The 144179-nt window shown below is 40.4% G+C and overlaps 3 protein-coding genes and 1 long non-coding RNA gene across 36 annotated transcripts; 3 read left to right on the plus strand and 1 right to left on the minus strand.

Moving 5' to 3' along the window:
- Window positions 1–30548: 30548 nt before the first annotated feature.
- LOC120105383 (putative disease resistance protein RGA3) lies at window positions 30549–32844 on the plus strand. Its single transcript, XM_039117754.1, has 2 exons — window positions 30549–32606; window positions 32758–32844. Exons 1-2 carry the CDS (start codon window positions 30549–30551, stop codon window positions 32842–32844), a joined length of 2145 nt encoding a protein of 714 aa, XP_038973682.1.
- A 25-nt stretch (window positions 32845–32869) lies between these two features.
- LOC120105386 lies at window positions 32870–34263 on the plus strand. Of its 2 annotated transcripts, none has more exons than XR_005507751.1 (3): window positions 32870–33166; window positions 33574–33649; window positions 33750–34263. It is a non-coding gene; the product is annotated as an uncharacterized LOC120105386 (long non-coding RNA). The 2 variants fall into 2 exon arrangements; XR_005507752.1 differs by having other exon boundaries at window positions 33754–34263.
- A 12885-nt stretch (window positions 34264–47148) lies between these two features.
- On the minus strand, window positions 47149–86654 carry LOC103708303. 32 transcript variants are annotated; one of them, XM_039117769.1, is made up of 15 exons: window positions 81795–83309; window positions 81531–81611; window positions 80141–80189; window positions 79255–79341; window positions 78938–79134; window positions 77973–78861; window positions 76719–76950; window positions 76463–76632; window positions 76321–76383; window positions 76167–76186; window positions 76012–76056; window positions 56951–57018; window positions 52079–52218; window positions 47814–47902; window positions 47149–47646 (listed from the first exon to the last, which is right to left on the minus strand). In XM_039117769.1, exons 7-15 carry the CDS (start codon window positions 76789–76791, stop codon window positions 47517–47519), a joined length of 798 nt encoding a protein of 265 aa, XP_038973697.1. In that variant the 5' UTR covers window positions 76792–76950; window positions 77973–78861; window positions 78938–79134; window positions 79255–79341; window positions 80141–80189; window positions 81531–81611; window positions 81795–83309; the 3' UTR covers window positions 47149–47516. The 32 variants fall into 32 exon arrangements, 21 of the variants coding, with proteins under 21 accessions (XP_038973697.1, XP_038973695.1, XP_008791381.1 ...); XM_039117767.1 differs by lacking the exon at window positions 81531–81611; XM_008793159.3 differs by lacking the exon at window positions 81531–81611 and having other exon boundaries at window positions 77973–78857; window positions 79250–79341.
- Window positions 86655–131035: 44381 nt separating this feature from the next.
- On the plus strand, window positions 131036–131344 carry LOC108510795 (uncharacterized mitochondrial protein AtMg00860-like). Its single transcript, XM_017840837.2, has one exon. It carries the CDS (start codon window positions 131036–131038, stop codon window positions 131342–131344), a length of 309 nt encoding a protein of 102 aa, XP_017696326.2.
- Window positions 131345–144179: the final 12835 nt, after the last annotated feature.

Genomic DNA, 144179 nt, shown 5'->3' on the forward strand with positions numbered 1-144179 from the left:
GAAGCATGTTAGGATTGGTTTGCTTCTGATTCACATCTTACAATACTTTCTATCTTATAAAAGCCTCCTCCGTTACCCGAGGCAGACTTCTGCTAAGAACAATAGTCTCCTGGTAAAGCTTCCATTCAGCATTCCAGGTGGCCTGAAATACTGACCGGCTCTTATCTTGTCAAAGTTCTCATAAACTCTTGAGACTAGGTCACATGACGTCTTTTCTTCTTCCAATGAACTCCCAGCTTTCTTGCAGATCGATACGTAGAACTCCCAGCATCCCATTCTTCTTAACCTCTTTTTTCTTTCTTTTCTTCCTTTTTTTTTTCCTGAGAAATTCGTTCTTGTTAACTGAAGAAGTTTTTGAAGAGATAGATAAAGAGATGATGGGATAAATGGTATCATTTTTATTACCATTGTTAGTCGGAATTCATGAGCTTATATAGAGCTCATTACAGAGTTGTTTTGAAGCTCAACAGTACACAACGGATTCTGTTTAACTTGCTGTTACAGCACCAGAATCCGTTCCTGCTATTATAAGGTGGTTGAAACGTTTCAGCTTGAAACGTTTGGAGTGACCGTTGGATAACTTGGTCTGAGCACATGGGGGAGAAACAGTGGGAAAACTTCTGGAGTTGATGGTGTGTGTTGATACCCCCCCTCAAGCCGAGTTCGTGGGCAGAACTCGAAGTTTGGAGCAGAGATGGGAATGCCGCTTGACACAGAGAGCTTTTGTGAAAATGTCAGCCAGTTCATCTTGTGTAGAAATATGAGCAAGGCGAATTTCTTTGAACTCGACCTTTTCTCGCACGAAGTGGTAATCAACCTCTATATGCTTCGTGCGAGCATGAAAAACAGGGTTTGTTGCTAGTGATAGAGCAGAGACGTTGTCACAGCATAGTTCCGTGGATGTAGAAGCAGGAATCTGCAGTTCGTGAAGAAGGCTACGAAGCCAAATAATCTCAGTTGTTGTAATTGCTAGAGCTCTATATTCAGCTTTAGTGGATGAACGTGCAACCGTAGATTGTTTCTTAGCAAGCCACGAGATAAGATTGGGTCCAAGAAAGATGCAATAGCCTGTGGTGGAACGACAATCGGAAGAGTCCCCTGCCCAATCGGAGTCACAGAAGGCAGAGAGATCCAGTGAGCCAGATTTATAATGAAGGGAATGATCCACTATCCCTTTGACATACCGGAGAATCCGTTTGAGCATCTGATAATGGATATGTAGGGGACGATGCATAAATTGGCAAATATAGTTGACTGCAAAGGAGATGTCCGGCCTGGTGATGGTGAAATATTGGATTGAACCAGCCAGGCTTCTAAAGAGTTCCGGATTGGAGAAGAGTGCAGTCTCCTTTGTAGGCTGTTGCTTGATCGATAAGGGCGCAGTAACAGGTTTGCAATCTGACAACCCAGCCTTCTGCAAAAGAGAGTGTGCATATTTTGACTGGTTTAAAGCTACTCCTGATTTAGAATAGATGGCTTGAATCCCCAAGAAGTAGGAAAGAGTACCAAGGTCTTTAATCTTGAATTGACCATTTAGTTGAAGAAGAAGCTGGCTAATTGCATTGCTGCTGTTCCCCGTTATAAGTATGTCATCGACATACACAAGGACATAGATAACAGTGGTATGCTGATGAAGAAGAAGGAGTGAAGGATTAGCTGTGCTGATCGTGAATCCAAGTTGGAGCAGAAAGGATGTGAAGGTGGCAAACCACTGCCGGGGAGCTTGCTTCAGACCATAGATTGCCAATTTGCAAACATGATCACATCTGAGAGGGTCGATGAATCCTTTTGGCTGTTCCATAAAGATTGTTTCCTCTAATTTGCCATGTAGAAAGGCATTCGACACATCTATTTGTCGAATGGGCCAGCTGAGTGTAATAGCCAGAGCTATTAGAATACGGATGGTCTGGAACTTGGCAACTGGGCTGAAAGTTTCAAAATAGTCAATGCCATATTGTTGTTTAAAGCCTTGAGCTACTAGCCGGGCTTTATATCTGGCAATGGAGCCATCAGAGTGGTGTTTGATTTTAAATGTCCATTTGCATCCCAGTACATGTTGATCCGGAGGGCGTGGAACTAATTCCCAGGTTCCTTGCTCAAGAAGAGCATTGAACTCTTGTAACATGGCAGATCTCCACTGAGGACTGGTGTTTGCAACACTAAAACAAGTGGGTTCCGGGATAGAGGGGAGGCTGATCAAGGAAAGTATCTATCTAGGCCGAAGCGAGCCTGTTTGTAGTCTTGTAACCATGTGATGTCGTAGAGGAGGCTGTGCTGAAGGAAGTGGGACAGAAGAGAAACTTGCGGATGTGGCAGATTTGGATGGAGGAGGCAAGACTATGTTGGATGGGGATGGGAGACCGGCAGGGGTAGGCAGTGGAGAAGCTGTGGAGAGAGTGGTGGTGGAGGAAGATGTGGCAGCAGAACTGGTGGAAGACAGTGATGCAGGAACTAGAAGGGCGAAAGGTATTGATGATGTTGAAGGGGAAGAAGTGGGAGTTGGTTGAGAGAATGGAAAGCAATTTTCATCAAATCTAACATGGCGAGAAATAAAGACTCTGCCAGTGCTGGGATTATAACATTGGTATCCTTTGTGATGGGTAGAATAACCAAAGAAAATGCATGGGGTGGATCGAGGTGATAATTTGGTGCGTGAGTAGGGCCGAAGCCAAGGGAAACAGCGACATCCAAAAGTTTTAAGAAAGCTGTAATCAGGAGATTTGTGATACAACACTTCACATGGAGATTTATGTAGAAGTAATGTTGATGGTAGGCAATTAATAAGATAAACCGCAGTGAGCAAAGCTTCAGTCCAGAACTTAGCAGGGACTGAAAAATGAATGAGCAGGCTTCGCACTACCTCAAGAATATGGCGATGTTTCCACTCAGCAGACCCATTTTGTTCGGGAGTGTGAGGGGACGACATTTGATGATCGATGCCAGAGGAGGAAAATAAGGACTGAAAACTATGATTATTAAACTCACCACCACCATCAGATCTAAAGATCTTAATGGAGGTAGAGAATTGCGTCTCAACCAAATTCTTAAAGTGTACAAAATGGTGAAATACATCTGATTTAGAGACCATAGGGTACACCCAGCTAAAACGAGAAAAGTCATCAAGAAATAAAATGTAGTATCGAAATCCAGTGACAGAGGGATGAGGAGAGGGTCCCCAGACATCTGAGTGAACAAGTTCTAGAGGATGCTTTGATGAAATGCCGATGGAGTTGAATGGGAGCTTGTGGCTTTTGGCCATGTACAGCAGGTGGAACACACAGCAACCGATGTCCTGGTATCTCGAATAGAAGAATGCTTAGCTATTTGAGAGATGACAGAGTCGGCTGGATGTCCAAGATGAGGATGCCAGAGGTTGATAGAAGAAGAGGTGGACAGAAACGCTTTGGATGGAGAGAAGGACGGAGAATGATGTTGCACGAAAGTGAATGGGATTTGATACAATCCCTCAGTGCAGCATCCCTGTAAGAGTATATGTTTGGTGTATTTGTCCTTGATAACACAACCATTGGAGTCAAAAATGAGAAGGCAGTTGTTATCCGAAGCAAGTTTATGAACAGATAGTAAATTATATGAAATGGTAGGAACATGAAGAATTTGTGAAAGACGAAAGGTATGAGTTGGGGTGGGAAGAATACCAGTTCCTGAGTGGCGGATGGGAAGTGACTCCCCATTACCAATAGATACCTGCTCAGGACCATGAAAGGCTGTTGGTTGATTTATTATTGAAGCATCAGCGGTCAAGTGAGTTGGGTTACCACTATCTATTATCCAATCACCTGAAGAGGAAGCAGCAGTGGTAGGTGCTGTAAAGAACGCCTGATGACCAGAAGATGATAGAAGTTTTCTTGTGTAATTGGTATCAAGGCAATACCAACAGTGGACTGTAGAGTGTCCTTGCTTTCTACAAATCTGACATTCTATAATGGACTGACCACCATTGCCACGCCCAGAGTTGATCCAAACACCAACTCGTGAAAGTGGTCTTGTTCTACCACCACCTCTATATATAGAAGAAAGTCTGCCACCATGTCCTCATCCCTGAATGGCAGACAGAGCAAACGTGGAGTCATGTGTTGGGTGGTCTCTTTCCTTAGTGTATAAGATGATCTCCTCACTGCATAAGAGAGCATAGAGCTCATCCAAGGAAATTGAGGAGGATCAGGTTCGAATTGTCGTTGCAAAGGAGTCATAGGAGGCTGGTAACCCATTGAGAACATAGAGAATAACATCCTCTGGATCAATCTACGAACCAGTAGCAGTCAGTGTATCAACTATGGATCAGATCTCATCAAGATATTGAGACATTGACAGATCCTGTTTCTTGACATTGTGTAACTCACTTTTGAGCTGAATGATGTGTGTTCTCGTAGCAGAGTTTAATCTGCAATCTAGAACTGCCCAGATTTGGTAACAGTGTTCTAGATTAATGACATATGGGAGAACAGAAGAGGAGATGATGGAGTTCAATGCTGTGGTAAGAAATTGATCCGTAAAAAACCAAGCATCATATGCTGAAGAATCCGATGTATCAGATGGTTGAATGTGTGTAGATGAACCATCAAGAAAGCCAAAAAATCCGCTGGCTTTGAAGATTCTAGTGACTTGAGATCTCCGTGTAAGGTAATTATCAGAGGTAAGCTGATTTGGTATCAAGGATCGAATCTGATTCAACAGGAATTTTAGTTTAGGTGGAATAGTTTGAACATCCTGAGCTTTTATGTCTTCTGCAGCACCTGTGGCATAAACAGACTCGGGAGAGGCCATGGGCAGTCGAACTTCCAGATCGATTGATTGTCCTGACATCTGTTGTTAGAGGTCTTCCATCATGATGAGAGAAAGATTGAAAGGATGCACAGGATCTTAGGCTCTGATACCATGAAGAAGTTTTTGAAGAGATAGATAAAGAGATGATGGGATAAATGGTATCATTTTTATTGCCATGGTCAGTTGGAATTCATGAGCTTATATAGAGCTTATTACAGAGTTGTTTTGAAACTCAACAGTACACAACGGATTCTGTTTAACTTTCTGTTACAGCACCAAAATCCGTTCCTGCTGTTATAAGGTGGTTGAAACGTTTCAGCTTGAAACGTTTTGAGTGACCGTACGATAACTTGGTCTGAGCACATGGGGGAGAAACAGTGGGAAAGCTTCTGGAGTTGATGGTGTGTGTTGATATTATTCCAAAAGGAACCTGCAACTATTCGAAGAACTACATTTTATACATGCACATTCAGATGGTATAGGTCCAACCAGTTATACCGAATTAGGACGATTTTTGGGGAAAATGGCCAACTATAATGACGAGGGTGGGCTCTCTCCGAGCCGAGTCCACGACTTGGCAAGCTCGGCATTTAATGCGATTAAGGTGTTGTCAGTTTTTCAGCTCCCAAGGTGCCAGGTCTCCCCACTTCCATTGGTTCACCCTGTCGTTCTCTCATCGAGCTAACTACTTCTTTGTTGGGGCGGACTGTTCTAAATTTCAAATGTCCTTTCTTGGCCACTGTTAGATGTATGCCCTAGAAGCCAATTTGGCTGACACATTGTTGATTCTAGGGACATAATTTTGTACTTGACTGTTTATTATTGAATAAATAAAAGGCATCTTTTCATTCATATTATTTATGTGTCTATGAATCGTCCAAGAAATTAATAAGATGATGATACATATTCTCAAGAGTTGAGAATTTGAGCCATGTATCATTGGTGATTAATTTCTAAATGCTCCTGATCAATGGATCATCACGAGGACGGTGATCGATCCGATCAGTGCACAGATCACTTTCCTTCTGGATGGATGAGACTTGAGTCCACAGTGTAGGGACACTGAAGTGATAGTGCAGGTGCTTGTTAGAGAACAAGGGTACTGAGCGTGACCAAGACAAGAAGTCACTTGGATGTCTATCCACTCGCCAGTGACTTGCTTGATGTTGCAGTAGTGTGACTGGTCCTTTGACCTGCGGTGCTTCGGCTACTCACAGTGAGGTTATTGTAGTTTGACTGCACACATACATGGTCTCTAGCCATATGGGTCCATGCAGTGTAGATTGGCTGCAGTAGGTTCACTGTAGGAGTAGGGTATGCACCTATAAGGAATCTATCGACCTTGATAGAAGAGGAGTGATCCTATGTGATTTGTTAGACTGAGTTCTAAGACCTTGGCCAGGGCAGTAATATAAAGTGGAAAAAGAGTTTTCCACTATCGAACTCAAGTCGAATAAATCTTGACATATGACAGACGATGGGGTTTGACGAGTTGTCCATGACCTCCGTCCTGTAGGGATCCACGATAGTAGGACTGTATCACATGTTAACTGCACCTAGAGGTTCATCATTCCATTCTGCTGGGTAGCCACTACATGCTGCTAGGTGTCACTGGTGGATGGTGGGACTCACAGGGATTATCTCGATGATCGATAAACCCTAATGAGTTGAGTTGAAATCGTTCCAACCCATTGAAAGGAGTTTTCAATGATATTGAGATAGAGATCACAATATATCTCACTACCAGTCAGAATAGAACCTATGGGGTCACACACACTAGAAGTATTGACCGATCCGATGGTTGAAATCGTGATTAAGAATCACAAGTAATCAATTTGATTGATAAAGAAGTTGAAGAAGGAACCAAGGGAATTAATTAATTGGACTTGAAACAAGAGTCCTACTTCGGGTAGGATTCCTAGAATTCTAATTGGATTAGGACTGGGAATCCTAGTTGGAGTAGGACTGGGATTTCTACTTGGAATAGGATTCCTACAATCCTAATGAGATTAGGAATTTTGAATTAAAATAGGATTCCTACTTGGAGTAGGATTCCTAGAAATCCTAATTAGATTAGGACTTCGGATTCAAATAGAGTCCTAATTGGATTAGGACTAAAATTAAACAAATCCTAATTGGATTAGGATTCCTTAAGTCTAAATTAATTAATAATCTAATGAATCAACATGACTCCTAATTGGATTAGAATTGAAGAGTTCAATTGAGTCATGGTTCATTCAAGTCCTAATTGGATTAGGACTAGCATAGATTGAACCCAATTTGGCGAATCCTAATTAGATTAGGATTAAACCATGAGAGAGGCACCTAATCCTCTTTGAAAGAGGATTAGGTTAACCAAGTAAGAGGGACATCAGCCCCTCTCCACTTGGCTAGGGCGACATGAAGAGCTAGGGCCGGCGCCCCTTCTTTGGTAAGTTATCATGGAGCTCCTAATTGTTAGGAGCTCCACTCACTTTAAAAGGAGGACTAGGGCCGGCCCCCCTCAAGATTGAAACCTCTCTTCCTCCAAGCCGTGGCCCTCTCCTTTCCTTGGTGTTCTCAGCCGCAAGCAAGGGAAAAGCTCTCCAAGTGTTGGCGGCCTCCTTCCCTTCCCTTCCTTCATCCAACACAAGGAACAAGAGAAGGCTGCGTAGGGGATCATCTTCTTCCTCTTCTTCATCCTTCTTCTTCCTCCTTCTAAGCACAATCAAGAGTTGATTGAGAGGGAGGACATCAGCCATCAAAGCTATCTCTGCAAGGGAGCTAGCACCCCGGTGAGATAGAAAGCTTGGATCGGATCCTGCTTCGTGTGGATACCCGTAGAGGCCGGACGTTTGAACGGCTTCAAGCGAACCCTCTTCCAAAACCACGAATTCAGATTTGCGGTGATCATCTACCCGCGCAAGGTGAAGATTTGATCTTCCTAATAGTTTTAAAAGTTTTAATTCTTACCTAATTACGAAAGGTCTCGAAACAACGTTCATGCGATGAACGTCGAACCCGTGCATGCCGATTCCGCTGCCATCTGAAAAATTTTTGAAATATCAGCGGCATGGGCGGGTTCCCAACAGCCACCACCTCTAAAGTTTCTTGCAGACTCTTAAAAAAAATATGAGACATCTCAATTTTAGGTCAGACTAATTTTTTTGACCTTGAACATAAAACGAGATAAATAATTTCGACTCCAAATGAGAAGTCGACAGCCGAGAAGAACCAACAGCATGCATAGACAAAGGCTAACAGTCTTAACAATCGACAGCCCTCGCAGTCCACAGTCAATGCAGCCCTACATCAACGTCAGACCTGTGTTGTGCTCTCCCCACGCAGACTGACCTCCGCACAGTAGTCGTACCACTAGCTGCTGCCTAGCATCATTTCACATCACGTCTCAATCTCGTCCCAACCGTCCATGTCGAATGAGTGCCTCAGCTCCGGAAACACTCTTCGGTGTCGTGGTCGTGGTCGTGGTCGTGGTCTTGGTGGAAGCAGCAATAGATCTTCTTGTCCCTGTTGAACATCACAGCCTTCATTCGACGAGGAGAGTGCAGGTAGCACTTGGCCTTCAATTTCTATGAGGATCTAGGTCCTCAAAGCAGTGAGAGGGGTGTACCTCTCAAACTTTTTAGGAGGGCTCTTGGGCCGTTGCAAGCTCCTCTTGCGCCGAGGTGAGATATTCCTCAGCTCTCTTTACTCCTCGTGTCCCCTCTTACTTTCTTGGGGGGTCTCCTATTGGCAGACTCACAGCAGAAGGCCATGGCTTCCTCAGCGTAAGCATATTTGTCGACTTGTGCCAACATTTTAATGAAGTCGTCGGAAAAGTGCTTTTTCAGAAAGAAGAGAAAGCTCGAAGGCTATATTCTCCAACGACCGACTGGTTCATGTTGCGGACCTCCAACGTAGCCACGTTGAAACGGATGACATATTCTCTGAAGAATTTTCTCTTCCTCTACTTGATGTAGAGCAGCGCATCCGAGCCACGGTGTCGTCTTCGACTGGAGACGAAGGCCCTGTTTGGGGGAGCTGTTAGTAGTAGAGCTTTTGGAAGTAGAGCTGTCAGAAGCAGAGCGTTTATAAAAAGCTGTTTGCTGTTTGGTAACCACATTTCTAAAGTGCTGTGGCACTTTAACATATGTTTGGTAAACAAACTGAGAAAGTACTTTTGTGTAACAAAATGACCATAAAGGATATTACCAGTATTATACAACAGAGCATAATAAAATATAATATGTATTAATACATAAATATATGATATAGTATAATATTAATATAATGTAATATAATATTATTATAATATAATACTATAACATTATGTATTATAGAATAATAATTTAATATGATATTAAATTATTTAACATAACATATCAACGTATTATGATATAATGTAATATAATATTATATTTATAGTATAATACAATAATAAATATATAAAATATTATAATTATTAGTGTAAATTAATTTTTCATCCTTCTAATGACCATTTATCTCTCTAACAAATTTTCTAGCTAGGTAATAAACTTGGTTAAATAATTACTAATATTTTTATTTATTTATTTAGACCAGATTATTTGCCACTCACTCATTATTTTTCTTTTTATTTATTTTATTTATTTATTTATTATTTTATTTTATTGAAATATAGAGGGGTCCCCGGCCATGGGTGGTGGCCGGCATGGTGGCTGCCACCGTGGGCAGCCACGAGCTCCCAAAACAAAAAAAAAAAGAAAAAAAAGGAGAGGAAGAAAGAACATAGGCGGCGGTGTTGAGAGGAAGAAGAAGATAGAGAGGGAGAGGGAGAGGGAGAGGGAGAGGATGGGTGAGAGAGGAAGAGGCGGGATGAGGGTTTTGGAAAAAAAAAAGTATGATTTAAATGGGATATTTTGATCCAAAAAATAGCTTTCCGACAAAGCTGAAAACAGCATTTTCGAAAAGCTCCAAATTGGAGCTTCTCCTCAAAAGCTGTTTTCAGCTTCCCGCAAAAGCTGAAACAGTTTTCTAAAAATTTTACCAAACACCATTTTTTATCTAAAAGTACTTTTGGAGGGCCAGAAAATACTTTTTGGCCCTCCAGAAGCTCTCCCAAACAGAGTCGAAGTATGCCGTGAAGAGGTGAGGGAGCTGCCCAAAAGATTGGATGTATTTGGGCCGAAGTTTGGAGAACTAGAACTGAGTCGCTTTGCAAAGGGTCGCAAGGAACGCCTTGCAAAGTACGGCATCGGTGGCTCCATGCTACATTATGAGAGCCTTGAAGCTGTCAAGGTGATCTAAAGGATTCGAGGTGTCGTCGTACGGCTCCACTTACGTTATTTTGAATCGAGGTGGAAAAAGGAAGGCTCCAAGGAAAAGTTGAGTGGTTGTTTGCCGTCAGAGCTTGTCCTTTGAGGGCCTAAATCTGTCGACCTATTTTCTTGATTCTCCTATCAAGGTCGGCCTCCCACTGGGGTGGGGGCTCCATGAGACGAATAGGCTAAAGGCTCTAGATGGAATCGCCGCGAGACTGATAACTTGAAGTGCATTGTTTCCTCTTTCGGCCTGGGGTGCTCCTCTGGGTATGTCGACTTTGACACAACGGCTCGGGGTCTTGGTCTTAAGAGGAGTAGCTGACCAGGCGCATGTGGTGCACCAATGACTAAGAGCGGGGGCTAGGCTGGCCGAATTCTGGTAGGTCCGGCTCCGGCTGCCCCACTACCTGCTGCAGGCTCTAGACTGCTGCGGTCAATACCTGCACCTATTGAGTGACTAGGTCGAATTGCTCCTTGTCTACAGGCGCGGTGGGTCATTCCGACGGAGCAGATTCAGGGCTCTCAACGACCTTCAGGAGGTTGGAGCATGACATTGCGAAGCGCGCGATGTGCCGCAGTTTCCTCGCGACCTCATGCCGGTTATCTCTCCCTTCGATTAGGGTTGATGTAGCTGAGGATGTGCCCTTCCTCTAGCGCCAATCTATTTCCATAGAATTCGAACTGAGGTGGAAGTATAGTTCGGACAACCCCGAGGTCGGCTAGAGGCAAGCTGGGCAGACTCATTGACGCATTGGGTGCCGGTCTCCTCCACTGGGAGGCATGCAAGAAGTTTGCTTGCCGAAGAATTTTCGGTGGAGGATCCTCCGATGCTTAAGTCATAACAACAAGACAACAATATGAAAAGGAGAGATTCAGCAGAGTATCGCCTCTCTAAATAGTATTGCATGTTGCGTACCTCAAGTCTTTCGGGCTACCCCTTTATATAGGGGAGCTAGTTTTATGGTTACTTGGGATGACGTGACGTGCAATGATGCGAGACAGTAGTCGGTGGTACGGTCGCAATGTAGGGATCAGTCTGTGTGGGCAGAGCACGGCGTAGGTCAGATGCTGGACGTGGGGCTGCCATGACTGTAGATTGCCAAGGATGTCGATTGTTTGGGTCGTCAACCCTTGTCGATGTGTGCTAATGGATCTGCTTGGCTGGCGACTCCTCAGTTGGAGATGAAGTCGTTCACCTCAGTTCATGTCCGAAGTCAGGGGGTCGGTCTGGCCCGAGGTCGAGGTGTCTAATATTTCTCCTATCCAGATGCAACCCTCGAAGACCGTCAAAGAAGTCCAGTGCCTGACTGAACAGATCGCCACAATTGTGAAATTTGTTTCCAGATCCGCGGAACGCTACCTCCCCCTTCTTCAAGGCCCTAAAGCACCCGAAAGACTTCCAATGGATCAAGGAGTATCAAGAGGCCTTCGATCAACTAAAGGAGTACCTTAGCTTATCGGCCCTTCTCATGAAATCGTAGGCCAGAGAAACACTACCTGTACCTGGCCATTTCTCGCACCATTGCGAGTCCGATTTTGGTCCGAGAGGAGTAGGGATGCCAGAAACCGATCGACTACACAAGTCGAAATCTGCGGGACGCCGAGACTAGATACTCCAAATAAGAGAAAACGGTCTGCGTCCTCATCATTTTAGCTCGGAAGATCTAAGTATACTTCCAAGCCCATTCAATCAATGTCTTGGCTGACCAACCGATGAGATAGGTTCTCCAGAAGCCTGAAAATGTAGGACGGCTAGCAAACTGGGTGGTGGAGCTCAAAAAATTTGACATAAAATATCGACCTTAGTCATCTATCAAGGTGCAAATGTGGGCAGACTTCCTACTAGAGTGCGCTATCCCTGATTAAGATCCTGCCAAGCTCCCTAAAAAGATGAATGTCGTAGTGCAACCGTGGATTCTACATGTGGACGGGTCATCAAGCTTGGGGGGCAGTGAAGTTGGGCTCATGCTCACCAGCCCGAAAGGATTAATCACCGAGTACACCCTATGATTCGAGTCCTTGTTTTAAATAATGAGGGCAAATATGAAACACTCATCACCAGGCTCAAACTCTCCAAGGAGCTTGGGGTCCAATAACTCAAGGTCTTTGGCGATTCACAAGTGGTGGTCGGCCAAGTACAAGGAGAATTCGAGGCTTAGGGGCCCTCAATGATCAAGCATCTATAAAATGTAAATGACATCACCTCAGTCTTTTGTAATTTTGACATACAATAGATCTCTCGGATAGAAAATGCGAGGGCCGACCTGCTGTCAAAGTTGGCCACCTCAAAGATTGTCGAGCTAACCAAAGCCATCTACCTTGAAGTCCTAGAGGCACCAAGCATCAACGAACCCAAGATTGTGCTAAATACCACTATCAAACCAAGCTGGATTGATCCACTTGCCAGCTTCTTGAAAGACAAAACGGTACCAACAAACCGGCCTGAAGCCCGCTAGATAAAACGACAGACCATCCATTACGTCCTCCTTAATGACGTCCAACGGCGACAAGCGGTGCCATTGACACCAATCCATGCCCCTTGCCCATTCGTGCAGTAGGGGATTAAATCCTCGATCCGTTCCTAGTAGTACCCGGGCAGCACAAGTTTATTTTCGTAGCCGTGGACTACTTCACCAAGTGGGCAAAAGCCGAGCCAGTTCGAATTACTGAGGCAAAAGCTCAAAAATTCGTCTGGCAGAACATAATCTACAGGTTCGAGCTTCCTCGAATAATCATCACCGGCAACGGGCATCAATTCGACAATGCCAAATTCAGAAAGTTTTGCACTAAGCTAGGAATCGATCACCAGTTCACTTAGGTAGCCCACCCCCGGTCCAACAAGGAGGCTGAAGTGACCAACCAAACGATCATGCAAGGGCTGAAAAGCAAGACTGGATCAGGCAAAAGGGCTGTGGACTGAAGAGCTCCACAGTGTCCTATGGGCATAACGAACTACATCTCGAGTCCCTACTAGGAAAACATCCTACAACCTTGCCTTTGGAATAGAAGCAGTGATCCCACTACAGATCAGACTCCCGTCACTTCGGGTGTTCAACGATCAGAAAAATTTGGACCAACTCCGAGCCAACCTCAACCTACAAGAAGAAACCCGAGAGCGAGCTTAGATCCACATAGCGGCGTACCAGTGAAGAGTAGCTCGGTACTACAACTCAAGGGTCAAAAGCAAGCTCTTCGAAGAAACATCTCAACTAGGAGAACTTAGAAAGCTGAGCCCAAAGTAGGAAGGCCCATACTGAGTAACCGAAGTTGTGCGACCGGGAGCATATTGATTGGAGCAGCTCGACGGCACTCCTATACCACAAACATGGAACTCCGACAACCTACGCGTCTATTATTAGTAAGGTCCATTATACTCCAGGCTCGTCTCTAATAAAAGATCCTCTTGTTATGTTTTTATCTCCAGATCGGACAATCATGACAAGCATGCTCTACTTGGGACACCTCGGGAATGCCTAGGCCCCAATAAAGGAGACTCCCCAAGGATGCCTGGGGCCTCCCTAAATTAAGATCGCTCGGGATTCCTTCGAGACCCCAGTTCGGAGATAAGAAGACCGAGCCCACTCGGATTTTCTCTAGGTAGCCAACCTCAGAGATACCTCCGGAAGCATACTCCGGAGATGAGATGATCGAGCTCACTCGGATTTCTCTAGTAGCCAACCCCAGAGATGCCTCTGGGAGCATACTCCAGAGATGAGAACTTTTCTACAATAGATTTGTATTTATCTACTTCTTTCTTTAGCTTTTGGTTTTCATTAATTAAATATTCTTTTTCTAAATCAAGTTTTTCTGAATGATCAACAAGAGTTTGATTTTCAGCTTTCAGTTCTTTGTTTTTCATTCCAAGTTTTCTATATTCATCAATTAGTTCATGAAAAGCATCATGCAATTCTTCAAAAGTAAAGTTCAATAGAGGTTCAGATGTTACCTCATTTTCGAAGGCCATGAGACAAGGGTTAGTCACTTATTGAGGTTCTTCTTTGGATAATGTTTCATCACTATCACCCCATATTGCTACAAATGCCTTCTTTTTCTTCTTAAATGTCTTCTTGAATAGAGGACACACATATCTGAAATGTCTAGGTTTCTTACACTTGTAGCATACCATAGGTTCTTTCCCTTTTTCTTTTTCTGGTTCTCCTCTAACTAAGGGATTTCTCCTGAAGTGTGTCTTCTTTCTCCTTATAAATTTGTTGAAATTCTTTGCTAGGAGTGCCACATCATCGTCTTCTTCTTCTTCATCCTCACTGTTGTCCTCATATTCCTTTTGAGCAGTGGCCTTAAAGGCTATCCCCTTCTTTCTCTAGGTCTCATCCTCATTGTGTTGATTCATCGTCAGCTTATGTGTCATTAGGGATCCAAAGAGCTCTTCTAACGGAAGTTTGTTGAGGTCTTTAGCTTCTTAGATGGCTGTCACTTTAGCTTCCCATGTGCGAGGCAGAGAACGAAGGACTTTTTTGACAAGATCACTGTTAGAATACGTTTTTTCAAGGCTTTTCAAGCCATTAATGATATCAGTGAATCTTGTGAACATACATGTGATGGTTTCAGATGGTTCCATTTTAAACAGTTCATATTTATGTACAAGCATATTGATTTTAGATTTCTTCACTTGGTTGGTACCCTCATGGGTAACCTCAAGTCTATCCCATATTTTCTTAGCAGAAATACAAGTGAAAACTCTATTAAATTCATTTGCATCTAAGGCACAATAAAGTACATTCATTACCTTAGCATTAAGTTGGGCCCTTTTTTCTATCATTATCATCCCAATCTTTTTTTAAATTTGGGAATAACAATATTATCTACAATGTATGTGAAAATGTGTGGTCCATTTATGATTATGCTCCAAACATCGTAATCTTAGGCTTGTATGAAAATCCTCATTCTAGCCTTCCAATAGATATAGTTTGTTCCATTGAACAAAGATGGCCTATTGGTAGACTGCCCTTCACTTAGGTTAGACCCAAATTGAGTTGCTATTTAATCTTTTTCTCAAATAGATTGGATCAATAATCAATATTAGAGCTCCTGCTCTGATACCACTTTTTGCCTAGAAGACAACCCAAGAGGGGGAGGGGGGGTGAATTGGGTTCTAATTAAAATTGGATTCTTTAAATTTTATCTAATGTGGTTAATGAAAGTGATTGAGTAATCTATAAGAAAGCAGTAAAGAAGTAAAGCAAGGTAGATCACAATACAAACACAAGATCTTTATAGTGGTTCGGAGCCAACCCTTGCTCCTACATCCACTCCCCAAGCTTCTCTTGAGAGTTCACTATAATCTCAAGATTACAGCCCAGTTGTTTTACAAGCTCACAACCCAACTTATTATTTTCGCAGGATCACAACGAACCTGGTCGATTTTTCCTAGCTCACCGACTAAAACCTCTCCGTTTGTTTTTTCGGGCTCAAACAACCCCGTTGGTTTTTTCTGGCTCACCAATAAACCTTAACCCCTTGATTCAATTGTTGGGAACCCGCCCATGCCGCTGATATTTTAAAAAATTCAGATGGCAGCGGAGAGGCATGTGCGGGATCGACGTTCATCGCATGAACGTTGTTTTATGAACCGTTCGTAGTTAGGCAAGAATTAAAAACTTTTAAATACATTAGAAGATCAGATCTTCACCTTGTGCGGGTAGATGATCACCGCAAATTGAAGTTCGTGGTCTAGGATGAAGGTTCGCTTGAAGCCGTTCAAGTGTCCGGCCTCTACGGGTATCCACACGAAGCAGTGATCCGATCAAAGCTCTCTAGTCTTCCCAGGGTGCTAGCTCCCTTGCAAAGACTTCTTTTGATGGCTGATTTCCTCTCTTTCAATCAACCCTTGATTGTGCTTGAGAGGAGGAAGAAGAAGGATGAAGAAGAGGAAGAAGAAGAATCCCCACGCAGCCTTCTTTTCTTCCCTGCGTTGGAACCAAGGAAGGAGGCCAAGGAGAGGTGCACACCTCTTCTTCTTTTCCCCTTGCTGATGGCGGCTGAACCAAGGAAGGGAGAGGGGTGGCCACGGATTGGAAGAGGAGAGGGAGAGCTCATGTAGGGTGCCGGTCTCCTTTGCCCCTTTTTATAACCATCTAGGGCTCCTACAATCTAGGAGCCCTAGAGTTATTTCCTAAGAGGGGCTCTCTTCTCCCTTCTCCACATGGAAAAGGGAGGGGCATATCGCCCTCCTCATGGTAAACCCTAATCCACATTAAGTAGGGTTTGAAATGCCCTAATGTGGTCAAGCCTTAATCCAATTAGGCTTAGTCCAAGGGTGAACCAATTAGGATCCAATCTAGGTAAGTCCTAATCCAATTAGAACTTAAATCAATTTTGACTCAATTGAACTCTTCAATCCTAATCCAATTAGGAGTCTTATTGATTTATTAGATTAATAATTAATTGTGACTTAAGAAACCCTAATCCAAATTAGGACATATTTAATTTTAGTCCTAATCCAATTAGGACTCTATTTGAATCCGAAGTCCTAATCCGATTAGGACTCTAGGAATCCTACTCCAAGTAGGAATCCAATTTTGATTCAAAACTCCTAATCTCATTAGGATTGCAGGAATCCTATTCCAAGTAGGAATCCAGTCCTACTCCAACTAGGATTCCCAGTCCTAATCCAATTAGGACTCTAGGAATCCTACTCGAAGTAGGACTCATGTTTCAAGTCCAATTAATTAATTCCCTTTCCTTTTTCAACTTCTTATCAATCGAATTGATTACTCGTGATTCATAATCACTTTTCAACCATCGGATCGGTCAATACTTCTAGTGTGTGTGACCCCATAGGTTCTATTCTGACTGGTAGTGAGATATATTGTGATCTCTATCACTATATCATTGAAAACTCCTTTCAATGGGTTGGAACGATTCCAACTCAACTCATTAGGGTTTATCGATCATCGAGATAATCCCTGTGAGTCCCACCATCCACCAGTGACACCTAGCAGCATGTAGTGGCTACCCAGTAGAATGGAATGATGAACCTCTAGGTGCAGTTAACGTGTGATACAGTCCTACTATCGTGGATCCCTACAGAACGGAGGTCATGGACAACTCGTCAAACCCCATCGTCTGTCATATGTCAAGATTTTATTCGACTTGAGTTCGATAGTGGAAAACTCTTTTTCTACTTTATATTACTGCCCTGGCCAAGGTCTTAGAACTCAGTCTAACAAATCACATAGGATCACTCCTCTTCTATCAAGGTCGATAGATTCCTTATAGGTGCATACCCTACTCCTACAGTGAACCTACTGCAGCCAATCTACACTGCATGGACCCATATGGCTAGAGACCATGTATGTGTGCAGTCAAACTACAATAACCTCACTGTGAGTAGCCGAAGCACCGCAGGTCAAAGGACCAGTCACACTACTGCAACATCAAGCAAGTCACTGACGAGTGGATAGACATCCAAGTGACTTCTTGTCTTGGTCACGCTCAGTACCCTTGTTCTCTAACAAGCACCTGCACTATCACTTCAGTGTCCCTACACTGTGGACTCAAGTCTCGTCCATCCAGAAGGAAAGTGATCTGTGCACTGATCGGATCGATCACCGTCCTCGTGATGATCCATTGATCAGGAGCATTTAGAAATTAATCACCAATGATACATGGCTCAAATTCTCAACTCTTGAAATATGTATCATCATCTTATTAATTTCTTGGACGATTCATAGACACATAAATAATATGAATGAAAAGATGCCTTTTATTTATTCAATAATAAACAGTCAAGTACAAAATTATGTCCTTAGAATCAACAATGTGTCAGCCAAATTGGCTTCTAGGGCATACATCTAACAATCTCCCACTTGCACTAAAGCCAATTGGTCATATATCTTAGGCCCATCTTCTCAAGGTGGGCTTCAGTCTTTTGCTGACTCAGCTGCTTAGTGAACGGGTCCGCCACGTTATCCGCGGAGTCTACTCTCTGCACCTCTACATATTTCTTCTCAACATAGTCGCGTATGAGATGGAAGCGCCGCTCTATATGCTTAGACTTCTGATGAGACCTTGGCTCCTTAGCAAGGGCTATGGCGCCATTATTATCGCAGTAGAGTGTTATGGCATCTGATGTCATCACGTCCAACTCTGCAATGAATTTCTTGAACCAGAAGCCTTCCTTAGCAGCTTCAGAGGCGGCGATGTATTCAGCTTCCATAGTAGAATCAGCAATGATCGGTTGTTTAGAACTCTTCCAATTTACCGTACCACCATTGCACAAGAACACATATCCAGATGTTGACTTCCTGTCATCGATATCAGTCATGAAGTCTGAATCTGTGTACCCTTCTACCTTTAACTCTGATGATCCTCCAAAAATCAAGAATAAATCTTTAGTTCTTCTCAAGTACTTAAGAATATTTTTCACAGCTGTCCAGTGTTCTTCACCTGGATTCGACTGATATCTGCTTGTGACACTCACAGCAAGAGCTATATCAGGTCGTGTACACAGCATGGCATACATGAGGCTTCCTATTGCCGATGCATAGGGAATCTTGCTCATGCGTTGAATCTCTTCAGATGTGTTGGGGCACATCTTCTTGGAGAGATGAATTCCATGCCTAAGGGGTAAGAGACCCCTCTTGGAGTTTTCCATGCTGAACCTCTTCAGCACCTCCTCTATGTACATCTTCTGTGAAAGGCCAAGCATCCTTTTAGATCTATCTCTATAGACCTTTATTCCCAAAATACAGGATGCTTCCCCAAGGTCTTTCATGGAGAATTCTTTTGACAACCAGACTTTGACCGAGGTTAGCATGGAAATATCATTCCCTATTAGTAGGATGTCGTCTACGTACAATACGAGAAATACGACAGCGCTCCCACTAACCTTTTTGTAAACACACGGTTCCTCTTCGTTTTTGATGAAATCAAACGTTTTGATTGCGTCATCGAAACGAGTGTTCCAACTCCGAGAGGCTTGCTTTAGTCCATAGATGGACCTTTGCAGCTTGCAGACCTTGTGATCTCAATCACTGGAAGTGAAACCCAGAGGCTGTTCCATATAGATATCTTCATCAAGATATCCATTCAGGAAAGCAGTTTTCACATCCATCTGCCAGATTTCATAATCATGAAATGCTGCAATGGCAAGCAGTGTTCGGATGGATTTCAGCATGGCTACAGGTGAAAAGGTCTCCTGATAGTCAATGCCTTCGCGTTGACTATACCCTTTTTGCCACCAGCCTTGCCTTAAAGGTCTCTACCTTTCCATCCGGACCTATTTTTCTTTTGTAGATCCATTTACATCCAATAGGTACAATACCTTCTGGTGGATCTACTAAGGTCCAGACTTGGTTGGAATGCATGGAGTCTAACTCTGACTTCATGGCTTCCAGCCATTTCTCGGAATCGATATCAGATATCGCCTCGTTGTAGGTTTTGGGATCCTGTATGTGATCCCTATCTCCCACTAGGAACATTTCCTCGGTATCCTCTTCTAGTATACCTAAGTATCTATCGGGAGGATGGGAGACCCTACTAGATCTACGAGGTGGTCGAGGGACATCGTGTACTGGCTCTTTATGAATGGGTTCTATAGGATCCATGACTCGTTGCTTTTCAGAGACTTTCTCTTCAAGCTCAATTTTTCTCCCACTGCCTCTATCAAGGATAAACTGATTTTCCAAGAAGATGGCATGACGGCTCACAAACACATTGTGATCCTCTGAGATGTAAAAATTGTATCCTAATGACTCTTTAAGATATCCTATAAAACGAGCACTTATGGTCCTAGCCTCTAACTTGTCTGCCTGTTAGTCTCTTGACGTGGGCCGGACATCCCCAAATCTTGAGATGACCAAGACTGGTTTCTTACCATGCCATATCTCATACGGTGTGGTAGGAACTGATTTAGAGGAACTCTATTCAATAAATAAATCGCTGTGAGTAAGGCATCTCCCCAAAGGAACATAGGTAAATCAGTGGAAGCTCATCATGGACCTGACCATGTCCAACAGGGTCCGATTCCTCCTCTCTGACACCCCGTTGAGTTGAGGTGTACCCGGAGGTGTCCATTGTGAGACTATGCCGTTTTCTTTGAGATAGTCTCGGAATTCCCCACTAAGGTATTCTCCTCCTCGATCTGATCGAAGAGCCTTAAGAGGTTTTCCAGTTTGTTTTTCTACTTCATTCTTGAACTCTTTGAACTTTTCAAAAGATTCAGACTTGTGTCTCATTAAGATACACATACCCATACCGTGAATAATCATCGGTAAAGGTAATGAAGTAAGAATAACGTCCCCTGGCTAGCACATCGAATGGGCCACATACATCTGTATGTACTAGGGTAAGTATTTCAGTGGTCCTCTCTCCATGTCCTACAAAGGGCAGTCTAGCCATTTTTCCTTGAAGACAGGACTCGCAAACTGGATATGACTCGGAAGTCAATGAGCCTAAAAGCCCATCTTTATCCATTTTGTTCATTCTGTCTTCTCCAATATGGCCAAGTCTGAGGTGCCACAAATATCTTTGGTTTATCTCATCTCTGGATCTTTTGGGTCCTTTGGCACTCACTTCTTGCTCGGTAACATTTACAGATACATCCATATGTAAATGATAGAGACTGTCGATCCATGAAACCACGTGCGACTATTTTATTTCTCAAATAAATAGAACAGCCAGTCTTTGTCAAATGTAAAACATGACCTTCCTGTGCTAGACATGAAACAGAAATCAAATTTCTGCTAGCAGCAGGTACATAATAGCAGTCTCTAAGTAATAAACTAAATCCAGACGTTAGTCACAGATGGTAGGTGCCTACAGCCACAGCAGCAACTTTTGCCCCGTTGCAACCCGAAGGGTTACCGCACCTTCCGCCAGCCTTCTACTTTCCTTTAGACCCTGCATGGTAGTGGCACAAATGAGCACTAGAACCAGAATCTATAACCCAACTAGAAGTAGAAGAAACCGTTAGATTAGTTTCAATTATGAGCAAGTCTATACCTTCTGAAGGTGTGTCACCTTTCTTGTTCTTCAGGCTCTCGAGGTATGAAGGACAGTTTCTCTTCCAGTGGCCTTCGACATTGCAGTGGAAACATTTTCCTTGTTCGTTAGCCTTTTTTTTTGAACTTCCTTCTTTGGCTTCTTGTCTTTCTTCTGCTTCTTAGCAGGCTTCTTTTTCTTCCAAGTAGACTTTCTCTTGGAACCAGAAGTCAACTCAGCAGCAAGGACATTGCCCCTTGAACCTTTCAAGGCTCCCTCAGCAGTTACCAACATGTTTATGAGTTCCAGTCTTAGTGCATTCAATCTTATTCATGTGGTAGTTTACTATAAACTGACCAAATGAATTAGGAAGTGACTGTAGGATCAAATCCACTTGCAATTCCTTGTGCATGTTCATTCCGAGCTTCTCAAGCTCCTCCAGGTCCTTGATCATGGTCAGACCGTGATCATGGACAGACTGCCCCTGCGCATCTTCGCTTTGAAAAGCCTCTTGGACACTTCAAAACGAGCTGTGCGACTCTGCTCACCATACAACTCTTGCAGGTGTGCCAGTATGTCCCTAGCAGTCTTCATATTTTCATGCTGGCATTGGAGTTCATTTGACATGGATGCCATCATATAGCATTTTACTCTAATGTCATCATCCAACCACTTTTTATGGCATCTCACGCTGAACATCAGTAGGACGTGTTGGTAGATGTGGGATATCTGAATCGAGTATGTAGCCTATTTTCTCACAGTCCAAAACAATTTTGAGGTTTCTAAGCCAGTCTTTGTAATTGGTTTCCGGTCAGTCGGTTGGTCTCAAGAATACGGGTCAAAGGGTTTGAAAGCTGACATTGTATCTGCAGAGAGTAAAGATTCTAGTTAGACTTTTGTACTTGATCCTAATCTGTTTCTAAGGTCTTTTTAGAACAAATGTAACTCCCACTATTTTCTCGAATTCCTCACACTCCCCTGGTAGGAAAAACGGAAATCCACACGACTAGGGTTTCTAGTGGGTACTGCGGTTCCCACCGATTTACATGCACCTCACCTAACAGTTATTGGTGACACATAGATGGATGATGTGTACAACTCTTGTACAATGCTTCTCAAGCATGTTGCAGTGTAAACTTGTCTCTAAGCCATGAAAACCTCACCTAACAGTTATGGTCCCATTTCTTTAGTTAAGTCAGACCCACCGATAACCGTAGGAATAAAGTCGTCATTGGGTCCTCACCTAACAGTTATTGGTGCCCAACCCCACCTTACCCTACAACATCTCATGTCTATAGAGAGGTCCAGCCCCCGATGCAACTTGACCCTGTGTCCAGCCGAGACAAATCAACATCAGAAAGGCCTTAGCAGCTCTACTACAGTGGAAGACCTATTGACTTAATATTGTTAATTCAGGTCTTAGTTTTGCAACTTGAGCCCTTCATAAGAGGTAATCGAACAATTGGCTAGGTAAGCAGGTGGAGGCTCCCCTTACTCAGAGAGTAAGGTCCTAATTAAGTAACCACCTTTCATGCTTTCCTAGACACCAATTAGATCAATTAATCTAATATGACTTGCTCATGTCGGTTCACTCTCGACTTGATTGAGGAGGTTTTGATTTAGGTCTCAATTGGGGTTTGCGACATCACATGTAAACTATCTACCCGACTCGCATTCACATCACATGCAAACGGTACATCACAGGCAGTTATAATCGCAGCATCAAATAAGTTTAAAACTTTAAATAGTGATGATCATGGATTCTAATTAGGTCGTATTACAAGCACATGCACATCAATCGATCAAGTGGTCTTCAACTCTTGAATTGGTTCCAAGCCTCCTTGATTCGATCCTTGACAACTCTTGATCCAATCGCCATCAAACCGCTTAGACCCCTGTTCATCTCATTGCATCGTCTTCGACTTGATCGTTGACGTACATCACATCACAGAAATTACAACCAGATGTAAATAAAAATAAAAATAAATTACATCTCTTTTAGGAGGCACGCAGGCCTCTCAAAACATCAATAAGATGCATGCAAGCATCTGAAAAATTACATGACATCACAGATCACATCGCAGGTCATTACATTTGATACCAAAAGGGTTTTGATCCTATGGATCATCACCCATATGCAACAATTATAATTTTCAGATCTGAAAACTAACTGATTATATCATGACATAGGTTCGCTGATCATGCTAATCATGATTCTAAACTTTGTAATCCATTAACATGTAATTAGAATCATCTTTTTATCACATAAAAATCAACATGCAAAAAATCAGCACCCTGAAAAATCTGCATGCAGAATTTTCAGCATGCAATGATTATTCAATTTTAGATCTAATAAGCCTTTAGATATTTAATTCTACCTTAATCTACGAAGCCTAGGCTCTGATACACCACTGTTGGGAACCCGCCCATGCCGCTGATATTTAAAAAATTCAGATGGCAGCGGAAGAGGCATGTGCGGGATCGACGTTCATCGCTATGAACGTTGTTTTATGAACCGTTCGTAGTTGGCAAGAATTTAAAAATTTTAAATACATTAGAAGATCAGATCTTCACCTTGTGCGGGTAGATGATCACCGCAACTGAAGTTCGTGGTCTAGGATGAAGGTTCGCTTGAAGCCTTCAAGTGTCCGGCCTCTACGGGGTATCCACACGAAGCAGTGATCCGATCAAAGCTCTGTAGTCTTCCCGGGGTGCTAGCTCCCTTGCAAAACTTCTTTTGATGGCTGATTTCTCTCTTTCAATCAACCTTGATTGTGCTTGAGAGGAGGAAGAAGAAGGATGAAGAAGAGGAAGAAAGAATCCCACGCAGCCTTCTTTTCTTCCCTGCGTTGGAAGAAAGGAAGGAAGAAAGGGAGGGCCGCCTCTCTTCTTTCCCTTGCTTGCGGCTGAACCAAGGAAGGGAGAGGGTGGCCACGGCAGGAGAGGAAGGAGAGCTTCACTAGGGCGCCGGCCCCCTCCCCTTTTATAACCATCTAGGGCTCCTACAATTAGGAGCCCTAGAGTTTTCCAAGAGGGGCGCTCTTCTCCCTTCTCCACATGGAAAGGGAGGGGCTATCCCCTCCTCATGGTAAACCCTAATCCACATTAGTAGGGTTTGATGCCCTAATGTGGTCAAGCCCTAATCCAATTAGGCTTAGCCCAAGGGTGAACCAATGGATCCAATCTAGGTAAGTCCTAATCCAATTAGAACTTAAATCAATTTTGACTCAATTGAACTCTTCAATCCTAATCCAATTAGGAGTCTTATTGATTCATTAGATTAATAATTAATTGTGACTTAAGAAACCCTAATCCAATTAGGACATATTTAATTTTAGTCCTAATCCAATTAGGACTCTATTTGAATCCGAAGTCCTAATCCATTAGGACTCTAGGAATCCTACTCCAAGTAGGAATCCAATTTTGATTCAAAATCCTAATCTCATTAGGATTGTAGGAATCCTATTCCAAGTAGGAATCCCAGTCCTACTCCAACTAGGATTCCCAGTCCTAATCCAATTAGGACTCTAGGAATCCTACTCGAAGTAGGACTCTTGTTTCAAGTCCAATTAATTAATTCCCTTTGTTCCTTCTTCAACTTCTTATCAATCAATTGATTACTTGTGATTCCTAATCACTTTCAACCATCGGATCGGTCAATACTTCTAGTGTGTGTGACCCCATAGGTTCTATTCTGACTGGTAGTGAGATATATTGTGATCTCTATCACTATATCATTGAAAACTCCTTTCAATGGGTTGGAACGATTCCAACTCAACTCATTAGGGTTTATCGATCATCAAGATAATCCCTATGAGTCCCACCATCCACCAGTGACACCTAGCAGCATGTAGTGGCTACCCAGCAGAATGAATGATGAACCTCTAGGTGCAGTTAACATGTGATACAGTCCTACTATCGTGGATCCCTACAGGACGGAGGTCATGGACAACTCGTCAAACCCCATCGTCTGTCATATGTCAAGATTTATTCGACTCGAGTTCGATAGTGGAAAACTCTTTCTCCACTTTATATTACTGCCCTGGCCAAGGTCTTAGAACTCAGTCTAACAAATCACATAGGATCACTCCTCTTCTATCAAGGTCGATAGATTCCTTATAGGTGCATACCCTACTCCTACAGTGAACTTACTGCAGCCAATCTACACTGCATGGACCCATATGGCTAGAGACCATGTATGTGTGCAGTCAAACTACAATAACCTCACTGTGAGTAGCCGAAGCACCGCAGGTCAAAGGACCAGTCACACTACTGCAACATCAAGCAAGTCACTGACGAGTGGATAGACATCCAAGTGACTTCTTGTCTTGGTCACGCTCAGTACCCTTGTTCTCTAACAAGCACCTGCACTATCACTTCAGTGTCCCTACACTGTGGACTCAAGTCTCGTCCATCCAGAAGGAAAGTGATCTGTGCACTGATCGGATCGATCACCGTCCTCGTGATGATCCATTGATCAGGAGCATTTAGAAATTAATCACCAATGATACATGGCTCAAATTCTCAACTCTTGAGAATATGTATCATCATCTTATTAATTTCTTGGACAATCATAGACACATAAATAATATGAATGAAAAGATGGCCTTTTATTTATTCAATAATAAATAGTCAAGTACAAAATTATGTCCCTAGAATCAACAATGTGTCAGCCAAATTGGCTTCTAGGGCATACATCTAACATCAATCTCCTGATTGAATCAAATAACAAATAACAAAAAAATAAGATTTTAAGATTACAAGCTTCTAGATAAGCAGATATAGCAATATAAACAAAATGTAAAGGAAGAAGCCTTCAAACAGATTTTGCCGATGGAAGACTTTGCTTCTCCTTTACTGGATCCTCTCTTGAATGCATTGATCGTTGAGGATCACTTCAATGAGCCTTTAATGTGAAGAGTGCTCTGAAATCACTTGGGATGCAATAACTCCTCTTTTCACTTTGAATGGCTCTAACTCTTCTTCGGTGGTTGATAGACTTGAATGCTCTCAATGAATTGTCCCTCTTCTTGTTGTTTAAACTTAGAACCACCTTTTATAACTTAACTTCTTGAAAACTAGCTGTTGGAGAGGAGAAAAGAGTCGTTCTGATAAAACTGTGCATCCTGACAAAGTATCCATTAGGATTGGAGGCAACTCGCCCGTCTTGGAGTCGGCTCGGCTGAAACAGAGACGCCTCGTGAAAATCTAGAGTCGGCTCGAGTTCGGGCACTTACAAATAGGCTCTCTGTCAATCTTGTAAGAGTTGCTCGAAGAAATCGGGAGTCGACTCGCCCACGGCATTTTCAAATGTGAACTACCAGCTGTTTTCCAGGAGACGGCTCGAGAATTCCGCAGTCGCTCGCGTTCTGATCTTGTAAAACTGCTCTCCGCCTTTTTCTATAGGAGTCGGCTCGTGAAAAGTTAGAGTCGGCTCGCGCACCTGTAGCTTGAAAATTTGTTCTAAGCTTCTCTGTAAGAGTTGACTCGTGAACAGTTGAGTCAACTCGAGCACTATGCTTGAAAACTGTTTCCTGACTTTTCTGTAAGAGTCGGCTCTCGAAGAGTTGGAGTCGACTCGAGCACTGTCTTTAAAAATTACTTCTGTCTTTCCTGTAAGAGTCGACTCATGAACAGTTGGAGTCGACTCGCGCTCTGCACTTGAAAAACTGCTCTCTGTCTTTACTGTAAGAGTCGACTCGCCCTTTCTAGGAGTCGGCTCGAGGAAGTGCCAAACAGTAACCATGTGCCAGAGTTGACTCGAGAATTCTGAAAGTCGACTCGAGTGCAAGGCAAAAGCTTTAATGGTTCCAACATGAGTAAAGTTCTACTTAAATTCCTTGAACCATATTCTAAGACATTCTTTCAAGTTTAAAGTATTTTACCTGAAACACTCACTTGAATTCATTAGTACAATATGAAATATACTTAAGTATTTGGGCTCATCAAAATCAAATAGAGGATCAACAATCACTCAGCACAACACATAAAGGCTAGTTCAATTCTTTATATATGTATTCCAAAGAGGCAGAAACTTAGAAGATGCAAAGGGTTAGAAGACTCACAATCAAATAGCACATGAACATTTATGGAGTTGTCTAGAATGATAGCTGTCACTACGTGATCACTTACACTGGCATCGTGTTGGGTCAAAGCGAACACCTGTGCATTTTCTTTCTGCTTGTGATTAGTAGGTTTGGCAGGCCCAGAGTCATTCTTTTTGTTAAGACAATCTCGCACTAAATTCTCCTTCTTGCCGCACTCAAAGCATGCTCCAAGTTTCGTGAAACAAGGCCCACCATGATTTTTACTGCAATATCCGCAAGTCTCAGCTTTCTTCCTTTTGGCAGAGTTGTTCTTTGAATTTTCTCGCTGGTCATTTTGAGTTCCTGCAGGTATGGGCCTCTTCTTGTCACCCCTTTTCTTCTCTGGTCTCTTCAAATTTGATTCGACCTTCAAGACACTTTCCAGCATATCTTTATAACTAATGAAGAGGTGAGACAACAAATGAGACTGAATCAGACATCATAAACCCTGTTCAAATTTGTTAGCCTTGCTCCTTTCAGACTCTATGAGTTGGGGACAGAATCGACCTAACTCATTAAATTTATTTGCATACTCTAATACTATCATGTCTTCCTTCTGCCCCAATGCTAATAACTCATTCTGCTTTGCTAATTTTACTGACTCGAAAAAGTATTGATCATAAATATTTTCTTAAACTCTTCCCACGTCAGTTGGTCATCCTCATTCCCATCAGCAGCTTTTATATCAGTCCACCAAAACTCAGCATTTTTCTTGATCATCAGTATGGCCATTCTAACTTTTACGTCTCAGGATACTGTCGTGCATTGAACATCTTCTCCATCTTCCAAATCCAAGTCTCTATGGTCAGAGGATCAGCTCTACCCTCTAACATCGGCAGGTTGAACTTTCTGAATCTCTCATAATAGGACTCTCGAGGTGGTGCAAGTCTAGGAGCGGCCTACATCTGGTGTTGTTGAAGGAGTTGAGCCACCACCTGGCATACTCCAGCAATGTCTGCCCTAGTGGCTGGCACATTTGGAGCTTGCTCAACTGCTGGTCGGCATCTCCTCTCACGATAAAAAGTAAAAATTTGAAAATAATAAAGAGTGTAAGATCTACTTACCGCTTTCGTCTTAAACCGTCAAACTTCGCTAGGCGACTCTGCTAGATCTTTTTAAAATACGAACAACGAAATTAATTTCTAATTGATGACTTTAATAATACAAGAAGTCTTGACCGGACGTACGAAGGTTGAAACCTTCACTTGATGAATCAGACAAAATTAGGGTCAAGATTAATCAACATAGTTCATCAATGAAGGTTTCAAGGATATTTAACATGGCCGGGGTGATCAGTCCAATAGGTAGCTCGGACACTAGGGTGGATCGAAGCCCTTTATAAGGGTCAACTCGAGTTCGTAGATCAAGTCGACACTCCGATACTGAATTTCATAGATCTTCTAGAGAGAAATTAGAGAGAGAAAATAAGAGAGAGAAAGAGAGGAATGGTTCTCTCTGTCATCCTCTTCTTTTCTTCTTTCTTCCTCTTCTTTTCTTCTTTCTTCTTTCTTGGCACAGCAGAGGAGGAAGGGGGTGGCTGGTGGCTGTGATCATGGTGGTCCAAAAAGGTGGCACCAACGGTGGTGACGGCCGGCGGTGGTGGTCGGATGACGACAAATTCTAGAAACAAGCCCAAAAAATAGGGAAATCGGACATTTCCTTAATTTTCAGTTATTGGCTGCTCACTGGCAGCCACGACTCTATTGTGGAAAAGAGTAGGGAGGCCGCGAGACTTAACCGGAGGTCCGGCGCCAAGTGGCGGCAGTGTTGGTGGCCGAAAAGTGGAAGAAAAAGTCAGCCAAAATAGGAAAAAAAATTGGGTCTCTTTTTGGCAGTTGATTTCTGGCCGATTTCTTAGATGGCAGCTGCGATTCGGGCCGTGGGAAGAAAAGGAAGGAAAGGGAAAGAAGATCAGAGTGTTCCTCGGCTCTGGAGGCGTCGACGACCTCGATTTTCGGTGAAGATAAAGACGGGCAACCATGAGTTCAAGAAAAGAAAAGAGAGAGGAGGGAGCTCGATGATCGTTTGGTGGAGAGCCAAGAAAGGTGGGGGCATTTATATAGAAGAGACCTAGGGCCCCGGTAGCCCTAGGTCTCCGACTCCCGGTCAAAGTCGTCGGGGGAGAAAGGAGATTTGCGTTTGGATGTGGGAGGAAGGAGACTCCTAGCCGAAGTCCTCCTTCTCCTTTTCCTCACGTGCAGCGCACATGAGAAATCAGGTTGGACTCTTAGGGCCGGCCTACTGGCCCAAATCATGTGCAAGCCGGTCAATGGACTGACCCTCACACATTCTAAGCTAACTTATATCATCACATAAAAACAAAGAGACAACTATGTGTTGGAGTTTAGTTGACTCCAGCATCCTCGGCGTTCCCCATCACATGTGGCTGTGATTGTCCGGCCTCATTTTCTGGTCATCTACGTTCTACAAAAGTAGTTTCCAGGAACATGAACTGAGGTTAGCTCCCGACATAAAGGATAGCTCAAAGTCCGGACGGCTTGATGGTTGCCCAAAAGTAGCCTTCCTCGCATCCACCTAATTGTTAATATATACGTCGGTCAACGCAAGAGGTCTGACCGACAACTCTTTGGCTTCCCCCATTCGTCTCTTTTCTGTGGACACGAGCGTTCTCAGACAATCTCTCTCCCCAGATCTCAACCTACCTCTTTTGCTGCCTCTTCGTCTCTTTTTGTGGACGCAGGGGCTCTGAGAAGCAAGCAACGAAGCACATGGATGCAGCGGTTCTGTCGGCCTTTCTGCAGGTCTTGTTTCAGAACTTGTTCACTCTTCTATCAGAGGAGTGGAGATTGGTCTTGGGAGTGGAGGACGAACTGAGAAATCTCAGGGACAATCTCTCCATGATTCAAGTTGTCCTTCGTGATGCAGAGGAGAGGCCAGCGCACTGACCACGCAGTGGGATTGTGGCTCAACGAGCTCAGGGTCGTCGCCTATGATGCAAACGACGTGTTGGATGAGTGTGCTACCGAAGCTCAACGCCGGCGTCTGATCCCATACGCACAGGTACGGCAACTCCTTGTCTGTCATCAATCCTAAGCGTGGCTTGTTCTGGTTCAAAATGTCCCATAGAATGAAAGAGATAGCCGATAAACTAGATGCCATCGGAAGGAGAAGGAATTCCTTTGGCTTGAGAGTGGGGAATGGAATGAGAAATCAAGAAGAGCGCGGCGACCTTCGTCAGACCAGCTCACTTAATCCTTCATCACCTCTTGGCAGGGAAAGCGATAAGCAAAGGGATAGTAGAACTCTTGGTATCATCGCAGATGGAGGACAGTGGAAACATTTCTGTTGTTTCCATTCATGGAATGTGTGGGAATTGGAAAGACCACCGTTGCTCAGGTAGTCTATAACGATGAGGCCGTAGAGAGATATTTTTGAGCTCAAGCTGTGGGTTCATGTATCCTATGATTTCAATGTAAAAAGACTCACGAGAGCCATGATAGAATCCGTAGATAGCTGTGCATATGACCTCAGCAATCTCGACAATCTTCAGAAACACCTCAAGGAGAAGCTGGCTGGAAAGAGATACTTGCTCGTCTTAGATGATGTATGGAATGAGGATACGGAAGAATGGGAGAGGCTTAGAGTCCCCTTGCTATATGGAGCCAAAGGGAGCAAGATACTAGTGACCACTAGGAGTGAGGAAGCTGCGCATATTATGAGAACCTCGACTACGTACTATTTGCAGGGTTTATTAGATGATGACTGCTGGTCTTTGTTCTGCCAGTATGCATTTGCCCGAGATCCAAATGCATTTTCTGATCTAGATGATATCGGAAGACGGATTGTGAACAAGTGCAAGGGCTTGCCTCTGGCAGCGATTGCTTTGGGCCATAGGATGCGCAGGGTAGCTGACAGAAGCAAGTGGGAAGCAATTCTCCAAGACGAGAAGTGGGAATTCTCTGGTGGGAGCAGCGACATCTCTCGTGCGGTTAGCTCGAGCTACCAGCAATTGCCTGCACATCTTAAGCCATGCTTTGCATATTGTTCCTTAATTCCGAAAGGCTACGAGTTCGAGAAGGAGTTCGTAGTCCAACTGTGGATAGCACAAAATTTCATTCAGCCAAGTGGGGGAGAACGAATCGAAGACATAGGCAGCTACTACTTTGATTCGCTTGTGCAGAAGTCATTCTTCCAGTTCTCACACTTTGACTATAAAAGCAGCCGACCTAGGTACAAAATGCATAATCTTATTCATGACTTTGCTCAACATGTATCAAGGGAGGAATGTTGTATAGCGGAGCTTGGCAAACCATGCAATCTCTCTGCAAAGACTCGGCATCTGTCGTTGATCTGTGACCGGTTTCTGCGGGATAACTCGACGCAATCCCCTCTGTCTAATCAAAGGAAGAATATTTTTAAGACATTATATGGATACAGTGGCTTGTACACGCTCCTGCTGGCTGGTGGATCCACAACACATGAGATAAGGGTCCCCAGCAATCTTGCAAAGAGATTGGAAAGACTACGGACCTTGGATCTGAGCAACTGTGGCATAAGTACGCTGCCTGAATCAATAGGTGATTTGAAGCACCTTCGGTGCCTCCAGCTTCGCAACACAAATATTAGAAGGCTGCCTGAATCAGTGGGTTGCCTTTACAATCTTCAGATATTGGGTCTTAGAAATTGTGATATTCTGGAGTTGCCTTGGAGCACAAGAAATCTCCGAAAACTGCGCCATCTCGATCTGCATCTTGATGAAAATTCAGTGATGGCACAGGCTGCCATGTCCAGAGGGAATAGTCTGAGGTCCATGCCACCAAAAATTGGACTTTTAACTGATCTCCAAACATTATCAAGATTTGTTGTAGGTACACAGCATAGATGTGGGTTAAGAGAGCTGAAGGATTTGAACAATCTACATGGAGAGCTTCAAATTTCAAACCTTCATTTTGTTTCAAAAGCAGCAGAAGCCAAGGAGGCGAATTTAGCTGGAAAGCGATACATTCACAGGTTAGAGCTACGATGGAGCTATGCACTCGGTGTGGATGAGGAGAAAGTTCTGGATAGCCTCCAACCTCACACTAACCTCAAAGAGCTAAGGATAGTAGGCTATGGAGGTGCTTCATTTCCGGATTGGATATGGCATTCTTCCTTCTCCAATCTAGTAATCTTGTCGCTCTCCGACTGTGGTAAATGTGAAAAACTCCCACCGCTTGGACAGTTGCCACTTCTGAAGGAACTCTATGTAAAAGGAATAGATTCAGTGAAGACTGTGGATTGCTCATTTTGTGGTCATGACAGAAGAAATTTCCCATCATTGCAAAAGCTACATTTTGAGAGCATGCACAGCTTGCAGGTTTGGTGTGGATATGATAATTGCCTGCTTCCTTTGCTTCGAGAGCTGGTTTTTAAGAACTGCACTGGTCTTCGACAACTTACTCATAATCTTCCTTCCCTGTCAAAATTGGAGATTGAGGGATCCCCAAAATTAGTTGGCTTGCGAAGCTTCCCATCGCTCCAATCTTTAGAGGTGAAGGCCAGCGGCGACTGGGTTTTCGACTCATGGTCCAGTCTCGCTTCTCTTTCCTCCCTGACCCTCAGCGGGTTGCCAACAATAAGCTTGCCTTCAGAACTCCAGCTTGGCCGTGCTTCTATACGCTGCTTGGAAATCAGTTACTGTGACCACTTGGTATCATTGCCAGACAATTGGCTCCCCACTGACCTTACCTATTTTGCGATCAAACATTGTTCTCAAATCCGTGCACTACCAAGGGGACTGCAGAACCTAAGGAAGCTGGAAGACTTGGAAAATCCAGAACTGTGGGCAGCTAGAGTACCTACCAGATGGGCTCAAGAACCTGACATCACTCATGCGTTTCGAGATTTCAGACTGTCCTCAGCTTTTATGCTTGCCAAATGATGGTCTGCCAACTAAACTTCAGTTCTTGAGCATCAACAACTGTCCGGAGCTCGGGCGACGGTGCAAAGTTGAGGAAGGTGAAGACTGGCCCAAGATTGAGCACATCTTCTCGGTATGGATTGATAAGCAACTAGTGGGTCATCTAGTTCAGCCTCAATACGAAGATCAGAGCACGCGCCCACTGTATGAAGGTACGAGCTCAAATTAGTTGCTCTTCTAGCGCGCTTCTTTTGTTTTGGTATATGCCTCGTAGCCGCTTCGAAAATTAGTTACTCTGTGATTGTATTTCTCTGAGCTATACCATACAACATTTGATCTTCAAGTGTTAAGCTTGAGATTCTAAATTTAGAAGAACAATTACACAAAAAAATTTATTTCTCATATGTTTTATAGTAAGAGTCGAAAGTCTGAAAATTTTGTTGTATCTCCATTGATTCCCCCTTTAGAAATCCATATATGATATCTTCCTTGATATCGAATTTATTTCTAAATGATTCATTCAATATATATTTTTTCAATTAGTTCCAAATCGACGAAACCGCATCATCACCCAAAAAAAAGGGGGAAAAAATTGATGATATCGCATGGTTTTTTACAGGGCAAAGCTCAGGGCAATAAATCGGAATGATTGCAAAGGTGCCATCACCTCTATCATGGTATGCTATCCTATAAAGGTAACAAATAAGTTATACTTATTGAGGCCAATTAAACAACATATGTTTTACTTTGCTACATTAGATTGACATATTTTTTTCATATTGGTTTGTTATGAAGGCAGGTATCAAGGCAATGAATTCATTTCATAGTTTGATGTTTCTATCGTGATGTGGAGCAGCAAAGTCTCACGGATGGGTATCATATGATGAGGAGCATAGCTTCAGATGCTCTCTCTCTCTCTCTCTCTCTCTCTCTCTCTCTCTCTCTCTCTGTGTGTGTGTGTGTGTGTGTGTGTGTGTGTGTGTGTGTTTGTGCTTTATAAGTCAAGATCTTGGAAGTGTCAGGAGCATGGCTTTTGGTGCTTGCAGTATTCCTTGTGAGGACTTTGATGCAGTTACATTCTAAGTTCCATACTCTGTACTTTGATTTGTCATGAACCCACGATCAGTTTCAAAACTTCTTTATGTACTTGTGGTTCAAAACACAGAGTAATTGCCTCAAAAGAGAGAAGGATGAGGTTTTGAGAGAATCCAAAATAGATAAGTCATACCAAATGATAGCCCTAGGTACAACATTTCTACCACATATGACAGATGGACAGATGGACAGATGGAATTGAACAATACTGCTGTTCATGAACCAAAGCTTCTCCAAAATGTTCAACAACCGTTACTGGAAAGTAAGACTCCCATTTAATCGCTGCAGTACCTTATACTTTTCTGATTCATTCTTAAAGCATTTTTTAAATAGCTTTACATGTTACATTAGCATTGCTCCTTTCTTGAAGCATGTTAGGATTGGTTTGCTTCTGATTCACATCTTACAATACTTTCTATCTTATAAAAGCCTCCTCTGTTACCCGAGGCAGACCTCTGCTACGAACAATAGTCTCCTGGTAAAGCTTCCATTCAGCATTCCAGGTGGGCTGAAATATTGACTGGCTCTTATCTTGTCAATGTTCTCATAAACTCTTGAGACTAGGTCACATGACATCTTTTCTTCTTCCAATAAACTCACCTTATAACTGGTTAAACAATACTCTAAAGCTTTCTTGCAGATCGACACCTAGAACTCCCAGCATCCCATTCTTCTTAACCTCTTTTTTCTTTCTTTTCTTTTTTTTCACTGAGAAATTCGTTCTTGTTAACCTCATTCCAAAAGGAACCTGCAACTATTCGAAGAACTGCATTTCATGCATGCACATTCAGATGGTATAGGTCCAACCAGTTATACCGAATTAGGACGATTTTTCGGGAAAATGGCCAACCATAATGACCTGGGTGAGCTCTCTCCGAGCCGAGTCCACGACTTGGCAAGCTCGGCATTTAATGCGATTAAGGTGTTGTCAGTTTTTCAGCTCCCAAGGTGCCAGGTCTCCCCACTTCCATGGGTTCGCCCTGTCCTTCTCTCATCGAGCTAACTACTGCTTTGTTGGGGCGGACTGTTCTAAATTTCAAATCTCCTTTCTTGGCCACCTACTCTAATGTTTCTTGCAGACCCTTAAAAAAAAATATGAGACATCTCAATTTTAGGTCAGACTAATTTTTCTGGCCTCGAACATAAAGCAAAATAAATAATTTCGACTCCAACCGAGAAGTGCCAGCCGAAAAGAACCATCAGCATGCATAGACAAAGGCTAACAGCCTTAACAATCGACAACCCTCGCAGTCCGTAATCAATGCAGCCCTACATCAACGTCAGACCTATGTTGCGCTCTTCCCATGCAGACTGACCCCCGCACAGTAGTCGTACCACCGGCTGCTGCCTAGCATCATTTCACATCACGTCTCAATCTCGTCCCAACCGCCCGTGTCGAATGAGTGCCTCAGCTCCGAAAACACTCTTCGGTGTCGTGGTCATGGTCTTGGTGGAAGCAGCAGTAGATCTTCTTATCCCTGTTGAATGTCATTGCCTTCATCCGACAAGGAGAGTGTAGGTAGCCTTGGCCTTCAATTTATATGAGGATCTGGGTTCTCAAAGCAGTAAGAGCGGTGTACCTCTCAAACTTTCTAGGAGGGGGCTCTTGGGTCGTCGCGAGCCCCTCTCACGCCGAGGTGAGATATTTCTCGGCTCTCTTTACTTTTCGTGTCCCCTCTTGCTTCCTTGGGGGGTCTCCTGTTGGCAGACACGCTGCAGGAGGCCATGGCTTTCTCAACATGGGCATACTTGTCAACCTGTGCCAACATTTCAATAAAGTCGTCGGAAAAGTGCCTTTTTAGGAAGAAGAGGAAGCTCGACGGCTATAGGCCGCTCTTCATCGCAGACATCATAACCGACTGGTCCATGTTGTGGACCTCCAATGTAGCCACGTTAAAACAGATGACATATTCTCTGAGAAATTTTCTCTCCCTCTGCTTGATGTCGAGCAGCGCGTCTGAGCCACGGTGTTGTCTTCGGCTGGAGACGAAGTATGCCGCGAAGAGGCAAGCGAGTTGCCCAAAGGATTGGATGTATTTGGGCCGAAGCTTGGAGATAGAGCTGATCACGGGCCTTCTGGCCCGCCCAGCCCGGCTCGAAATTTTTTGGGCTTGGGCATTAAAAAAAGGCCCATGGGTCGGGCCTGGGCAAGAAAAGCGGCCCGAGCAAAAAAATCGGGTCGGGCCTGGGCGGGCCATTTTGGCCCATTTCCATATTCCAAACAAAGAAAAAATCGGGCCTGTCGGGTCGGGCCTATCGGGTCGGGCCAGGCTAGACGGGCCTAGAATCAGATTTATAAAGTCGGATCGGGCCTGGACAAAAATTTAAGCCCGACAGTCGGGCTGGGCCGGGCCTGGGCATAGCCATCGGGCCTAATTTCTGCTGTAGAGCCCGGCCCGAGCCTGGCTCGGCCCGGGTTTTGATCAGCTCTACTTGGAAAACTAGAACTGAGCCACTTTGCGAAGGGTCGCAAGGAACGCCTTGCAAAGTACGACATCAGTGGCTCCATGCTGCATTATGAGAGCCTTGAAGCTATCAAGGTGATCTAAAGGACTGAGGTGTCGTCGTACGGCTCCACTTACGGTATTTTGAATCGAGGTGGAAAAAGGGAGGCTCCAAGGAAAAGTTGAGTGGTTGCTCACCCTCGAAGCTTATCCTTTAAGGGCCTAAATCTGTCGACCCATTTTCTTGATTCTCCTATCAAGGTTGGCTTCCCACTATAGTGGGGGCTCCACAAGATGAACAGGCTAAAGGCTCCAGACGGAATCGCCGCCAAACTGATAACTTGAAACGCATTGTTTCCTCTTTCGGTCGGGGGCACTCCTCTGGGTATGTCGACTCTGACACAATGGTTCAGGGTCTTGGTCTTAAGAGGAGTAGCTGACCAGGTGCATATGGTGTGCCAATTGCTCAGAGCGGGGGCTAGGCTGGCCGAATTCTGGTAGGTCCAGCTCCGGTTGCCCCACTGCCTGTTGCAGGCTCTAGACCGCTACGGTCAACGCCTATACCTATTGAGTGAGCAGGTCGAACTGCTCCTTATCCACAAGCACGGCGGGTCATTCCGACGGAGCGGGTTCGGGGCTCTCAACAACCCTCAGGAGGTTGGAGCGCGACATTGCGTAGCACGCGATGTGCCATGGGTTCCTTGCGACCTCATGCCGATTGTCTCTCCCTTCGATTAGGGTTGATGTAGCTGAGGATGGGCCATTTCTCTAGCGCCAATCTGTTCCCATAAAATTCAAACCAAGATAGAAGTACAGTTCGGACAACTTTGAGGTCAGCGAAAGGTGAGCTGTGCAACTCGTTGAGGCATTGGGTGCCAGTCTCCTCCGTAGGGAGGCATGCAAAGAAGTTTGCTTGCCGAAGAATTTTCGGTGGGAGACCCCCCGATGCTTGAGTCAGAACAACGAGACAACAATATAAAAATGAGAGACTTAGCAGAGTATCGCCTCCCTAAATAGTATTGCATGTTGCGTACCTCAAGTCTCCCGAGCTACCCCTTTAAATAGAGGAGCTAGTTTTATTGTTACTTGGGCTGACGTGACATGCAATGATGCCAAATAGTAGTCGGTGGTACAACCGCAATGTAGGGATCAGTCTGTGTGAGCAGAGCGCGGCGTAAGTTTGATGCTGGACATGGGGCTGCCATGATTATAGATTGCCAAGGCTGTCGATTGTTTGGGTCGTCATCCCTTGTCGATGTGTGCTAATGGATCTGCTCGGCTGGCGACTCCTTAGTTGGAGATGAAGTCGTTCACCTCAGTTCATGTCTGAAGTCAGAGGGGTCGATCTGGCCCGAGGTCGAGGTGTCCAATATTTCTTCCATCTAGATGCAACCCCCGAAGACCGTCAAAGAAGTCCAGTGCCTGACTGAACAGATCACCGCACTTATAAAATTCGTTTCCAAATCTGTGGAACGCTACCTCCCCTACTTCAACGCCCTGAAGCACCCGAAAGACTTCCAATGGATCAAGGAGTATCAAGAGGCCTTCGATTAACTAAAGGAGTACCTTAGCTTATCGGCCCTTCTCATTAAACCGTAGGCCAAAGAAACACTACCTATACCAGGCCATTTCTCCCACCATTGTGAGTTCGGTTTTAGTCTGAGAGGAGTAGGGATGCCAGAAATCGATCGACTACACAAGTCAGAATTTGCGGGATGCCAAGACTAGATAATCCAAACTAGAGAAAACGGTCTACGCCCTTATCATTTCAGCTCGGAAGATCTAAGTATACTTCCAAGCCCTTCAATCAACGTCTTGGCTGACCAACCGATGAGATAGGTTCTCTAGAAGCCTGAAAATGGAGGACAGCTAGCAAACTAGGTGGTGGAGCTCAGAAAATTTGACATGGAATATCGACCTCAGTCATCTATCAAGGTGCAAGTGTTGATAGACTTTCTAGTGGAGTGCACTATCCCTAATTAGGATCATGCCAAGCTCCCTAAAAAGATGAATGTCGTAGTGAAACCGTGGATTCTACACATGGACGGGTCATCAAGCTTGGGGGGCAGTGAAGTTCAGCTCATGCTTACCAGCCCGAAAGGATTAATCACCGAGTACACCCTATGATTCGAGTCCTTGTTTTAAATAATGAGTGCGAATATAAAACACTCATCACCAGGCTCAAACTCTCCAAGGAGCTTAGGGTCCAATAACTCAAGGTCTTTAGCGATTCACAATTGGTGGTCGGCCAAATACAAGAAGAATTCGAGGCTTAGGGGCCCTCAATGATCAAGCATCTATAAAATGTAAATGACATCACCTCAGTCTTTTGTAATTTTGACATACAACAGATTCTTCGGATGGAAAATGCGAGAGCCGACCTGCTGTTAAAGTTGGGCACCTCAGAGATTGTCGAGCTAACCAAAGCCACCTACCTTGAAGTCCTAGAGGCACCAAGTATCAACGAACTCGAGATTGTGCTAAATACCACTATCAAACCAAGCTGGATTGATCCACTTGCCGGCTTCTTGAAAGACAAAATGGTACCAACGGACCAGCTTGAAGCCCACAAGATAAAGCGACAGACCACCCATTATGTCCTCCTCAATGACGTCCAACGGTGACAAGCAATGCCATTGACACCGATCCATGCCCCTTGCCTATTCGTGCAGTAGGGGATTAACATCTCGAAATGTTCCTAGTGTAGCCGGGCAGCACAAGTTTTTTTTTGTAGCCATGGACCACTTCACCAAGTGGGCAAAAGCCGAGCCAGTTGCTCGAATTACTGAGGCAAAAGCTCAGAAATTCGTCTGGCAGAACATAATCTGCAAGTTCGGGCTTCCTCGAATAATCATCACCGGTAACGGGCGTCAATTCGACAATGCCTAGTTCAGAGAGTTTTGCACCAAGCAAGGAATCAATCACTAATTCACTTAGGTAGCCCACCCCCGATCCTACAAGGAGGCTGAAGTGACCAATCGGACGATCTTGCAAGGGCTGAAAGCAAGACTGGATCAGGCAAAAGGGCTATGGACTGAAGAGCTCCACAGTGTCCTATGGGCATAACAGACTACATCTCGAGTCCCTCTAGGAAAACACCCTACAACCTTGCCTTAGGAATAGAAGCAGTGATCCCACTAGAGATCGGACTTCCGTCACTTCGAGTGTTCAACAATCAAAAAAATTTGGACCAACTCTGAGCCAACCTCGACCTATAAGAACAAACCCGAGAGCGAGCTTGGATCCACATAGCGGCGTACCAGTGAAGAACAACTCGGTACTATAACTCAAGGGTCAAAAGCAAGCTCTTCCAAGAAGCATCCCGACTAGGAGAACTTAGAAAGCTGAGCCCAAATTGGGAAGGCCCATACTGAGTAACCGAAGTTGTGCGACTGAGAGCATATCGACTGCAATAGCTCGACGTCACTTCTATTCCACAAACATGGAACTCCGACAACCTACGCGTCTATTGTCAGTAAAGTCCATTGTACTCCAGGCTCGTCTCTAATAAAAGATTCTCTTGTTATATTTTTGTCTCCAGATTGGACAATCATGACAAGCATGCTCTGCTTGGGACACCTCGAGGATGCCTAGGCCCCAATAAAGGAGACTCTCCAAGGATGCCTAGGGCCTCCTTAAACCGAGATCGCTCGGGATTCCTCTGAGACCCCAGTCCGGAGATGAGAAGACCAAGCCCACTCGGATTTTCTCTAGGTAGCCAACCTCAGAGATACCTCCGGAAGCATCCTCCGGAGATGAGAAGATCGAGCCCACTTGAATTTTCTCTAGTAGTCAACCCCAGAGATGCCTCTAGAAGCATACTCTAGAGATGAGAAGATCTAGCCCACTCAAATTTTCTCTAGGTAGCCAACCCCAGAGATGCCTCCAGAAGCATACTCCGGAGATAAGAAAATTGAACCCATTCAAATTTTCTTTAGATAGCCAACCCCAAAGATGCCTCCAGGAGCATACTCCAGAGATGAAAGGAGGCATCGACCTCGTCAAGATCAGGCCCACTCGAAACTCCTCGAGAACCGGACTTTAGGAAAATTAGCCGAGGAGAAGGGTTCGGCGAGATGACCTAAACTCGAATAAAGATAAAAATGACAAGTAAAAATCAAAGCCAGGTACTTCAAAAAATTCTTTATTTATATTATCATCTGGTACGAATATTAATGTCGACAGAAACCAAGCAAAAAGAGCTACAGTGAAAGGTCGAGGCTTGGCACAATCTCAAACAAAGAGCAAACAACAACACGATGCAAACCAAGACCGGAGTCATATACTTCGAAAAATCTTTGTTTTCGATAAAGTTGTGAATTTTTACGCTGACCTCAGCAGAGGCCAAATAAAAAGAAGAGTACATTGAGCCGGCTCACCCAAGCAAAAGAAAGAGCAAAAATGCTGAGGTAAAGGGCTTCGTTCGTCGCCTTCACCGCCCCCACCGCTACCGAGGTACCCAATTTCCTTCGGTTGAAAACATGTAGATCTTCATGAAGATCCTTGCCTACAAGGTCGTCGCCCGAGGGGTCGGATCCTCACACGTGATCTGCGAGGTCAAGACCAAGATCTAGGATAAGAAGCGCATCCCCCTGGATCAGCTCCTTCGCCTCTCCCCTTCGACACCTTCACCGTTGCTGCCACCAACCTTGCCATCTTCGAAGACTTCGGGGTCGTCGCCTTCATCACCATCTTCATAACCCTCGTTGTCATCATCGTCGTCATCAAGACTGAAGAAGTCCATCCTTGGAAAGAGCTGTTGTGTCCGAGCTTGGCATTCTGTGAAGCCCTTCCCAAAGGTGTCGATTGCAGTCTCCAAGGCATCCTCTTTGAACTCCTCGAAATCGCAGTATTCTTTGACCACCTCCGCAACCTTCGCCTTAGCATGAATGACTTCGTTCATGGCTTCGGCGGCCTTTCGCTCGACCTAGACCAACTTCTCGGCAAGCTCTAAGACCTTCTACTCAAAAGTACAATAGGCCTCCCTGTCCGAGGACCATTGCCCCTCAATGATCATTGTCTGGGTCTGCATGGCTAAGGCATGTAATTCCGCCGATCCGAGTTTATCTTCAGCTATCTTCGCCCTCAGCTCGGCCTGCCAAGCCCTCGCCAAGCTGCTGGAAATTGTATCCTAAGTGTCAATCGTCAGCATGTTGATGATTGAATTTTGTAAATGAATTGACAAATTAATAAAGTGTTATTTGGCATTATTTATCATTTCATTGTACATCTTCAAATGAACTCTTATATGATGAAGTCCTTAGGACTTATTTTATGATAAAGAAGGATTTATCTTCAAGTCCTTAAACCTGTTCGCGACCAAATGATATGCTATTAATAGGACGACAGCATTGTCGAGATTAGGTCGTTGTAAGATATATACGTTGGTTGTCTTCTTAACCAAGAAGTGTGGAGATACTGATATGTCACACAGATGAAGTATAGGAGTATATTTTACTGAACGTGACCAATTTCGAAACGCTCTACTGTCAAGAGATGTTCCGAGTGGATATGGGTATAAGTATCCCTCAGACCTGAGATCACCATAGTGATTAGCAAACAACTCACTGTACTTTGGTACCGGACTAGCAGAATTTCTAATTCTGGGACGGAAGGTTACTAGGTGCAGTCAAGTACTTATGAAATAGGTGTGTGAGTCAAGATAGAATTGACCCCTCATGAAAACAGGAGATAATGCTTTGTGTTTAATTTAGCAAAATCTTGGCCAGGATAATCCTTGTGAGGAGTCACAGGATTTCTAAAGTTGAATCACATCATGAATGCACCGATTACAGAGTTAACAGAACTCTGAGGTCATCTTGGCATTAGGAGTCAAATGGATGAATTATACAGTAACCATAGTCCAGAATTCCAGAATATTTGCTTCGCATATATTCGGCCTATCCGGATGTTGGGTACCATTGCTAGATGGTCACATCGATTAGTTCAGAAAATCATTTTCGTACTACCAGCTTAGGTTCGAACCTATGAGGTCACATGCATAGAAGTTTTCTAATTGATCAAGATAGCTGATGGATGGTTGAGAATCATTCAGGGATAATTTGGTCAATTCGATTGGCAAATTATTCTATAAAATAATTAAAGTAATTATTGAAGGATTAATTAGTAATTAGATTACTAATAAACTCAATTTGATTGAATAATTGGACTAAGGATAAGCCAAATTGAATTGGATTTAATTCTGGGCTCAATCAGGATTTTTGACCTATTTGGATTAGGTCTGAATTAAAAGGACTTAAGTTGACCAAATTGAATTAGATTCAATTTGTGCTTAATTAGGGTTTGACCTAATTGGATTAGGTTTAACCCAAACTAATTAGACTTCACTAATTGTTAGGATTTGATCGAATTAAATAGGTTTGATCTGAACTGTTCGGATTTCGAAGTCCATATGTCACTTGTTCAATCATGGTGCCATGAATTAAATTTTAATATGATTAAAAATTTATTTAAATTATTTATTGGCACCATGTGACACGTGGCAACATCAGGGACCATCCATTTGATGGGGCGACATGAAGAGATCATGAAATAAATTTGAATGATATCATGCAGCACATCTTCATGGCGCCATGACACATGTATGTATCTCTCTCTCCCATTTGCATTTGAGTTTGAATTTTGAATTCAAACTCCACCCACCTCCAAAAGATCCTCTAACCATCAGATTGTGGGCGTGGGAGATGGAATGGAGTGAGGGAATGGGCGACATGATGAATGGCCTTGATTAGATCAAGCTTCATCATGATGATGGCGCATGAAACAAGCATTTGAATTCAAATTCAAAACCCCACAAAATCCTTCCCAAATATGGGATGGTTGGCGTGTGAAGAGGAGTGAAGTTAGAGGGGATGGCAACAATAAAAAGACCTCCATCAGTTGGTGGTCGAATTGAAGAAGCAAAAGAAAAAGGAAAGGAAAAAGGCCTAGTGCATGGAAAGAAAAAATCTGCCTACCCTCTTCCCTCTCGCCATTAGATCATCTTCTAAGTTCATATTTCCATAGCTATTAGGGATCCCTGATAAGAGCCTTTAGATCAGATCTAAGTCCTCTTCAATCCCTACTAACCATTCCTCCAAGTTCTTCCAAGAAGGCGAATCAAAAGTTGATAGCGTCGGGAAGATCAAAACTCAGCAAAGGAAGATCCTGCGCAAGCTAGCACTTCCGCGAGATTAGATCACTCCAAGAGCTTCACGTGGATTACTCGTAGAGGCCAGACGAGTGTGTGTCTATGAAGCTCGAGCATCGGATCCATTACTTTCATATTTCATAAAGGTATGAATCTAGATCCAAAGTTGTATCTCTTACAGGTTCCAATTTCCGAGGATTAAACCACTTTTGGGGCTCTTCACAGAGTAATCTTCAGAGCCTATTCAATGGGCATTCGAAGATTAGTTGGGTGTTAGATTAATTGAGTTTAGAACTTAATTAGTAATCTCATTTCAGATCTGAAATTAATTATGCAATAATTTTAGCATAATAATTTAAACGATTCCGGCATATTGATCATGAATACTTGTAGGGGTACTTTGAAATTTGATTTCTTATACATGCTAGAATTAAAATGTTTAATTCGATTTTTCCACTACGAATTTCAAAATTAAAAAATCTATATATGGCTTGATCCCCCTTGTGAAGGGGTACGTAGGCAACCCAAATAGGTACAACCATTAAAATTGAAAAAGTTTTAAATTTCAGCATGCTATCACTACTAGCATCATAGGATCACTTTCACAAGCAATCTCCGCCCTCGCCTCAACCGGATGGGTATGCTCCTTGGGGATCTCCACCCTCGCCTTGTACTCCAAGATGTGCCACGAGAGCGTCTTGATCCTCTCATACACGCAGCTGACCTTAAGGGCATGCTCAAGAAAAGAGGAACTCATTTAGTGAGGAAAGTAACTTGGTAAAGATTTATGAAACTCATCCGAATAATCGTGGCATAGGCCCCATCAAAGAAATCGGTGGCATCGAGGGAGAATACGAGCTCCCTGTTGTCTCCGAGCTGCATGGCTTGGACCAGCTCCCTCGCCACTTTGGGAGTCTCTAGAGCCGAAACAGATTCTTCAACTGCGCGATCCGAAGAGTAGGTCCAAGACACATGGGTCGGGGCTGAAGTGTCCTCCCCGTCCAGGGCGGACAACTTGGGGTCCGATCGACCCAATGCGCAGATTTTAGGAGATGGTTGGCGTGGGGGTAGAGTGTCAAAGTAGGGTCCAGCAAATACAACCCCTTCCGGAGGGGCTAACCCAGCTGGTTGAGCGACCTCGACCTTGGAGTCGGGCTCTACAATCTCCCCCTGAGGAATAGGCACCTCATAGAAAACTTCAGGAACCAAGGCCTTGACGCCGACCTCGACGGTAGCCTTGGTGGCACGAGCCGAGGAGGACTTCCCCCTCGACCTTTTCCTTCAAGGAGCCCGGTGGTCACAGCCGAATTCTTCACCTTCCTCCTTTCGCGAATCAGCGAGAAATCAAACTTCATGGCAACAAGAGCTGCAAAATCAAAGACAAAGTTACTTCACAATACCGAGGTGAAAAGATAGGAAAACCCAGGAAAAACTTACCCTAGGGGTCGGCCGGGCTCAAACCGGCCTTAATCAGAGCTTTCTCGGACAACAGCTCCTGCAGGATGAAAACTTGGATCGAGATTCTAGAAGCCTGTCCAAGGCCCTCTGATCATCGTTGGACAACCTCGAGGAGGACCGATTCAAGTATCTCTGAGGTGCCCTCCCCATGGTGTCAAACTTCTATGGCTACTTGGAGTGGACGAAGAAGAACCTCCCTTTCCACCCATGGATAGAAGAGGGAGTACCTCAGAGCAAGTGGCAGTCTTTCTAAGGAGAAAAATGTCATCAATTGCTATTTTGAGGATGCCTCTTTAGGGTGAAGCACCCTCAGAAAAGGGGGACCGAGGCTCAGATGCTCCGAAGGAAACAAAGAGAGAGAAAACCGACTAAGACCTGCCAAAAGTTTCGTACGAGTTGGGTTGGAACAAAGTTGTAGGACCCCATCAGTTGCATAAAGAAGGGGTGGAGAAGAAGTCTTGGCCCAGCCTATAGAGTCTCCTTATACAAGCCAAGCTGAGAAGGATGCGGGTTAGTCACCCGATCATCGGGACGGGCGAGCTCGAAGATGAACTCGGGGGGCACAAAGTATTGAGCTCGGATGAGGTCCATTTCCTCCTGAGTAAGGACGCATACATCATAGTCTGGGCCCGGCCAGACCTCAAACTCAGCTTCACCCGAGGGTGAAGGCTGATGACCTCGAGAAGAGCCATTAGACGGACGACTCTCCCCCGAGGCAATGGCCTCAGCCCCCCTTATGGTGACAGGAGAAAGACGAAGGGAAAGACCTAGAAAAAGATAAAGAAAGACGGAGTGAAGACAAAGAAGAAGACAAGAAAGGGCCGAACATCAAAAAGCGAAAACCCACTAAAGATGGAGAAACATGGAAGACGCCGACATCGGGAGCAAAACGGAACACCACCCAGAATCCTGGATGCTCGGGTACTCGAACGGAGGGGCAGATGGAGCAAAAGGTAGAGTCTGAGGGTTAGGGATGCCTTATAGGCATGAACGGCCCCAATCGGAGCACCGGTCCGGCTACCCGAGTAGATTGGGCCACATGTCAGCCTAAGGTATGACACGGGCGATCCGAGTAGATCGCTGCATTAATTGCTTCTTTGGATAGCTCGGATCCAACAACACTTCGAGAAGACCAGTTGGCGCACTAAATGCCTCTGACAAAAATCTCACCCTCAATAGAAGCGACTGCTCGACTTTCATCACCCAAATAGGAATGCAGTTTGGCCTTGAAAGTGGGAGGCAAATGATGGAGAAAATATTGGACTCCTCGACCTCGGGCCAGACCGACCTCCTGATTTCGCACATGAACCAAAGTGAACGACTTTGGCTCTAACTAAGAAGTCGCCAGTTGAGGAGAACCATCAACATGCGTCGACAAGGACAGACAGCCCTTGCAGTCCACAGTCATAGCCGCCGCACATCCCACGTCAGACCTACGCCGCGCTCAATCCATACGAACTGACCGTGTGCCGCAGTCGTACCACCAACCGCTGCCTAGCATCATTGCACATCATGTCGATTTAGATAACGACAAAACTGATTCCCCTATATAAAGAGGGTAGCCAAAGGGACTTAAAGTACAGAATATGCAATACTATTCACAAAGGCAATACTCTGCTAAAATTTCTCCCTTCCATACTGTTGTCTTATTATTCTGACTTAGGCATCGAATGATCCCTACCAAAAATTCTCTAGCAAACAAACTTCTTGCAGACCACCTAGCAAAAAAAACCAATGCCCAATGCCTTAACTAGCTTGTTCAGCTTGCCTCCAGCCGACTTTAGGATCATCCGAACTACACTCCCATCTCAGTCTAGATTCCGTGGCAACACCACCCATAACTCCCAAAATCCCACTCTTCTTATTCTCATTCCAAAAGGAACCTTCTTCAAATATTTGAAGGGATGCATTTTAAACATGCAAGTTCAGGTGGTCCAAGTCAAGTCGGTTATACCAAGCCTGGAGGATGATTTTTTCAGAAAATGGCCAGCTATATAACAACCTTATATGATATGAGTGCCAAAATTTTTCCAGTCCAGTAAGCATGTCAGAAGCAAAATAATATTCAAGGCGATTTGTGTGCGAGTACACAAAGCAAGTTTCATTTTTTTCCTACGAATGCAACAATAATGCTTCACTAATGTAAAGCACCGGCATGAAAGCTGCATTATAGTCTTACATGAATGGCAGGATCATTTAGGAGTTGATAGCAAACAAGATCATGTTGTTGCCTTTTCTCTCCTTTCACTTTTTCTTACATGTCCTGCTGAAGAGCATAGCAGAAGCAAACAAAAATGACCACTAAGACATGAATGTACCAAGATTGTCCATGGCATATATACCCAAGCATCTGCCACTACATGCTCTGCTTGCTTGCTGCATATACAGGACTTGAGTTCTTCATATGAAAAAAAATCAGTTATTTTCAATAGCTTCAGCTCCTCCCAAGTCTCCCATGTTGTTACAACCACATCTGGGACATACATACCTCCTCTGTAACTCCCCCCCAGCTGAAGCATAAGCCTTCTCCAGTTCATTAGTCTGCTTGTTTCTAGTTAGAGAAAATGTTTGTCCAAACAGTGTAGAATGGCATCTTAATTATCTTAAGGTGAGGTAAAAATTATTAATATCAATTCACTAAGTTGTTCTTCATGTATTAAACATAAATATTTGAGGGATGATAAGAGAAGTCTAGACAAAAACAAAGGATATCCTGCTAGCTCTTGCAGCAGTTTCATTTCTCCCAAAATAGCCTCCACAAGGAACCCTCTTCTTTTAACATTGGGTAGCTCCTTGGAAACCTGCAAGTGATACTCTCTAGATATAAAATGGATTAATTCCCAACACATCTTACAAGAAATCAAAATTTGCAACAGACGATACAAGCATAGACTATTTCGAAAGTAGCTTGAATTAAAATTTGTTCCATCTAAAAGAAAGGGTATGGCTCATGGAATAGGAACAAGCATCAATGACTTGAAGCCATTCTTCAGCCACAAATAAACAGAAACTTGCACAGTTGAAGTTCACCATATACTTACGAGCTGTTTCTAATCATTTATGTAGCAACACCACTGGCAGTATTGAATTCTGAAATCTAGACCCCAAAATTACACTAGTGTACATGGAGATCTACATCAGATAATGTTGGCACAAAATTTAGTAATAACCTTCACCTGTTACATATTCTAATTTGATTGCAGATAAGTAAACACCATAGCAAGGTCATGATGAACATGAGAATGTCTATTTATATATCTTCAGAAGAGAGTCATAATACAACTTTCCCAGAATCCTTTTGATGCTTAAGACAAACTTACACAGGCATCATACCTAATGAACTTACAAATTATAGACTAGAGTGAAGGTGACCGTTATCAACAGAATGTGTGGAATACAAAAAGCCATTGAAAGGAGTTCGAGCTTAACTGGAGATTCATCCATTATGAAACAGCTAAAGCTGGTTTTCCTTTTTACTGAAACAAATACACATCAGCAATATTACTTACAGGACCCAAATGATAATGCAAAGGGCCTTCGACTCACTTACAAAGCATCAGAACTTAATCATAAATCATGAGGACTACAGAAAATTGACCTTTGACCATGTAGTATCTAGTATCTCATTCTTAAAGCATGATACCAGAATTCGTGCCAAAATGAGTGCATATATAGTTAAAAGCTAACCTAATAACCTAATTTTTGAGTCCATGTTGTTTTCTAGATCATATAATTGATGCTGGAAGATGGCTACATTACTCATTTTTTTTGAAACAAGAGCACTTTAGTGAAGAAAGAAGAGGAAAACAATGACAGCTCATGTAGACCAAGGACCAACGATTATCAAGATTGTGAGGCAGCCTGTAGATCCTGAACCATCTTCTACACTGAACTGGTGTTTAAACAGTGTTAGAGCCTCCCAAAATCAGGCCAGGCTATAGTGGCCCATACTTGACAAGTCAATTGTTCGGGTTTTGGATCAAAGTCTATCTGTATTAGGATTGGGCTGATGAGTCAACAAGCTTAAGTGGGCCAAGAGTTAAGTCCTACCAGGACTTTAGAGTAGGAGTCCTATTAAGACCATGGATTTCCTTGATGGGTACGGAAAGCAAACTATAAACTCGTAGGGCTTGGTCTCCAGTAACTTGAAAGCATAAAAGTTCCATGAATTTTCCCATCGAGTTCCATGCTTCTTGTCTCTGCTTGCATAGTCTGGACTGGCTGAGTGCCTGCCTGCAGCAAAGATCGTGGTGCAGTTAGGTTTTGTGAGAGCATACTCAGTTGGCTTCATGGGAACCATGTTTTATCATTTTATTAAATATAATTTTTTATAATTATTTTGCTTGAATCTTTATTCTTTTCTAACCAGGCCTTAATCAATACCAAGCCTTGATTGGTGATGGGATCCCATGGATCCAACTTTAGTGGGAAGGTCGAAGAGAAAAAGAGAAATCCTTGTTGGTTTCTTGAACCCCAAGTCAAAGTCAGCTGGAAGCCAAAAGAATTTTTGACCCAGAATTTAAATCTATTCCCTGATAGCAGACTTTTATTCATTCAGAACCATTGCTGTAACAGTTTTCATATTCAGGGAACCTGAATGTTATATTCTATTTTTCCAGATTTAACTGTAACAGCTTTATTTATGTGTTGTTTTGGCTCTTTGGATCCCTTTTCTTGGCCAATTTTCTATTCTATTATACTGGATCATAAAGAAACTTTTAAGAAATTTTCTCACGTCAAATTTGAGGGTAATTTGAGGGTAAAGACAAGAAAAAGCATCTTTACATGATGGCATATAGTTGATTATTGTACTCTTCCTTCCTTACGGTGACAAGCGAAGCATCCCATATTATTACGATGTGGTAAAGTTTAATCAAATAAAGAGCCTAATAATTACCACATTATATGTGACATTAAAATTGCACTATGAATTCGGATGTAGTGGCCTGACCTCAAAGCCATCACATTTAAAATTGATATAGTGTATAATTACTAACTTGGTTTTTGTCACCTGAAGGCCTCGAAAACTTCTTGATTATTATGATTTTATTAATAGCTTCATCACGTGGATAAGCATGTTACTGCATAGTAGCCTATAATTTAGAAAAAGTGTTACATTGGTTAGTAATTTGGATTTGGTTTGCATGCCCTATAGCGTGCAAACCAAGAAGGAATTTGGATCATATTTGCAGCTTTTCTCTCTAATGTAATTTGGATTTGGTTTGCATGCCCTATAGCGTGTAATATTAATAGTAAGCAAGGATCATATTTGCAGCTTTTCTCTCTAATGTTGTTTCTCTTACTGGATCACATAGGGAATGGTTCATATTTTTCGAGTAGAAAGATAGAATTACTTCAACATTGGAGTGCATGGATTTAGACCTGGCACTTTGTGAGGATATGCCACCTGTTCCCATGGATTCTAACACTTTGTGAGGATATGCCACCTGTTCCCATGGATTCTAGCATGCTTGAGGATAGAAAGTTGTATGAGAAGTGGAAGCGGTCTAGCCGCTTAAGTCTTTACTCATACAAAGCCATATCTCCAGAAATATTCAAGAATCTATTCCTGCTCTTATAACTGCAAAGGAATTTTTAAATGTAGTTGAAGAGCAATTTGTTAGCTCCGGCAAAAGTATTGACAAGCATCCTAATGTCTAAACTCTCCTCCATGAGGCATGACGGCTCTAGTGGTATGCACAAGAACAAAATGGAGATGAGAGACATAGCATCCCAAGTCAAATCATTAGAAGTTGACATGTCCAAGTCGTTTATTATGCACTTTGTGCCTAAGTATTTTCCACCAGAATATGGACCATTCAAAATTCATTGTAACACAAAAGGAAAAATGGTCCATCTAAAGGAGCGGAGATTGAAGCAAGAGAGACCAGAAAGTGTCCATTTGACCTCTCATAAAGTGAAGGAGCATGCAGATATGACAGCTAAGGTCATGGCATTCCTACTAAAAAGGACATGAAGGTGCTATAATGAATTTATTTCTGATATTGCACAAGCTATAAGTAAAGATCCAAACTGAAAACCAGTCCTTTTTTTAATGAATAATACCAACTGAAGTTAGTTGATCCATGCTTCCTGAAGGTAATTAGTGCTCTAGGTGGAGGATTCACCATTTGTTCATGGGGCCTTTTCTCTTTGCACTTCCATAGGTGGATTGCTGCTGACATCTCCTAGACACCAGGCTATATTTTGTAATCTAGGTCTGAAGAAAAAATTGATTATGTACCAAACTGGACTTACAGAGAAAGCTTCCTGAAAAATCATTTATCTGTACTAGGGTCTTTAGTAATTTGTTACATTTTTCTTGTGAGAGATGAAAGTAGAACCAATAGCAAGTAGCAATTTGACACCTTTTTCCTTCATCAAACTGTCTCTCTTATGCTGCACACTTTCCATAAACAAATCCTTCATAAGATTGGAACGTTGATCTACCTATCTGACTCCATCTTATATACCCACTTTCAGAGAAACATCACATCTACGTTCCGCATTTTAAAGTTGTCTTTGTAATGCCGTAAATAAGAAGTCTGAAGCTCCTCCATTCTAGTATAGAATTGAACAATGTAACTCCAAAAAAGATCTAGAGATTATGTATCAATTTTTTTCCTTTTAAGTGATGTGCAATTAAGCATTAATATTTTCCATAGTCACAAAAACAATGGGAATTTGACACTCATAATGATTCATTAATTCATTTTATGATTTCTTACTATAAAAATTGGAAGAGTTTCTTTGAAAATGAACAATTAGACATTGCAAGTTTGAATGATAAAAGATATAGCTAAAAGTTGTAGATTTTTCAGTTCCTTGAGTGTTTCAACAGTTGAAATGTTCAGCATTATCTGTCTATGCAGGATGATATAACAGAAAATTTAACATTAAATGTTGAAGTCAAGTAATTCAAGCAAATATACATAAGGCATCAAAAGAAAAAGAAAAGAAAAGAAAAGAAAAACAACCTCATCATGATAATGTAATTCTCTTTGGTACTCATCTTCTGATTTATGCATCTGAGCATTGATACACTCAATCCTATCCTTCAAATCTTTAAGAGCATCTTGCACATCAAGAACTTGGTTGCAACTATTATATTTGTCTGCTTAAAGGATGATGTAACAGAATCAAAAAAAGAGACCAGAATTAGGAATAAGGGATTTTATCATATAATATAACTACAGATTTTAAAAGAGAAATTACATTGACCAAATCACAGTGAGACACCAATTATCTGTTGAACTATCTATTATTATTCAACAATCTGAAAAGAATTTGCAGATGGCAGCATAAGTCACTGTATTTCTCACAGAAACAATCTGAAAGAGATATTTAAGGACTGGGGTACATGAAAAGAACTACATGGTTTATAAATTTTGGTTTATATAAAATGCTTGGTAATTTTGCCACATAAGCAAGAGCAAAATATTCACCCTAATATTTCAAACTAAAAGAAAAATTAAAGAAAGAATGGACATTAAGTATGTATTTCAAATCTTTGACAGAGAGGAAAAACTAGGAAAAGCAAGAGCATAAAAGCAAAACAAATGTGCAATTCCACATACCCTAAAGGAGAAGAAATTCATGGTGTCACCAGCTCTAATAATGATGCCACCCTTCAATGGACTACTTCATCAGGAAACTCCTTTTGAAAATCAAAAATAGTTAACATAATCTATATGTCAAAAAAAATGATGATCTCTCAATGAAACAGCCATAAATTGACTCTATTAGAGTGCTCGCTTCCAGCCACCATGTACACCCTCTAAGAGTAGTTCCCTGTATCAGCAGCTCCACATTAATTTGATCATGGGACTGCCAACCAAGGTCAACTGGCTTAGGCAAGAGGAGACCGACACCTACACACACAGACATACAGAGAGAGAGAGAGAGAGAGAGAGAAGAAATGACATGTTTCTTTCTTCAAGCATCACCACATTCTCCTTAATCCAGGCTACGTTGCTCCACCCTATGAGGTAGCCTCAACCAGGTAGAATCAGATGTATTCACTATTATAATTTCGATTCCAAATTCCTGAGAAAAGTTTGTCCAAGATTCCAAGCAACATGAGAGTCACATTGTAGCTTGGGCTTGGAACCGAACCAAAACACAACACACATGACCCACCACTGCTCTCTTCTCTCATGCATGCACCCCAGCCCCATTTCCCCTTCACTCCCTTGCTCTTCTCCTCTTCTCTTCTCCACCCAAGCATCACCACTGCCACCACCTCCTGTTCCGCCACTGTTCGGCAACCATTCCTCCAACTTCCTCCCTCCTTTCCATCTCTCTCCCTCTCACTCTCACTCTCTTCTTTCCTCTCTCTCTCTTGCTCACCCGCCCTTGCTCCTCCCTTCTCTTGTCTTTCAATCTGCCCCTCTTTCCCCCTTCTTCCTCCTATCTTTCACCATTTTGTTCATCTGTTTGATGAGATTCCATCTCCACTCTCTTTCCCTCTTTATTGCAGTTTTTTCCTCCTAATCCAATCATAATGGCATGTTCTATGTGTAGGGAGAGATCATCACCATATTGAGCAGGAAGAACATGGATTTGAGGCCCTAGTTTCTAGGTACATGCCTGATTAAGGTAAATGCCAAACCCATTACATTTAATTTGGTGGTATGTTGTAGTTTTGCAGTTGATTTAGGGAAAAACCTAGGTCTAGGTTTATGTTGTCAGTCATGTCCGACGAGTTTCCAGTGATATGGCCTACATCGCTAAAATTCACATATTCTAGAGATTCCAATAAGACCAACATCAAAATGGAGCTATATTTTGATAATTGTGGACAACTATTATTGTAAAGAAAGTCTAGATCTAAAATCGATAGTGTCTATCGGGAGCACCGATCTGGCTAAAAAGCTAACTATAAATTAGCTCTCCTATCTATTTAAAATATTTTTCACCGAGTTTCATAATTTTTGGAGTTTCGTTTTATTAGTTATGATTTTTTTGTCTTGCATGAAATTTTGGGGGTTAATTGGATGAAGGAATAATGTGGATTTTGATGATGTATTTAAAGTTATAAAAGGGCTCTAGAGATTAGGTTTTATGGTATAGGTTGTTTGTAACTGTTTGGTGTAGGATACGATTGTATTCAAGTAAAAAGACTCTTGTTGGACTTAGCAAGTTTGGTAAGCAACCTCAACCTATATATCCAAATTATATTTTTATATTGTATTGCAAACTTGAAAATTATAAAACACTGTTTTTGATGAATTGCATGTTTTTGTACCAAAGGCAAGGAGTTTCGGACGACCATCCATATCATGCCAAGCTAATACGGTGTCAGCACAAAGCATTGGTTAGCACAGGATGCATGCCACCATGAACACGCATCAGTACCAATGCTTTCTTGTCAGCATGTGACATGAATGTCACGATATGGTACAGTATTAGTTAGCTATTGGCAAGGCACAAATCCAAAATTTCAACCTTTGTTCTTACCGAATGTTCCTCGCAAGGTTCGCCAGATCCTGTACCAGTGCCACACTAGCACAGTAACGGTACGGTATGGTACAGTACGGTATAGTACAGTACGATATAAATTTTTTTTGATGTACCAAGTGTCGGTATGCCATCTGTACCGAGTACCGGTACTAAACCGATACGGTACGCCCCGTACCACTCAATTCGAGCTGGTACAACGTACTTTGGCTCCTTATATACATGCAAATTTGAATCAAGCAAGTAAAGATGATGATGATATTGAAACTTCTGAGTTTCTTTTAAAAATATGTGCTTCCATAATTATGGATTATTGTCATGATTTGAAAATTATGTTGAATTTCTTGAAAACCTTTGCATGAAACCTCTGAAACCACGTACCTTTGGATGTCCTTTGTAACAACTCTTAAAACCTTGCATGTTTTGTGAATGTTTGAAACTCTTGAATAAATTACGCATATTTGGAAATTTGGTAACTCTTTGTGCCACTGTTATGACTTAGAAATCAAAATGAATGGAACATGTAAATATTTGGAATCATGATTAATCTGTTTTGGACTCTCAATCTGGCTACATTTTAGACCCTACTAATATGGATTATACCGTGGCACTTTGATATTTCATAATTTGATTACATCGAACCTACTTCGCAAGGTTGCATGAGCTATTTTGGATAGGGGTTAAATGTAGTACTTTGGAACTATTCTGCAAGGGTTAAATGTGGTACTTTGGACCTACTCCATAGGGTTAGATAGGGTACTTTGTGCCGTGTCATAGGAATAATGTGATTGTAGTCTTGTAGACTAATAAATTAAGGGTGTCACACAAGTTTCACACTATCGATGTGTATAATTTACAGTACCGGTGCAAGCCAATACTGGGTTTGGTGGCATACTAAATATTGGTACACCGAACCTACCCCCATACTGGGAGTGCCAACACTATACCAACATGGTACTAGTACGAGGTTTAATACCGAGATTGTGAACCTTTGTCACACCCATACTTATGGTATCAAAAGGACAACACACTAATTTATTCTACCAATTATTCAAGTGTCGGTGTTGATGGGCACATTGGCCAATGGCTAGCACGTCACATACCATGTCATGCTTTGCCATGCAATACATAAATAGATACATAGATAAAAAGACCTTGGTACCAAAGTGTATCAACCTATGCTACAGTAGCAAAGTCGGGCATAGGGTTAAAATACCCTGCGATATGCAGGGTCACATTTATGTGCCTAGTACCAACACCAAACTCGTATGGCAATGGACTGGCACTTGAGTTATTTATTCATATTCCACTCGTTTGAAATATTTCCCACCATGCACCAATACTAAAGGACTGTATATATTTTATTTTTCTTTCTCCTTTCTTTCTTGAGGTAGGTGGCACAAGAAGTACAATAGAAATATTTTCAAAATTTAGAGGAGTTGATGCAGCCTAACATGCCATGACATGGACTAGCACTTGAGTCCTTGCTTCATATTCCACTTCTTGACAAAAATTTCCCACCATGCACCCATGTTAAGGGAAAGTCATTCCTTTTTCTTTTCTATATTTTCTTTCTTCTTTCTTTTTAGGGGAAGGGACCTTCGAAGTACAATAGAGATATTTTCAAAACTGAGGGAGAGCCCCACCTCCCACCCCACAAAGCTTCATTTCTTGCCTGTTCCATCATGAGGCCTATAAGAAAATGATAAGGTCTATACAATGCCTTTTTTAAAAAAAAGAAGATAAATTTACCCATAAATCCACTATTATCAAAGAATATATTGCACATTTGCACTTATGAGTAAATAGTATAACCCAAAAATATCCATAATGAGGTAAATATTTATAATAGTGTCTCTCATTTTAGAATTTTCAAGAAATTTTAATAAAGCCAAATATTTTTTTGACAAAGATATAAGAACATCATCAAAAAAAAATTGAAGTCTCACTTTTGATTAAAACCAATTTGCATTTAAATTTCATATATCTTGTACTGCAACATGCAAGAAACTATAAATCCCTTTATACTTATTACAGATTACCACTTTGCAAACTGGCAACCTGTGATAAAAATGACTGTAAATTGTAAAGAGGTCCAATGGGGCAAAAAATTTTATACTAAAATCAAGTTGCCAGTTTTTTTATTTGACAACATAAACCAGTCTAGTGAAACACCAGTCCTCATTGAATATCATACATCCCACTGAAATTTTCCATGTTAGCTTTAAATGAGTCAGAACATTTTTCAAGGAAGAAGATATTGACTACAGAACAAAAGACTGAAGCTATTCCCCTAAATATTCCACTTCGGACATATGACAAGACTCATATTTCAGGAGATTTTGCCTATCCAGATTTGCTAAACTTTAGCATCAACAAAAGCAACTCACCATTATCTGATGAAAGTTCTGGGCATCGTTGTTTCTGGAAATCACAGACAACCATCTCCTGAAATTGCCTGCAAAAGTTACAGATATAGACAATCACACTAAAAGCAAAAAACTAGATATTTGTTTGAAGAATTAAGCTAGTATACCCCCAAAAGGATTGTCTTCAATCCTACCAGTGCAAAATCAAAGTATTGCTATAACAAATTGAGGCCTCAACCTAATGGTGCAAAATCAATGATGGATATTTTACATATTTTACACTGAGGTTCCTAATTGTTGATTATGATATGCAGCATTAGATTTTGTAGAAACAAAGGGCAAAGTAATCATGTTTTTAAGAGGTTTCTTACCTGTGAAAATGAACAGCATCAGCAGAATTATCATGCTAAAACATACTACTGACCATATAAATAAAAACTTTGAACCATCGCTTTGATCTAAACATTTTGGAACACATAAAAACCAAAATCCAACTGGATGCTTATAAACCATAAACCGAATAAGAAAAGATCATGCCATTAAAAATGTCTATTTTGAGACTACTTGATACATACAGAGAAAACCTCAATCAGAGCAGAGTTTTGATTCCTAGGCTGTTGCCCAAGGTGACAACCCAAGAGGGGGGGTGAATTGGGTTTTCTAAAAATTATGTTCCCTAATTTTTACTTTGAATAGAATGCAGCGGAATAATAAGATGTTAATTACTTAAGCTCTAGGCAATTACAAGTAAAGCAGTGGAAGATTAAGCTAGAGCAATTATACTATGGCTTTAGGGTGCAATTGATCTAAAACTAACTTATAGTTGTATGATCAATTTTAATCTATGTGTATGGTAAGAATGGAGTGGAAGCTAAGCAAATTACTTATAACTCTATAGAAAACAAAGCTAGAGATATTACACAATCAAGCATGAATGGAAGGCATGAAATACAAGAGATAAGGCATCACAAACACAAAGATGTATAGTGGTTCGGTGCACCCCAGCACCTACATCCACTCCCCAAGACCTCTTGGGAATTTCACTATAATCCCTTAGATTACAGTCGGTTGTTTTACAAGCTCACAACCCAACTTGTTGTTTTGCGAGATCACAACGAACTCGGTCGGTTTTCCCAGGCTCACCGACTAGAACCAACCTCGATTGTTTTCCCGGGCTCACAATCAAACCCTTACACGTTGGTTTTACCCTAGGCTCACCAACAAACCTAAACACCGTTGGTTTTCCTTTGGCTCACCAACAAACCTTAACCTCTTGATTCAATCCCTTGATTGAATCAAGTTACAAGATATTTGACTAAGAATTTAAAGCAAGTACAAGCTTCTTAACTAAGCAAATATATCAAATATAAACAAATGGAGTAAAGAGAAGCTCTCAAACGAATTTTGAAGATGAAGGAACTCGGCTTCTTCTTTACTTGACCCTCTTTTGATTTGGCACGAGGTAGAGGATGATTGAGGCAGCACACGGATGGAGAGGAAGCTTTGGGATTCACTTGGATGCTCTTCTTCTCTCTATTTCACTTTGGATGGCCCTTTTGTGCTTATGGGAGATTTCCCTTGTAATCTCTTTGAAATCTCTTCCCTAAATGTTTTCTCCCACTTCCATACCTTCTCCCCTAGCTCTCCTCTTGATTTTATAGCTTTAGAGGGAGTCCCAACAAAAATCTAGCCGTTAGAGACAAAAATAGAGCCGTTGGAATCAAGAAAAAACTAGCCGTTATGCCTCCCAGCGTGCTCGAGTCGACTCGGCTGAAGTAGGAGTCGACTCGGCTGAAACAGGAGTTGATCTGTGAATAGTAGTCTGCCGGCACTGTAGCTGGGAGTCGACTCCTGAAGTTGGGAGTCGACTCCTGAAGTTGGGAGTCGACTCCTGAAATTGGGAGTCGACTCGAGATCACTGTAGCGCAGAAAATCAACTCTCTGTCTTTTTGTTTGTTCTCAGTCGGAGTCGACTCGTAGAGTCCCGGAGTCGACTCGAGCACTGTTCCTTGAAACTCTAGAGTGCCAGAGTCGACTCGAAACTTCCAGGAGTCGACTCGAGGACTATTATTTTGAATTTTTCTTTGAATTTGCTCCTTCAACTTGAATTCTTTGAACTTGAAACTTGGGCCAATGAATTGTAGCTTTCTTCCAACTTTTCTTGAGAACTTTGGAGGCCTTCTTGTATTCTTCCAACTTGCTATGTTCCTTGCAAAATAAATATCTTTCTCCTTGCAACACAAACATTAGTATTTATACTTCAAGGTTTTGTGATCATCAAAATCAATCTTTGAATCAATCTTTGGGTCATCAGTCTCCCCCTTTTTGATGATGACAAAACTTGGAGTATATGCAATATAAAAGATATTGTTTTCTAGAAGTAATACATAGCAAAGTTGCATGAAGTAGAAAACATATATATTTAAAAAACATACTTCATGATAATGCTTTAGATTTAATCAACTTAAGATAATCAATATATGTCAATTCCAGCTGATTTGTATTCAATTCAAAACATAAAGCATTATGAGCATATACTTAGATATTTCTCCCCCTTTTTGACAACATCAAAAAGATAGGGAAACATTAAGCACAAAGATCAGAATACTCATATATTTCTTTTCCTTATTGTACTCTGATTTGAATGTTAAATTATTGCAAGGATATGAATCATATAACTCAAGGCAATAATATTGGAATCAGATTAATGAGCACAGATCAGAGCCAATTAAGATAATTTCAGAACAGAACACATTAAATGTGATTTCAAGAAGTTTTCTAATTTGATACCACAGATAGTTTTCTATTCAAGTGTAGGTGGAATCTTCCTTAGGTTAATTCAAGAAGTACTACAAATGATATTCAAAGAAAACACGAGTGGAAATCTAACCTCTCTTCAATAATAAGTATGAAAGCTTGTTCATTTAAGACCTTTTGCCCAATCTATTAAGTATTTTATCAAACATGAGAGCAATTTTAGTTAATTTTCAGAGTAAAAGATCAAAACTTATATATTTGAGAGACATATCATCATGTTGGATCATTAATTTTTAATGTCTTCAAAGTTCTTTTATTCCTTTAGAAAATAAGCACAATTTGATACATATATAAAGATATGAATTGGCACAGAATTGACGTTCTAAAGAGCAAGCTAATTAGGACTTATTAGTGAATTTCAAAATAAATTTTCTAAGAGATACTCAAGACCATTCAACACGTTATTCTCCCCCTTTGTCATTAAGTTAAAGGCTCTTAAGATCAACTTGCAATTTGGTTCATGATTTATGCATAAGATATACTAACCAAATAACACGCCTCAAGGTGTATCATAAAGGTTTTCAGATTTAAATTTCAGATGATACATATTGGAGAGTATTAGGATCACTTTTCATTTAGTATTCTTTCTCTCTCCTTTATAAATTTATGCAATTAAGTTCCATCAGACCTCTCCTTCTGAAATTTTCTTTCTCCCCCTCAATTGATCATTCCATCTAAGAGTTTTAAAATTTGAAGATAATGTTCAATAAAATCGTCAATCTCAAAAATATATTTTCTATAAGTTTCAGCTTATTTTTACAAGACTCAAGGTTTGAGATAAGACAACCTTTATAGAACTCATCTCAAGGTAATTAAAGCTTGTCTTGCAATATAAGGAGGTTCATCAAAATCAATCCATAAAGTGCAAGGTATGCATCAAATTGAAGTGACTTTAGGATAAGATACTGAATATCTAAAGCTCCCCCTTAAAAGATGCATTCTTCTTTAATCTTTCTTTTCTTTTGTCGAATTTCAGATTTTAATGATAAACGTGAATAGAGCTGAAACTTTATGATATCAAGAATGTAGAGTGATCTAGAAATATTCACAATTTATAGTAATCACTCTTGTTAATCTTTTAAGAACAAGTTATGCTTTCTCCTAATCTTAGAGAAAATGTATGAAAATATTAATCAAAAGTAATTCATTTGAAGCTTAGTTTCTTTCAAAAGCATTTACATTTTCTTTCTTTTAGATCATTCACTCTATTGATGAAAGTCTTTAATGATATAGGAGAGAAAAACATATAGATGATCATGGAAGTATATGTATTTATAGAACTCAATTTCTTAATCACAATTTTTCAGCAATGTATACATGAAACTCAATAAATTTTTTAAATATTAAAATAAAGTCATATATTTTAAAAATATTTACTTGCAATCAAGATCATTGAAAGACACATCATTTAGACCAATATTGGTACATTTTAATGATAAGAAAAGATATGTTTCGGATGCGTATCGGAGCAATCAAAATAAATTCTGTTTTTCTTACATTAACATTTTATTTAGTAATCATATGGAGTTTAAGCTTTTATACAAAATCAAATTCTGAATTTCATAAAGATTTTCAATAGAGGCCTTTTAAGTCATAATTTGAGATATGTATCTTTCACATTGTGGCTCATCTTAAATTATTATAATTGAAAAATACATATTTCAATACCATTAAAGCACTTTCAGAATCTTTGTATTTAATTTTGAGTTTCGATACAAAATAAAGGATATTTTAACAAGTATTAGGACATTATGTATCAAAGTTAGGCGAGTAGAAAGATAGATCAAAATTAATTTATTTTTCCTAAATAGAGATATTCTTCTCTTCTCCTTTCTACAATTTTATTTAGCTTTCAGATTTTAACAATGATTGTGAATGACAAATCTGAAATTTCTTTTCAATAAAACTAAACAAAAGATGTTATGTAGCAATTCATGCATTCAATCAAATTGTCCAAGTATGAAACATTACAAAATATTGAGAACCCATAAATCAAGACATCATACTATATGCAAAATATATTAAGTGTTAAGTCATGCATTAAAATAATAATAACAAGCATGTCAAGGATCAAAGTCAATTCTTTTCAAATACACTCCCCCTATTTAAATATCATCTTGCATTGACTTCATCCTTATGGTGTGTTTCCAAGTGACTAATAATTAGACTTGATTCTTTTTATATATTTTCATTTACTTTGTCTTTCATTTTTAACTTTCTTATGCTTTATATTCTATTTGCTCCCTATCCGGTGGAGTTGGGAAGGGGCACGAGGTACTACCACTAGCCTCCCTCTTGTGCCGTCCCTAATATGCCCTACACCGAATAGTTGGATCAAATAGTGCCGGGTACTACCACTAGCCTCCCCATTGGCACCATCCCTATGATGAGCAATATAGAAGGATTAAAATGTTTGCTTCGAATTCTCCCTGTTTAAGTGTAATTAATTATGGATTTTATCCCTTCCAAATGTGCCAAATATATTATGCTTGTTTTACTTTTCCTTAAGATTGGAGTATTTGCCTTTGCTTAGATTCTACACCTCTTGAATAATATTCATTTTCTTTTCTTTATCTCTCTCTCTTTTTGTTATTCTCAAGTAATTTACATGAAAGAGCAGAATAAAGAAATAATCTTATGTATCATATAGATGTATATCATGCAAACAACATTTTCATTGTGCTCAATGATTCATAATTTCTTACAAGTTATTTTAAATCAAAATTTTAAGCATAAACTTGTGTATTTCATGGTTATGATATAGGCAAAGAAATCATTTAGTTTAGGCAAACCATGAAACAATTTCTAAGAGCATAAGTCAATCAATATGTATAGAGCCATGATATCAAAAGTTAATAATTAAAGAACTTAATCATGCCATAATAAGACTTAAGTTGTTGACTTTGCTCAAGAAGTATCTAGAATTACCAATCCATTCTGCATTCTTCAGTCAAATACCTACTAGATTTCTTATGTATGAACCTTTGGCTGAAGAAGGTCCTCTCTCTTGTTTGCAAGTGAATGTTTATTGTATCTTACATGGAGATATCCTTCAAGTTGAGATCTCTCATTTTCTTGCTCAAGGATCCTGCATTATTAACAAACTCCTTTTCTTTCTTGAAAGAAAGTCATTGGTTTCTTCAAGATACAAAACATTCATCCAACATATTTTTTTAACTAGATGACTCAATATAAGATATGACAATAGTTGAATATTGAGTCACTTTACGCAAGAGATTGCCTAAATATAAGCAAGCACATATCACTTGAACTAAAGAGATAGTTTCATTAACCAAGATGGTTCAAGGACAAGTATGTGAGGCAATAGGAAGTTTTATCAAGGTCAAATCAATTTCTCAAAAACGATTTAGTTTAGATTTTATTTGCTTAAGATAATTATTAATAAGACATGCTAGCTAAGTTTTAATCAACTTATCTTAAACAGTTGTTTCTATCAAAATTCAGATTATGATTTATTTGTTATCAATAAACTATGATTCATTAAACTTAGATTGAAGGCTTGCACAAGTGCACATAATGAGCATATAATCTGGTCTACTAGCTGTATGATAAAATAATTATTCTATCATGCTTCAATACAACTTTAAAACAATAGACCTACTTTGCTCATTCTTTTCAAATTCTTCAAGATGGGATCATAGATATACCCTCTTCATGCCAATCTTCTATAAGTGTTTTCTTGTGGACTAACTTTGGTCAATGAAGATCCCCTTTCTTGTTTGTCTTAATTTGGAGTTTGAGAAAGAAAATGTTAACTCGTTCATTATACATATTTCAAACTCACTTTGCATGAGCTTAGTAAAATCTTCATATAACTCTTTATTAGTAGAACCAGAAATGATGTCATTAATGTATACTTTAAGCAAGTAAGATATCACACATTTTTTGATGCAAAGAATTATCACTATTACCTTATATCAAAGAGGTTGCTTAAGCTTTTATATCGTGCTTTTGATGCTTGTTTCAAATCATATATTGCTTTATCATATTTGTAATGAGTGTTTTCAAGTATGGTGGTAATTTAACATATATCTTCTTTAGTAAACACATAGGAGTCCTTATACACTCATTTGATATAATATAAAGCTCATAAAGCAAGCAAATGATAATGGTGATCTTTACTTTTAATCATGCAAGAATCTTATCAAGATCTATCTTATCTTTTCTTGATTTAGTCTTTTAATAGTCATCACTTTTTCCTTCATTAAGAGCATATCTGAAAAATCCAATTTGGTTCTAATTGTTAACAAGTTTTTCAGATTGTTATATGTAAGAGATTAACCATATACATACATAATTTAATTTTAGTATTTTGATAATAAATCAGTAGTCTCATAAAGAATAAGATACCTTGATATTTTTGCACCTAAAAACTTTTCATTGAATACTCTATATGCATTGCTTGATGAATGATATCCAAGGGTAGACATATCTCTATCAGATTTGGCATTATTTTCATAAGAGCATATTAAGCATAACATGTACGACTGAAAAATATGAAAGATATGCAATGGTTCATTTTCCATTTTTTTCAGAAGATCAAAATTTTCATCAAAAATAGATTTAATAGAAATCATATGTATGACAAGCAGTGATGATAGTCTTTTGAAGAATTATTTGGGTAGATGACTATCATACACAATTGTCTTTTTCATTTCTTCAAGAATTCTATTTTACTCATGGTGTCCTTGGTGCTGAAATCATTGGATTTAATATTATTTTCTGAATAACCTTTATCAGGATTTTGGTTTTCAACACTGTGCCATGATACTCTTTATCTTCACAGTTTGGAAACCTTTTTCATTTGAAACACTTTTACAAGGTTTAGCAAATACAGAAAAAATACTTTAGTTTTATTTGCCAAGAACAAATCCAATGTAAGCTTTTGAGAACTTAGAGATGGAAACAACATCTTTTAGATTTAGAAATGATTTTTGTTTGTTTCCTTAGTTAGCATGCATAGCAAAACTTTGACCTTTCAGAGGATAATCTAAGTAAGCCAATGGCAAGGTCTTTTGAGATTAAGTACATACTAGCATGAGTTGATTTTATATGCCAAGGATGGTTTCTTTAATCTTGGTATTCATAGTGCATATATTCAAAAGCATACCAAGTACACATTATCATATCTATGATCAATAAATAATAATGCCATGGATAAAAACTCTCACTCAAGCATATAGAGAATTCATAGAGTTATTCTTAATAAATTGATTAATCATTTAGCAACTTATCCAATAGTGAGTATCCTATAAAATGAAGTGATTTGATTATATTTCCAAAAGTATTTTCTATATCACAAAATTGATCAACACATGTACTTCATATTTTAATCGGATACTAAAACAAAAATAATGATGAGATGCAAAGATTACTGATTTCATTATTATTATTATTCTATTTAAAATTACTTTTCATAAGTATATTTTAAGTTTCATTTTTGACATGTGTCTAGAGTACCCATTTGTATGAAAGTTCTATTTGTTCCATGGGTATCTTGGCACATCTATGTCTACATCCTCATATTTTCATTTTGGGTACCCAAGCTTGCTTGGATCCTTGAGAATTAGGACATATGGTTCCTTTTGGAATCCAAATCTGTTTGATAGTAATAACTTTACCATTTGATTTAATTGTGTTAGAACCATAGGTAAAGTTGTTATGCCCATTCTTTTCATGTTTGAGATAAGTTATCTTATTTAATGGTTTGCATGGTGAATTGATAACCTTTTTCTCTAGAGATTTATTGTTAAGTAAAGGAGTCAAGCCAAGTTTTGATTTATCATAAGCAACATATTGGCTTTCAAACATCATTTTCAATTGTTCTGAGCTTACGGTGAATTTGTTAATAAAAGATTTTAATTGATTAATTTCTTTACTTAAGTTTTGATTTTCTCTAATTAAGCTATGATTTTTCTGAATCAATTCTTCTGAAAATGACCTTAAGCTTTCATTTTCAGAATTTAGTTTCTTTTGTATTTCATCATTAGAATTTCTTTCTTTTGAAATTTTCAGATTTAGTTTCTTAAGATTTTTATTCTTTACAGCTAATTTTCTACATTCACTATACAAATCATGAAAAGCATTTAATAATTCATCATGAGAATATTCTTCATGAAATTCATTAGATTCAGATTCTACTTTATCTTCTAGTGCCATAAAACATAAGTTAGTTACCTTTTGTAGTTCATTGGAGCTAATATCATCATTATTGCTCCTAGCTTTCATTTTCTTGCTTGACTCTTCCTTGGTCAAGGCGTTCTTCCTTTTTATCTCTTTCTTTCTTTCTTCTTGCTTCCTCTTCTTCTTTGTCTTTAGGAAGCTTTTGAATTTTCTTGCTGTTCTTTCTTCCTCGAGTCGACTCGAGTTTACTTGGAGTCGACTCGACTGACTTGAGAGTCGACTCGAGATCTTCGGGAGACGTCTCGTTCTCAGAGGCCTAAAAGATGATTCTCTGTCTTTTGAATTGTTCTGCCTCGGAGTCGACTCGGCTAACTTGGGAGTCGACTCGGAACTACTTGGAGTCGACTCGTTCACAGGGTCTTCAAGACTGTGTCTCTGCCTTTCAGACTGTTCTTCTCTAGGAGTCGACTCGGACAAACTGGGAGTCGACTCGGCTACTATGGAGGATTCTGCAATCTCATTGTTAGTACGCAATTGAAGCACAAGTGAGCTAATCTGAGATTTATCATAAATATTTTCTAAAGTATCCCAGATCTCCTTAGCAGATAAGCATGCAGAAATTTCATTAAACTTCGTTTCATGAATAGCACAATATAATATGTTCATAGCATTAGCATTCAATTGTGCTAAGTCCTTTTCATTAATAGTTTGAGAGAGTGTGTGAAGGTCATTTATTATGATTTTCCATAAATAATAGTTTTGTGATTGAATAAAAATGCGCATGCGTGCTTTCCAATATGTGTAGTCTATGCCATTAAACAGTGGAGGCCTATCAATTAACTGTCCCTCTCCTAGAAAACTATCTATTTGAGTTGTCATGATCTTTGGCTCTTGATCGTGAGATCAATAATTAATCTTGAGCACCTGCTCTGATACCACTTGTTGCCCAAGGTGACAACCCAAGAGGGGGGGTGAATTGGGTTTTCTAAAAATTATGTTCCCTAATTTTTACTTTGAATAGAATGCAGCGGAATAATAAGATGTTAATTACTTAAGCTCTAGGCAATTACAAGTAAAGCAGTGGAAGATTAAGCTAGAGCAATTATACTATGGCTTTAGGGTGCAATTGATCTAAAACTAACTTATAGTTGTATGATCAATTTTAATCTATGTGTATGGTAAGAATGGAGTGGAAGCTAAGCAAATTACTTATAACTCTATAGAAAACAAAGCTAGAGATATTACACAATCAAGCATGAATGGAAGGCATGAAATACAAGAGATAAGGCATCACAAACACAAAGATGTATAGTGGTTCGGTGCACCCCAGCACCTACATCCACTCCCCAAGACCTCTTGGGAATTTCACTATAATCCCTTAGATTACAGTCGGTTGTTTTACAAGCTCACAACCCAACTTGTTGTTTTGCGAGATCACAACGAACTCGGTCGGTTTTCCCAGGCTCACCGACTAGAACCAACCTCGATTGTTTTCCCGGGCTCACAATCAAACCCTTACACGTTGGTTTTACCCTAGGCTCACCAACAAACCTAAACACCGTTGGTTTTCCTTTGGCTCACCAACAAACCTTAACCTCTTGATTCAATCCCTTGATTGAATCAAGTTACAAGATATTTGACTAAGAATTTAAAGCAAGTACAAGCTTCTTAACTAAGCAAATATATCAAATATAAACAAATGGAGTAAAGAGAAGCTCTCAAACGAATTTTGAAGATGAAGGAACTCGGCTTCTTCTTTACTTGACCCTCTTTTGATTTGGCACGAGGTAGAGGATGATTGAGGCAGCACACGGATGGAGAGGAAGCTTTGGGATTCACTTGGATGCTCTTCTTCTCTCTATTTCACTTTGGATGGCCCTTTTGTGCTTATGGGAGATTTCCCTTGTAATCTCTTTGAAATCTCTTCCCTAAATGTTTTCTCCCACTTCCATACCTTCTCCCCTAGCTCTCCTCTTGATTTTATAGCTTTAGAGGGAGTCCCAACAAAAATCTAGCCGTTAGAGACAAAAATAGAGCCGTTGGAATCAAGAAAAAACTAGCCGTTATGCCTCCCAGCGTGCTCGAGTCGACTCGGCTGAAGTAGGAGTCGACTCGGCTGAAACAGGAGTTGATCTGTGAATAGTAGTCTGCCGGCACTGTAGCTGGGAGTCGACTCCTGAAGTTGGGAGTCGACTCCTGAAGTTGGGAGTCGACTCCTGAAATTGGGAGTCGACTCGAGATCACTGTAGCGCAGAAAATCAACTCTCTGTCTTTTTGTTTGTTCTCAGTCGGAGTCGACTCGTAGAGTCCCGGAGTCGACTCGAGCACTGTTCCTTGAAACTCTAGAGTGCCAGAGTCGACTCGAAACTTCCAGGAGTCGACTCGAGGACTATTATTTTGAATTTTTCTTTGAATTTGCTCCTTCAACTTGAATTCTTTGAACTTGAAACTTGGGCCAATGAATTGTAGCTTTCTTCCAACTTTTCTTGAGAACTTTGGAGGCCTTCTTGTATTCTTCCAACTTGCTATGTTCCTTGCAAAATAAATATCTTTCTCCTTGCAACACAAACATTAGTATTTATACTTCAAGGTTTTGTGATCATCAAAATCAATCTTTGAATCAATCTTTGGGTCATCATAGGCATTCTGGATGCAATATATGATGTTTAATAGTGTGGATTCTTTAATTCAAATGTCCTTTTACTGATTTTACACTGGTAGAATTGAAGCCTTACACTGGTTAGTTAGATTACAGAAAAGAAAACCTTAATTTTGCAACAAATGGAAATCATGAACAATAATATGCAAAAACTGCCTACTGAAGTTACAAGTATAGAATGGGAGAAAGGAGGAAAAAAAAAAAAGAAAACTAGATATTAGTTACATATCTGAACTAATTATCCATTCCCGTCCAGCAAAATGAACATGATATGAATGATATAGAAGGTGCGCATAAAATTTTTCTCAGGCAACATATAGCATTTTCAAATAAGATGAATAATGTAGAAGAATTTAAAGAAGCACTCTTTAATAATTTATCAGCATCTAAAAGGGGTGGAAAGTTCAGAGGTGATTCGAGACTTCATCAAAACGGTAGAATACTTAGATGTCTAACACACAGGGAGGAAGTGCATTCAAGTGATAAGACACGTTGCTTACGAAATACATTGTCAATAAGTTACTTGTCATTATTTTGAAAGCATTTGTTTAGCTTTTAACAACTTAATTTCACATGAAGTTTGATTCTAATGAATTAGGAAAGAAGAAATTTTATGCTTACATGGTCATGGTACAAGAACTCTAGCTCTTCTATTCACCTGTAACAAACACTTTCATTGAATAAATTTTACTTCAGATCACCAAATTTTATGACCAACAAGGAGTTAGTTAGTTCACAGTTTCCAATATAAAATGCTATTTGATAGATGTAAGTGTGCATCATCTAGCATCAATAATATATTATTCAAAAAAATTTCCGACGAGGTCATTGTTCAAAAGAAGAAGAAGAAGAAGGCTTGAAAATAAGAGATGTAACATGGCTACACACCCAATTCCTATAGTGCAGCCAGACATGGGACAAGGATTTTTGGTGGTGGAAATAAAATGCAAGAAATCATTCATTAATGAAAGCATAAAAACTTTATGGATGCCAAACCAAGCTAGATATACTCATATACAGCACAACTTTCATTTGTGACACGTATGGAGCAGGAGTTTGTGTTAAACTGATAATGCCAAAAGCAGCATATGCCGAAACAACCTGAATTGGGTAGTTCGGCCAGTACCAAACCATACAGGCACAAAATCAGAATGGTTCGGCAACCTATTTGGCTTATAAAAACCCACCTCAACCCTTACTTCGGCCACTTTGACTGCGCACTCTCTACCCTCCCCCCCCCCCCCCCTTTCCTCCCTTGAACAGCACTAAAGACAACACCATCACCCTCAATCAAATATCTTTGGCCCCAATTGACGGTTAAGGTTAGGGTTTGGGGCTTTCGGGTGTCATCACCGACGATCTTCAAAAACCAGTTCAAACTAATCCAAAATATTTGGTTCGGTTCGGTTTATCAAGTTGGGCTGGGCTAACAGACTTCTGTCCAATGGGCTTAGGCTCCCATTTGAATTTAGGAAGGAAAGCCTTACCTAGCTTCCAGCTGACAAAGCCCAAAAAAAAATCTTAGAAAAGAAATTAGGAAAACAGAGAAGAGGAAGAGGAATAGGAGGCTTAGCTTAACCACTCTGCGACTAGGGTTCCGTTTGAAAACTTGGAATTGAGGAGAAAGGAATGGAATGGAAGGGAAAGTTAAAAATTTTGATATTTGGGAGTCTTTTAGTGGAGGGAAAGGAAAAGAAAAGGAGGGAATAGGAGGAAAAATTTTGGGCTCTAAGTCTCTCCTTTCTTTCCTCCCATAAGTGGGAGGATTTGGAGAGAAAGGAATTGAAACTTAATAAATTTTTTATAATACCTATTTTACCCTTAAATTAAAGAAGTACCAAATTAAAAGGACAAATATATCCTAGGGCATCTTTTGTTTTAACCTTTCATATGTCATCTCCATCTCCATATACCCATCTGCTGCACCTCTACGGAGCTCCATCTCCACAGCTGCACTTTCTTGGAGGAGCAACAATTGTTAAGCTTCAAAGGTAAGCTTATTCTCTCAATAGAAAAAATTAAAATAATTATTTTTTTCGTTAACTTGTTTTTGGATGTGATCTATTGTCTGATTTATGGCTTTTGGATCTGTGATGATTATATGGCTGTGGATGTGATAAAGGCGTCTCTTTTACTTATTTTGGATGTGATCTGTTGTCTTCTGATTTATGGGGTTTGGATCTGTGATGATTGTATGGCAGTGGATTTGATAAAGGCATCTCTTTTACTTGTTTTTGGATTTGATTTGTTGTTTTCTGATTTTTTGTTTGTTTGTTTGTTTCTTCTTCCGTTATTCGTTTTCTTTACTTTTTATTTCCTGCTCGTTTTTTTTACGGTGGTAGGTGTTGATCTCTTCAACCTGTTTTGGATCCGTTAAAAAGGAAAGTATGTTTCCTACATCATTTATTTTGAAAAAAATGAAGGATAAGATCTATTTTTTGAACCAGATTTTGGTTGTTATCCTTGAATCTTTGTGGATCTACTCGATGTCATCTAAATCACGGTCTTGGTTTCTGGTTTCTGGTTTCTATTTCAAGATCGGAGGTCCTGGTTTTTTGAGTGGATCCACATGTTTCTTTGTCCCGTCTTTAATGAATTATAATTATTCTTGCTGCTAAGCTCTGTTTTATTTGATTTTTTTTGCAATCGTACTGTAATAATGGACCTGCTCGTAGATGAGGAGGTTGTATCTTGATAAAGTTTGACTTGATTAGATTCAGTGATCCTAGCAATTATTCGCTTTAAGGTTGTGAATTTATATATCCTGTATTAATTATCCTCCAAATTGCCTGTGGGCATATATTAATAAGAGTGCCCCTTTTGCACCTCTACTCATAAGCATGCCCCTTTTATAATAAGGTGAGAATGTTAGTATTATTTTGATGTCTACAAAGCCATTGAGGTCATATGAAAGTGCTAATGCCATTAATTTAATTGATCAAGTAAATAAACACTCAAGGAAGAAATAAGCAATACATCCTCGATACATTCTGCACAATCGATACATTCTGCACAATCGATACATTCTTGATACACTCTTCCTATACATTTAAAACAACTTTCAAGAACTTATCTAAGGATAAATCTATTAGAAAAACTTGAGGAAAAAGCTAATTTTCAGTTTGATAAAATTAAGAGTGAAGTTCTCTTAATAAGGGGCAATTTTGTCTTTTTACCAGTCAAAGAGATGAAACTTGTATGAGCCTTGCATCCTAAATTAATTGGAATATATTTTATTGGTTTTATATGCTAAACTTATCTTAAGATGTAGAAAATCAGGATTAGAGTCGACCCCAAGAAGTTTAGAGTCGACTCTGATACATTTGACACGCTTTGGCACGCTGTGGCACACTATTGAACACTTGGCACAGAGTAAGAGTCAACCCTGGCACTACTGGCACATTTGGCATGCCTGGCACAAGATTCAGGTCGACCCCACAAATCAGCATTGAAGCTCGAGTCAACCCCAACAAGTTTCACAAGAAAATAGCTCTCTGGATTCACTGACAGAGTCGACCCCAAGTAAGTTCGAGTCGACCCCACTGGAGCCCGAATCGACCCCAGAAAAAGTCGAGTCGACCCCAACTTGAAACATCAGAAAAATAACTCTCTGGAATTTCTGTCAGAGTCGACCCCAACCAAGCTTGAGTCGGCCCCACTGGAGCTCGAGTTGACCCCAGAAAAAGTTGAGTCGACCTCAGCTTGAAACATCAAAAAAACTGCTCTTTGGATTTTCTGTCAGAGTCGACCCCAACCAAGCTCAAGTCGACCCCACTGAAAATTGAGTCGACCCCAAAAATATTTGAGTCAACCCCAGGCTATGGCACAGTAGCTCGAGTCGACCTCAGCAAAATTTGAGTCGACCCAAGCACGACTGACAGCATAATGGCTAGTTCTGCAGAAGTACATTTTGAGGCTCCAACGGCTAGAAACAGCTAGTTTCTCCATTCCAACAGCTAGAAAGTGACTAATAGAGGTTAGAGAGGTATTTAAAAGCCACTATTCATCAGAGGAAGGCATCTTTTGCAAAATCAAAGGGTGCATTCAAAAGAAAAGATATTCCTAGTGTTCATCATTCGTTGCTTCATTCAAATTCTGAAAGAAGGTGGTTGAGCAGTCTTCAAGTATCTTCAAGAGCTCTACCAACCCCTTGAGGAGTGAAACAACCTTGGTAAAGAAGAGAAGAGCAATCTACAAAGTGATAATTATTCTTGATGCGGGATTTGCACCCTGTCACCAGCAGAGTCCCCACCAATCCGAGCAGCGGAAGAGAGAGTGTCCCTCAGAAGGTATTGTCCGCTTTGGATCCGATTTGGGGGTCGAGCGTACCCGGAGCCCTCCTCACGGCGCCTCACGGTTTTGCCCCACAAAAGGCGCCTCCTGAGGAAAGGGTTATTGAGCCCCCCATTATATGGCACAGACCTTTCCGCTACACGGTCGATGTGGGACTAAATTCGGAGAACTCTCCGTAACACAGCCCCCCCAGCGGGAAGGTCCTGTGCCCGGGTCGGCTCCTTACTGGATAGGCGGAGGGCCGAGGCCCTCCTTCTAGCGCCATCTGATGCGGGATTTGCATTCCGTCACCAGCAGAGTCCCCACCGATCCGAGCAGCGGAAGAGAAAGTGTCCCTCAGAAGGTATTGTCCGCTTTGGGTCCGATTTGGGGGTCGAGCGTACCCGGAGCCCTCCTCATGGCGTCTCACAGTTTTGCCCCACAAAAGGCGCCTCCTGAGGAAAGGGTTATTGAGCCCCCCATTATATGGCACAGACCTTCCCGCTACACGGTCGATGTGGGACTAAATTCGGAGAACCCCCCGTAACAATTCTCTTACCTCTTCTTTGAGTGCATAATTGTGTTACTTGCTCATTTAGAAGCTTTATATTTTTTTTCTTTCATTCCTTGTAAGGTTTATTGGTGAGCCCGTAAAACCAACGGTGTAGGTTGTTGGTAAGTCCGTAAAACCAACGGTTAGGTTTAATTGGTGATCCCGTAAAACCAATTATAGGATTTTTGGATTGTGAGTCCGGTAAAACAATCCAACTGTAATCTGAGGGATTATAGTGAATTTCCAAGAAAACACTTGGAAAGTTGACTTAGGTTCCTTAGAGTGCACCGAACCACTATACTTTGCTTGTGTTTGTATTGTGTTTGTTTTGTTTCAATTGCACTTATACAATTTACATAAGCTAAAGTATTCATCCATCTATAAGTAAAATTTAAGGCCTTAAAATTTAGAAAACTCAATTCATCCCCCCCTCCTCTTGGGTTGTTATCTTGGGCAATAAGTGGTATCAGAGCGGGTGCTCTAGTATTAATTGTTGATCTCATGATCAAGAGCCAAAGATCATGACAACTCAAATTGGTAGCTCTCTATCTGAGGGACAATCAACAAATAGACCACCCCTATTTAATGGCACGAATTACACCTATTGGAAAGAAAAAATGAGAATATTTATACAAGCACTAGATTATGATATATGAAAAATCATAGTCGAAGGACCACACACACCCACCATTAGTATAGATGGCATGGTCATCCCTAAGCCACAAAAGAATTGGAATGACAATGATAAAAGAATGGCTCAACTTAATGCCAAAGCCATGAATGTCCTCTATTGCTCAATTAATGCAAATGAATTTAACAAAATATCAACATGTAATTCCGCTAAGAAAATTTGAGATAGATTAGAAGTTACGTATGAAGGTACAAATCATGTTAAAAAATCAAAGATAAATATACTTGTACACAAGTATGAATTATTTAAAATAGAACCTTATGAAAATATAACTGAAATGTTTACAAGATTTACTGATATAATAAATGGTCTCAAAAGCTTAGGCAAATCATATACTAACTCTGAATTGGTGCGTAAAATTCTCAGGTCTCTACCGCGTATGTGGAAGGCCAAAGTAACCGCAATTCAAGAGGCTAAGGACCTCAATACTTTTCAGCTAGAAGAACTCCTAGGGTCACTCATGACTCATGACTTGAATAAGAAGGAAAATACTGAAGAAGAGGTTAAGAAAAGAAAAACTATTGCATTGAAGTCTACAATCTCTAAAGAAGATAGTGAGTCAGATGATTCCGATGAGGAAGAGGGAGAGGACGCGTGGTTGTCTTTTAAACCTGGGCCGATTTTATATTGGAGAAGTCTGGGCCAGTTTTATCAGTTCGAATTGATTTTTTGAAAATTCGAACCAAAACCATATTTTTTCAGTTTAAATATTTCTAAAATGCTAGCTAAAAGATATTTCAACGAATAACCGATATAGGACTAAACACACGCCCACATGGATCCTCATATACTCCTCCATTTTAATCCTGACATCCTTGTCAAGCTAAGAATCCAAATCCATTCAAATCTAATCACAAATACCACGATCAGCCCTTATCCGCATGGGCTGGATCCGCTCCAATACTATTTGTAACAGCCTAGGACCTCATCCAAAAAAATTGGCCGGAAGATATTTTTTAGGTTCCTTATAAGTACTCGAGATCTTTCCGACGAATAACCTATGTGGGACTAAATACACGCCCACACAGATCCTCATACATAATTAGAAGCTTCAAAATTGGTCAATAAAAGAGAACATTCTAATTGCAACTATGATTTATTGGTCAAAGAATGCGTTTAAAACTCACCAATGACAAAATTACAACTCTTTGTAGCTGGTGAAAAAGATATCCTTTTGTGAAATAAATCAGATTTATATAGTTTGACCTGATTCCAAACTTGTAGATGGCAATCAACAACTACAATTAATGACTGATGGCAGGCTTCGAAAGGATAATTCTGGAAAGGGTGACGTTATAATATGTGATACTGAATATCAACAAGCACTATTAGGTAAAGCATACAGAATCAGAAACCTTCGTAAGGATTAAGAGATGCTCATAAAACCTGAGAAGTAAATGCTGAATGAATGTAATTATTCTTAGACTATCGAACCAAGTACATAGAGTTACAAAAGAATCCAAACATCAATTCAGGGGTGCATGTATAGCATCTATATTCGAACTCTGTCAATATAGTCCAATTTCGAAACTTTAAACATCAAAATTTACAGGGAAATAAAAGGAAACACACACCCACACATATATAAACACTTTATACATTAAAAAGTTTAAAGACATAAAAAGCAACAGAATGAACATTTAGGGGCTATCATTTATATAAAATCACTCAGGCAACCATGCTTCTTCTATCGGCGCAAACAGTAAAGTGCCTTATTTTGTTGCAGAATTTCTGTTTCATTGCTAAATCAAATAAATAGATTTCCAATATCATAGCATGTCTGTTGTAGAAAGTTCGTATGTTGATGCATGTAACAAAAATTAAACAGACATACATAAACATTGAAATTCAAATGATGGTCAAATTATGAAAGAAAATGAAAGACCTGTACTTAAACTACCCAAAGAACTCTAGATGGAATGAGATAGAGCAGAGGCAAGGTTGACCTTATCTTCACGTTCAACTCATTCATCGTGCTAATAAACTCATCTCTGCGTCGACAGACACAACACAAGAATTTAGGCATGCATTAAATTGCACAAGGGAACAGCATGGGGGACCAAAAGACCAAAAAAAAAAGAATTCCATATAAAGTATATACCGCTGCACGTTCTCTTCAGCCTTTAAGCGAGCAGCAGCAACAACACAACCATTGTCCAGATTTCAACCGAGAAAATTCCATAAACAAAATCAGCAATCTAAGTAAGAAGATAATACTCTAGAAAACTTGATATCAAACTAGCTCGGCACACTACCTTGAGTGCATCCAGATCCGATCCGACCTTCGAAATCTCCTCCTGCAGCAGAAAAATCCTCGCCTGGGACCAGGATTTCGAATCAGAGAAACGATTGCAGGATCAAGTCGACGATGATGACAAGAAGAAGAAGGATTGAGACCTCCTGAGTTTTGATCGAGGCAAAGGCCATGGAAAGCTGAACCTGGGAGCCTTTGAGCTCCTGCTCGCTCACCTCCTTGGTCCGCTTGGCCGCCTCCAGATGGGCATTGGCGGCGTCCAGATCGGTCTGGACCTCGAGGAATCGCTTCTTAAGATCCGCAACCCTGCGCTCTGGATCAAATTGGGGAGGAAGAAGGATGGATCGGGATGGAGCGAAGGGTGGAGAAGAGAAGGGAGGGTTAAAATCTCGAGGGTACCTCCTTGGGACTTCTCGGCGACGAAATCGCGGATTAGCGAGAGGAGTTGCTTCTGGGGCTCGCCGCTCGCCATGGCCGGAAAGCAAAGCAAAGTAAAAGGAGAGTGAGAGAGAGCTTCACTTCAGTCTCGCTCTCCTGCTTCCCGCTTTATGATCAACGAACCCCATTTATACAGAGGCTTTATGCTAAATGGGACGGCCGTTACGCTTGCGTCTCGGGACGCAAGCAAGGCCTAAATAACGGTAACGGTTGTTAAAGCAGAAGGTAATGGCGAAGAAGGGAACAAATGATGGTATTTTTCTTCCGAATCTCTAGTTAGTTAATAAAAATTGTTATTTGGAGCTGGTACAAATTCTTTCTGGAAGGAGTAAATGCAAAATTTAAATTTAAAATATCACTTTATTTAAATAAACACTGCACATACAAATAATTATAATGGATTCTTGTAACAATAAATAATTTGTTACAGTGGCTGCTATTTTTTTCTTTCATTACTCTATTTATATAAGGCAAAAGATAGGACCAACAGATATGGTAGCCATTGTAATGATTGTTATCAAATATCTGGGTTGTAACCTACCTAAATGTCCTCTATTCGCGGGAAAGAGTCCTTTTAGATCACTAGCTATGCTTTAGAGCTTGGCCCTACAATGTCCACGCCTAAATTGTCGACGCTTCCCTAACAATTTTGAGGTCTGGTGATAGGTCAACATAATATCAGAGCCAAAGGTCATGGACGCAAATCTCATTCAAGCCAATTTTACCTGTTTATGTGCTCGTGTCTTTTCATGTTTCAACTCATTCCTGTTATTTAAATCTTTTTTGACATTGTCTTGAACTGTTCTTGATTCGCAGGCATGACCTAGGTTGATATAAATTGTTGATCTCCCACCCCCAAAACAATTTAAGCTTTTGGGACAGTTTTCTATGAAGAAGCAATATGATACTATTAACTTGAACTCTTACAACAATTAAAAACTTATAGAGCCTCTCACATGATAGCCATGATAGATAAGGATTGCATATCAACTTTCAGACATCCAGGGCTCAAAAGGCATGAAAGATGATGTTGAGATTCAGAACCACTACTGCTGGTTATTTTTCAGCATAGACCTATAAAAAACAATGCATGCAAATACACATGCTATATTGTACCTCATCCAGTAAATTGCAATATTAAGCCAAGGCAACAATGATTTTTTTTTCTTTTCTTCCCGAAGCAAAAACAACATGTGATTTGAAATGTGCTTGAACCTTGGATAACGGCCGACATTGTATGCTGGGGCTCAACGGCAGAAACTACCAGTTCTTTGCGATCTTGGGCTCAGTCCTTGGCTTCCTCATCTTGGTTCCATTGCCTGAATTGAATGAAGCACGGTGGCAAAGCATCACTAAGAAAGAGGTAAAGAACAGGAGAAAATCTCAAAACAATTCATTCAAGTTAGGTTCATGCACATATCTGAGTAGGAATCAAACTGCAGAAAGTCTTTCATAGCTATATCTTCAGAAGTTTTGAAGTGCAGAGGGCAGCCAGGAAGCAGTTAATGGTTCCTAGATTGATGAGGCCACTAGAGATGTACAAATTAGGCGGCTGATTAGTGATTCCCCTGTAGCATATAGAACCAAGGCCACCTTCTGTCCTGAAGGCTAGTCAGGGGAGAGGGATCAAGAGACGGTCATGACCTCAATTCATTGACCCCTCACCTTGACATTGAAAGCATGATGAGATGGAAACTTGGTTCACTTCATGAAGCATGCAAGAAACTTAAAAGGCTTGCAGCTGAGAAAGGAAACCAGTCACCAATCATAATAAGCCAGGCAAGAGCACAGGTAATTACAGCCAATTTCCAAAACCGAGACAGTTGTTTTCTTCAAAAGAAAAAAACACCAAGACAAATTGTTTGAACCAAAGGGCCCCTAATCAACCTTTATGCAGCCCAAAGTAAACCTACCGAACTCCATCGGTCCATTCATCGCAGCTCCTTGCAGGAGCCAGAAAATTGCAAAGGCCAATAAATCTAATGTTGATAAGAAGCTTTACGGGCATCCTATGGGGCGTTATTATGAGCATTGCAGGATCATCCACTGGTTCCTCAAGAAAGAAATCATCAAAAATTTGTACTTCCTTCAAATGTTGACCTGCCTAAAAGACAGGGTTAACTCTATTAGCCAATGCCACTCAAGGTGTCATGTTTAAGAAAGTTTTTAAAATCTCTCACTTTTCACATCAGCCACTTTCTGTACGAAGCTATAGTATTAACCAGCAATGCTGTTTAACCATCATCAAGTAAGCACTTCTTCTTTAAACATTGTGATTTATCTCCCCGAGTTTTCTCCAACAGAAATTGTCACGCCCCAGATCCGGAGCATGACATGGTCGTGCTACCGTAGGATATTGCCCACAATAACACGAAGCCTACAATAACAATTCATATAGCATAATAAGAAAATATTTGTCCAATTCCATTTGCTAAACAAAAAGAAGCGGGTACAAGACATCTAAATCCAACATACGAATTCATAGACATAACTATACTTATTGATAGCTTGCAACTATGCTTCAAGCTTTATTGTTTCATTCTTCAGTCATTAATTCTTCCTCGCTCCTAGCAACCTTAATTATCTGAAACAAAAAAAAAACATAAAAAGACAAATGAGCTTTTTGGCTCAGTAAGTAACCATGCACCATCTTACCAGATCAAGCATAAATTTTTATATAATTCAATGCATCATTTGGAAAATAAAATTACACTATAATAAAATATTTCATAAACATAATAACAAACTGTCGTAACAAGCCAATCATGTATGCATCATGCAAGTTTGTCAAGCTGAAAGTACAATTTAAAATATTCATAATTGTCAAATATTTGCCATTTATCCATACTTTTAATCAAAACAGTGCTCACAGATTTTCGCGCTACGGTCACTATAACCCGTGACAGGGTCGTCTTCGTAATCGAAAAGATTTTATAATTCATATTCGTTACCAACTTTAACCCGTTGGCAGAGGGCCATTTTCGTTAGATGCTAGCTCTAGGGTATTGATTGGCCTCTATTTCTAGAGACAGTCATAGCTATCTGAGAGCTCGTAAAATATTTCATATTCTTCATAAATCATACCTTTATAAATAGATTGGAAATGCTAAATGGCATCGCAAAAATTTAAAATGGATAATCACGCCATATATATATCATTTTCATGCAATTTTTCATAATCATAATTCATATGTAAATCATCTACAATAAAGTATTTAGTAAGGATGCTATTTGGCCAAAAATATGGAACATTTACAAGCATATGCTTGATCCTAAATTTTTAAGAAAATGTAGGATCAATCATGTCAAATATAATTCATAATTTTATATCTAAAATTAATCAATAATTTGAAATTAATAAGGTTTGCGCCAGGGTCACTTACCTTGGTACACCCAAAGATCACTAGGTTCGATTTGGCAAATCGACTACACCTATTAGAAGCCATTTAAGAATATAAATTAATTCATATTCAACTATTTAAAATTTTCTTAAAAAAATTTAGAGGTTCAAAATGGACTTGATCGAGCTTCATACCCAAACTGGAAGGCGGAGGGAGAAGGATTAGCCAGGTGATGGTGCCCGACATCCCAAATTTGATCAGATCATAGAAGGGACAACATGATCAAGGTTGTTGATCTCGATCAGTTGGGGCAAGATGAGGATCTACTAGTAGGAGGGTCATAATGAAGGATCAAAAATCATTCCAACATTGACCGCTAATAGAGGATTTTACTTCAAACTAGGACGTAGTTAAAATGGGAAAAAGATATATTGGGATGAAAGACTTTTTGAGCAAATACAACTGAGCTAAATACCACTATTTGGTAATTTGTCATTGTATTTCAATATGATCTTACAAAAGCATACATGAATGGATGTTGTGCTTGCTTAATTTTGCATCAAGGCTATAATACAACCAATGTAGCCATATTCCTTTTAAGATCATAAGTCCACATGCCCTAATGGAACCATGCATTTCTGGATATGGAACCGTGCATTTCTGGATATGCTTATATGAGTTATGTGGGATTTGCAACATGGACTAGAGAAAGAAACATCTATTTTGACTAGCTACAGATGACCTTACGGCATATATCCAATTTTAAAAGCCTTTGCTATCAAACTCAAGAAAAACACATGTGGCAAAAGCAATCAAGAGATGGTCAAATACAGATAAGTCATAGACCCCACAACGATCAAAGTAGTTTGATGTTTAGCATCAATAGAATCTAACATGTAATTCAACATAATTAATGATCAAGCGAGATCAAAAGGGAAAAAAGAATCAATGGCTTTCAAATGTAAGTATAAGATACCATATGATCAAAGGCAGAAACAAGTCAATTATTTGAGCCATAGACTTAAACATGGAAAAATCAGCTTTATGAAACGGAATAGATTATAATTGGACAAAAAGGCAAAATTCGTATAGCTATTACAATTAGGTTGCCTAACAATGATCTGCACTTGGAAAAATGAGTTCAGTGTCCATATGAGGGAAATAAACATAGATCAAAATGTCTTATCTTGGATGGTCGGCTATGGCGACGCCCCAGAACTCTAGTGGTTCAAGGAAAGAGGTCGAGATCTTGATGGACCAAAAATCAGAGAGGTGAAATATGGGGATTTGATGGGTTTGGGCTGCCAATCTAGAAATAAGGTCCGACCAACACGGGTAGATCAACATCATTGGAGAGATAGAGAGAGAAGGAATAAAGCAAGAGATGGGATCTTCATTTTTTTTCTCTTTTGCATAACAAAAGAATAATTACCGAATTTTGAGACAACATCCAGTTGAGGCATCCATCAAACATGTGGTGAGCAATAAAATGATGCCCGTGATTGCCCAAAACCTGAACCCAAAAAGCCATGGAAATGAGAGGCTACAAGTGTTCCAGTTTCAGAATACGAACATATCCGATCATGTTGGAAGAGTAGAGTTCTTTGAGTAGGTTTCTCTAAAAAGGAATCTTAGCTTCTATTCGGTGAGATATGAACAAAATAAGTTAGAGAAGGGATAGGATCTGGAGACTCACCTTTGAAATAAGAGAGATGGAAGTTCTTTGGTTAGCGACTTGATCAAAGGTGTCGTCAAGGCCTGGTAATGGGTGCCAGCGATGCCGAAGACAGGGAGAGGGAGAGAGAAGAAAAAGAACAAGAAGAGAAGCAGGATAGGTGATGGTCGAGCTCAAGAGAGGAAAAGAAATAGGGAGACGCGCGGCTAACATGGAAAGTCAGCACTAGCCATCCCGCACGAATAAACATCCTACACTCAAAAATCTAGTTAATTCCAGCAATTACTATGTGCGGCCAAGATGAAAAGTCAGCACTGGCCATCCCACGCGGACAAACCTTCCCCACCCAAAAATCTAGTTAATTCTGACAATTACGACACACAGCCAAGATGGAAAGTCAGCACTCGCCGTCCCACATGTACAAACATTCCACACCCAAAAATCTCGCTAATTTCAGCAATTATGACATGCGGTTAAGATGGAAAATCAGCACTTGCCATCCTGCACGGACAAATATTCAGCTCCCAAAAATCTAGCTAATTTCGGCAATTACGACACGCAGCTAAGATGGAAAGTTAGCACTCACCATCCTGCATGGACAAACGTTCCACACCCAAAAATCTGGCTAATTCCGACAATTACGACGCACGACCAAGATGGAAAGTCAGCACTCGCCATCCCGCATACACAAACGTTCTGCACCCAAAAATCTGGCTGGGGTTTTTTTCTTTCTAACAACCCAGGACCTCACCTAAAATGGCTAGCTAGAAGGCACAAGTCCTCACATACTTTCTCCTTTTAAGCCCTGATATCCTCGTCAGGTTAAGGATTCAAATACATTCAAATCTAATTATAAGCACTACGATCGGCATGTGATTAACCCTAATGAATTCGCGCTACAATGTCCTCTACTCCGCATAGGTCTGAGTCAGATCTGCTCTGATACCATTTGTAACAATTTAGGATCTCACCCAAAATGGCTAGCCATAAGATATTATTCACGTTCCTTAATCTTATATAAGTACTCAAGATCTATCCGGCAGATAATCGATGGGACTAAACACATGCCCGCACAGGTCCTCACCGAAACAATATTGAATCTCAATATGCGACTCTTTAAACAATAAAACTAATATTCAGATATGAATTTGATATAAATATTTCAGATCAAATTCATCAAATTAATGATTTCAATGTATAACATATAATGTTTGATTGAAATGAAACTGAATTTTCATCCTTTTTCAAGAAGAAAACGAAAAAGGAAAAAATATGTAAGGTTAAATTCCCTCGGCCACTTCTTCTAAAATGACATGTCTTACATCCTAAACATGGCAAATTCACATGATTTATGATACAGTTTTCTGCAAAATATACAAGCTAGTATAGTAAATAGTAATCAACTGATCATAAATAATAGATAAAAGTAAAATGTCGATGCTGCCATATATGAAAAAATTGTATAACATATGCCTGCATCTTGATCAATGTGTCATCCATAAAGATGTGCAAATCAAAAGGAAGAAACCACTGGATAGCAAACCTCAAGAAGATGTGCAGGATCTTTGGCACTTCAGCGGAGATTGGGTCGGTTGTTGATGCTCAAAAACTTAACAGAAGGGGGAAGACCGTCAGTTGGCAAGGACAAGAGACATGGGCAGTCTGAAATCTCAAGGCGAATGAGAGAGTTCAGGTTCTGGAACCCTTCTGGTAAGTGTGCAAGCTGCTCACAATCATGAATTTCCAATTCTTCTAATGCTTCGAGGTCTTGAAGTCCATTGGGCAGAGAAGTAAGCTGAGGACAGTGCTTAAGTTCAAAGTAGACGAGGCCTCTGGGAAGCCCATCATCAGGCAATGATAGCAGTTGCTTGAAGTGACTGATTTCCAGGCGACGCAGAGAGGCATGGCAGCTAAGTAGTCCTGAGGGAAAGGTACTTGTTGGCAACCAACTGAGGGTCAGGGAGGAGAGTGAAGCAAGACAACGCCATGACTCCCAAATCCAGTCACCACTCGCCCTCGCTTCTAAGGAATGAAGTGATGGGAAACTTGGCAAGCCAATCAATCTTGGGCAACCTTCAATCTTCAATATTTTCAAGGAAGGAAGATTGTGGATGAGTTGCCGCAAATCAATGCAGTCCTTAATAGCAAGCTCACGAAGGCAATGGAGCGCACAGCCATCATCTCCATACCATACCTGCAAGCTGGGCATGCTTTCAAAATGTAGCTTTTGGAGAGATGGAAAGGCCCTGTTGCCATGGGCACCACAAAATGCACAATTTACAAGCTGCACTCTGTCCATGCCTTTTATATAGAGATCTCTCAACATAGGCAGCTGTCCGAGTGGTGGGAGACTTTCACAGTTCTTGCAATCAGAGAGCCTTAAAGTCACTAGATTTGAAAAGGAAGAAATTCCCATCCAAGTTGGAAATATTGTGGCACCGTAGCCTACTATTGCGAGCTCTTTGAGGTTATTGTGAGGTTGGAGACTGGGTAGAACTTGCTGTCCAACTCCCATAGCATAACTCCACTGTAACTCTAACTTCTGAATGTATTGTTTGCTTGCTAAATCTGCCTTCACAGCTTCTTCTCCATGCCGAACAAGTTGGAGGTTTGAGATGAAAAGTTCCCCATGGATGTCATTCAAGTTCTGCAACTCTGATACCCCACATCTAGCCTTTGTACTTACAACGAATCTCGACAATGTTTGGAGATCAGTTAGTAGTCCTATTTCCGGTGGCATTGATCTTAACTTATGTCTTATAGGCATAGCTTCCTGTGAATCATCATCAAGATGCAGATCAAGATGCCTTAGCTTTTGCAGATTTTTCATGTGCGCGGGCAACTTTTCAAGGTAATAACAATTTCGAAGCCCCAAAGTTTGAAGGTTGTAAAGGCAATCCACTGATTCCGGCAGCCTTGTAATATTTGTGTTTCGAAGCTGGAGGCACCGAAGATGCTTCAGATCACCGATCGAGTCTGGAAGAACAACCAGGCCAGAATCGCTCAAATCCAAAGTACGCAGCCTTCCAAATTTCTCAGCAAAGTTGTCAGGGATGACCAAGCTATTGGATGCGGATCCCCTGACAAGTATAAGTGTGTACAAACCCTTCAAACTATGAAGTGCATCAAATATACTCCGTTGATTACGTGCACGTGAGTGCCTTGAGTCATTCTGCACAAACTGGTCATAGATCAACGACAAGTGCCGAGTCTTCTCGGAGAAATTGTATTGCTTGCCAAGCTCCATTGTGCAACACTCCCCTGCCGACACATGCTGTCCATAGTCATGAATAAGATCATGCATCGTGTATCTAGGTTGGCCGCTCTTATACTCAAAATGCGAGAGCTGGAAGAATGACCTTCTCACAAGGGAATCAAAGTAGCGGCAACCTGTGTCTTCTATTCGTTCTCCTCCTGTGGGCTGAATAAAATTTTGCGCCATCCACAACTGGACTATGAACTCCTTCTCAAACTCGAAACCTTTCGGAATTATGGAACAATACGCGAAGCATCGCTTAAGATGCGCAGGCAATTGCTGATAGCTTGAACCAACAGCACGCGAGATGTCGCTGTTCCCACCGGAGGATTCCCAGCTCTCGTTTTGTAGAATTGCTTCCCACTTGCTCCGATCGGTAATCTTGCGCAACCTATGACCCAAAGCTATTGCTGCTAAAGGCAATCCCTTGCACTTCTTCACAATTTCTTTCCCAACCTTATCTGGAGAGGAATATGCATGCGTGTTCTGGCCCATCGCATGCTGGCAGAACAAAGACCAGCAGTCATCATCTGATAAACCATGCAAAAAGTAGGTTGTGGTGCCCATCATGTCTGAGACTTCCTTGATCCTTGTAGTAACTAATACCTTACTTCCTTTTGCCCCAGAGAGCAAGGGGGCTCTCAGCCTATCCCACTCTTGCGGGTTTTCATTCCAGAAGTCATCCAAGACGAGCAGGTATCTCCTCCCATCCAGTTTCTTCTGAAGGTGTTTCTGAAGAGTGTCTAGTTTGGTGTTCCCACATGCAACACCATCTATGGATTCTGTTATGGCTTCGGTAAGCTTAAAGACATCGAAATTACGGGAGACATGAACCCACAACCTCAATTCAAAATGCTTTTCCACAGTCTCATCATTGTAGACTAGCTGAGCGAGGGTCGTCTTCCCCAGACCACCCATCCCAAGAACAGGAAGTACAGAAATTCCAGCTTCAACCGCCCCATCTGATGATATCAACCGCTCAACAATTCTCTGTTTATCATGTTCCCGACCCAAAGCATTTGGTGGATCCATTGAGGTGGTCTGAGGGAGTTCACTCCCCTCCCCATGATGCCTTGCTCCGTCTGCCCGTCTTAAACCGAACTCATTCTGCCTTCTTCCAAGAAATTCCAGCCTCTGCTCTATTTCTTTGATCTTATGGGACATCTCATACCTAAACTGTGCACGCTTGGGGTTAACTATAGATAAGGAGTTGCGTACCTGCGCTATGGGATCAACTGCCGGCGTTGAGCTTCTGTGGCAAATTCATCCAACACATCAATCGCATCATACGCAACATCCCTGAGCTCATCAAGCCACAATTTCACTGCACTTCTTGTCTCCTCTCCTTCTTCCGCATCCGTGAGAACAGCTTGAACCATTTTGACAGTAGTCGTGAGATTCCTCAGTTCTTTCGTAAGTCCATCTTTCAATCTCAGCTCCTCCAGCAGTAGACGAACTGAAGTCTCCAGTATGACCTGAAAAAAGTCTGATAGCGCGTCGTCTTCCATGAGAATCGGCTGTAAAGGGTGGGGTGGCGGGCAGGAGATGGAGATTGGGTTGCAGAGTGAATTGGTTGGCGACAAACACAGGAGAGAGTAGATAACTTTGTGAGTGGTTGTTAGATCTTCTCAATACAGCTAGTGTATTTGGTAATGGAAATGAAAGTCAAGGCGGAGACTTGGCGTGTGGTGGTTGGCGTGATACCCGGCTTTTGAATTGCGCCTGGTTTATTTGGCCATCTCAGTTGAATTTAATCTTCAAAAAAAAAAAAAAAAAAATCGGCGCGTGCCGCGCACGTGCCTAGAGAGAAGAGGACTTCCGATGAAAGTCTTCTTCCTCCCAATTTTACCAGATGGAATCCGACTCTTGGTTGGATTCCGGTCACGACCGAGGCCTATTTCGAGGCTCTCCCCGAATCTTCTTCCACCTCACTCGAAGCTCGCCGTAGGCATTTCTCTTGATCTTCATTCCATGTGCCGATCACCTTCTCATTGTTGTCACAGCCAATCCTCACCGAAAAATCAGTAAGGACCCTGCCACCTCGAGCTACTCCTCTCCTCTCCTTCTGGACTGTTTGGAGCTACAATTCCGATCGGTGATCGCTGGAATTGGTCGAGAAGGCCAGCGTCCTATTTTTTCTCTATTTTTGGAAACTAACCTTATTTCTTCTTGTTTCCGGCACTTGCCGCCGGAGGCTCTCTCCGATGCCCCATAGTGGCTTATGGCCATGGCCGAGGTTCCGGCTGCTGAGATGCTCTGTTCCACAATTTAAGAGGTTGGAACCCCTATTTTTTTGATGGATTTGGTGTTGCCGGCTGCTAGTCGCCGCCGACCGCCCATTGGCCACCTATGAGTCTCTTGATCCCAAAACCACTGCAGCCACTGTTTTTGCTTTGAATATGGTCAGCGAGTCGTCGGATTGCTAGTAATAGGGTCTCCCATGTTTTGTTACTTCTTTTCTTCCATTCTGTCTACCGTTGTCGGGTGTGGCACACTGTCGTGGGTCGTCCGTCGTTGGGGGTCGCCGACCATAAGCATCGTCGAGGGCCTTCCTCTATTTTGGAAAGGAGAGGAAGGGAAGGAAAGAGGGCCTCACACCTCTCTTCTTTTTCTTTCCTTATTTTCTCTCTCCTCTCTCTAGTTCTTCTTTCTTGCTCTCTCTATTTATCACTCTTTCTCTCTCTACTCGTTCTCTCTCTACATATTTTAGTGGACTAGTGGTGGGTCTAGATATTTTGTAAAGTCGGGCTAACCCTTAGAGAGGTCCCAGCCAGTGTTGTGTGATTTGGAGCTTCGAGCCAATATTGGTTTCAGGTCGACATTATGCAGCCGTAGGAAGGGTTCCGAATCGAAGTTATGCAATGCGAGGGGTTCCGAGTTTTTGGGTTGACTTCTCTCTCTGTCTTGGTATTTTCTCTCTATTTGATCTGTAAAATTCTTGGTTAAAAGGATTCGGTGGTAGTTTGACGTTACTACGTGATGGTGGACCCTTTAGTAGACTAGTAGAGGGTTCTGGGTTGTCGAATACCTCGGATGATTTTTGATGTTGATTTGATTCTATCAGAAAACAATCTTTAGGGCAAGAGGACGTCGAGCAGAGCTTTGTGTGATGCGGTTGGATCCACTAGACCGCCTCCGACTGAATCATTTGGTTATTTTTGCTTTTGAGTCCTTGATGTTAATCTTATTTCAGCATAGCCTTGCTCGGGCTAGCCGACTTGGCTTTTATTAGAGTCGCTTTGGGTTTAGTTGTTTCTTAAATTCAATTAGATCAAGTCAAGTTAAGGGGTCAGGTAGCCACCTATAAATAGATGTGGTGAGCACCTATTTCGGGATGCAAAAATTAATTGAAAGGCTTTTGCCCTAGCTCTCTTCCCTTCTCTTCTCTCTTCTTGCGACGCCTTCCCCCTCTCCCTAGGCCGCTGTCCAAGGCCGCCGCCCCCTCCTTCGTCCGGCTGCACCACCTCTGTCCCAAGAGGCCAGCTACCTTCTCCCTCTTCTTCCTCTCCTCCTTGATCCCTACCAGCCTCTACAAACAACTCCATCCCGTCGGATTATCAACCCATCCTCCCCTGCGCAGTCGTTAGTCGGAGGCTGATATCTTGAGATCCCGACGTCCTCTCTAGACCCACGACCTACCATTGGAAAGCTAACGCGAAGACCTACAACATATCCAAAATTTAGATCGATCTGACGGACGGATCTTCAGAAATCATTTCTGAAATCAGGTCGGAACCACCCTCCTAAAAATCAAGAAGAGTCAAGAATCTTGGGATACGGATCAAATTCTATCGGATCGCATCAATTTGGTATCAAAGCAGTTCAATCCTTGGCCTTGGAAGATGGTGAACACCCGCTCTACTGTTAGCAATATATCATATAAATAAACAATAAATCTATTATTTCAATTAATGGAAAATCTTAAAGGGAATAATATACATGCATATTATTCGGCATCCAAATAATTCTATTTTAATGCAAAATAAATCTATTCTAGCACAAAATAAATCTATGCATTTAATAAATTTATATTATAGAAATTCAAATCCTACAAATCTACTAATATTAAATTAAAAATAAAAGGAGAAGAAAGTAGCCTGATTGAAGGCAGGTCGAAGCACGTAGACGCTGTCCCAAAGAAGTATTTGCCCCCACGTACGGGTCACCCAGCAATCCTTCTCGGAGATACGACGACCCTACAACTTCTTCTTCGGCACGTCTCGGAAGAAGTCAAAGCGAACCCGATCGGACTTGCAGATCCAGCAAAGAACGGAATGAAAAGAACTAAATAAACTGAATAAAAATGTAAAAATAAAATTTGGAAGTGGCTAAGAGGGAGAAGAATTTTTTTAGAATTTTTTCACTATTTTTCTGAAATTTTTCGTACTTGAATAGGATGAAATAGGGGGTTTATATAGGAATTTATAATAGGGGCAATATGGTCTTTTCGGCGGACACGTCCGCGTCCGCGTCCGCGCTCTTCGCGCGAACGTGGGCAACGTGCGCCAGTTGGCGCCCGCTGGCGTGTTCCCATTTAAACCAAAAACGCCCGTTGGGCGTTTCCAATTCAAACGGGCTCGCCCGTTTTATTTCTCAAACGCGCACGCGGCCCGGTGCGCATCTAAATCCTTCTTTAAAAGCCCGGTTGTTTCCAAAACCAAACGCGCACGCGGACCGAGACTCGGCCGCGTGCGCATTTAATTTTTCCTACAATCCCCCATAAAAATTAATTTTTTTAAATAATTTCTAAAATCAAAACAAAATGCTGGATATCTTATATTATGTAATAGGTGTAGGTACCTTTCGGTTTGAACCTTCACTTAGTGACAATTGATTACATCTGTGGAGCTAAGGTGGTCTTAACCTTGAACCTCGGTCCATGGCTCAGATTAAATCAACAACACACATAATATAGCCCGATCTGGGTTCTAAGCGGGTTGCGCTGTTATGGCCATGCGCAGATATCTATCATGTGCTTTTTAGAGAATCGCCCATTTTCCATAATCGCGGCCTCACGACTGCACATATAGGTGAGTCCTAATAAGGAAGCTAGCAAGGAAGCTCCTGCCTCTTGGGTCTCGGACTCATTAAGAGTTATACAAACGAACTCATCCTACCGCTTGCTTTTATGAGCACTAGCGCCATAGGGATGAGGAAAACATGAAATAGTGCTCCTCTTAGTCACATTCCGGTTTGTTTCTACCCATTGAACCTTTTAAGGTTGGGTTCCCACCGTGGTGATCTATCTTTATGGGCTAAGCCCCATCCCCCTCGACGACTCTAGAACTACTGTTCTAGACAAGCCTTTAGTAAGCTGATCAGCCAAGTTATTTTCTGATTTAACAAAATTTAAGGCAATAACATTATTTTTCAATTTATATCTTAATGATTTATGACGCACTTTTAAGTGCCTGTTCATTTTTACATTGACATTTTCTTGGTTGCACTTATCTATTGCAGATTTACAGTCACAATATAAGGAGACAGGTGGTAAAGGTGACTCATCTACAGGAAGGTCTATTAGTAGATCTCTGAGCCACTCAGCCTCAGTGCTAGTAGTGTCTAAAGCTATCAGTTCAGACTCCATAGTACTCCTAGATATTAGGGTTTGTTTGGTGGATTTCCAAGACACAGCAGCACCTCCTAGGAGAAAGACGTATCCTGTGGTGGATTTAACATCTAAGGTATCGCTGATCCAGTTGGCATCACTATAGCCTTCTAGAACAGCAGGAAACCCACTAAAGTGCCAACTATAGGACTTGGTACCCTTAAGATACCTAAAAATTCTCTCTAATGCTGTCTAGTGATCTCTATTTGGATTAATAGTATATCTACTAAGTCTATTTACAACATATGCTATGTCTGGCCTGGTGTAGTTTGTTAGGAATCCTAGTGAGCCTATTATTTGAGCATATAGGCTTTGAAGGACAGGAGTTCCTAAGTTCTTCTTAAGATGAGTAGAGGGATCAAATGGAGTAGAGACAGGCTGACAATCGGAATAATTAAATTTATTAAGTATCTTGTCAACATAATGACTTTGGGATAACTCAATACTTTTTGCACTTCTAATTATTTTGGTATTTAAAATTAAGTCAGCTTGTCCCAAGTCTTTCATATCAAACTTATGACTTAAAAATTGTTTTACTTCATCAATTATCTGAAGATCTGTCCCAAAGATCAGTATATCATCTACATAAATGCACAAGATCACAAATTTGTGTCCAACTCTCTTATGATATACACATTCGTCTGTGCTATTGATTTCAAATCCAAATGTCATTATGGTTTCATCAAATTTCAAGTGCCATTGCTTGGGAGCTTGTTTAAGACCATAAAGAGATCTGACTAGTCTACAAACTTTTTTTTCTTGGCCTGGGGTTTTAAATTCCTCTGGTTGGTCCATATAAATTTCTTCATTTAAGTCTCTATTTAGAAAAGCTGTCTTAACATCCATCTGATGAATCACTAATCTATGAATGGAGGCTAATGCTATAAGGACCCTAATAGTAGTTATCCTAGCTACAGGTGCATAAACATCAAAGAAATCTATCCCAGGTCTCTGAGTAAAGCCCTTGGCAACTAATCTAGCCTTAAATTTATCTACAGAGCCATCAGGCCTAAGTTTCTTCTTAAAGATCCATTTGCACCCTATAGTTTTACAACCAGGAGGAAGATCAGTCAATTCCCAAGTATGATTTTGGATAATTGACTGCATCTCATTGTCCACAGCTTCTCTCCAAAAAGGTGAATCCAAGGATTTCATTGCGTCCTCAAAGGTAGTTGGAGAGTCCTCTATAAGAAAAGTATAGAAGTCATCTCCAAATATTTTCTCTACCCTGGATTTCTTACTCCTTCTAGGTTCTGCTTCTACTTCTACTTCACTTGTCCTTATTCTACTAGAGCTACTAGCTATACCACTATCTATTCTAGTCTTAAGTGGAAAGGTGTCTTCAAAATATGTTGCATCTCTGGCTTCTATGATGGTGTTGTTACTAATATCACTTTCTTCTGAATTTATCACTAGAAATCTATTGGTATTACTATTGGCTGCATAACCTATGAATATGGCATCCACTGTTTTAGGCCCTATTTTCTTTCTCTTAAAATCAGGTATTTTAATTTTTGCCAAGCACCCCCACACTTTCAAATAGCTAAGATTAGGTTTTCTATGTTTCCAAATGTGTTAGATCATTATTTTTAGCGGGAATCCTATTAAGGATATAACAGGCTGAAACTAAAGCTTCCCCCCCACAAATTCTCTGGTACTCCTGAGCTTATAAGCATGGAGTTAACCATATCCATTAAAGTCCTATTCTTCCTTTCTGCTACTCCATTTGATTGGGGAGAATAGGGAGCAGTCACTTCATGAATGATTCCATGATCTTCACAAAATTGAGTTATGTCATTTGATGTATATTCACCTCCCCGATCTGATCTAAGAATTTTAATTTTCTTTTTCTGTTGGTTCTCAGCTTCGATCTTAAAAATTTTAAATTTGCTGAGCACCTCATCCTTGGTTTTAATTAGGTAGATGTAACAGAACTTCGATAGATCATCTATAAATGTTACAAAGTATTTGTTACCTCCCCTAGAAGTTCTACCAGAGTCATAAACATCACTATGGATCAATTCTAATAGATCAGAATCCCTATTAACAGATTTAAACGGCTTCCTAGGGAGTTTGGCTTCTACACAAGTTTGACATTTCTCATGGTTCTTGAGATCACTTTTTGGTATTAGGTTTAGGTTCATAAATTGCTTAATTGAATTATAATTTACATGACCTAATCTACAATGCCAAATAGAAGGAGGTTCTATATTCATAATCAAAGGATTTTCATTTATTGAAGGAGCTATTACATTCAACTTGAACAATCCTTCACTAAGGAATCCTTTTCCAATAAACATTACACCATGAGAAATTACAACCTTATTGGACTCAAAAACAAGACGAAAGCCTTGCTGGACAAGCAAGAAACCACTAATGAGGTTTCTTCTAACAACTGGAACATGTTGGACGCCGTGCAGTGACAGGACTTTTCCAGAGATAAGCTTTAAGTCCACACGTCCTACTCCTAACACACGCGCCTCCGAGCTGTTTGCCATGATCACAGCTCCTCCACTTGAGATCTGGTAAGAAGAAAACCAGGAGCGATCCGAACAAATATGAATACCAGCTCCGGTATCAATCCACCAATCAAGTGCTTGTAAAGTTATGTTAACTTCAGGAGTGAAGGAAACAGACCTGAAAGCTGTCTCAGAGGAGCCAGCGCCGGAAGTCACCATGTTGACTTGAGCACTGGATGTGTGTGGACCCTTCTTCTTAGATTGAAGAGGTGCAGTCTTCTTATAGAAGCACTGGGGAGACAAATGGTTGGTCCGACCACACATAACAGAAACGAGCACCACCTTCCTCTTTCTTCTTCTTCTGCTCCTGGGATTGAATAGGCTTCCCATTGTAGTGGTGGTTAGGGTTTCTAGGGTTGTAGGGTTTCTTCTTGAAATTCTTACGGAAGGGTCGGTTCTGATTTTTCTTAAGAGGAGCCTCTACATTATATGCATTATTCTTGGATCCAGTAGAGGTATTATTTCTGAGCCTATGCTGCTCTTCAATCCTAATGGAGTTTAAGACTTGGGTTAGGGTGAGAACTCCTTGGGTATGGCTCAGGGTCTTAGCAAAATCAGACCAGGAAGTAGGTAGTTTATCTATCAGACAGGCTACCTGGAATGATTCATCCAAATTGGTTCTATTAGCCCTAAGCTGGTGGATCAGGGTTTCAAATTCATGAATTTGGTCATTCATAGGCTTTGAGTCCACCATCCTAAACTTATTGAAGTCGGAGGCCTTGAACCTCTTTACCCCAGCATCATCAAGACCATATTTGCTATCTAGGGTGTCCCAGAGTTCTTTGGCACTCTTGGCTGTGTAATAGATATCATACAGCCTCTCAGAAAAAGCACCTAGGATTCTATGGGTACAATGATAATCTATCTCATCAGGTGTCCTAGAGGGTGTGCCAGTGGAGGCAGAATGTTCAGTGTTGGAAGAGGTAGTTGGGTTGGACCCATTATCAACTTCGGTAGTACTTTCACCTATGGCTGAGATTAACCCTAATGTGGTGAGCCAGAACCGCATTTGGTTCTGCCACCTCCTAAAGTTATGGCCATCAAATTTTTCAGGTTTGGCACTAAGGTGGTCACTAGTGTTTGAGGCCATAGGATCATAGTTACAGAATAGAGATAGAAACCTGATTGAAGGCAAAAAATCTATGTCAAAAGATTGCACTAATATTTATATTGAACTTTGGATGTCTAATTGATATATCCAAAAAAACTAATAGCCAGATCAGCTCCAGATCGGTGGTGGAGCACTAGGCTCACTTAAGTACCAGCCTTTTTTAGGCACGTATGCCTTTTTGACAAGCTTTTCTTAGACACTATTAGTTAGTGGATATAACCACTAGAAATCATACAAATTCAATATTTAAAATAACCTAAATGCAAATTTAAATGGATTAACTAATTTTTGAATTTTTTTCATTTGATCTTTCCGAATTAGTAATAATTGATTACTAAATTTAATTCTAGCAAAACAATTATTGTAATTGAAATCTAATTTATCAATTCAATAAATTATATATATTAGAATTGATTTATTTTCTTATTAGAATAATTAATTACTAATTTTGTAGCAAATCAATTATTGTAATTAAGATGTCAATTCAATGAATTAAAAGATTTATTTCTTTATTAGAATAATTGATTGAGATCTAATAAGTCAATTCAATGAATTATAAGATTTATTTCTTTATTAAAATAATTGATTGAGATCTAATAAGTCAATTCAATAGATTAATTATTATGTATCAACCAATTTTCGAATTTTTCGTTTGAATGGGATCTGGAAATTACTCCTTGAGGAGTCCAAATGGAGGTATAATAAACCTCTTGGAGGTTAATCAAATTATTACCTCTTTAGAATAATTTATTATTAATGATGTGCTAGCAAAATAATTATTGCAATTAAAATCTAATATGCCACAATTGTAATAAAGAATTTAATTAATTATATATTACTAACAAAAAAAATAGATACTTCTTTGGATTGTTAGCAATATATCATATAAATAAATAATAAATCTATTAATTCAATTAATGGAAAATCTTAAAGGGAATAATATATATGCATATTATTCGGCATCCAAATAATTCTATTTTAATGCAAAATAAATCTATTCTAGCACAAAATAAATCTATGCATTTAACAAATTTATATTATAAAAATTCAAATCCTACAAATCTACTAATATTAAATTAAAAATAAAAGTAGAAGAAAGTAGTCTGATTGAAGGCAGGTCGAAGCGCGTAGACGCTGTCCCAAAAAAGTATTTGCCCCTACGTACGGGTCACCCGGCAATCCTTCTCGGAGATACGACGACCCTACAACTTCTTCTTCGGCACATCTCGGAAGAAGTCAAAGCGAACCCGATCGGACTTGCAGATCCAGCAAAGAACGGAATGAAAAGAACTAAATAAACTGAATAAAAATGTAAAAATAAAATTTGGAAGTGGCTAAGAGGGAGAAGAATTTTTTCCAGAATTTTTTCACTATTTTTTTGAAATTTTTCGTACTTGAATAGGATGAAATAGGAGGGTTTATATGGGGATTTATAACAGGGGCAATATGGTCTTTTCGGCGGACAGGTCCGCGTCCGCGTCCGCGCTCTTCGCGCGCACGTGGGCAACGTGCGCCAGTTGGCGCCCACTGACGTGTTCCCATTTAAACCAAAAACGCCCGTTGGGCGTTTCCAATTCAAACGGGCACGCCCGTTTTATTTCTCAAACGCGCACGCGGCCCGAGACCGGCCGCGTGTGCATTTAAATCCTTCTTTAAAAGCCCGATTGTTTCCAAAACCAAACGCGCACGCGGACCGAGACTCGGCCGCGTGCGCATTTAATTTTTCCTACATCTACAACCTCGAAGCAGCAAGAAGCGGCATCTTCAAAGGGCGTCGACCCACATCAAGAAGGCTCGCGATCACCTGCGGCCTCGGCGGACCTGAGACCCGATCTTGATTCCACCGACTATCTCTTGGAGTTCTTGCGTGGGAATCAAACAACTATACAGCAGAGCCAACAACAATTGATGGAGAAGATGGATACCATGCAACGCCATATCGAGATGATGTTGCAACTATTGCTAAATCAGCGGCAAGAAACTCCACCGGGGGAAGCTCCGCGTCGGATCCGGGTGGAATCTCCGGCCCCTACCCATGGACGACCAGGACGGAGGGGACCCCCTCCTCGCGAGCCTCTCCTTCCCAACCCACCAGAGTGTTAGGGTTCCCAGTGCCCTAGGGCGCAGCGGAAGATACAGGATTATAAAATTTTCTTATAAAACCCATTATATGAAACCCTAATAAGCCATGATCACCTTAATAGTATAACTAAATAATGTAGAAAATATAATCTTGGTATAGAAGAATACCTATCACGCTATGTCCAATATGTCTGAAGATGTCCTAAGGTGCCCAAATGTTCACCCTCCAATGTTGATCCACACAGGAATGGGTTCAAGACTCTAGCTCCACCAAAACTTGATTCTAGTTGTCCAAGCCTTCCAAAGGATTTAATTGGCTGATTTTTCTTCACTTCTTTCTTCCTTTCTACCTCTAAAACATTCATTAGCCTTTTTGTCCTAAAGAAGACCCTCTTGTCTTGGGTTAGGACAAAAGAGAGAGGCTTGTAAGAAAGAAGGGATAAGGGAGAGAGAAGGAGAGGCTTTTTCTTGGATGAACTTTAGAACCCCAAGGCACCTCCTTATTTATAAGAGATGGAGGGATGCATCATAAAGGGATGCATCCCATCCACACACCTCATCATGATGAGGCATGTGCCAAGAGAGGCATCCCATCATGATGGGGTGCTAAGGAGAAGGGTGTATCAACTTCTTTCTCATGTCTCCCTCTTAAATCCTGATGATCCAAGGGCCCAAATGCAGTGAACCAAAGCCAATGGTCTAGATCTAGGTGCCATCTAATGGTCCAGATCAAGGCATCATCATCCAGGGTGCCATCCAATGGTCCAGAAGCAAGATGCCATCACCGATGGTCCAGATTCAGGCGCTGAGCAACGGTCCAGATCTTTCATCCAGAGAGCCATCCAGTAGTCCAGATTCAGGCGCTGAGCAACGGTCCAGATCTTTCATCCAGAGAGCCATCCAGTGGTCCAGATTCAGGCGCTGACCAATGGTCCAGATCTTTCATCCAGAGAGCCATCCAGTGGTCCAGAATAATGCGCCAACCAGTAGACCAGATCCTTCATCCAGGAAGCCATCCAATGGTTCAGATGAAGGCGCCAACCAGTGGACCAGATCCTTCATCCAGGGAGCGATCCAATGGTTCAGAAGTGAAAGCCCTATCAAACCCAATCCAATTGGGTTTAACCAACTTAAAGGAAACATTAAACCTAATCAAATCAGGTCTAATTAAAGCCAAATAGGTTCCAACTCTTGGCTAACCCATATTAGGTCATGATCCAATCATATTAGATCAACCTAATCTAAGAATCAGATTCGAATTTAATTTGAATCAGGAGCTAGGGTTTGCAACACGTGCTAGCATGTTCATCTTGCAAACATGATCTAATCCAATTAGACCCTTGATCAATTTTCTTGTGTGTGACCCATTGGGTTTCTTATCTTAGCCAGCAATAGGTGCAGGTGCAAATTGACCTAACCTGATTAGAATACCTCTAATCTAATTTAAGTTCAATTTAGTGCTAAATCTGACTTAGCAATCAGAACCTTTCTGATACTTTGATTTAATCAAACTCTTTGATCTGATCAACCCACAAGACAAGATTGACGTCTAGCAACGTATCATGTCTACCCGAAAGATGAGGAATGTATTGGACAAATTCAAACATACCCTTCAGTGGCAAGTTACCGTGCAATTCAATCCCTCAGTCATACTACATCCTGAATAAGTGCATGAGTATGGATCAATATCAAACTCAATCACTTATTCCTGTCTCTCTCAATCTTTTATATGATAATTCAAACAATGAAACATTAGAAACTCTTTCTAATTTTCATTTTGCTTTGATCAGAGGCTTCTTGAATCATCATAAGATTAGAGTAAGCAGGATGTTACCTTCTCTTACTAGAGGTGACTGATTTCTTGTTGACCTACTCACAACCTTCGTACAAAATCCACCATATCCAGAATACCCCGTACACAATGCAATGTCATGAATGAGGGTAAACCAAAATATAGGTTCAAGTGCACAAGGTACCATGGTGATCTCAGGTCTAAGGATCACTTGCACAACTCCCACTATGAGAACCATCTTTTGACAATTAAGTAAGAATCCATAAGATGTTCTCATAGCTGGTCATTTCAGTGAACTCATTCCTCTAATGAGCATCCACATCTTTGTATTAGTGTCTCACAAAAGTGATTGTGAGATCAATCACCCTCTACATCGAGCATACATAAGATGTGCCAGTCTTTCCAGTAATATTGATCCCCGACTCAATATACCAATTTGACTGGGAATATTCTAAATTAGGATTTTAGGATTTTAGGTCTCACTGGTATGATCTCATCATAACCCTAAAACCAATGTCCTAATTTATGGGGTTCATCATCCAATAATAAAACAGATAAGCAGCAAATGATGAAACACAATGCCTTTATTGATATATATCAAGTGTCAAAGTACATGATTTGGATGATTACAAAGAGAAACCTATCAAATGATTGGCTTATAGGGCATCTACTCTTTCATAGAGGAGACGCGGCTGGACCAAGGAGAAGATCGACCAAGACCCCGACCCGAGCTCATACCGTTTGGCGCAATCGCTAGGGCTCGGGGGATGAGCCCGATTGGCATCGACGACGGGTCGGATATGGAGGATGATCCCATCCAGAATTTTCAGATGAGGAACCAGCATGTGGGGGAGTACCCACGCCGAGGATATGAACGAGATCGGGACCGTAATGGAGATCGAGAGGGAGGAAATCGCGGACTGACTCTTAGGCTGAAATTTCCAAAGTTTAAAGACGGCGATCCTCTCGATTGGGTGTATCGAGCTGAGCGGTTCTTTCACTACCATGGCACAGCGGAGGACCAAAAGGTATTGATCTCATCTTTTCACCTAGAAGAGACCGCCCTACAATGGTTTCAAACCGCCGACCGAGCCCGACCTTTCAACGGTTGGGAGGATTTTTCTGCAGCAATTTGTCGGCGTTTCGGCCCTACCGAATACGATGACTTCCAGTCTATGCTATCAAGGGTCACCCAAAAGACTACTGTTAGAGCCTTTCAAGAGGAGTTTGAGAGGATCAGCAACCGAGTGGTGGGTGGAGCGACTCCACGCTGAAAAGCGTATACCTCGAAGGACTTCGTGTCGACATTCAAGCCGAGGTGAGGACTATGCAGCCATAATCGCTGGAGGATGCCTTTGCCTTGGCCCTGATGGTGGAAGAGAAGATCAAGACCACTTGAGCAGCGGCACGGGGCAGCTGGACCAATCCCCAGCCGGCCAAACTGCAGGGGGCTCCATCGGCCAGCCGAGAGCGCCGACGGCTGCAGCAGCCAACACAGGGCCGAGGACCCCTCTTTGCTTGTTAGGTGACGTCAAGAGGGTTGAGCGTCCACCCAGGAGGACCTTGACACCGCCACAAGTGGAGGAACGTCAAGCAAAAGGCCTATGTTTTCATTGCGACGAGAAGTTTACATTGGGATACCGGTGTGCGCGGCCCGTCGGAGCGGTGATGTTGATCGACAGATTGGAGGACGAGGCCGTGTGTTGCCCAAGGTGACAACCCAAGAGGGGGGTGAATTGGGTTTTTCTAAATTTTTGGTGCTTTAAAAATTTTCTTGTTAAGAGCGGTGGAAGCTTTCTTAAGTTACTTGTGTGAACTTACCCTAGAGCAAGAATCAAATATAAAGCAAGAATAAATACAAGAATAAGCACAACACAAACAAGACAATGTATAGTGGTTCGGTACACCTCAAGCACCTACGTCCACTCCCCAAGCCTTTCCTTGGGAATTCACTATAATCCCTCGGATTATAGTTGGATTGTTTTCCGGGCTCACAATCCAAAATCTTTACAATTTGGTTTTTCGGGATTACCAATAACCTATGTTGGTTTTGCGAGCTCACCAACAACCTACACCGTTGGTTTTACGGGCGCACTAACAAACCTATACCGTTGGTTTTACGGGCGCACCAACAAACCTATACCGTTGGTTTTACGGGCTCACCAACAACCTACAATGTTGGTTTTACGGGCTTACCAACAAATCTTACAACAAGAATAAATAACAAGAAACTAAAGCTCCTAAATGAGCAAATAAAACAATTATGAGCTACAAAGAAGAGTTTAGAATATAGTTATCCCTTTGATAAGGCTCTTCTCTTCTTTGTCAAGATTGCTTCACTCTTCAAGGGTTGGTAGAGCTCTTAATATCTCTTGGAATCTGCTCAACCACTTCCTTTTGACTCTTTGAATTGAGCAATTGAATGAAGCTTGCCTTGCTAGGATTTTCTCTTGAATGCACTTGATGTATTTTCAAAAGCTTGCTTCCTCTAATGAATACTCCTTCTTAAATACTTCTCCAACCTCCAAATAGTCCTTCCTGACCGTTGGATTGAAGAAACTAGCCGTTTATAGCCGTTGGGAGTCCAAAAAGCACTTCTGCACAACTAACCATTATGCTTCTGCCTGTGCTTGGATCGACCCAAACTTTCCTGGGGTCGACTCAAACCACTGTTCATCAGACTTGGGTCAGCTCAAGCTTTTTTTGGGTCGGCCCTCTCAGAAAATCCAGAGACTTGCTTTCTTGACATTTCAATTTGGGGTCGACTCAACTTTTTCTGGGATCGGCTCAAGGTTGGGTCGACTCAAGTTCAGTTAGGGTCGACTCAAGGTTGGGTCGACTCAAGTTCCATTGGGGTCGACCCTCTCAGGGATTCCAGAGACTTGTTTTCTTGAGGCTTGAAGATGGGGTCGACTCAACTTTCACTTGGGTCGACCCAAGTACTGTTCATCCGTCCCATAAGTGCTAGAATTTGCCAGAATGTTTCTAAAACGTGCCAGGATCGACTCCATCTCTTCTAGGGTCGACTCCTACTCTGTGCCAAGTGTTCCAAAGGCGTGCCAAATGTATCGGGGTCGACTTCAAACTAATTGGGGTCGACTCTAACCATATTTTTCTGCACTTTGAAAGTTAGTTATGCACATTGAAACAATAATATGATATTTCAAGCAAATTACGATGCATGGCATAATAGAGTTTCATACCCTTAATAGTAAAAAATACCGAATTGCCCTTTTAGGTATTTTTAACATGAAACTTTGCCAAACTGGATTCTTGAGCTTTCTACCATTCTCTATTACAAATTATATCTCGTTATCAATTCTTGAGAGTGGTTTTGACCATATATTCTTAATGTATCGTAAATGTATCGAGGGTGTGTCATTTATCAATGATGTATCGAATATTTCTTCCTTACTCACTTATGTACTGGATTAATTGAATTAATAGCATTAGCACTTCCATATGGGCTCAATGGATTTGTAAGCATCAAAATAACACTAGGATCCTCAATCTTCCCCTTTTTGATGATTACAAAATATTGAGTATAAGCAAATTGATATTCATGTGAGAAGTATGGTTTAATGTATAGGAAATGCTTTTGGTGTAAAAGTTTCAAATAGTCCAATTTAGAGAATGTATCAATGAACCTATCTTATCCAAGTAGAATGCCTAATGAATTTTAGCTTTGCTCCCCCTTAAAGCAAGAGTTTCAAGCTATGTATCGAGGCAAGGAAAATCTCTATGATTATGTGCCAGATTCAGATTTTCTCTTTGTCAAATGTCTCACCCTTAAGTGTATAATATATGTCTCCCCCGTAAGTATACAATATATACCTTTTATATTTTCTTCCTTATACGGTCTTTGTTTATAGAATTATCTTTCTTATAGAATTTGCTTCTAGTTTCTCTCTTATACTTTCTCCCCCTTTTTGTCATCATCAAAAAGAATGAATAGCAATGGATAGTATTGTAATGACACAAAGATCATGAGTAAAGAAAAAATGTATTTCATCATCTTTGCCAAAAGTATAATATTCTAGAGAAGAAATGCAGACAATAACAAAGAGTAGATACTGGTCAAAACAAATACAAAATCTAGAAGACACTAGTCATAATGAACATGCTTCATTATGAGCATATACTCAGATATTTTTTCCCCTTTTTGACAACATCAAAAAGATTGCAAAATAATGAAATATTAAGCATAAGACAATATTTAATTCATTGCATGCCAAATTATTGCAAGAATATGAATTATGTGACTCAAGGCAATACTGTTAGGGCAAGATAATGAGTATAGATCAGAGCCAATTACTATAGTTTTAAAATTATGATTGGATCACATCAAAATCAAGGATGAAAAGTTTGGCTTTAAAAATGAGACATTTAAGATGTGAGCCAGAAGAGATCTCTAAATATAGATTCCAAAGATAGTTTTCAAATCAAGTGTAGATGGAATCTTTTTCAAGTTATTTCAAGAAGTATCAAGAATAATATTCAAAGAAGGCACGAATGAAAATCCAACATTTTTTTTTTAAATATATTAAGTATATAGCAAAATGAGAGCAATCTAATTAATTTTCAGAGTATAGTATAAGAGCAGATAAAGACCAAAACTTATATACTCGAAAAACATAAGATTATGTTGAATTCTTAATTCTTAATGACTTCAAAGTTCTTTTATGATATAAAAGTATTAGGGCATAGATACCAAAATATGAATTTATGCAATGTAGGATACATAAAATTCAAGGCTTTGAAAGTTCTTTTAGAGTTTTTTTTTTAAAGATTTTATTTTACTCCTTTAAAGATCATAGCATCAAAATCAATTAAAATGAATTGGTTCAGGATTGAAACACTAAAGTACAATCCAATAAGAACTCATAAGTAGATTCCAAGATAAATTTTCGATACTAAGACTGATGGAATCCTTTTCAATTAATTTTTAGAAACAAATGATTTACTGATGAATATAGATGGAAATCCAACTTTCAAAAGATATTCAATGAAGCACAAAGTTTAATACCACTTTACATTTAGTATTCTTTCTCTCATCTTTAGATGCGAATTTACACGATTAAGTTCTATATGATCTCTCCCTCTGAAATTTTCTCTCTCCCTTAATTAATTATCCCATTTGAGAGTTTAGAGTTTGAAGATAATTTTCAATAAAGAGATTGAGTATTTAAAGCTCCCCCTCAAAAGATGCATTTTCTTTCAAACTTTCTTTTCTTTTATAATATCAAGAATATAGAGTGATCCAGAATTTTTTAAAATTTATAGCAATCACTCTTTTTAATATTTCAAGAATAAATTATATTTCCTCTTTTTTTAAATATGTATGAAAATATTAATCAGAAAATAATTCTTTTGAAGCTCAAATTTCTTTCAAAAGTAATTACATTTTCTTTTCTATAAGAATTATTTGAGTGAGTTGAAATATTTTAAGCTTTAGGATCATTAACTCTCTTCTTAAGAATAGCTTTTCTTTTTAATGATAGAAGCATTTAATAATGCAGGAGTGTATATTCAAAATATTAATTTCTTAGTCATAGTTTTTCAGCAATGTATATATGAAGCACGATAAATCTTTTTAATATCAAAATAACATCATATGTTTAGAAACATTTGTTCCCAATCAAGATCATTGAAAAAACACATCATTTAGACCAATTTCAGTGCACTTATAAGATAAAAAATGATATATTTCAGATGCGTATCGGAGCAAACAATCAAGGTAGCAAAATTAATTCTATTTTTCTTAAGCTGTAGTTTTTATCTAAGAATCATAGTAAATTATTCTCCAGCATGATGCAATCTTTGAAGCATATAATGAAAATTACAAAAATGCAAAGATATAAGCATTTTATGTGGAGTTTAAACTTTTATACTAGGTCATATTCTGAATTTCATAAGAATTTTTTTTTAAGAAGGCTTTCAAAATTTATAATTTGAGATATGTATCTTTTACATTGTAGCTCATCTTAAGTCATTAAGATTGAAAATATATATTTCAAGCACATCAGAGCACATTCAGAATCTTTATTTTTAATATTGAATTTTGGTACAAATTGGAGGATATTTAATATATATCAGAACATTATGTGCCAATGTTAGGCAAGATGAAAGATAAATCAGAATTAATTCATTCAGCCTAATTTGCAAATTCAGATTGTTTATTATTATTATTTTTCAGAAGATATTTACTAAAACAAAATGATGTTGTTGTTGGTAGAAATGTTGACCCCCTAATGGATTTTGATGAATACAAAACACTAGAGTATAATTTCATTTATCTTAACAATTTAATTGAGAAATTCATGTGTTTTATTAAGAATATTGTTAAGAAATGTCTAGGCAAGTTCCCATAATTTTTATGAATTTATTGAAGAATTTTTTGAGATGAAAGAAAAAGTTCAGGGACAGCCGAGACGTCTCCTGATAGTCTCAGAGACGTCTCTGGCACAAACAGGAAGAACTGGCACACTTGGAGACGTCCCCGGCACCTGCCGAGTCGTCCCCACGATAGCGGAGTCGACTCTCTCAGTAGCAGAGTCGACTCTCTCAGTGGCGGCAGAAAGGCAGTTTTCAAGAGATATGCGCGAGACGTCCCCACCGCAAGCAGAGTCGTCCCCACAAGTAAAAAGGAGACTTCCCGAGTCGTCCCCAAGATAGCGGAGACGGCTCTCTCAGGGTTTTCCAAAGAATGATTTTTTCGGTGATAAGGCAGCGGAGACGTCCCCTGAAAGAGCGGAGTCGGCTCTCTCAGGAAATTCCAGAGGACATGTTTTTCGGAGATAAAGAAGCGGAGTCGACCCCGAGACAGCGGAGTCGTCCCCATTCAAAAAGTGCAAACAAGCAGAGTTGTCCCCGTAAAGTGCCGAGTCGACTCCAGACAACGTAAAAAGTAAAATCTTGTAGCCGAGACGTCTCTCGTTGAAGCGGAGACGTCCCCGGAACGCCTGGGACGCGACTGACAACTTTTACAGGTTTGGTTTGAATTTCAAATCTCTTTTACTTTATCTCTAACGGCTATATTTGCTTTTTGGGCTATAAAAGGGAGCTCTTAAGTGCTTCAAAACAACTTTTCACTAACCCAAAAGCTAGATCATTTAAGAGAGAAGCAAGAGAGAGAAGTTCAAGGGAGTGAGTGCATTCAAGTGAAGAAATCAAGTGCTTTCAAGCTTCCCAAGTGATTTCAAGCTCAACCACTCTCTTCCACTCGTGCATTCAAAGCTCACACTCAAATCTACGCGATCCACATCGGAAGAATCACCATTTCCCACGCTTCCAACGGCAAAAGGATTCTTCCGGGTTCTATTGTTCATCATTGCCATATTTGCTTTTCTAGAGCTTTTCTTTTCTGTGTAAACTCTTTCATTGTGGTGCTTGTTCCAGTCAAGGGACTTGGAACAAGGGAAAGGCGTCCCAAGCCTAAGTGAAATTGGGGGTGTTAGGGTTTGTTGTGAGCCCGGTGTAAAACAACGAGTTAGGTAGTGAACTCGCAAAACTACCGTACTGTAATCTTGGATTATAGTGGAAATTCACAAAGGTGATTTGGGGAGTGGATGTAGGAACAGTGGAAGCTCCGAACCACTATAAAACCTTGTGTTTGCGATTGACCTTTCTCATTCCTCCTTCTTTACTTTAGTGCATATATTTGTGTGTTTTATTTTTAATTAGGCGAAAAGTTTTAAAACACCCAATTCACCCCCCTCTTGGGTGACCATCTCTGGGCAACAAGTGGTATCAGAGCAGGTGCTCTGTGTATTTCTTGAAAGACCTAACCGTCTTAGCCAAAGATCTAGATGGCAACACCCTTTAACAATGTTCCTGCCGAGGGGCAAGCAACCAATAGACCTCCACTCTTCAATGGGACAAATTATACCTATTGGAAGACTAGAATAAGAATCTTCATTCAAGCACAAGACTATGCCTTGTGGAGGGTTATAGTCAAGGGACCACAAGAACCATCACACGTGGTCAATGGCATTCGAGTTTCCAAACCTGAGGAGGATTGGGATGAGAATGATGATAGGATGGCTCAACTCAATTCTAGAGCCATGAACTCATTATTTTGTTCTTTAGATGTAAATGAGTTTAATAGAGTCTCCACATGTACTTCCGCTAAGGAAATATGGGATAGGCTTGAAGTTACCCACGAGGGTACAAATCAAGTTAAAGAGTCCAAAGTGAACATTCTAGTTCACAAATATGAATTGTTTAAGATGGAACCTAATGAAACCATCACATGCATGTTTACACGTTTTACTGATATTATTAATGGTCTAAAGAGCTTGGGTAAATCTTATACTAACCCGAAACTTGTGAGTAAAATTCTCAGGTCTTTGCCAAAAGCATGGGAAGCAAAGGTCACGGCGATCGTAGAAGCCAAGGACCTCAACACCTTGGGGCTAGAACAACTTTTGGGCTCATTGATGACGCATGAGCTCACTATGAAGCAACATGAGGATGACTTGCCAAAGAAGAAAACGATTGCACTTAAGGCTACCTCGAGTATGTGTGAAGAGGAAAGTAGTGAGAGTGAGGAAGAAAGTGAGGACGAGGACTTGGGTTTGATAGTTAGGAAGTTTAAAAAATTCATGAGGAAAAAGAAACCCTTTCCAAGAAAAAAGTTTGGAGGGAGAAATGATTGGGAAAAAGAAAAAGAAAAAGAAAGAGACCCAATCATATGCTATGATTGCAAGAGACCGGGACACATTCGTTCCGAATGCCCTCAACAAAAGAAGTATTTTGGAAAGAAGAAGAAGAAGGCATTGAAGGCAACATGGGATGATAGTGACACATTATCCTCCGAGGAAGAGAAGGAAGAGACCGCCAATCTATGCTTCATGGCGTTCGAAGACGACGAGGTATGTCAAAACCCAACCATAAATTTTACTTTAGAAGAATTATATGAAGCTTTTCAAGAACTTATGGGTGATTGTAGTATGTTAGGAGCAAAGAATAAAGAATTAAAAGCCTCCAATCAAAAACTAAAGGAAAATATTGAAAACCTATTAATTGAAAAGGAGAGCGTTAAAAATATTAACACTACTAACCTAGAAATCAAAAATTCAAAACTGAGCATTGAAAATGAAAAGGCAAAAATACTAATTAAGGAATTAAATCTAAAAGTAAAATCCCTACTCGATAATAATACCTCACTTGCACAAACTGTTGAATCTCTTAAAAAAGATATGGAAGAACTAGTTAAAGAAAATTTGAATCTTGAGAATGAGGTACATAAGTATAAACCAATTGTTGAAAAATTCACACAAAGCTCTGAAAAATTAAATCTTATTCTTTCAAATCAAAGAGCTGTTTTCAATAAAGCCGGATTAGGATATAAAACTAATAAGCAACAAAAGTATCTAAAGAATTTCTTTGTAAAAGCAAAAGACGTAAAAACTGAAAAACCAACATGCTTTCTTTGTGGAAAGAAAGGACATAAAGCCTACTCTTGCATTCAAAGAAAAATCCAAACTAACAAGAGTACATTTGTAAAAGCTAAAAACATAACTAAAGTATGGGTGCCTAAGGGAACCAACTACACTAACCACGAAGGACCCAAGAAAACTTGGGTACCTAAGAGCTTCACATGATCATTTTGCAGGTATGCCTTGCAGCCGGAAATAAAAAGAGAATGTGGTATCTTGATAGTGGTTGCTCAAGGCATATGACCGGTGACAAGAGTCTCTTCGTCACCTTGGAATCAAAAGAAGGAGGAGTAGTCACATTTGGAGACAATGCTAAAGGCCGAATTATTGGTGTTGGTAAAATCTCCATATCACCCTCCTCATTTATTGATAATGTATTGTTTGTTAATGGACTAAAACATAATTTGTTAAGTATAAGTCAATTTTGTGACAAGGGTTTTAAAGTATCATTTGAATCATCACTATGCATAATTAGTAGTCCATTTGACAATGAGATCATACTCACAGGACATAGGCATGGAAATGTTTACATGGTAGATCTTGATGATCTCACCATGAAGGATGGCCAATGTCTTGTAGCCATGAATCCCAAAGTCAATGAGACTAGTTGGTTATGGCATCGTAGGTTAGGGCATGCTAGCATGGACTTAATCTCCAAATTAATTACAAAAGATCTAGTCAAAGGACTACCAAAAATAGACTTTGAGAAGAATAAAATTTGCGCTGCATGTCAATTAGGGAAACAAACAAGAAGTTCCTTCAAGTCTAAGAACGTAGTCTCAACAACAAAACCTTTAGAACTAATTCACATGGATTTGTTTGGACCCACTAGAACTGCTAGTCTAGGGGGTAAGAAATTTGGTCTTGTAATTGTTGATGATTTTTCACGTTTTACATGGATTTCATTTCTTGCACACAAAGATGAGTCCTTTCCCGCTTTTATCAAGTTTTATAATAGGGTTTCGAATGAACTCAATCTTAAACTAAAAGCAATTAGGAGTGATCATGGTACCGAGTTTGAAAATCAGCACTTTGAAAAGTTTTGTGACGAAAATGGTATCAATCACAATTTCTCGGCACCTAGGACACCCCAACAAAATGGGGTGGTAGAAAGGAAGAATCCCACACTAGCAGATATGGCTCGTACCATGTTGTGCGAATCGGATCTACCAAAGTATTTTTGGGCTGAAGCAATAAATACCTCATGTTATATCTTAAATCGTGCTTTAGTTAGATCCATCTTAAAGAAAACACCTTATGAGTTGATAAAAAGTAAGAAACCAAATATAAGTTATTTTCATGTTTTCGGTTGTCGATGCTTTATTTTGAACAATGGAAAGGACAATCTAAGTAAATTTAGTGCTAAATCAGATGAGGGGATCTTCTTAGGTTATTCCTCATCTAGTAGAGCATACAGGGTCTTCAACAAGAGAACTCTCGTTGTTGAAGAATCCATTCATGTTGTTTTTGATGAAACTAATGGAGATTCTTCTAGAAAAGAAGAAGATGGTGATGTAGGTATACTTGAAGACCAAATGAAGGAACTCTCCACTCAAGACAAACAACATGAGGATGAGATCAAAGAAGATACAAATCAGCGAGATGAAGAAGATCAACCTCCATCAAGAAATCAAGATCTTCCTAAAGAATGGAGGTATGCACATGGTCATCCAAAGAATCTAATCCTTGGTGATCCTTCACAAGGTATAAGAACTAGATCCTCTTTAAGAAACACTAGTAATTATCTTGCTTTCGTTTCACAAATAGAGCCTAAATCACTAGAAGAAGCTGAAAAAGATGATAATTGGATGAATGCTATGCAAGAGGAATTAAACCAATTCGAAAGAAATGAAGTTTGGACTCTAATGAAAAGACCCCCTAATGTTTCAATTATAGGCACCAAGTGGGTGTATAGAAATAAACTAGATGAAGATGGAATAGTAATAAGAAACAAAGCTAGGCTAGTGGCCAAAGGATATAATCAGGAGGAAGGAATAGATTTTGATGAAACTTTTGCTCCTGTTGCTAGGTTAGAGGCTATTAGACTACTTTTAGTATATGCATGCTTCATGGATTTTAAACTCTATCAAATGGATGTAAAAAGTGCATTTTTAAACGGCTATATAATGGAGGAAGTTTATGTAGGACAACCTCCAGGTTTTGAAAATCACTTACATCCAGATTATGTGTATAAATTGCATAAAGCATTGTATGGCCTTAAGCAAGCCCCTAGGGCATGGTATGAAAGATTAAGTAATTTCCTAATTGAAAACAAATTTAAGAGAGGAAATGTAGACAAAACCCTCTTTATTAAAAGAAAAGGAAATGACTTATTGCTTGTACAAATTTATGTGGATGATATAATTTTTGGTGCTACTAATGATAGTCTTTGTCAAGAGTTTGCCAAGCTTATGCAGGGAGAATTTGAAATGAGCATGATGGGTGAGCTCAACTTCTTCCTTGGGCTACAAATAAAACAATCAGAGGAGGGCATCTTCATCAGTCAGTCCAAATACATCAAGGAAATGTTGGAAAAATTCAAGATGAAGGATGCAAAGGAAATCAGCACACCCATGGGCTCAAGTTGCAAGCTTGACAAAGATGAAAAAGGTAAAAGTATAGACTGCAAATTGTACAGAGGTATGATAGGCTCTCTACTTTACCTTACTGCTAGTAGACCAGATATATTATTCAGTGTTTGTATGTGTGCTAGATACCAAGCATGTCCTAAGAAATCACACTTGCAAGCTGTTAAGAGAATTTTTAGATATCTAGTAGGGACATCTGATGTAGGCTTATGGTATTCTAAACAATCTGACATAAATTTAATTGCTTATTCCGATGCTGATTTTGCCGGGTGCAAACTCGACAGAAAAAGCACAAGTGGCACATGTCAATTCTTGGGTGCTAATTTGGTTTCTTAGTTTAGCAAGAAACAAAATTCAGTTGCCTTGTCCACAGCTGAGGCTGAGTACATTGCAGCTGGAAGCTGTTGTGCCCAAGTTCTTTGGATTAAGCAACAACTTGAAGATTTCGGTATCAAAATGGATAATATACCAATTAAATGTGATAATACAAGTGCAATTAATTTAACAAAAAATCCTGTCCAACACTCTAAGTCAAAGCATATAGAGATTAGGCATCACTTTATTAGGGATCATGTGCTGAAAAATGATGTGATGATTGAATATGTATGTACTGAAAATCAATTGGTTGATATCTTTACAAAGCCCCTTTGTAAAGATAGATTCAATTTCTTGAGGAATGCTTTAAGCTTGTATGATCCTAGTAAATGAATTGAATTTGTATTGCATTGCTTTGCTACTCAAACTAGTAATCCATCTCAAGGTCAATATAAGTGAAAGCATGAATCCATCTAAGCTAAATGACGAACTGTTTGACTTTCCGGAGGATGGTTACCCTCCCTTGGACTCTTCATAGAGATATTTTCAGAGCCTATATCATAGGTATTCGAAATTTGGTCAAACATTCCTCATTTCAATATTAATAATTCAAAAATCATAACCAAATTATTATAGGGTGTATTATTAATGGGGAGGATCACAAATAAATTCACTCTGTGTTTATCAAAAGAAATCATGTTGTTTAGGGCGATTAAATAAAAATTTGGGAAAAGATAAAATTCAGTCTAAAATTTTTCAGTGCCGGAGACGTCTCTGGCAAGTCGCAGAGACGTCCCCCCAGGCGAGACGTCTCGCCTTAGTCGCGGAGACGTCTCAGGGACCAAACTAGGGTTTTTAAAATAAGTGAAACAGCTCGAGCCGACCCGAGCTATCTTCTCTCATCTCCGACCAAAAACGAAAACCCTAGCCTCCATTTGTTCTCCATCACAAACCCTAGCCTCCTTCTCCACTTTTTCTTAGGATTTCCAATCATGGCACCCAAAAGAGCTAGGACAACCCGTGGAAGGCGACCTAGGGCAGCGGCCGACGATGAGGAACGGAGGGAAGAACATTCCCCGCCGTCTCCTCCGGTTGCTCCGCCAACCACGACTATTTCCTGTGCAAATCGCACAGTCACGACCAGAAGGTACATAGATTTCTCATTTTTAGATCATGAGGGGTTCTCTATTGGAGAGAGACTCCGAGCCCAAGGGTGGGAGCACCTTTGTACCCTAAATACCTCGACCTACCCCGGCCTAGTTAGAGAACTTTTTAGCAATATGGCCTTAGGGGACCAAGGGTACACTGCATATGTCCGGGGGACATTAGTAGAAGTCAATGAAGATGTCCTATCCACTGTCTTACAAATCCCTAAGGACGGTGAGGCTCCAACCTCACATTCCCAAAGGGAATCAGCCCTAAATCTACTTTTAGGAAGAGAGGACTGCGGCCCTCTTGATGTTGTCAATTCCCAGGACCTAAATGCAGAGATGAGACTTCTTTTAAGTATTGTCAACCGGGTCCTATTTCCCAAAACCGGTCGCTTCGATTTTGTTTCGGAGCGAGATTTAGTTATAATGCACCATATCCTACTAGGGATACCCCTAAACCTCCCTAGACTTATGCTAAACTACATTGCCCTATGTCATAGGTATTCTAGGTTTAGTTTACCCTACAGCATGATCTTTACCTTAGTTTTCAAACACTTCAAAGTTCCCATTCCAACAAATGAACCTGCAAAGCCCTTGAGAAACACCGACTATTATAATGAGGGCACAATGAGAAGAATGGAATTTCATAAGATAGATGGGTCGTGGGTGAAGGTACCAAAGAGAAAAGCCCAAATCCTAGAGCCCGAGAACCCACATCATGAGTCTGACCATCACTCTCCTCCACCTAGCCACTTGGATATCCCTGATATACCCTCCAGCTCAGCTGGACCTTCTACATCCATGCCACCACCTCCTCCAGTTAGCGGGCCCTCCTTTCTTTCAGAAGATCAGATGCGCACCCTAGCATCTGCCATTTGCCAACAAATGAGGGAGGAGATGAGATCCATGATCTCTACAGAGTTGGCCCCCTTCAGAGCTTCACATGAAGTGCTTCTACAAGAGCTGAAGGACATTAGAAGTCAAATTGAAGCCACAACACATGAAATAATTGGTGTGGATGCCTCCCAAAAATTCAGATCAATAGAGCTCAAGGACAGCTTGAAGACCATTTCCAAGAGCCTCAAAGAGTTGACAAGCCCAGGAGGCAATGTGGGCACTTTAGTTGCCCAACTTAGAGGGAGGATTGAAATGGCAACTGAAGAATTTGAAGCACTTGTGGCAGCCTTCCACAAGTCACAGGGAGATCAATTTAAGACCCTAATGGATTCAATCAATGCTTTTATAGATGCAGCTTGTAGGATTTATGAGCAACGTCGCCGATAAGGGACGCTTTGTAAACATCTAGGAATCTTCTTTTTGTAAACCCTAGGCTATTTTGAAACACTTTTTGTATTAGAAATCAATACTTGTAATGATTTCTTCTTTTGACTATGTACTGACTTCAAAGGTTTACAATGACATATGAATGACATACAATCTCTTTTGAAACCCTGTGTACATTTCTAACTCTGTGTATGTGATTGTGTATGTGAGTTTGTGATGTGCCATAAAAATCTTATCACATACCTTGAGTGTTCAAATTTGATACAAAGAAACAATGCATATAAAACAGAGGGAGCACATCTTGTGATAACTATACTAAACAAAAAGATGAGTCTGAAATGAATTCCAAAACAAAGAGGGAGTGATATGAATGACTGAATTCATTAATAGAAATGACTTGGACAGGGGGAGCACAACTTGAATATTCTTGAGTCGTTCATGGAAATATGCTGAATCTTACTAGGAAGTATGCTTTAAGCACCTACAGATAATTTGTCCCCTTCATTGTTGATGACAAAAAGGGGGAGTAGAACCATAGAACCAATATGGATAAGGGGAGTAGAACCAATATGGATACATTGGAATGCAAAATACAAAATTCATGCTTAAAAGTTGAATTAGAAGAGATAAAATTGAAGAATATTGGCTTTAAGATAATTGCCCTTCTGGAAAAGAAAGGGGGAGTCAAAAAGAACTTAGCTTCCAATTATCTTTATACCTGTACATCTGAGCAAATACTGTGTATATGTTTAAATTTCGAATTTTGCATATACTCAGTGTTTTGTCATCATCAAAAAGGGGGAGATTGTTGACCCCCTAATGGATTTTGATGAATACAAAACACTAGAGTATAATTCCATTTATCTTAACAATTTAATTGAGAAATTCATGTGTTTTATTAAGAATATTGTTAAGAAATGTCTAGGCAAGTTCCATAATTTTTATGAATTTATTGAAGAATTTTTTGAGATGAAAGAAAAAGTTCAGGGACAGCCGAGACGTCTCCTGATAGTCTCAGAGACGTCTCTGGCACAAACAGGAAGAACTGGCACACTTGGAGACGTCCCCGACACCTGCCGAGTCGTCCCCACGATAGCGGAGTCGACTCTCTCAGTAGCGGAGTCGACTCTCTCAGTGGCGGCAGAAAGGCAGTTTTCAAGAGATATGCGCGAGACGTCCCCACCGCAAGCAGAGTCGTCCCCACAAGTAAAAAGGAGACTTCCCGAGTCGTCCCCAAGATAGCGGAGACGGCTCTCTCAGGGTTTTCCAGAGAATGATTTTTTCGGTGATAAGGCAGCGGAGACGTCCCCTGAAAGAGCGGAGTCGGCTCTCTCAGGGAATTCCAGAGGACATGTTTTTCGGAGATAAAGAAGCGGAGTCGACCCCGAGACAGCGGAGTCGTCCCCATTCAAAAAGTGCAAACAAGCAGAGTCGTCCCCGTAAAGTGCCGAGTCGACCCCAGACAACGTAAAAAGTAAAATCTTGTAGCCGAGACGTCTCTCGTTGAAGCGGAGACGTCTTCGGAACGCCTGGGACGCGACTGACAACTTTTACAGGTTTGGTTTGAATTTCAAATCTCTTTTACTTTATCTCTAACGGCTATATTTGCTTTTTGGGCTATAAAAGGGAGCTCTTAAGTGCTTCAAAACAACTTTTCACCAACCCAAAAGCTAGATCATTTAAGAGAGAAGCAAGAGAGAGAAGTTCAAGGGAGTGAGTGCATTCAAGTGAAGAAATCAAGTGCTTTCAAGCTTCCCAAGTGATTTCAAGCTCAACCACTCTCTTCCACTCGTGCATTCAAAGCTCACACTCAAATCTACGCGATCCACATTGGAAGAATCACCATTTCCCACGCTTCCAACGGCAAAAGGATTCTCCCGGGTTCTATTGTTCATCATTGCCATATTTGCTTTTCTAGAGCTTTTCTTTTCTGTGTAAACTCTTTCATTGTGGTGCTTGTTCCAGTCAAGGGACTTGGAACAAGGGAAAGGCGTCCCAAGCCTAAATGAAATTGGGGGTGTTAGGGTTTGTTGTGAGCCCGGTGTAAAACAACGAGTTAGGTAGTGAACTCGCAAAACTACCGTACTGTAATCTTGGATTATAGTGGAAATTCCCAAAGGTGATTTGGGGAGTGGATGTAGGAGCAGTGAAAGCTCCGAACCACTATAAAACCTTGTGTTTGCGATTGACCTTTCTCATTCCTCCTTCTTTACTTTAGTGCATATATTTGTGTGTTTTATTTTTAATTAGGCGAAAAGTTTTAAAAAACCCAATTCACCCCCCTCTTGGGTGACCATCTCTGGGCAACAAGAAACATGTTTCATTTAAATTATCTAGGCATAGAGCATTACAAATTATATTTAGGAAAGATCTTTGTTATTTGAATATTGAAAACACATAATTCAAAGCATCATGTCACATGCAAAACATAATATGCATTAAGTCATAACATCATGTATTAAAACATTAAGAGCAAGCATGTCAAGGATCAAAATTAATTCTTTTCAAATAAACTCTCCATATTTATATATAATTCTACACTGATTTTATCCTTAAGGTGTGTTTTCAAGTGATCGAAACTTTATTTGGCTTTTCACAAGCTTTTTATATACTTTCATTTATCTGGTCATTCATTTCCTCATTTTTGAATTTCTTCCTTTAACCACTCAGTGAACATTCTGATCTTCATTTCTTTTGGTTTTACTTTTCTATGCTCTATACTCTATTTGCTCCCTATCCGGTGGAGTTGGAAGAGGCACGAGGTACTACCACCAGCTTTCCTCTTGTGCCGTCCCTAATATGCCCTACACCGAATAGTTGGATCAAATAGTGCCGGGTACTACCACTAGCCTCCCCATTGACACCATCCCTATGATGAGCAATATAGAAAGGTTAAACCGTTCCCTTTAACAACAAGATATTCACTCCAAACTCTCCCTATTTAAATATAATTAATTACGAATTTTATTCCTTCCAAAAGAATGCTCACACAAGTCTCACAAATATGCTGAATATATTATGCTTGCTCTGCTTTTTCTTAAGATTGGAGTATTTACTTAGCTTTTACTTCTCCCGAACAATGTTCATTTTCTTTTTCTTTATATCTCTCTCTTTTTTTTTATTTTCAAGTAATTACATGAAAGAGCAGAATAAAAAATTAATCTAATATGCTGCATATAAATATATATATCATGCAAACAGCATTTTCATTATGCCCAATGATTCATAGCTTATCACAAGTTATTTTGAATTAGAGATTTGAGGCATAAACTTGTGTATTTCATGGTTATGCATTATACAGGCAAAAGTAAACTTCAATTTAATCACACCATGAAATAATTATCATTAGCATGAGAATGAAGCATGATATCAAGATGATCAGCAATTAAAGGTTTAATCATGCTACCATATAATTTCAGACTATTGATTTTGCTCAACTAACTCACAGGAGAAGGGTTTAGATTACCAGTGCATTTAGCATTCTTCAAGCCAAATATCTTTTAGATTCTTTACAACCTTGGCTGAAGAAAATCTCTCTTTTTTTTGTTTGCAAGGGAATGTTTATTGTATCTTTCATCGAGGTGTCCTTCAAGTTGAAATTTCTTGCTCATAAATCCTGTATCATTAGCAAAATCTTTTTCTTTCTTGAAGGAAAGTCATTAGTTTCTTCAAGATGCAAAATATTCATATAATATATTTCTTAACTAGATGACTCAACATAAGATATGACAATAATTGAATATTGAGTCACTTTACTAAAGAGATTGCCTAAATATAAGCAAGCACATGTCACTTGAACTAAAGAGATAGTTTCATTAACCAAGATGGTTCAAGAACAAGCATGTGAGGCAATAGAAAGATTCATCAAGGTCAAATCAATTTCTTGTTTTCAGAATCAATTTAGCTTAGATTCTGTTTGCTTAAGATAATTATCAATAAGACGTGCTAGCTAAGTTTTAATCAAATTATCTTAAACAGTTGTTTCTATCAAAATTCAGATTGTTATATAGAATCAAAATGATAAACTATATTCTCAATAAAGGATCTAGTTTTAATAAGAATAGTATGAATTGATATTTCTACAACTAGTATCTTTTCATTGAATATTCTATATGCATTGCTTGAAGAGTAATATCCAAAGAAACACTGTTTTATCAGATTTGGCATATCTTTCATTTTTGAGAGCATAACATGTACAATTGAAAAATATGAAAGTGTGCAACATTTGATTTTTCCTTTTTTTTTTTTGAGTTCACAAGGGGTTTTCTTCAAACATAGTTCTAATAGAAACCTTATAATATGACAAGCTGTGATGATAGCATTAATTAAAAGTTACTATCACAAAGCATTGTTATTACACAAATTTTCCAAGGGTTCTATTTTTATGTTTTTATAACCCTATATGCAATGGTGTTCTTGGTGCAAGCACAATTGTATTCAATACCATTTTCTGTACAAAACTTATCAACAAATTGGTTTTCAAAGCTGTGCCATAAATTTTCACAGTTTGCAAACCATTTTTATTTGAAACCTTTTGTAAGTTTGTGCCAAAGCAAAAAATATTTCGATTTAAGTGCCAAGAATAAAACCAACGTTAGCTTTGAGAAATCATCCATAATTACAAAGTCAAGAAGCTTATCTCCTAGGCTCACTATCCTAGAGATCCAAATAAGTTCTTATGGAGAATTTTCAAAGACTAAGAGGTGGAAACAATGTTTTCAGATTTCAAAATGATTCTAGTTTGTTTTTCTAGATGACATGCATAGCAAACTTTGATCTTGTAGAAATTAATTTAAGTAAGCCAATGACAAGATCTTTTGAGATTAAGTACATACTAGTATAAGTTGATTTTATATGCCAAAAGTGGTTTCTTTAATCTTGGTATTCATAGTGCATATATTTAAAGGCATACCAAGTATCCATTCTCATGTCTATGATCAATAAAAGATAATACCATTAATAAAAACTCTCAATCAAGCATATAGAGAATTCATAGAGTTATTCTTAATAAATTGATTAATCATTTAGCAACTTATCCAACAGTGAGTAAAGCATACTATAAAATGAAGTGATTTGATTATATTTTTAAAAATATTACCTATATCACAAAATTGATTAATACCTGCAATTCATGTTTTAATTAGATACTAAGGCAAAGAGAATGATGAGATGCAAGGATTACTAATTTCATTATTCTTTTCATTTCAATTACTTTTCTTAAGTATATTTTAAGTTTCATTCTTTAATATATGTCTAGAGCACCCAATGTCTAAATTAACATCTTTTGTTGGAGCCTTGAGTGCTAGACACACCTGCAGAAAATATTCAGATTTTCAACTTAGGAACCCAAGCTCTTTTGGGTCCTTGTAGGTTAGCTATTATTGTTCCTTTTGGAACCCATATTTTCTTAATAGCTATTTTGTCCATAGACTTGCAGATTTTAGGATTACAAGAAGTGTATTTCTGCATCCTCTTGTTAAATTTAACAAACATAGATTTAACATGAGTAGTAGATAAACTTACAATTTTCTGTTTTTGCCTATTAGGTTCATCAGATAAATTAGAATCTGTTTTAGGATAGATAGTGGAGGATTTAACACATATGTCATTAAGAAATTTCTGTGTGTATCAAGATTGATATCCTAATCCAGCCTTTTCAAATTCAGCTCTTTGATTATTTATCATTAAGTTCAGCTTTTCAGAGCTGATAGTAAATTTTTCAACTATAGGTTTAAATTTGTTAACTTCTTTAGTTAACCTTTTATTGTCTTCTGAAATCAATTTATTATTTTTCTGAATTATATCATAGCTTTCAGCAAGAGATAGATTTTTCTGATTTAGCTTTTTATTCTTTAAACTAAGCTTCTTATATTCTAAGTATAGATCAGAAAAAGCATCATGAAGTTCATCAAATGTAAAATCAAATTGAGCTTCAGTATGTACTTGATTTTTGAATGAGAAATCACTTTGTATTCGAGTACATACCTCAACTTCATGTGCCACAAAGCATAGATTTCAATTTCAGTTTGCTGCTATTCTTCTTCGGAGCTAGTTTCAAATTCACTAGAAATGTTAGTGCATTTATATTTAACTTCAAGCATACTCCATATATCCTTAGCAGTTATGCAAAAAGATATGTTATTAAGTTCACTATCATCCCATGCACAATATAGAATATTCATGGCTTTTGCATTTTGTTGAGCCATTTTCTTATCATGATTAGTATTTGTGTGTAGCCCATTGACTATGATACTCCATAAATCGTAGTCATGTGCTTGAATGAAAATGCGCATGCGTGTTTTTCAATGTGTGTAGTTTATACCATTAAATAGTGGAGGTCTATCAATTAATTGTCCCTCTTCTAGAAAACTATCTATTTGAGTTGTCAGGATCTTTGGCTCTTTGACGGTTAGGTCAAAGTCACAAGGCAAGAAATTATAGAGCACCTGCTCTGATACCACTTGTTGCCCAAGGTGACAACCCAAGAGGGGGGGTGAATTGGGTTTTTCTAAATTTTTGGTGCTTTAAAAGTTTTCTTGTTAAGAGTGGTGGAAGCTTTCTTAAGTTACTTGTGTGAACTTACCCTAGAGCAAGAATCAAATATAAAGCAAGAATAATACAAGAATAAGCACAACACAAACAAGACAATGTATAGTGGTTCGGTACACCTCAAGCACCTACGTCCACTCCCCAAGCCTTTCCTTGGAAATTCACTATAATCCCTCGGATTATAGTTGGATTGTTTTCCGGGCTCACAATCCAAAATCTTTACAATTTGGTTTTTCAGGATCACCAATAACCTATGTTGGTTTTGCAGGCTCACCAACAACCTACACCGTTGGTTTTATGGGCGCACCAACAAACCTATACCGTTGGTTTTACGGACGCACCAACAAACCTATACCGTTGGTTTTACGGTCTCACCAACAACCTACAATGTTGGTTTTATGGGCTTACCAACAAATCTTACAACAAGAATAAAGAACAAGAAACTAAAGCTCCTAAATGAGCAAATAAAATAATTATGAGATACAAAGAAGAGTTTAGAATATAGTTATCCCTTTGATAAGGCTCTTCTCTTCTTTGTCAAGATTGCTTCACTCTTCAAGGGTTGGTAGAGCTCTTAATGTCTCTTAGAATCTGCTCAACCACTTCCTTTTGGCTCTTTGAATGAAGCAATTGAATGAAGCTTGCTTTGCTAGAATTTTCTCTTGAATGCACTTGATGTATTTTCAAAAGCTTGCTTCCTCTAATGAATACTCCCTCTTAAATACTTCTCCAACCTCCAAAGAGTCCTTCCTAACCGTTGGATTGAAGAAACTAGCCGTTTATAGCCTTTGGGAGTCCAAAAAGCACTTCTGCACAACTAGCCGTTATGCTTCTGCCCGTGCTTGGGTCGACCCAAACTTTTCTGGGGTCGACTCAAACCACTGTTCATCAGACTTGGGTCGGCTCAAGCTTTTCTTGGGTCGGCCCTCTCAGAAAATCCAGAGACTTGCTTTCTTGACATTTCAATCTGGGGTCGACTCAACTTTTTCTGGGATCGGCTCAAGGTTGGGTCGACTCAAGGTAGGGTCGACTCAAGTTCCATTGGGGTCGACCCTCTCAGGGATTCCAGAGACTTGTTTTCTTGAGGCTTGAAGATGGGGTCGACTCAACTTTCACTTGGGTCGACCCAAGAACTATTCATCCGTCCTATAAATGCTAGAATGTGCCAGAATATTTCTAAAACGTGCCAGGGTCGACTCCTACTCTGTGCCAAGTGTTCCAAAGGCGTGCCACTTCGTTCAAAGGCATGCCAAATGTATCGGGGTCGACTCCAAACTAATTGGGGTCGACTCTAACCATATTTTTCTGCACTTTGAAAGTTAGTTATGCACATTGAAACAACAATATGATATTCCAAGCAAATTACGATGCATGGCACAATAGAGTTTCAAACTCTTAATAGAAGAAATTACCAAATTGCCCTTTTAGGTATTTTTAACGTGAAACTTTGCCAAAATGGATTCTTGAGCTTTCTACCATTCTCTATTACAAATTATATCTCGTTATCAATTCTTGAGAGTGGTTTTGACCATATATTCTTAATGTATCGTAAATGTATCGAGGGTGTGTCATTTATCAATGATGTATCGAATATTTCTTCCTTACTCACCTATGTACTGGATTAATTGAGTTAATAGCATTAGCACTTCCATATGGCCTTAATGGATTGGTAAGCATCAAAATAACACTAGGATCCTCACCATGGCTGAAGATGGTGATGAGGTTGCTGAGGACGAGCCCCAAGATTTAGAGGCCGAGGAAGAGGACGTGCCACCTCAGATTTCATTGCATGCCTACTCCGGATCGGAGACACCGAAAACGCTACGCGTGGACGGCATGATCAAAAGACGTGTGGTGCGTATCCTCATAGATACGGGCAGCACCCATAATTTCTTGGACAAGAGGCTCGTCAAACAGATCGGTCTCATAGCAGAGTCGACATTGGGCTTCGACGTGGCATTGGGTGACGGAACCACGTTGAGGGCGGAGGGCATATGCCAAGACATCACTTTGACGATCCAGGGCAGCCAATTCAAGCTCGATCTCTACTCATTGGCATTACGAGGAGCTGATTTGGTCCTTGGTACGCAGTGGCTGCAGAGTCTTGGCCCGGTTACATTCGACTTCGCCGAGATGTGGGTGACTTTCAGACGGAGCGGACGGCGAGTTACATTGGATGGCATTCGGCCTAGCCCAAGGGCTGCACTTCAGCCCCTAGTCGGCTTGCCCAGACCCGACGCGTGCAGCTACTTGATGCAGCTCTTATCTCTGTCGACGGAGACCACAACGGAGGCAGGTATACCTACTGATTTGGCTGCTCTCTTACAGGAGTTCGCTGATTTATTTGAGGAGCCTCATGGTCTTCCACCAGAGAGGGAGCACGATCATCACATAGAGATTGTACCGGAAGCGGAACTGGCGAATGTGAGGCCTTACCGCTACCCGCACGTTCAGAAGGAGGAGATTTCAAAGATGGTATGAGAGATATTGGAGAGCGGCATCATTCAGCCCAGTAGAAGCTCATATTCATCGCCGATGCTGCTGGTACACAAGAAGGACGGGACGTGGCGATTCTGCATCGACTACCGGGTACTTAACGCGATCACCGTTAAGGACCAGTATCCGATTCCAGTCATAGAGGAGCTGTTGGATGAGCTTGCTGGTGCGGCCTACTTCAGCAAACTTGATCCCCGTGCTGGATACCACCAGATCCGTGTCAGGCCCGAAGATGTGCACAAGATGGCGTTTCAGACACACGATGGCCATTATGAGTTCCGGGTGATGCCGTTCGGCCTCACCAATGCACCAGCGACATTTCACGGGCTCATGAATGACATATTCAGACCATTACTATGACGGTATGTCCTTGCATTCTTCGATGACATACTGGTTTACAGTCGTTCATGGCAGGAGCACTAGAGCACTTGGAGGAAGTGCTAAAAATTCTGCGCAGAAATCAATTGAAGGTGAAGCAATCCAAGTGCCTATGGGCCGAGCCGAAGGTCGAGTACCTAGGCCATGTCATCTCTGCTGCAGGAGTGGAGCCGGACCAAGCAAAGATACATTGCATGACTGAGTGGCCGCTGCCCAAGAACCAAAAGGAGCTGTGAGGATTTTTGGGCCTAACCGGTTATTACCGCCGGTTTGTGGAGGGATATGAAAAGATCGCCGCGCCACTGACCCTGCTGCTGCGAAAGGGCGAGTTTAGATGGACCGAGGCAACGATGGAAGCATTCGAGAAGCTCAAGGAAGCCATGACGACAGCCCCGGTTTTGGCGCTACCCGGTTTCGCCAAACCGTTTGTAGTCGAGTGCGATGCTTCCGGTGCCGGCATTGGTGCAGTTTTGATGCAGGAGGGACGGCCAATTGCTTTCATGAGCAAGGCATTGTCCCCTAGGACCCGCTCGCTGTCCACATATGAGAGGGAGATGATGACGGTCATCCATGCAGTCACAAAGTGGAGGTCGTACCTTATCGGCCGCCGATTCATCGTTCGGACTGATCAGCAGAGCCTCCCATTTTTTCTTGAGCAGCGCATACATACTCCAGCCCAACAGAGGTGGGTGTCGAAGCTTCTCGGCTACGACTATGAGATGGTGTACAAAAAGGGCGCAAAAAATCGAGTGGCGGATGCACTATCGCGCCAACCCGAGTCCGACGAGTTGGCGGCTTTGACTACGCCGGTTTTTCCTTTTATTTCAGACTTGAGGACCGCCACATGCCGGGATTCGGACCTAGTACAGATCCAAAGGGAGTTGGCAGCAGACCAGGCCACATGGGAGTTTGAGACTGAGATACTTGATCGTTTTTCTGACTTCCGACCTTGAGGACAAGGTTAAGGGAAGCGTGGTGAAGTGATGCTATTGGATCCACTAGACCGCCTCGGTCTGAATCATTTGGTTATTTTTGCTTTTGAGTCCTTGATGTTAATTTTATTTCAGCATAGCCTTGCTCGGGCTAGCCGACTTGGCCTTTATTAGAGTTGCTTTGGGTTTAGTTGTTTCTTGAATTCAATTAGATCAAGTCAAGTTAAGGGGCCAGGTAGCCACCTATAAATAGATGTGGTGAGCACCTATTTCGGGATACAAAAATTAATTGAAAGGCTTTTGCCCTAGCTCTCTTCCCTGCTCTCCTCTCTTCTTGCGACGCCTTCCCCCTCTCCCTAGGCCGTCGTCCAAGGCCGCCACCCCCTCCTTCGTCCGGCTGCACCACCTCTGTCCCGAGAGGCCAGCCACCTTCTCCCTCTTCTTCCTCTCCTCCTTGATCCCTACCAGCCTCTACAAACAACTCCATCCCGTCAGATTATCAACCCATCCTTCCCTGCGCAGTTGTCAGTCTGAGGCTGATATTTTGAGATCCCGACATCCTCTCTAGACCCACGACCTACCGCTGGAAAGCTAACGCGGAGACCTACAATATATCCAAAATTGAGATCAATCTGATGGATAGATCTTCAGGAATCATGTCCGCAATCAGGTCGGAACCATCCTTCCAGAAATCAAGAAGAGTCAAGAATCTTGGGATATGGATCAAATTCTATCGGATCGCATCAGTTTTGTGCACCCCGGTTCATAAATTGCGATGTGGGCAGGTGATTGGTATGTCTGGGTTGTTGGCATAGAGGTTAGAATCCTTGTACACCCGCTTGCATGATTATAGATATTTTATACATATACGTATGATATGCTAATAATCAAAATAAATAAGATGCAAGAATTTTTTTTATAATGGCTTATATATTAAACCATATTTTGATCATGTTTATTTATGATTGATAGTATGATGGATGCATTTATGAGTATAACTTACACTTACATAATTAGACTAATGGATGTGATGCTCTAGACTAACCATGTTATATTGATTGCCCTATCATAGGTAAGAAATGTGACACTTATTATTGCTCTATCATAGGCTAGAAATGTGACACTTATTGATTACCCATTACGGACAGAAAATGTGACCGAAGTTAGTCAAAAGTTGGAAATAAAAAGAATTAATGTATGAATGTGAACTTGATTGAATGAACAAGAACTCTGAGCTGATCTCGTTATTATCGATTCTCTCATCATAGGCTAGAAATATGATACTATCGATTGCTCTATCACGGGCGAAAAACATGACACCTATTGATTACCCCATTATGGACAAAAAATATGGCCGAGATTTAGCCCAAAATCATAAAGATAATTGATCTTGGATCCGAATCAAGGTAAAAAGAAATAGAATGACAAGTTGTTTGAAAATGCTATTAAAGATTTATGAGATATCGTATGTGATGGGGGGCAAAATAGATCATCCTATTTTTCGGCATAAGTCACCCAATTATGGCCAGGCCGAGCTCAGAAGGCCCATCTCAGAAGGCCGAGCCTAGAAGGCCAAGCTAAGAAGGCCGAGCCCAGGAGGCCGAGCTTAGGAGACCAACTTCAGAAGGCCGAGCTCAGGAGGCCAACTCCAGGAGGCCGACCTCAGAAGGCCGACCTCGTCGTCCACATTCTGCAGCCATGCCCTGTAGCAGCCTCCCCGCACCATGCTTTGCTTGCTGGCCACGCCACGACATATTAACCAGGGACCATACCCTACTGTTGGAAATTGTATCCTAAGAGTCAATCGTCAGTATGTTGATGATTGAATTTTGTAAATAAATTGACAAATTAATAAAGTGTTATTTGGCATTATTCATCATTTCATTATACATTTTCAAATGAACTCTTATATGATGAAGTCCTTAGGACTTATTTTATAATAAAGAAGGATTTATCTTGAAGTCCTTAAAACTGTTCATGATCAAATGATATGCTGTTACTAGGATGACAGCATTATCGAGATTAGATCGTTGTATGACATATACGTTGGTTGTCCTCTTAACCAAGGAGTGTGGAGATACTGATATGTCACACAGGTGAAGTGTAGGGGTACATTTCACTGAATGTGACTAATTTCGGAATGCTCTACTGTCGAGAGATATTCCGAATGAATATGGGTATATATGTCCCTCCAACCTGAGATCACCATGGTGACCAGCAAGCAACTCACTGTACTTTAGTATCAGACTATCTGAGTTTCTAATTCAGGGACGAAAGGTTACCGGGTGCAGCCAAGTACTTGCAAAATCAGTGCGTGAGTCAAGATGGAATTGACCCCTCCTGAAAACAGGAGATAATGCTTTGTGTTTAATTTAGCAAGACCTTGGCCAGGATAATCCTTATGAGGAGTCACAGGATTTCTAAAGTTGATCACATAGAGGATGTACTTATTACAGAGTTGACAGAGTTAATCACCTAATTGCAGTTAAAAGAATTTTCAAATAACTAATAGGAACAAAAGATATAGGGTTGTGGTACTCTAAAGAATCAAGCATAGACTTAATAGGGTATACTAATTCTGACTTTGCTGGTTGTAAACTTGATAGAAAAAGCACCAGCGGATTATGTCAATTCTTAGGAGAAACATAATTTCATGGTTTAGCAAGAAACAAAACTCGGTTGCATTATCTACGGCGGAAGCCGAATATGTTGCTGCTAGAAGTTGTTGTACACAAATTCTTTGGATTAAACAACAATTGGAAGATTATGGCATTAAACAAGATAAGATTTCCATAAACTGTGATAATACAAGTGCCATAAATCTAACTAAAAATCCAATTCAGCACTCAAGAACTAAACACATTGAGATAAGACATCACTTCATAAGAGATCATGTGTTAAATGGTGATGTGATGCTTGAATTTGTTTGTACTGATGATCAACTTGCTGATATCTTCACAAAATTCTTGAGTGAAGATCGATTTTGTACTCTTAGAAGAGGGTTAGGAGTGATTGATCCATTTCTTTGATTCTTTCATTGATTTTGATCATTAATTTACGTTTGATATAGTATTCCACATCTATGATTATCAAATCATTTTTTAAGCTCTAAAGATTACCATATCTCTCTTTTGGCAGATATTAACTGAGAATTTGGTTATGTGCCAGAGTTCGAGTCGACTCGGATAATTCTGAGAGTCGACTCATGGGCGAGTCGACTCGCAAATTTTCAAGAGTCGACTCGAGGTCGGAAATCCGTCTTTTAACCCTAAACAAAATGATTTTTTCCAAATCATTCTTTTCGGCCACCACTGTTCCAAAACCCTCGAGTCGTCTCCCCCGATCGTCTCCGCCTCCTCTCTTCATTTTTCCTCCGATTTTCCTCCCTTTTCACGTCTTTCCATCCTTGGGTAGGTCAAAATGCCTAGAAAAATTGCTGTACCTCGCCGGAAGAGACCTCTCGCAGCAAACGGCGTCGAGAGACGATCCAAGGCGCGGAATGAACCCGTGAGGTCACCTCCTCCGGTTCCCTCTCCACCTCGGTCGGTTCCCTCGCGTTCGTGCGCCGGGAGGGTTGAGAAGAGAGGAAAGTCGATTTTGACTTCCTCTCTCGTGAAGGGTTCACCTTAGGGCACATCTTAGGGCCCAAAGTCTAGAGTATTTTTGTTCCCTTGAACTTCCCACATACCCAGGGTTAGTCCGAAAGTTCTATGGCACCGTCACACGGGGTGGCGGCGGTATCCAAGGGAGGGTAAACAATGTCCCCATTTCCATCTTGGAGGACCTCATTGAACGAGTCCTCCACCTCTCTCATAAGGGTATAGCTCCCACTCACCCTACTAATAGGACTGAGGCCCTTACGGTCATCCTAGGGAGAGCACCCTAGTCCCCCATTGAGGAGGCTTTCGCAAATTAGCTCTCCGCTAAGATGCGCCTCCTACTGATTATCATCTCTCGCACCCTCTTTCCTAAAATGGGTAAGTTTGACTTTATTTCCGAGAGAGATCTAGCTATCATGTTCAACATCCTACATGACGTCCCTCTCAACTTTTCTAAACTTATTTACAGTTATATTTGTGAACCTTTAGATAAACCTAGACTGAGTCTTCCCTATGGTATGCTCTTCACCTTGATCCTTAGGGAGTTAGAGGTTCCTATCCCCAAGGGAGAACCCTCTCATACACTTAGATACACTGACCATATGGGCGAGAGGACTCTCCACCGAATGGGATTCCATAAGGTGGAGGGTACCTAGGTAAGGAAAACTTCTTCTACCATACCATCTGACCCCACTGCTTGTCACTCTCCCATTTCTGAACCTGAACCAGATATCTCTGCAGATCCCTCCACCTTCCCATCCACTGCTAGCCCTTCATCCACTGCTGGTCCATCATCCACTATGCCACCACCTCAGCAGCCCCTTGAGGTTAGGATTAGTAGTGAGCAGTTCAAAGAATTGAGGGATGACATTTTGAGAGAATTAAGGAGTACTACAAGCACACCCTCTACTGATCTGACCCCCTCCACTGCAGTTGTTTCTATGATGATTGCTGAAGTGAAGGAGGAGTTATCTAATCTGAAAAGTCTTATTCAGGGTCAATACATGAGATGCTCAGACATTCAGGAAGCTACAAAGTAGATGCAAGACTCAGTCAGATCCGAGCTGTTGAGCCTAAATTCAGGAGCTGAAAGGGTAGCAAACGCTATCATAAACAAGCTTGATACAATCACTGACAGCGTAACCCAACTGACCCAAACCCAAGCTAGGACTACTTCAGAAATTATTGTGCAACTGGGGAACATCTCTGAGGGAGTTCATCTACTTATGGAGTGTCAGCGCAGAAATATTGGAGCTTCATCTTCTTCCTCGAGACGTCCACCTTCCTAGACTTGTATTTTTCTTGAAAATCATATGAAGTCCTTTTGGACTTTCAATCATTGTACTCAATTGTGTAATACTTGCAATGAATTAAAAAGTCTTTTTCTCAAAACTTGTGTATTGTGTATTCTTTCTGTGCTTTGAGTACTATGTACTTCTTTGTCTCATCTTGTATGTTTTTGACTCTTTGATACTTCACCTTTTTGCTATGATGACAAAAAGAGGGAGAACATATGATATATTGTAAATAAAGGGAATCACTAAACAAGAAAATTTTTAAGCAAAATGTGATTTGTTCTTAGTGGATTCGATACTTCGAGGCTCATTATCTCTCTGTTGGGCTCCTCAAGAAGTAATCTCCAGAATCTATTCAAGGAATATTCGGAGATTAGTTGAATCATATTCAAAAACAAATCGTCAGATTTTTCCTTCTCTAATTAAAAGAAATTTTAAAAAAAAACTTGAACAAAGTTCAAACAAAATAGAATGCAAATATTGAGGAGGAGAATCTGAAATTCTAAGAAAGCAAATTCATTAAAGACATATAAGCCAAACAATTGATTGCATGATTTGAAGGCTTATATAATTCTAAATGAAAGGGGAAGCTTTAATTTCAAAGTATACTGACTCATACCTTTCACTTTTGGATACACTAAATGACTAGACATTTAAATTCATTTCGGAACTTTACTATAATTCACTGCTTGATTGAGCAATTCACTTTACAAATACTCAATGTTTTGTCATCATCAAAAAAGGGAAGATTGTGGAGTGATTGAGTAAACCCCTATTTGATTTTGATGAGCTCAAAGCATTTGAGTATATGTATTTTATGTTGTACTAATGAATTCAATCTAGTATTTCAGGCAAATATGTGTGAATTTCTAGTTAAGTGCCTTAAGCTCTGGTTCAAAGTAATTTGGATAAGTATTGGACTCAATTTGAACCAAAGTCTGCATCCCAAGTCGACTCCGGAAGATTACGAGTCGACTCCGAGTGGTTTAAAGATTCTTGCACAAGCTCGAGTCGACTCCGACTGAGAACAAACAGAAAGACAAAAAGAAGAGTTTCAGACCCTGTCAGCGAGTCGACTCCAAAAGGTTTCGAGTCGACTCCGATACTTGCCGAGCCGACTTCCGACAGTTCCGAGTCGACTCCAAAGGGTAACAGACAGAAAGACAGAACGATGGATTTTAAACCCTGTTACCGAGTCGACTCCAGAAGGTTACGAGTCGATTCCGACATTTGGCGAGTCGATTCTGACGTTTTGCGAGTCGATTCCGAGTTACGTCCGAGTCGACATCCAAAGGAAAGCAGTCTGAAAGGTAGAGAACCAATATCGGAACCCTGTGAACGAGTCGACTCCAAGAGTTCCAGAGTCAACCCCCAAATCAGCCGAGTCGACTCCAACAAAGCACGAGTCGACTCCGAGGCAGATCAGTTCAATAGACAGAGAATCGATTTTTTGGACTCTGAGAACGAGTCGTCTCCTGAAGATCTCGAGTCGCCTCTCAAGATAGCCGAGTCGACTCCAAGAAAATCCGAGTCGACTCGAGGAAGAAAAACAGAAAGATGGATTTCTGCAATCCTAAGAACGAGCCGACTCCTAAGTGCTCGAGTCATCTCCAGATGTTGGCGAGTCGACTCGAGGTTTGGTCCGAGTCGACTCCAGGACGGGACAAGCACTTTAATTCAAATCCTGAACAACGGGCGAGTCATCTCCAGTAAAGCATGAGTCGACTCCAGCAACAGCCGAGTCGACTCCAGATCGCACGAGTCGACTCCAGATCGCACGAGTCGACTCCAGCAACAGCCGAGTCGACTCCAGCAACAGCCGAGTCGACTCCAGATCGCACGAGTCGACTCCAGATCGCACGAGTCGACTCCAGACGGGACAGAACGGCTCCAAATCACTCTCTAATAGCTAGTTTTCGAATGGAACCACTTAAATAGCCAGAGTGAACAGTAGTAGACAACAAGAGAGCCATTCTATCTGAGCATTAAAGCATTTCAACTACCAAGAGCTTCTTAAGAGTAAATACAAGCAAAAGAAGGAAGAGGGGCATTCAACTCAATCCAAGAAGTACTTTCTTCGCATTCAAGGCTCTACTACTGTCCTCCAATCTTCAGTGCTTTCAAGAGGAGACCCAAAAATCGAGAAGCTCCTACTTTCCAATCTAAAATCTGTTTGAGGGCTTCTAACTTTACTTTGCTTATATTATTCTCACATCTGCTTTTTAGAAGCTTTCTTTGTGAACTCCCAAACTTTGTTTTTCTTACTTGATTCAATCAGGGGATTGAATCAAGGGTTGTAAGGTTTGTTGGTGAGCTAAAGATAAAACCAACAGTGTAAGGTTGTGGTTGGTAAATCGGAAAAAACCAACTGGGTTTGATTGTGAACCTGGAAAAACAATCGGATGGTTCTAGTTGGTGAGCCTGTGAAAACCGACCGAGTTCGTTGTGATCTCGTGAAAACAATAAGTTGGGTTGTGAGCTTGTAAAACAACCGGCTGTAATCCTAGGGATCATAGTGAACACTCAAGTGCGGCTTAGGGAGTGGACGTAGGAGCAAGAGTTGGCTCTGAACCACTATAAACTTTTCTGTGTTTGTATTGGTTGTTGTTTCTTTCTCTCTCTTCACTCACTGCATCTAGTAAACTAACTAATTTGCTTGCAATAGATTTAGTTAATTACTCATTATAGTTTTAATTGGTCAAGATTTAATTAAAATCCAATTCACCCCCCCTCTTGGGTTGTCTCCTTGGGCAACACTATGCAACGCTCCATCTACATTTCAAACCGCCATGAATGAGGTATTCCGATCGCACCTAAGCAAGTTTTTTATTGTTTTCTTCGATGACATTTTTGTTTATTCCAAATCCATGGATGAACACATGCAACACTTGGATCTTGTTTTATGCATCTTGGAAGAGTACCACTTTTACATCAAAACTTTCAAGTGCGCCTTTGTTCAAGAGGAGCTTGAGTATCTTGGGCATATTGAATCCGATGATGGTGTGCGCGTCAACTCGCACAAGATTGAGGCCATGACTGATTGGCCATTGCCCAAAGATGTCTCGGCCTTAAGAGGATTCCTAGGGCTCACTGGCTACTATAGGCAGTTTGTGAGGGACTACAGTCTCATTGCAAAGCTGCTCACTTCTATGCTAAAGAAAGATGGGTTTGAATAGACAGATGTAGCCCGACAAGCCTTTGAAGACTTAGAAAGGGCCATGACTCAAACCTCGGTGCTTGCCCTACCCAATTTCAGCAAACCTTTCCAAGTCTTCACAGATGCAAGTAATGAAGGGATAGGAGCGGTCCTAGCACAAGAAAGACAACCCTTGGCTTACATATCCAAAGCCTTAGGGCCACAAAAGAAAGCTTGGAGCACATATGCATGAGAAATTGCTCGCCGTGGTGCATGTGGTTAAAGTTTGGAGACCTTATTTACTTGGAAGGTGCTTCACCATAGTGACCGACCAATAAGCACTACAGCATCTACTCCAACAAAAGATTGTGACTCCGGAGCAACAAAAATTCCTGGTAGAACTTTTTGGCTTTGAATATGATATTGTCTATCAACTAGGACAAGAAAACAAGGTGGCGGATGCTTTATCTAGAAAGGAGGGAAGCTCGGTTCTCGATGTCACCCTTGAGGATAAGGGTCTTCTGCAAGAGGGGGGGAATGATGAGACCTTCAGCCCGTCGAGCCAAATCCATGCAGGTTCAGCCGAGACCAAGCTTGGCCAAGGCCAAGGCTTGGGCCAAATACATTGCATGGAGGCTTGCCTAGCCCTCGACCAACTAAGTCAGAAGGAAGCTCTCGGGCTAAGCCTATCCACATCAGACCACAACAGGCTAAGCCCGACCTCATTAATACACGCCTAGCTAAACCCAATCAAAGGGGCCACACACCAGCAAGTACAAAGGATCCATGTGCGCCCAAGTGGCACGTCACCTAGCTCTCTGCAAACCCATGCCCAGCAGAAGACTAAGTCAATAGCAAGCCAAGCCAAGTCGTAATCATGCAAAGGTCACAAGCATGGGGGCATAAAGGAAAAGCCCCCCCATTCCAGGAATGCAAATATCAGCAATCCGTGGAGGAGTCCTAGGACTCTTCCATGGCCATCCAATCTAGGTGAGCAAGGGCCCAGATTCAATAGGCCGAAGATCAATGCACCATGTGCGCGTGCCACATCATCCATCCATGCACATGGGAGAATTCAAACAAGGAAGGAAATCAAGGGACAACTAAGGAGCTACAAGGGCTGCCAAAAGAAGACTCCATCAGCGCCAAACAAATCAGCAATCCGCGTGAAGGAGGACACATGTCACGGCCTAAGAAAATCACATTCACATCCTGAGAGCATTTTTTTCCTTTGCATTTTCAGCATGTGACTCGCATGGAAGAAGTTTGAATTTGAATTTGAATTTCTCCTCATGCGACTTATTAGGAACTTATTTCATGCTCACCTTCTTCATTTGATTTTTAGCATATGACCCATATGGGAGAAGTTTGAATTTGAATTTGAATTTCTTCCCCATGCGGCTGATTAGAAACTAATTTCATTATCTCACCAATAAGCCATGTATGGCACATGAGTCTTAGGTCTATAAAAGAGGATCTTAGGCCTTTTGTGAGGCAATCTTAAATCAAACGTCATTTAGCTCTTTTGAGTTGCAAGTCCCTTAGGGAGTCGGCCGCAAGGCTTGGGCTAGAGTAGGATAAATCAATCCTTTCTAAATTGTAAATGCTAGATGATCCCTTTCCGACTTTACTAACATCTTTTTCTTTCATTGTTAGATGTATGGCCAAGTAGTTAATCGAGCTGACACATAATTTTTTTTGAGACATAGTTTTGTACTTGACTTTATTATTATTGAATAATAAATAGGCATCTTTATCATTCATATTGTGTATATGTCTATGAATCATCCAAAAAATTAATAAGATGATGATACATATCTCAAAAGTTGAGAATTTGAGCCATGTGTCATTGGTGATTAATTCCTAAATGTTCTTGATCGATGGATCATCACGAGGATGGTGATTGATCCAATGAGATTAGTGCACAGATTGCTTTTCTTTTGGATGGACGAGTCTCGAGTCCACAGTGTAGGAAAACTGGAGTAATACTGCAGGTGCTTGTTAGAGAACAAGGATACCGAGCATGACCAAAGTAAGAAGTCACTTGGATATCTATCTACTCGTTAGTGACTTACTTGATGTGCAGTACTGTATGACTGGTCCTTTGACCTGCGGTGGTTCGGCTATTTACAGTGAGGTTGCTGTAGTTTGACTGTACATATACATGGTCTATAGCCATATAGGTCCTTATGGTGCAAATTGGCTGCAGTAGGTTCACTATAGAAGTAGGGTATGCACCTACATGAAATCTATAGAGTTTGGTAGATAAGGAGGGAATGAGTTCGTAAGACCTTAGATAGGATAGTATGTAAAGTGAAAAAGGAGTTTTTCACTCTCAAACTAAAGTCGAATAAATTTTGACATATGATAGACGATGGGCTTTGACGAGTTATCTATGACCTCCGTCTTGTAGGAATCTACGATAGAAGGATCGTATCATACGATAATTGTACCTAAAGGTTCATTCATTCCATTCGGCTGGGTAGCCATTACATGCTGCTAGGTGTCAATGGTGGATGGTGAGACTCACAGGGATTATCTTGATGGTCAATGATCTTTGGTAAGATGAGTTGGAATTGTTCCAACCCATTGAAAGGAGTTTTCAATGATGTTGTGATAGAGATCACAATATATCTCACTACCAGACAGAATAGAACCTATAGGGTCACACACATTAGAGGTATTGATTGATCCGATGGTTGGATTATGATTTGTAATCATAATAGTTCATAATTATCAATTTGATTGGTAATTGGTTTAACCCACTAAGAATTAGTAAGTTGAAGAAGGAATAATTGTAATTAGATTGCAATTTGATTGAATCAATTGGACTTAATTAATTGGGCTTGATCTTATTAGATAAGGTTCAAGAGGTCTACTTGGAGTAGGACTCCTAAAGTCCTAATTAGATTAGAATTTCAAATTATTAGAGTCCTACTTAGAGTAGGATTCCTAAAGTCCTAATTGGATTAGGACTAAAATTATATGAGTCCTAATTGGAGAGTCTGTATTAATTTTGATTTAATAGATAAAGATGACTCCTAATTAGATTAAAAGGAAAAGAAAAAAGGGGGCCAGCCCCCCTTGGTTCTTTTCTTTGGTGATTGGCGGCCTCCTCTCCTCTCCTTTCTTCCACCGTAAAAAGAAAAGGCAGCAAGTGTTTCTCCTTTTCTTCTTCCCTCTCCTCTTCTTCTTCCTTAAGAGGGAGCAATCAAAATGTTGGTAGCTAAAAGAAAGAGAGATTCAGCCATCAAAAGCTATCTCTGTAAGGGAGCTAGCACTCTAGGGATTCAAAAGTTTGGATTGGTCCTCTTCTTCGTGTGGATACTCGTAGAGGCCGGAGATATGTGTGGCTTCAAGCGAGCCTTTCAGTATTACCACGATCATCAGATTGCGGTGAACATCTACCTACACAAGGTAAAGATCTGATCTTTCTTATCTAAACTAATTAATCCTAATTTAACGGATCCGTGCATACTTCTTCCGCTGCGGATTTAATTTTCTGCAGCATGCACGGTTTTCCAACAGTGGTATCAGAGCCATGGTTGCATAGATTAAGATTAGAATTAATGGTTAAAGGTATGTTAGATCTGAAAATTTAAAGATTATGTTTGCTGGATTTTTCTGCATGCAGAATTTTCAGGTTGCTGATTTTTCTACATGCTGATTTTTATGTATATAAATTAATGATTCTATTGCTATGTTAATGTGATTGCAAGTAATTAGAATCATGTCTTGCATGATCAGCAACTCATATGATGACATAATCAGTTAAATATTCAGATCTGTAATTTTATTCATGCATGAGATGCATGTGGTGATGATCATAGATGGATCTTTTTTGTGCAGAAAATATTCTGCAATATTCTATGATGTTATGTGATGACATGTAATTTAGAAATTCAGATGCCTGCATGCATCTTATATTGTTTTAATTAGCATAGTTTTCGGGGATGTAATCTGTGATGTGTTTGCACGTCAATGGTTGATCGATGCATACCTCTATAAGCACGAATTGTGCGGATCGAGATCGAGAGTTGATTGAAGATGGATCAAGAAGTTGATCACGATTGGATCAAAGGTGCTCAAGATCGAATCAAGAGTTGAAGACGATCTAACCAATTAACGTGCATGTGCTTGTACTATGACCCTCATCCTGAAACCATGATCATCACCAGTTATTTTTGTTTATGTTTTAAGGGCAGATTATTATTTGCATGAAATGTAAATAATTAAAATGATGAAAGAGACCTAAATTAAATCTTCTCGAATAAATATTAAGTCCAGCGGTCTTCAACTGTAGTAGAGCAGCTAACATCTTTTCGATGTTAACTCGTCTCAGCTGCTTACAATGGTTAATTGCATCGGGGGGGGGGGGGACCTCTCTATTAGCATGAGATGTTGCGGGGTAAAGATAAGGTTGGGCCCAATAACTATTAGGTGAAGGTGTTTCTCTACCTGAGGAATGTGAGAGATTCGAGAAAATAGTGAGAGATGTATTTGTTTTAAAAGATCCTAAAATAAATTAAGATCAAGTATAAAATCTAACTAGAATTTACTCTCTACAGATCATTATGTCCGCTTTTAACCCTTTGATCCGAATTCTTGAGACCAACCGTCTAACTAGAACCAATTATAAGGACTGGCTAAGAAACTTGAAAATTATTTTGAGTTGCGAAAAAATAGTCTATGTACTCGACAATGATATATCCTCCCCACGTTACTAGCACGTCCGACCACTGATCAGCGTGCTACACATGATAAGTGAACGGATGATGCCATTTGGGTTAGGTGCTACATCATGGCACCTAGTCCAATGAACTTCAATGCCAGCATAAGAACATGAAAACAGCTTGGGACATATTGGCTAACTTGCAAGAGTTGTATGGCGAGCAAAGTCGAGAGCACATTTTGAAGTATCCAAGAGGCTCTTCAAGATAAAGATGCGCAAGGGGCAGTCTGTCCATGATCACTGTTTGACTATGATCAAGGATCTAGAGGAGCTTGAGAAGCTCAGCATGACCATGCATAAGGAATTGCAAGTAGATTTGATCCTGTAATCCCTTCCAAATTCATTTGGGCAGTTTATAGTAAACAACCATATGAATAAGATTGAATGGAACAAGTTTGAGTTGTTAAATATGTTGGTAACTGCTGAAAGGGCCTTGAAAGGTTCAAGGGGCACTATTCTCACTACTGAGTTAGCTTCTACTTTCAAGAGAAAGTCTGCTTGGAAGAAGAAGTCTGCGAAGAAGCAGAAAAAAGAGAAAAAGCTAAAGAAGGAAGTTTAAAAGAAAAAGGCTGATGATAAAGAAAAATGTTTCCACTGCAACGCCGATGGCCATTGGAAGAGAAACTGTCCTTCATATCTCGAGAGTCTGAAGAACAAAAGGGCAGACACACCTTCGAAAGGTATGTTAGACTTGCTTGTTATTGAAACTAATCTAACGGTTTCTTCTACTTCCAATTGGGTTATAGATTTTGGTTCTAGTGCTCACTTATGCACTACTATGCAGGGTCTAAAAAAAATAGAAGGATAGCGGAAGGTGCAGTAATCCTTCGGGTTGGCAATGGAGCAAAAGTTGTTGCTGTGGCTGTGAGCACCTATCCTCTGCGACTACCGTCTGGATTTAGTTTGATACTTAGAGACTGTTATTATGTACCTGCTGCTAGCAGAAATTTGATTTTTGTTTCATGTTTAGTACAGGATGATCATGTTTTTGCATTCGACAAAGGCTGCTATTCCATTTATTTTAGAAATAAATTAGTTGCAAGTGGTTTTATAATTGACGGTCTCTATCACTTACATATGGATGTATCTGTGAATGTATCTGAGCAAGTAGTGAGTGTCATAGGATCCAAAAGATCTAGATATAAGATAAACTAGAAGTATTTGTGGCACCTCAGACTTGGCCATATTGGAGAGGACGGAATAAATAAATTGGAGAAAGATGGACTTCTTGGCTCATTGACTTTCGAGTAATATCCAATTTGTGAATTCTGCCTTCAAAGAAAAATGGCCAGATTACCTTTTGTAGGACATGGGGAGAGGACCACTGAGATACTTTCTCTGGTACACACTGATGTGTGTGGCCTATTCGATGTACAAATCAGGGGTCGTTATTCATACTTCATAACCTTTATCGATGATTTTTCATGATTTGGGTATGTGTATCTTATGAGACACAAATCTGAAGCTTTTGAAAAGTTCAAAGAGTTCAGAAATGAAGTAGAAGAACAAACTGAAAAATCTCTTAAGGCTCTTCGATCAAATCGAGAAGGAGAATACCTAAGTGGAGAATTTCGAAACTATCTCAAGGAGAATGGCATAGTCTCAAAATGGACGCCTCTTGGTACACCTCAACTCAACGGAGTATCGGAGAGAAGAAATTGGACTCTATTGGATATGGTCTGGTCCATGATGAGCTTCACTGATTTATCCTTGTTTCTTTGGAGAGATGCCTTACTTTTTGCAATTTATTTATTAAATAGAGTTCTCTCTAAATCCGTTCCTACCACACTATATGAGATATGGCATGGTAAAAAGTCGAGTCTTGGTTATCTCAAGATTTGGAAATGTTCGGCCCACGTCAAGAGACTACATGCGGATAAGTTAGAGGCTAGGACCATGAGTGCTCGTTTTATAGGATATCCTAAAGAGTTATTAGGATACAATTTTTACGTTCTAGAGGATCACAATCTTTTTGTGAGTTGACATGCTATCTTCTTGAAAAAATAGTTTATCCATGATAAAGGCAGTGAGAGAAAAATTAAACTTGAAGAGAAAGTCTCTAAAAAGCAATGAGTTATGGAACCTACGGAACCTATTCATACTAAGCCAGTACATATAGTACCTCCTCCACGTCGTAGATCAAGTAGGATCTCCCATTCTCTTGAAAGATACTTATGTATGCTTACAGAGGATGCCGAGAAAATGTTCCTCATGGGAGATAGCGAACATATACTGGATCCCAATACCTACAACGAGGTAATGTTGGACATCGATTCCGAGAAATGAATAGAAGCTATGAAATCAGAGATAGACTCCATGCATTCCAACCAAGTCTAGACCTTAGTAGATCCACCAAAAGGTATAGTACCTATTGGTTGTAAATGGATCTATAAAAGAAAGATAGGTTCGGATGGAAATGTAGAGACTTGTAAGGCAAGGCTAGTGGCAAAAGGGTATAGTCAACGCAAAGGTATTGACTATCAGGAGATCTTTTCACATGTGGCCATGCTGAAGTCCATCCGAATATTGCTTACTATTGCAGCATATCATGATTATGAGATTTGGCAGATGGATATGAAAACTGCTTTTCTAAATGAATATCTTGAGTAAGATATCTATATGGAGCAGTCTTTGGGTTTTACTTCCAATGATTGAGATCTCAAGGTCTGCAATCTGCAGAAGTTCATTTATGGATTAAAGCAAGCATCTCGAAGTTGAAACACTCGTTTCAATGATGCGATCAAATCATTTGATTTCATCAAGAACGAAGAGGAGCCATGTGTTCATAAGAAAGTTAGTAGGAGTGCTATCATATTTCTTGTATTGAACGTGGATGACACCCTCCTAATTGAAAATGATATTCTCATACTAACTTTAGTCAAGGTCTGGTTATCTAAAGAATTTTCCATAAAAAACCTTGGGGAAGCATCCTATAATTTGGGGATTAAGGTCTATAGAGATAAATCTAAGAGGATGCTTGGCCTATCACAGAAAATGTACATAGAGAATGTGCTAAAAAGCTTCAGCATAGAAAACTCTAAAAGGGGTTTTCTACCCCTTAGGCATGATATACATCGCTCCAAAAAGATGTGCCTCAACAGATCTGAAGAGATTCAATGCATGAGCAAGATCCCTTATGCTTCGGCCATAGGAAGCCTCATATATGTCATGCTATGTACACGACCTGATATAGCCCTTGCTGTGAGTGTCACGAACAGATATCAGTCGAATCCAGGCTAGGAGCATTGGATAGCTGTGAAGAACATTCTTAAGTACTTAAGAAGAACTAAGGATATGTTCTTGGTCTTTAGAGAAGGATCAGAGTTAAAGGTAGAAGGATACACAGATTCAGACTTCATAACTGATATTGATGATAGAAAGTCTATATCAGGATATGTGTTCTTGTGCAATGATAGTTCGGTAAATTGGAAGAGTTCCAAACAACCGATCATTGCTGATTCTACAATGGAAGCTGAGTATATCGCCGTCTCTGAAGCTACAAAGGAAGCCTTCCGGTGCAAGAAGTTTATTACAGAGTTAAATGCAATGTCATCAGATGCCATAACACTCTACTGTGATAACAATGGCGCCATAGCTTTTGGTAAAAAGTCTAGGTCCCGTCAGAAGTCCAAGCACATAGAGCAGCGCTTTCACCTCACACGCGAATACCTCGAGAAAAAATATGTCGAGGTGCAGAGAGTAGACTCCACGGACAATGTGGCGGACCCATTCACTAAGCAGCATAGCCAGCAAAAGATTAAAGCCCACCTTGAGAAGATGGGCTTAGATATATGGCTGATTGGCTTTAGTGCAAGTAGGAGATTGTTAGATATATGCCCTAGAAGCCAATCTGGCTGACACATTACTTATTCTGAAACATAGATTTGTACTTGACTTTATTATTATTAAATAATAATGGGCATCATTTTCATTCATATTATGTATGTGTCTATGAATTGTCCAAGAAATTAATAAGATGATACATATTCTCAAAAGTTGAGAATTTGAGCCATGTGTCATTGGTGATTAATTCTTGAATGCTCCTGATCGATGGATCATCACGAAGACGGTGATTGATCCGATGAGATTAGTGCATGGATCGCTTTTCTTTTGGATGGACGAGTCTCGAGTCCAAAGTATAGGGACACTGGAGTGATAGTGCGGGTGTTTGTTAGAGAACAAGAGTACCGAGCGTGATCAAAACAAAAAGTCACTTGGATGTCATCCACTCGTCAGTGACTTACTTGATATTGCAGTAGTATAAATGGTCCTTTGACCTGCGGTGCTTCGGCTATTCACAGTGAGATTGCTGTAGTTTGACTGCACATATACATGGTCTCTACCCATATGGGTCCTTGTGGTGCAGATTGGCTGCAGTAGGTTCACTATAGGAGTAGGTTGTGCACCTACATGGAATCTATCGACCTTGGTAGATAAAGAGTGGTCCTATGTGATTTATGAGACTGAATTCGTAAGACCTTAGCCATAGCAATATGTAAAGTAGGAAAGAAATTTTTCACTCTCGAACTAAAGTCGAATAAATCTTAATATATGACAGACGATGGGGTTTGACGAGTTATTCATAACCTCCGTCTTGTAGGAATCCATGATAGAAGAACTGTATCATACGATTACTGTACCTAGAGGTTCATTCATTCCATTCTGCTGGGTTGCTACTACATGCTACTAGGTGTCACTAGTGGATGGTGAGACTCATACGGATTATCTTGATGGTCAATGATCCTTAGTGAAATGAGTTAAAATTATTCCAACTCACAATATATCTCACTACCAGACAGAATAGAACCTATGGGGTCACACACATTAGAGGTATTGACCGATCCGACGGTTGAATTGTATTTTGGAATCATAATAGATTATGATTATCAATTTGATTGATAATTGGTTTAACCCACTAAGAGTTAGTGAGTTGAAGAAGGAATAATTACAATTGGATTGCAATTTGATTGAATCAATTGGACTTAATTAATTTGGCTTGATCTTATTAGATAAAGTTCAAGAGTCCTACTTGGAGTAGGACTCCTAGAGTTCTAATTAGATTAAGACTGCAAATTATTAGAGTCCTACTTAGAGTAGGATTTCTAAAGTTCTAATTTGATTAGGACTAAAATCATATGAGTCCTAATTGAATTAGGACTCTCAGAGTCCTAATTGATTTGATCTTATGGATAAGGATTGAGAGTCCTCATTGGATAAGGACTAATTGGGTTCACCTAATCCTCCTTAGAGGAGGATTTCAACACCCATGAAAGGAGGGCCTGCGCCCCACTTAATTTGATTAAGTGGGGCGTGCATGAATGAAAGGAAAGAGAGAGGGGCATGCGTCCCTCCTTAGGTGGCTAGGGCGTGGAGCTCCTCCTAATTTTTAGGAGGCTCCACACCTTGTGCTTTTCCTTGGCTCTTTTCTGTTGCCCAGATAGACAACCCAAGAGGGGGGGTGAATTGGGTTTTAAAATAATTATTACAATTAAAATGTTTGTGGATAACTAATTAATACTTTTTGCAAGTTGATTAATTAGATGCTATGTGCAGTGAATGAAATGAAAGTAAAAGATGACAAGGCAATCACAAACACAATGATTTTATAGTGGTTCGGAGCTAACCCTTGCTCCTACGTCCACTCCCCAAGCCTCACTTGGGAATTCACTATAACCCCTCGGATTACAGCCGGTTGTTTTACAAGCTCACAACCTAACTTGTTGTTTTACGAGGTCACAACGAACTCGGTCGGTTTTCCCAGGCTCACCGACTAGAACCGCCCGATTGTTTTTCCGGAATCACAATCAAACCCTTACACCGTTGGTTTCAACCTAGGCTCACCAACAAACCTTTACACCCTTGATTCAATCCCCTGATTGAATCAAGTAAGGAACAAACAGTTTGAACAAGGACAGACAGAAAAATAGAGCTTCTAAAAAGCAGATATACAGCGATATAAATAAGAGAAAAGTTAAGAGCCCTCAAACAAGTTTATGATGATGTAGAGGAGGGCTTCTTGAACTCTGGGTCTCCTCTTGAATGTCTTGAGGACTTGAAGGCTGAAGGAGACTTCTTTAATGCTGGAAGAGTTGGTTGAATGGAGTTAATGGCCCTCTTCCTTCTTTTCCGTTGAACCCCTTTAGCAGATGAAGATTTTGTGTTTTCTTTGAATGGAATGTCGCTTCTCTGCCTTGCTACAGTTCTCTGTGGCTATTTAAGCCATTCCCCACGGAAACTAGCCGTTAGACGCAATCTACTAGCCGTTCTGCACATCCTGACAATGTTTCCGTTGGGATCGGAGTCGACTCGCACGATCTGGAGTCGACTCGGCTGCAGCAGGAGTCGACTCATGCTTTTCTGGAGTCGGCTCGGCAACTGTTCTGGATTTGAATTAAAGTGCACTTCTCGACTAGGAGTCGACTCGACTTAACCCGGAGTCGACTCCCCAAAGTCTGAAGCTGACCTGGCACATTTGGAGTCGACTCATTCCAAGGAATCCGTAGATGCATTTTTCAAGTTTGCTCACTCGAGTCGACTCGTGAAGTCTGGGAGTCGACTCGGTACTCAGAGTCCGAACTCCCGAGCTTCTGTCTTTTGGCCCGTGCTGTCTTGGAGTCGACTCGGACTGTTTTGGAGTCGACTCGGCTCTCAGTATCCGAAAAGCAGTCTTCTGTCTTTTTGGGGTAGCGCTGCCTTGGAGTCGACTCGAACTGTCTTGGAGTCGACTCGCCTCTCAGAGACAAAAATACTGTCTTCTGTCTTTTTGGGGTCGCGCTGTCTCGGAGTCGACACGGCCTTTGCGGGAGTCGACTCGGCTCTCAGTATCCGAAAGTTGCTCTCTGACTTTTTCTTTGTATTACACTGAGAGTCGACTCTCGCTTCCTTTGGAGTCGACCTGCCAACCATCGGAGTCGACTCACGTTCCTCAGGAGTCGACTCGGCTCTCAGGGTCTAAAATACCTTCTCTGTCTTTCTGTCTGTAACTCCCTGGAGTCGACTCATACTATCCTGGAGTCGACTCGGCTAGCATCGGAGTCGACTCGTGCTCTTCAAGAGTCGACTCGCTGACAGGTTTTGAGTTAATCTTTCTGTTCGTCTGTCTGTTCTCAGTCGGAGTCGACTCGTAATGTACAGGAGTCGACTCGAGCCTGTGCCAGTGCTTCTGATACGCTTGGAGTCGACTCGTAATATCCCGGAGTCGACTCGAGTTTCAGACTTTGGTTCATATTGATTTCTTAACTTATCCAAAATGTCTTGAACCAAATCTAGAGACACTTAACCATAAATTTACAAGAATCTCACTGAAACACTAGATTGAATTCATTAGTAAACATAAGATATACTCAAATGCTTTGAGCTCATCAAAATCAAATAGGGTTATAATCAATCACTCCACAATCTCCCTCTTTTTGATGATGACAAAACATTGGTATATGTAAAGTGAATTGCTCAACAAACAAGGAGATTTATAGTAAAATTTCAAAATGAATTCAAGTGTCTGGTTATTTAATTTATCCAAACATGAAGGGTGTGAAACAATAAATTTTGAAGTTAAAGCTCCTCCTTTCATTTGGAATTATACAAGCCTTCATGTCATGCAATCAATTGTTTGGCTTATATATATTTAATGATTTTGCTTTCTTAAAAATTCAGATTCTCCCCCTCAACACATACATTCAACTTTGTTTTGATTCTCAGAATTTTCTTTTAGTGCATTGAAGCTTTTGAACTTAAATTTTTGGTTTTTAGAGGGAAAATCTGTCAATTTGTTCTTGAGTATGATTCAACTAATCTCCGAATATCCCTTGAATAGATTCTGGAGATTACTCCATTAGGAGCCCCAACAGAGAGATAATGAGCCTCGAGGTATCGAATCCACTAAGAACAAATTATTGTGTGTTTTAAAAGTTTTCTCTTTTTATTGATTTTCATTGATTCTCTTTACATGTCTATTCAATATATTTCTTTCCCTTTTTGTCATCATAGCAAAAAGGAAGAAAGCACATTACACAAGCAATGAGAGTAAGGCTATAAGATATTAATTTGCACATTTTTGAAGAGAATTGTCTACTCCTTGTATTGATGTATATGTAAGTACACTTGTGAATACAAAGAGTAATGCAAGAAATACATGTCAAAATAC

Source organism: Phoenix dactylifera, unplaced genomic scaffold (genome assembly GCF_009389715.1).
Source record: "Phoenix dactylifera cultivar Barhee BC4 unplaced genomic scaffold, palm_55x_up_171113_PBpolish2nd_filt_p 000274F, whole genome shotgun sequence".
NCBI lineage: Eukaryota > Viridiplantae > Streptophyta > Magnoliopsida > Arecales > Arecaceae > Phoenix > Phoenix dactylifera.

Bases quoted from the DNA above. Each gene is read 5' to 3' on its own strand.
- LOC103708303 (XM_039117774.1), bottom strand. From the start codon at position 76,791: ATGGCGAGCGGCGAGCCCCAGAAGCAACTCCTCTCGCTAATCCGCGAT. The intron at 57,019-76,011 runs GTCAACCTTGCC...TAACTTTTGCAG, and splicing joins GAGTTGAACGTGAAGATAAG to GCAATTTCAGGAGATGGTTG. The intron at 47,903-52,078 runs GTTGTTTTTCTT...TATCACTTGCAG, and splicing joins AATTACATTATCATGATGAG to GTTTCCAAGGAGCTACCCAA.
- LOC120105383 (XM_039117754.1), top strand. From the start codon at position 30,549: ATGATAGAATCCGTAGATAGCTGTGCATATGACCTCAGCAATCTCGAC. The intron at 32,607-32,757 runs GTTTTCGACTCA...TATCATTGCCAG, and splicing joins TGAAGGCCAGCGGCGACTGG to ACAATTGGCTCCCCACTGAC.
- LOC108510795 (XM_017840837.2), top strand. From the start codon at position 131,036: ATGGATGAACACATGCAACACTTGGATCTTGTTTTATGCATCTTGGAA.